This window comes from Podarcis bocagei (assembly GCF_964188305.1).
Source record: "Podarcis bocagei genome assembly, chromosome: 11".
NCBI classification, from domain to species: domain Eukaryota; kingdom Metazoa; phylum Chordata; class Lepidosauria; order Squamata; family Lacertidae; genus Podarcis; species Podarcis bocagei.
The window spans coordinates 38,263,473-38,407,651 of NC_138136.1; the positions used below are offsets into that span (position 1 = coordinate 38,263,473).

The 144,179-nt window shown below is 43.3% G+C and overlaps 2 long non-coding RNA genes across 3 annotated transcripts; one reads left to right on the forward strand and one right to left on the reverse strand.

Moving 5' to 3' along the window:
- Window positions 1-29,914: 29,914 nt before the first annotated feature.
- On the reverse strand, window positions 29,915-118,697 carry LOC308597411. 2 transcript variants are annotated; one of them, XR_014012955.1, is made up of 7 exons: window positions 72,253-72,406; window positions 71,138-71,327; window positions 69,552-69,818; window positions 60,831-61,030; window positions 33,219-33,425; window positions 32,920-33,102; window positions 29,915-30,152 (listed from the first exon to the last, which is right to left on the reverse strand). It is a non-coding gene; the product is annotated as an uncharacterized lncRNA (long non-coding RNA). The 2 variants fall into 2 exon arrangements; XR_014012954.1 differs by lacking the exons at window positions 71,138-71,327; window positions 72,253-72,406 and adding an exon at window positions 118,367-118,697.
- On the forward strand, window positions 97,446-101,250 carry LOC308597460. The gene is made up of 2 exons (XR_014013007.1): window positions 97,446-97,628; window positions 101,066-101,250. It is a non-coding gene; the product is annotated as an uncharacterized lncRNA (long non-coding RNA).
- Window positions 118,698-144,179: the final 25,482 nt, after the last annotated feature.

The window sequence follows — 144,179 nt, forward strand, 5'->3', positions numbered from 1 at the left end:
TTCCGCTCATCTTGAAATAAAAATTTAATTGAGGCAATTATGCATTGTGCAAAAAGTATTTCCTTTTGCTGCTTATGAACTTGCTGCTATTTACTTCTAAGGAAAAGAGACATGTCTCTGCTTATATTCCACTAACTGGAGAAGCCACAGCTTCCCACTGCAAGGACCTTATTTTCCTTAATCAGAATCACATGCTATATGTTGCAATTTTGTATTTGCTGTATAGCTTTCTTACTCAACACTTCATTTTGCTGCATAAGCATTCAGCTGCTTGCTGAAATGATAGCTAGTGAATGAAAAAGGATGGTTTAAGCAGGATTCTGTCAAAAGCAGAGCCATAACAGAAAGGAAAAATGGCAAGCGGAAGTCAGGATCGAAATTTCAGGAAAAAAACAAGATTCACCACAGTCAGGGAAGGGTAATGCATGCCGAAACCTTAGCATGTACACAGTTTGTGTCTACGGTATATGGAACTATTGTAGTTTGCTCTTAGCCTCTGACCACGGAGACCATATATGAAATTCAAGTCTATTTATTTCATATACGTCAGTGAGACTGCTTCATAACTGAATTGACAACACTGAAGTTAACATGGCTTACATTCATGTTAACATATATAGGGTTACAGTAGCATTCTGCAAATGCTTAAATTTAAACACTCATAAATGAGGTGTTATACCTACAAATATACCCTAAAGTGAACAGGAGTAAAGGTTGTTTTCAGAAGGAAAAGAAAGTTGCATGTGAAGAATTTGTGAATATGATGAATGCAATACTCAGTGAGGGAAACAGCAATTCAAATAATAGTATCCAGAAATGTGGGGGCTAGAAATTCATTATTTTCCATATATGTTTTTCTTTTCTAGTGACAGTTATGGTACTCAGTTATACTTTAGGGACTTAGGAAGCTGACTCAGAGTAATGATCCATCAAACGGAATATTGTCTACACAAACGGGAGGAGGCTTTTCAGCATTTCAGATCGGCGTCTTTCCTAATCGGTATAGAACATAGGACCTTTTTGCAAAGCATGGGCTCTAGCCCTGACCTATGGCCCTTCCACATGTAGTTTCTTATTATTTGTTACGCATCACCATTTTCTTAGCATGGACAAGTCAGTACCATGGGACATGCAGGAGCTAATGGTGGGCATGCTATTTAGGATCAGAGGAACATAGAACACTGCTTTATGAAGAGTCAGACCATGGGACCACTGACTGGCAGAAGCCATTCAGGATTTCAGATCGGAGTTTTGCCCAGATCTGTGGCACTGGGGGTTAAACCGCAGAGCCTAGGACTTGCTGATCAGAAGGTCGGCAGTTCGAATCCCCATAACGGGGTGAGCTCCCGTTGCTCGGTCCCTGCTCCTGCCAACCTAGCAGTTCGAAAGCACATCAAAGTGCAAGTAGATAAATAGGTACTACTCCAGTGGGAAGGTAAACGGTGTTTCTGTGCGCTGCTCTGGTTTGCCAGAAGCAGCTTAGTCATGCTGGCCACATGTCCTGGAAGCTGTACACCGGCTCCCTCAACCAAGAAAGCAAGAGGAGCGCCGCAACCCCAGAGTCGGCCATGACTGGACCTAATGGTCAGGGGTCCCTTTACCCTTTACCTTTACCTTTACCTGGAGATCTTCTGCATGCAAAGCAGATGTTCAAGCTGTAGTTGAGTGAGCATCTTGTAAAGGTCTTGGGCTAGTATGCAGAGTGCTAATAACTTCTCATGGAATGGCTCCTGGGGAACAGTATCAAGTCCTCCACTCATTTAAAATGAGATCAAGGTTTAGAAGTCCAAGCGAACGATGAGGACTGGCAGTTCAGCTCCTTGGAGCTACAATATAAAATTGTCTTGGCTTGGGGCACAGCTGTAGAACTTTGGGGAGACCTGGCCTGCTGCCACTCTGGTGAGGTTATTGCAATGTGAACGTGCATGAGATTTCTTATGAGCAGTGGCGTTGCCTAATTGGAGAAAGATGTCCACATAGTTTGTCTCAAATCAACCATATCGCTATAAAGTCACTTTAAAAATAGAATTCAGATTTTGTACAGCCTGAAGAAATGCTTTCTTGGCGCGCATAGCTGTAATTTTCATCTGGTGCCTCATTTCTTTGGAGCCTTTCCGTGGGGCGTTGCTATTGTTTCTTGGTTGGTTTCAGGGGAAATAAGTAAAGCTCCTTCTGATTGGTATGGCTTTGGATTTGTACTGGATCAGCGAGCTGTTTCAGTCCAGCTGGCGAGAATGATGACTGAACGATACCGGCTAGTTATAAAGTTACTTTCTACGTGAAAGGTCCCAGCTCACCCCAAGTATACAAGTATCCGAGAAATCAGGATTCCAGGAATAATGTCCCAATCCATCTCAGCTTGCTCCAGATACTCATCTACATATTTGAAAGGAGCCAAACGAGGTCCATGAATTTCACTTCTGAGGACTCTCTCGTCCAAAATTAATTTGCTTTGGCTCGTAAAACCAAGGCTGATGTAATATTTACTCAGATTTAAAACAACTTTAAACAATCTGCAGTGAGCTAGTTATAAGAAAGATAAGATGTGCAGAGTTTGTAAACATGAGCTATGCATTTTCACATCATGTTTGCACTCAAAAATCTCCTGTTCACTTATCAAGAGAAAAAATCAGAATTGTTTGGTCATGTATACTAAGCTATGAAAACAATAGCAGTGTTATAAGATAACATACTTGCTCCAAGTCTTTCATGGTATCTCTAAGTCTGCATGTTTTATATTAAACCAGATCAAGCAGAGCTTTCAGGAAATGTCTGTACCAGTTAGCCTACCAACTCTGTGCTTCAGACAATTTGCCCAGTAGTTAGGAATTTGCATTCCTAAAACACTAGGGGCAGAAACAACCTCGAAATTCCCCTGGGTTTATATCTGGGTGCACCGCTGGACAAACTTTAGTTCATCACAATGGCCAGGAATGCCTTTTAAATCGGCTCCATACAATCCATAAAATGCCTCATTAGATTAGAGAATTGGCCATATTGTCCCTTCATTCATATCTTCTCAGGTTGACTCCTATATCAGCTCTATGTGAGGCTTCTTTTAAAGATAGCCCAGAAGGCAGAAATGGCACAGAATGCCACTGCAGGTGATACAGGAGGCCTCAGGACAGTATGGGAAAGAGACTTAGGGATCATCATTGCAATTAATAAATGGCAATCAATTTGGCACAAACTGTCCCTACGAACAATCTGCTCGTTTGCATGAGGCTTCTCTTAAAATTATATTTTGCTGGCACTGGGCTCCATCATGTCTAGCTAAAATAAACACTACCATCTCTCTCCTATGCTGGAAAAGCTGCAGAGAGATAGGCACATATCTTCATGCATGGTGGAGTTGCATGTTGGTATACTCCTTTTGGGAAAAGGTCTTCCGCATTATTTCCAAAACTATGCAGCAATCCCTTCCCCTCAATTCAGCTCTTGCCTGGTTATCGTTAGACTCAAATTTAAACAATAACCTTAAATGCAGAGACTTAGTATTTTTTCTGTTATCAGCAGCCTGATTAACAATACTGGAAATAAGCTATAGAAATCCCCATTGAAATCTGGGTAAATAATATTTGGAATCTGGCTCTATTGGAACGCCTTACTCGCCATAGTAGGGCAATTAAAAGCACTTCAAAGATAGACACCTTTGGCAAGACTTGGCTTCCATTCTTTTCCTTTACATAGGAGACAGAAGATACCATATTTTTCGCTCTATAAGATGCACCAGACCACAAGACGCACCTAGTTTTTGGAGGAGGAAAACAAGAAAAAAAAAATCTGAATCTCAGAAGCCAGAACAGCAAGAGGGATCGCTGTGCAGCGAAAGCAGCAATCCCTCTTGCTGTTCTGGCTTCTGGGATAGCTGCGCAGCCTGCATTCGCTCCATAAGATGCACACACATTTCCCCTTACTTTTTAGGAGGGAAAAAGTGAGTCTTATAGAGCAAAAAATACTGTACTTTTATTCCATCCACAACACAAAAATCTCTGTGGAGAGGATACTTGAATGGCTAATGCATAAATAAACATATTGCTTGTGTACTGTGTACTGCATATGAAACTTAATAAGAATGTGCCACTGGACAAGTTACTGTAGTTATATGTTGTTTTTGTGTTAACATGAAAACCAATAAAAATTATTTGGATTAAAAAAAACAAAACACAACTGCTTGAACAAGCAGGTTGATGTGCCCCTGGGAGTAACGCTAGACAAGTGTGAATAATTTCCTGTTCTCCTCACAAAAATGTTCTGTCCTCCTTTGCTTTGGAAATTCTAGGCAATGGCAATTTGATGACCCCACGACTGGGATGTTCACAAGCATCACATGAGTACTGCTTCACTCCTGCTCCTGCCTGGCCTTGTATAGTCACACATCAGCATGCTACACTGCTAAGAAAATGGATTTGGGGCCCTTGGAGAGAACGGGCCACTGTCACACCAGCCTCAGTCTGCTCTCATCAGGCCCCCAGTTGCCTATCTCCTTACTTACGGCCACTCCAGGGATGACACTGCCTGTCATCTTCCTCCTCGTCAGTGACATTATCGCCCATGTAGAACTTAGCAGGGAGGAGGGTGTGGACAAAACTAGGATTAGTTGGCTTCATTTATCATTGGGCTCCCTGCTTTTCACCTCTCCAGTCCCAATGTGAACCAGCCAACACTACACATAGGTTTTCATGCATGCAGCCCACTGGCAGCTGCTTGGGTGCAGGCTGTTTCTTTGCAGACAGACACACTAATGTGTTGATGTCTAGATGCTGCGCCAAGGAAGCATGTCTGACCTCAGAGTCAGGGCCAGGAGCATGGTCCCATTCTCCAGGACTTGCCCCCTGACTTAACGTAAGCAATGCACAAAGGAGACTCTAGCCACAATTGCGCTCAGACGTCACATTTCACGGCTTGCTTGCTGTGCAAAATTTAACCCAAGTGCACATGCTCAGAGACTGAAATTCCTCTTCTTGGATCTACTGCCAGGAAAGAGGAAGCTGGGTTAAAATAAAAAAAATAAAATAAAATAAGCTAAGCTAAGCTAAATAGCTGTTCCTTTTACTGATTCATCATATATTAATTTGGTTACTTTATCGTCACGCCATTTTCAAAGGAATTTAAAGTCCCTTCCCTCATCTACATCAGCAGGAATACTTTTCTGATCTTCCATTAAAATATTTCACACAACATGAAAAAGCACTTTGAGAGGCCCCAGGAGCAGACAAGACTCCAGCCTTACACCATCAGCTGCAATGGAAGTACATGAAAGCAGTAGACTGACCTCAGAATAAAAATACGTGCTCATTAGACTCTCACTTTTTCAGCCACCTTTTGGAACTGCTGACCCTGTAACTAAGAAACTCTTACCCAGCGAAAGCCCTAGAAAATAAGAATGGACATAACAAAATCTTTAACATGACTTCTGAATATAATGAATGTTGTTACTGAGAGGCTCACAGCACAGATCTATAAATAATCAAAAGAGGCAATAAATGCTTTCGCTTGTCCTGAAGCTGAGGTGGTTTTTTTCTGCTTAAGAGAAGAGGGATTTTTGGCAGGTCATTTGCCTCTTGTGATTTCATAGGGGGGAAGTGGTGCTTTAAGAAGCCCTCGAATGTGCTGGCAGTGGCTGTATATAACTAGTTATAGGGTCCTAGCTAACTGTGGTAAACATGCATTTTGAACTCTACGTAAGAACAGGGCAGGGAAGCTGCATGGGGGTGATTTCGAATAGCGAAATGTCACGTAGAGACAGGGTTTTCCTGTGCTTCTTCTCATCTCAAAACTTCATATTCCCAGGGCTCTGTTACAAACTTGTGATTAGTGTGTAGTAGTTGCCCCATGATGTATGGAAGTGAGAGCTGGACCATAAAGAAGGCTGATCGCCAAAGAATTGATGCTTTTGAATTATGGTGCTGGAGGAGATTCTTGAGGAGACACCATGGACTGCAAGAAGATCAAACGTATTCATTCTTAAGGAAATCAGCCCTAAGTGCTCACTGGAAGGACAGATCCTGAAGCTGAGGCTCCAATACTTTGGCCACCTCATGAGAAGAGAAGACTCCCTGGAAAAGACCCTGATGTTGGGAAAGATGGAGGGCACAAGGAGAAGGGGACGACAGAGGACAAGATGGTTGGACAGTGTTCTCGAAGCTACCAGCATGAGTTTGACCAAACTGCGGGAGGCAGTGGAAGACAGGAGTGCCTGGCGTGCTCTGGTCCATGGGGTCATGAAGAGTCGGACACGACTCAACGACTAAACAACAAGTTGCCCCATAGTTTTATTGCCACAAACCCCATCTTATGATACGGAAGATTGAGTTAAAACAAAGTTTTGTAGAAATGTCTAACTGGATTCTGGTAATACCCTAAGACATTTGCCATTGTTAATTATAGAAGTTTAACATGTTCCAAGTCTCTCCTGCATTTCCTGTACACCGTGATCTTTCAGCCCTTTTCCACCTTTATTGCTTTTCTTTGTTCTGGGGCCATTAAAGTGAGAAGTCTATGAAGGCTAGGGTGTAAGCAGCCAAGACAAATAGAGCTTTTATACTGAAAAAAATAGCAGGAGAAACTGCAAGTGTAAATCAGGCTCCAGTACTTTAATGGACTTGTTGTAGCTTGTCCTCATATATTAATCAAAGAGATCTGTCAGGGCTTGAGGAACAAAAACAAAAAACAAAAAAACAAGTGTAGGAAACCCAAAACAAGTCCAAAAGTAACTTACCCATCTTCAATTTATAATTTTGCCTCTGGAAATTATCTGTTTGGGATCATGATTTGTCATACAAATAGAGAGTTGATTGAAGAATTATGGCTTGATGATTAGGAAATTATGTATTTATGTTAAAATGATCTCCCTTGCTCTTGCACTCTGAGTCCTGAGCCAATGTTTTGGTGATCAGGGGATAAATGGGTTATGAAACTATCAACTTACATCCATGTACTAGGATTTCAGGGTCCAAAACTTTGAAACCTCTAGAACCATCCTCTAGGAAGGCAAGGAAAGCCTTTGAGTCTATGGCAAAATTAAGAAGCTATTGCATGCCAGGTTTTGTTAATACAAAATGTACCTCACACTTGTGCAGTATCCCTTCCCCTATGCAATTCCTTCATGCTTGTGAGAGGACGATGGAAACTGTAATTTGTGATTTGTAACAAACCACTGTCTCCTGTGCTTCCAAATATAGAGAACTATGGTTTGTGCAAACCAGTCTGCTAACAAACCACAATTAGATATTTCCTTTTTGTTGGTTCTGAATATACTGCCGGCAGCATATTTGGCACATAGGAAAAGGAGAGGGGAATCCCTCTCACCATACTAATATGAATTTTATAAAACTTCCTCTTTTAGTCAAGTGTGTGTATTGTTTTTAAAACAAAGCTATAAAGCGAGAGATTGTGCTTATTTCATAGTCATTTATCACATGGTTGACACAACCACGGAAACTGAATGGTGGAAGATTCAGGACACACAAAAGAAAGCATTTCTCCACACAGCACATGGTTAGACTATGGGATTTGGACCCACAAGGGACAGTGATGTGCATCAACTTGGATGGCTTTAAAAGAGGATTAGACAAATTGCTGCAGGATATGACTATCGACGTGGGACGCGGGTGGCGCTGTGGGTTAAACCACAGAGCCTAGGACTTGCCGATCAGAAGGTCGGCGGTTCAAATCCCCCCGATGGGGTGAGCTCCCATTGCTCGGTCCCTGCTCCTGCCAACCTAGCAGTTCGAAAGCACGTCAAAGTGCAAGTAGATAAATAGGTACCACTCTGGTGGGAAGATAAACGGCGTTTCTGTGCGCTGCTCTGGTTCGCCAGAAGCGGCTTAGTCATGCTGGCCACATGACCGGGAAGCTGTACGCCGGCTCCCTCGGCCAATAAAGCAAGATGAGCGCCGCAACCCCAGAGTCGGTCACGACTGGACCTAATGGTCAAGGGTCCCTTTACCTTTACCTTTATGACTATCGACAGCTACTAGTCATGATGGCTATACCTTCCCTCCATAGTTGGACGCAGTATGCTTCTGAAGACCAGTTGCTGGAAAGCTCTTGTGCTCAGGTCCTGCTTGCAGGTTTCCAATGGGCATCTGGTTCACCACTGGAAGAACAAGGTGCTGGACTAGATGGCCCCGATCCAGCAGGGTTTCTCTTATGTTTGTTTTTGTACATTTTCGGCTGAAGAACCGCACTGCAAAATTCAGAGAAGTGTGAATTTTGAAGGGTGGCTGTGTTTCGGGTTGCTTATTATTTTGGAAAGTGCAGATCAGGTGAGTTCGCCTTTAAAATGTGAACGGACTCAAATTTCTCCCTGATCCCTAAAAACGACTTTCTAACAAGCGCTAAAGAATGTGCTTGCGCTTGCATTTTTTGCATTGCTATTTCATAATGAATAATAATAGTTGGAGGTGATAAAAACTGCACCTTTTGATCAAACGAAACAGACCAGTCATGTTTGTAGACATGATTCAAAATGAGAGGAGGCGTTAGTAAAGCAGAGAGGGAGGCAGAAAGGTTGTTCCAGATGGCAGCAGCAGCAGGAGAAGGCTGTCCCTCTGACAGTGAGAAGATTGTGTTGTTAAAGAGGATGGTACTGAAATGAACAGAAGGAATGCAGGAATGAGGGTGCAGAGAGAATGGGACCATGTGATACAGACTGGAAGAGAGCCAGAAAAGCAGAGAGAGAGAGAGAGAGAGAGAGAGAGAGAGAGAGAGAGAGAGAGAGAATGAATGCCCTGGCTGTTTTCATGGGATGCAGATAGTGTGTGTTTGTGTGTGTGTGTGTGTGTGTGTGTGTGTGTGTGTGTGTGTGTGTGGTAGGAGAGTCACAAAGATGCTAATTCAGAGTGAAAAGCAACCTTTAAAAGTGAATCCGGACAGTTCTCAAAGAAGCATTAACTCCCAGGTCTGACAGAGAGCCACTGTAGGAAATTGAGTCAACGTGAACTGGAGCAGGTTTTTTATAAACAGCAAAGGAGAAGTGTGTCAAATTACACATGGCATGTGTTTCAGATCAGTGGAGAAAGGGAACAGTTATGGGACAAGACATTGACATCAGCGGGGGGAAAGGGGGAGGTGTTCTACACGGAAGAACTTTTAGAGTCCCTTTGACACCTGTTTCCTTGACCAGCTGCCTGGAAAAACATATTTTAGGTCACACACAGAAACACACACACTCAGCCTCCACTAAGATGAGGAAGGAAGTCTATATACTTTCCCAAGGGAAATCACTAACTGGCAAAGTATCTGTCAATAGCATAGTTTAGCACTGTGTTAGAGTAGAAAAATGCCAGCATTGTGTACTCACAAGGAAAGCTTTTTTTTTTTTAAGGTATAAAAGATTATCCTCTCACCCAAATGGAATTACCAATGAACATTTTCCAGTGGCAATGAAGTGAGCTTCTGAGAAATGAAAGAGTATATTGAAAGTGTAATCTTTTATTTCCTCTTATATACATCTGCTGCTCGTTTGTTTGTTTATTCTTTAGCGGTCCAAGGGAAAGGCTTCTGTTTCATGTAATGTAAAAAGTAGCGGGAAGCAGTAAGAGTACTGGGGGTTTTGATGTATTGGTTTTGAATTCCTAAACAAAATTTCTGTTGGAGTAATTCCTGCCTAATTTAGTCATTAGCATATGCAGGTTCATGAATCAGGCAGTCGCCAAACAGCCTTGTTCTGGGACAAAGAATGGGAGATGTAAAATACAGCTAACACGGCCTTGGGTGCAGTACACATAATGAACTCTTTCATCACCAAAATGTACATATTCATGGCAGTGCTATAATTTCCTTTATATGTAGCTGGGGGCACTTCCACACAGTAATGCATTATAGGCTCACTTATGACCCTGCATAGCCCGACTACTGTTATTCATGTGCTGATAACCTTCAGGTTGGACTACTGCAGTGCAATGGGACTACCCTTGAGGCTGGTCTGGAAGCTGCAACTGGTGGAAAATGTGGCAGCTTGGCCGTCACAGGATGCAGCCTCCATTTTATGCCACTGCCGAAAGAATTGCATTGAATGCCAGTTAGCTACTCGACTAAGTTCATGGCTCTGGTCCTGGTATATAAAGTCCTATATATTTGGGACTGAAAAATTATCTATCCTCTTATAGACTACGTAGTCAATCACTGGAGGTGGGAGCCTTCTGCAGATATTATCTTTGCAGCAGATCCATTCTGTAAATTGGTACCGCTGTGGCAGGAAGGTAAACGGTGTTTCTGTGCGCTCTGGTTTCCATCATGGTGTTCAGTTGCGCCAGAAGTGGTTTAGTCATGCTGGCCACATGACCCGGAAAGCTGTCTGTGGACAAACACTGGCTCCCTCAGCAATCTTGGTTGCATTTTCAGCACCTACTGGAGACCTTCCTCTTCCAACAAGCCTTCTCAGTAGAGATCTTTCGCTTACCCAGTCTGCATTTGTGTTGGAATTGCTCTTGGGAGGTTTGAGATGGTTTTGATTGTTTTATCACTCGTGTGTTTGCTGCCCTGGGCTACTTTGGGAGGAAGGATGGGATAGAAATGTAACAATCAATCGATCGATCAATCAATCCAAGCTTTGTGCCATATACACATGATGTTGTCATCATCAAAACGTTGTCCCATGTTATTTCCCCTTTTGATCCAGATTTTCCATTTACATGAACAACTCTGTAAGTCAAAAACTCCACAATCCATGCAAGAGCTGGCACGCTGATTTCAAGTTCAGTCAAGTCTATGGAGAGGTCAGGGAGAAGGTTGAGAAGCCCCTTGCAACTTGTTCCACATATAAAACAAACAAACAAACAAACAAACAAACAAAACCACTCTCCTTCCAGTGTTCCCCCAGTACTCAATACAGCACTGCCACAGGCCAGTATTTATTGTCATTTTAACGCATGATGAACCCAATTAATGAACTGTGAGAAGGGCAGAAAGCCACATGACAGTGTATGATAGACATCTCTGGGCTTCAGACTTTACAAGATCAGACAGGCTTCATTTTTCTTACTTTTGAAAATTTTCTGCTAAATTGATTTTTCAAGTGTTGTTCTGAATGCACATGTCTCCCATTATATCTCTAGCTGGCTGTGGCAGGCACCGCCACTGCAATCCCAATTAACAATGATGGAAATGTTGTTAGTGTGACAACACAGATTAAAGCTTGCTCCCTCAGTCTAAGACCAACAAGTGTCAGATGTAATATGTGCTGAGGAACAAAGTTATTTTTATAATTACAAAGGCTGGAGTAGAAAGAAAGATAAATACTAAGCATAGTTTCTATTATATAAGGAAGAACATTCCACAAATGGGGAGCCACTGCAGAAAAGGCCTGTTCTAGAAGGGCCTCTATAATCTATGAATACAGAGTCTGGGTTGGTTTATTTGCAGAGAGGTGGTCCTTGAGGTACTGCAGTCCTGAGCCACTTAAGGCTTTTTGGGGGATAAAAACCAGCACTTTTAATTGGGCCCAGAAGCTAGAAATGAATACATAATCAACATTAACTATTATATGATTGCTGAAATAATCCAAGAGTTTCAGTAATCAGTATTCAGCTCCTCATAATTTATTTACATTGGAGCAACAAACAGCACTAGCCTTATTTAGGCATTCAGTAGGGAGGTGGGTGGTGTTGTGGTCTAAACCACTGAGGCTTTTGGGCTTGCCAATCAGAAGGTTGGCGGTTTGAATCCCCACAATGGGGTGAGCTCCCATTGTTCTGTCCCAGCTCCTGCCAACCTAATAATAATAATAAATTTTTATTTATACCCCGCCCTCCCCAGCCAAGACTGGGCTCAGTGCAGCTAACAACCAATAATAAAAACAGGTTGATTAAAATACAATTTAAAAGATTAAGATAAAATATTAAAACATTAGGATGCAGCCTCTTCACAGGATGAGAAAGGAAAAATAAAGAGGGGGAGGGAATCAAACTGCTTCTAAGCCAAAGGCCAGGTGGAACAACTCTGTCTTACCAGCCCTGCGGAAAGAAATCAGATCCCACAGGGCCCTGGTCTCATGAGACAGAGCGTTCCACCAGGCCGGAGCCAGTGTTGAGAAGGCCCTGGCTCTGGTTGAGGCTAATCTAACTTCCTTAGGGCCCGGGACCTCTAGGGTGTTACTATATATGGACCTTAAGGTCCTCCGTGGGGTATACCAGGAGAGGCGGTCCCGTAGGTACAAGGGTCCTAGGCCATGAAGGGCTTTAAAGGTCAAAACCAGCACCTTAAATCTGACCCTGTACTCCACCGGGAGCCAGTGCAGCTGGAAAATCACTGGGTGAATATGCTCCCATGGCAGAGACCCTGTGAGGAGCCTCACTGCAGCATTCTGCACCCGCTGGAGTTTCTGGGATATTTCGAATATTTCAAAGTTCGAAAGCATGCCAGTGCAAGTAGATAAATAGGTACCGCTGTGGCAGGAAGGTACGGGTAAATGGCGTTTCTGTGTGCTCTGGCTTCTGTCACAGTGTTCTGTTGCGCCAGAGGCGGTTTAGTCATGCTGGCCACATGACCTGGAAAGCTGTCTGTGGACAAACACTGGCTCCCTAAGCTGGAAAACGAGATGAGTGCTGCAATGCCATAGCCGCCTTTGACTTAACTGTCCAGGGGTCCTTTGCCTTTACCTTTTAAGGCATTCAATACCCATGGATATGGAATGTGTGAGGGACCCAGCAGGAACACATGGCCATGGCTTTTAATGGCGTGAACTGGCTGTGCCTCTAGACAGATGTGTGTTTGCCATCAGTCTGAATGCTTGTAGATTTTCCTACACAGAGATGGAAAACCTGATTGACCTGGGTTTCTGCTCCCATGATGGAAACCCTACACATGCAGGGATGCCTCTTTCAAACTAATGCTGATCATGCATTGACTGGGGTGCGTGGCTTCCACATGATGCCCTTGAGGGAGTGAGGCTATCACTCCATATTCCCAATGTGTCTGATATCCAGAGGCATTGAACGCCTATAATATAATAGAAAGTTGCTCTTCATTTACTTAGCCTAGCCAAAATCACCAGCATATGTCTCATGCAGATGGTCCTAGATGTAATCCCAGACATCCCTTCCCTGCCAGGGAAGAAGGGGCGAGGGAAGATCTACATCAAGAACAAGGAGGGAGGGAAGATCGACATGGGGTTCTGCTGTTCCAGTGAATCATGCCGCCTGAGGCAGTTGCTTCACCTTGCCTCATGGGTGGGCCAGCCCTGGATAGGTTTCTGTGTTCACCAGTGAAAAGTGCAAGAACATTAAGGTCCAATACTGCAGATGTTCATCACTTTCAAATACTGATTTAGGAAGCCAATTTGAGATTCACTTGAGACTTACTTATTATCACAGTACCCAATTTTTTGTGATATTTCAGTGCCTTTTTGCAAACCAATAGCACTCTTGCCACAATCTAACTCTTTCAAAGAAAACCACCTGGATTCTCATACTTTAATCCCTTAGTACCAATTAGTCTTAATTCTTGTGATAGTTAGCACTTTGTGCCAAACTCAAGCAAGTTAACAGCCTATGCATGTCTAGGCAGAAGCAAATACCCATGAGCTCTTTGAAACATGCTCACAGATAAATGTGTGTAATATTGTGTCCTCTTTATACAGCCTTAAGATAAGACTACAAGACTCGTGGTGCAATGTATCTGTGAGCAAAATGCAAATGTGCCAGAAACATGCTTTATTCAAAGTTGAAAAACTGAAGGTCCATGACCTGACATGCTACTGAAATTTAATTGATGGATGTTCTGCGAAAGTATTTTTTCTGATTTCCCACATAAGGAAAGAAAATCTCACAATCAAAATTATATTTAATTTAAATTCCTGCTTTTTGTCACACAGACTCTGCTACAGATACATAGTGCTTGCAAAGAAAGAATTACTTCCATTCTACTCACCCAAAGAAAGTAATTCTATTCCTGCTCAATTTACAGTTCAATTCATGATTCGTTCAGCTGCTCCTCTGCATTTTGTTTTTTAGCCTGCAGACTTTTACAAGCTGCTGTCCTAAAGCATAAAATATACACAAGAAGACTAAGAAAGCATAAAAAACACACAGTGTAATGTGAAGAATTGTTTTATTTCTTTCCCCAACAATTATGATCTTCAGGGTTAAACAGCAGCATCTCTTTTCAGATAGGTAAAAATGGCAAATGCGATGGCCATAATCAAAGACAGATTTAAATTTAATGAAATGTATATAAATTATTGAATTAAAATTAAAGTTGGTTTGAATTACAATTCTTCCAGAGTTCCGTCACAAAAGTAACTTAATTCCTGTTCAATTCACCTTGAAATTATATGAACTATTTCCAGGTGTAATTCAGAGATTTTTGAATTAATTCAGTTCACCTGAATTAGTTCATTTCAAGCACTATACACAGATATATATAGATAACAATATTTTGTTAAGGTCTGTCTGTTTTCTTTCTTTTTAAACTAAACCTCGACTCCCAAATTTCAATGCCTAAAAAATTACAAAGCCAATATTTTGTTTAATGAAAAATAAAATCAGGGACAGGAAAGCCATTGTGATCCAATGACTAGCTGTCTCAAAATTTTTATCATTCATATATTCTGTAATAACAACCTTTCAAATAACACTTGAAATAGTAATGTACCTGACGAACACAGCAGCTTGCAGGACCTTTCCAGCTGTGTTACGTACAATTGCTTTTCCATTAATAATATTGTACACCTGATGCCCTCATATGAGTGGAATCGTGTTTGTTATTTTCTCTGTTGTGTACAGTGAAAACATTCCTATTCTCTTTTTCCTCCCCTTTAAGGGACTGGCCTCTGTCCACCCTTTCTAATGTCTTCAAAGTATTTATGCATACCTTCCAACGTGATGTGGCCAAAAATTGGGATGCCATCTTCTGAGGTGGCGCTCCCACACATGTCATGTGACCTGTGCAAAATTATGGCCCTGAAAAAGTGCTTGGGGGGCACAGCACCCTAAAATGAGAATTTTGGAGTGCTTTGCGAAATTGCTGCCCAGAAAAAAGATTTTTTTCGGGGTGAAATCGTGGTCCCAAATTGCGTTGAGATCGTGGCACCCAAAATTGCCACCGTGCTCTCGCACAAGAAAATGAGATGTCCCGGGACAGTTGAGGGGTATGCATACGTCAGTAGTGGGTGAGGCTAGAGACAAAAGTGGGTCAAGCAACAAATGTAAATTTTATCTCTGTACAGTCGGCTAGTTTCCCCACACACCCCTCTCTCTATCCTCCATCTAAACAAGCAGGAGACACCATTGTCCAAGGGCACATTCTATCGTGGCAAAAGCCCATGGGGTGTGAAGCAGGCCCAGTCAGGGCAAGGATAGGGAGAAGGCCACATTCACTCCCCAGGCGTGATGGTCCAACACCATTGCTGTTGGCCTTCCCTGTCCCTCATTGGACTAATGCCCTGTAAGTAGGCAGCTTGGTGGCCTTCACTGTAAACATCTCCAGCATCTGTCTCCCTCAGGGTGTCTCCAAGTGGCAGTCAACCTAGCAGAAGAAGTGAAGATTATGGGTCATTCCACATGCTGTTCATGCAGGCCCCATAGAATTGTCCCTGCAGTGAAAAGCCAAAGACTCTTCACAGAAGAAGTGGAGGTTTGGAGCTCTTCCTAGGATGGCTCAGACCTTGCCTTTGTGGGCTGTTGTTCTGCTTTCCCATTCCCACTTAAAAAGGCACAAGAATGGGATAGATTTGATCACGTGAATGAAGAATGTTTGGTTTCTTCTGCACTTTGAAGAGCTCACGTTTTCTTCCTCTCTCTTCCCTCAGCCACAACACAAGGACTCTCCCCTACCCTCTACAATGCACTGGAATAAAATAAAAGATCATCTCATGTGAAACAAGGCCCCATGAAATGAAACTTCAAAAAGATAAGAAAATCATGCAGGATTCAATAAAAAAAGCCCAGCAAGATATCGGAGTTTGTTTTATTGCACATAAATCAGCAGCAATAATTTAAATTGTGATTAATGCTCTGTATCATTTCTTTCATGTACATCCCTAGATCTCTGCGCTATTATGCAGCTCCTGTCTCTTTAAATTCATGGAGTTTCAGAAAAGTGCCCTCAGTGTCATCCTGATGATAAACAAGATTTATAACTGGCTGTGAGTCAGAGGAAAAGGAGAGCTGATGAAGAAAAAAGAGGATTTCTTTCTTTCCGCATTGGAGCAATGCAATTAAAACGAATAGGAAGGGAGGCTGAGATTAGCAGCACAGTCATTCTGCATTGTGTCTTCTATTACTTACGTCTCTGCTGGGCTGGACTAAATCAACCAGGGTGAATAGTTCTCCCGACCAAACTTCCTTCTTACCCACCCAGCCAGGGTGGAATCTACACACATATAAAAGCTGTTCTGAAAATGCTTTTTTTTAAAAAGTATTTTTTAAAATACATTGAATTTTCCATAAGGCTCACCATCACCATCTAGTGTCACATTGTATATTGCACTTAAAACACACTTAAAACGTTTTATTTGCAGCTGTATAGCTGAGTCTCAGGGTAATCCTTTAAGCCAGAGTTTTCCATACTGTGTGTCACAACATGTTAGTGTGTCGGCTGCAGTGCGAACGCTCCCCACGAAAGGGGTCAGTTTAACCTCTGGTTTGCTAGTAAAACAGAATCACTGCGTCATGAAATGGTGCATGTCTAACAAGTGTGTCACCAACATGAAAAGTTTGGCAAGATATTTGTGTGTTGTTTTTTTTTAAAAAACCAAGCATAGTTTAGACCAACTTCAAATGGGGATCGTACACTCCAGCTACCTTCAGATGGTCGCTGTTTTGTGGAAGCAATTCATCGCATGGGGGAGCACAGGGGTGGTTGCCCAGGGTGCAAAAATGTTAGAGGTTCAAAATTTCAACACCCAGTGCACCCAGTGCTGCTTCCGTCACTGGGCTCCATTGAAAATGGTTTCTCCATACAAACCAGGAAGTGAGCTCTCCAAACAATGGAATGACTCTTTTCTTATTTCTGTAGCTGTGATCTCCTGGGTGATGTGGATGCTCTTAGGCAATGTGCATGTGCATGTATACTCTGTCCATTTCTCTCCCTCCCACCCACCTCACCCAACTTCATCTGACCCCAGGCACTGGCAACTTACACTATACTACTGGCTGTATAACCACCTCACAAATCAGGATGAATGCTCAATAAACTATACTTCGTGCACTGGTGTGAGAGCCAGTGTGATGTAGTGGTTAAAAGCGGTAGATTCGTAATCTGGGGAACTGAGTTCGCGTCTCCGCTCCTCCACATGCAGCTGCTGGGTGACCTTGGGCTAGTCACACTTCTTGAAGTCTCTCAGCCCCACTCACCTCACAGAGTGTTTGTTGTGGGGGAGGAAGGGAAAGGAGAATGTTAGCCGCTTTGAGACTCCTTCGGGCAGTGATAAAGCGGGATATCAAATCCAAACTTCTCTTCTCTTCTGGTAACCTCAAGGCTGGATTACTGTATGTGGGGCTGCCCTTGGGTCTGATTCGTAATCTCCAGCTGGTGTAGAATGAGGCAGCCAGACTGCTGATGGGGGCGTCTGGTGGAGGACACATGACACCATTATTAAAACAGCAGTATGGACTGCCCATCTCCTGCTGGGCCATGTTCAAGGTTCTTGTCTTAATTTACAAAGTCCTGAACGACTTAGGTCCAGCTTACCTCAGGGATCGCCTGAACCCTTTTGTCCCAGTTCGATCACTGAGATCATCTGCAGGAGCGTCGTTCCCTGAGTTGGTGAGGCTTATTTGACAACAACAAAAAACTGAGCCTTTCGTGTCATTGTCCCAGTCCTGTGGAATACTCTGACAATAGATTTTCAGCCGGCACCTTCTGTGCCAACTTTTAAATGCCTGCTGAAAGCTTTTCTATTCTGCCAGGCCAATGGAGGCAATTAAGAATGCATTTTCCCACAATGGTTAATTGATGTCTGTATTAAAAATTATAACATGGCTTGTTTTGTATTTTTTTTAATCATTGTAAACTGCTTTGATTTTTTTGATTTTTTTTTTACATGTGGTAAATAAGCATTTTTATAAATGCATAAACAGATAACCTGGAGGGATCTTCTTTTTCGGACACGATAGCAGGGCAAACAGAGCTGAAAGTTTTCTGAGTGCACCTCTTTGGAAAGGAAATGCCTTCAAAAAGAAGTGGAGAAATGCTACATACAGTAGCTAGCAGCAAGCGGCAGAAACAAGAACCACATGAAAGCAGGTTTCCAGCTCTGGAATTGGAAGATTGCAATGGCAGCTAGCAAAGATGTACATCCTTAACCCAGCGTATCGCCACCTTTATGGAAAATGCTTGTTTGCTCTTTGAATATCACCTTGCTTCCATAAACATGTCAGCACCGTCAACTTAAACAACAACAACACATTTCCAGTTAGGTGATATGTATTGCTGCAGCTAGCAGCTTTGCAACATTTTTAGAACCGAGGGAAACCGAGATGACCATGGTAAACACGGTTCAGAACATTTACGGTAATGTTGGACTTTGGTTCCCAAAGCTGGGAAGCTAGAGACTGACTTCAGTATTTATATCTTCCTGGTGCTGCAAGAGGAGACACAGACATGCACATTCCTAGCTATAAAAGATGAGCTGTGCTGTTATTGGCATAAACATGTTCCAACGAACAGAGAGAAAGGAACAAAAGCAGGGGCAATCGACTCTTAGGGCAACGGAGGGCCGGAAAAGAAGACGAAGCAATAAAGCAAAGCTCTTCTAGGTCACGCTTGGGTCTTGCAACTAGCAGCCTTTGGGATAAGTCCACCCCCTGGGGAGGGCCATCTGCCTCCCCCTCCTTCCTAGGCTTATGGTAACTTCCTGTAAGAGACAGGAGGCATATAAGGAACAGGAGCCAGAATTAGATTTAGGAGGGTTTTTATTTATTTCTGTATTGTGGCATTCTATACCCTGCCTTTCTATGACAAAATCAAACTTGAGGTGGTTTACAAATTAAAAAAATACGAGTGACATGCCATTGAAAGCTGTCCTAACAATGAAATTAAAAAAGCAGACACACACACACACACGCACACACACCAGCAACTGCTCCCTCCATTCCCTGCACTTACTCAAAAGCAAACTGCTGACCAAGTTGCTGATTTTCTTCCAGCTTAGTGAAGCAGTAGGCATGGAATCATATAATTGTAAATTCCTATAAAGTTAGATGCAGCTTGCTGGGTGGTGCAGAGGCATTGCATTGGCTTCCTTGCGCAGGAGTTGCTGTTGCTGAGTGGCAGGAGAGGGACAAGGTGGCAGGGAGGTTGACATGCCTGTCAGTGCATTTGCACCACACTGACCTCCCATCGGGCCAGATCATTATCTCTGCCACCCCTCAACCTCACAGACCCCGTTCGACAGGAGGGCAGGACTGCCACCTTACCAATCACCAGGTATCATGATATCAGGCGACCCTTTTTTGCCCACATGGTTTGAAACGAATCTGTGCAGGCAAAGGCACAGCCCACCAAACACTGGTGATCAGCTGGTCATTGGCACTTACAGAGCACTATACATAGAGCTTTGCAAGATCCAGCTATCAGCCATGCGCTGAGCTTCACAAGGCCTGGCAATCAGCAAAGTCCAGAGAGCAGCACTTTACTGCTTGTCATTGTCTTGTGAAGGCCAGGCCGCCTCAAGATCCAGCCACTGGCTGATCACGAGAGCTTGTGAAACCCTGTGCCATGTCTTCACCTGTCATCCTGCATGACACCCGGTGTAGAGCTGGTTGGAATAGCTTGACTAAAATGGCCTTGCTGGCCAAATGGGGAGTCCTGGTGAACTTAATTAGGCCTGCGGACTGGAGATTCCCCACTGATAATATACAGGTTGCACAGAGAATGATATATCCCTCTAAGGCAGGCCTGGGGAACCTGTGGCCCAACAAATCCTCATTGACCCCAACTCCCATCATCCCTGACCAATGACCAGGCTAGCTGGGGCTGATGGGAGTCAAGTCCTGTGGGTGGCCACAAGTTTCTCACCTGTTGCTCTAAAAATGAAAACCAAAAAAGAAGAAATTGGTGTTAAGAGTCACCCCCCCTCCATGTTTACATTAAGTGTACACGATGTTCTTATGTAGAGCATTGTTTTCAGACCTCTTTGATCTTTCTTCCTTTTCAATCCACCTTGGTTTTCTTTCATTTTATGACTGTTTTCCCTGCTTGGTTCACTCTTGTGCAGACTTGAGAAGCAGGGCTCTTCCAGCGATGGAATGGATGGTTGGCTGTTTCGGTTCCTCCCCTGCTCCCACAGATGAAGCTTATCTCTTGTTTCAGTGAGAGGAGGCTTCCAAGAACATGATGCCAGGCAGTAAAAGAAATCACATTTTTGGCAGAGCGAGAACAAAATAAACATCCGTATTCTGCACGATTAGCTCCTTTGCATGTTTTACTGCCTACACCCTTCCAATGGGGGTGGGGGAAGTCAGATAAGTGTTTCAGAGCAAAATCATTGCTAGGAAATTGCTGGTGTGGAATGACAGCACTTTGAAAAAATACTTGGGGGCAAATAAAGAGTAAAATACTTTCAGAGGGGAAAACTTTTTCTCATATATATATATATATATATATATATATATATATATATATGGTACTAGGAAGCTTGGGCTTTTTAGTTGGATGGGGTAAATACCTTTTTCTCCCAAAGGGGAACCTTGACCTGTCTACCCAATCTCTTCCTTCCTTTTCCCTTAACATTTCTGACATGCATGAGTTTAAGGGTCTACATACACATCTCTCATGCATTGACTTTGTAGATGCAAAAATAAAGAATGAAATGTGTTGATAGGGATGGATGAGCATGTCACTTTTGGTGTCCCCCAGTTGCTCATATTTCCAATCTTAAATTCAATTCACCACATTTCTGCAAAATTTTGCAGTTGTTGTTTTCTTTCTAAATCCTCATAAAAATTCTTCGGCATTTCAGTCTTGAATATACACATTTTCGCATGCATTTTTTCAGAATGTAATTAATTTCTGTTATTTTCAATACGATATATGCATTTTTACACATGCTACGCCCAAATGCATGCATTTTCGTTGTTGTTGGAGAACTGCATCACAAATTTCAGAGAAGTGCAAATTTTGAAGGATTGCTGTGTTTTGTTTCAGGAAGTACAGCTTAGCTCAGTTGGTTACAGCATGGTACTGATAGCGCCATGGTTGCAGGTTCGATCCCCATGTGGGGCTTCTGCATATTCCTGCATTGCAGGGGGTTAGACTAGATGATCACCAGGATCCCTTCCAACTCTTCAATTCTATGATCCTTATGAACATGTGTATAAACATGAATGCAAATGAAACTGAATTCTTATCCCCTCCCTTGGTGCAGATCATTCATATGGAGCCAGATGCATATAGGGTAGATGTCCTGGTGGGGTAGAAAAGCAGACATGATCCCAGCCTCTGCCCTCCCCATGTATAAACTGCCAATCTGCATAGGGCATGGAGTATAGTGAAGACACTATTGAGGGACATCTTAAAATTCACTATAGAATGAGAAGAGGAGCCGGTATCTCAATATATTGATGTTTTCAGAAAGCTATCTGAACCCTCCTTGTTTGTCCTGGAGGATCTGCTGAGAGATAGATTTGTTTGTCGACCGAACGATGAGAACAATCAAAGCCTGTTAATGGCAGAAGTAAACTTGGTCTGGGTCAAAACTCTGGAATTGGCAACAGCCATGGAAGCAGCACTGAGGAACTTAGAGGATCTACACCTGAAGCCTCGTTAGACCCAGAGAGATTTCATAAGCAAATTCCAAACAAAAGTCCAGGCCACAGAAAGGTGCTTCTGTTCATTCAACCTTAGCCTGCAGTCATAAAATGTCCCAGTACCACAGAGGCATCAAAACAAGAGACTCTACCAGAAAACATAGAAAAAGCACGTGATATAGAGAATGCACTATTATGTCATGAAAATAACAACAACAACAACATAAAAAACAGAAGACTTGCTGTCTTGATAAAGAGGAAGGAGAAGAGAAGGTGATTCATCTGGGACATAATGCCAAGTCAAACCAAGGCTTAGCATGAATGTGGGGTCCTAGGGAAGATATCACGGCTGTGATCTTTTTAGCTTGGTGTAGACCAGCAGCTAAGCCAAGGTTTGCTTTATTGTGTTGCCCAAACCTGGGCTTGTGATTAAGTTAACTGCTCCTTAACCACATACTCTAGCCAATGTTTGGTTAAGGAGGAGAGGGCATGACACAAGCCTAGGTGCAGATGATATGCTAAGACAAACCTTAGCATAGCTGCCATGCTGAGCTAAAAGGACTAGAGAGAACCAAGCAGCCATCCCAGTACGCCATGGTTTAATATACTATTCAGAATGGGCAACAACCATACTAGCAGTAGCCAAGACAGTTTATACCAGCCACATTTATGGCAGCTCCAGTGTCACAGTAGACTACAGTAAGTGTCCAAGTAAGACAATTACCTCATTTGCAGAGGAGAAGCTGAACAATTCAAGTTGGATATTTTGTATAGACTGCTTTGTAGGCTAAAGAGGCCCCAAAGCGACACATAAGAAAAGAAGATACAAATGGAAAAACAACTATAATATAACATTAATCAGCAAAACAAGAAATCAAACGCACACAATCAGTATCCAGATGTGCCCTAGTTTATTAGTGGATGAAATCAGAGGAGGACTTCGATAAATTTATTATCAAAAGCACCAAAAAGGGTTTATATACTAGTACATTACACCACTTTTAGCATCCAGGATCTTCTGGCAAGGCAGCTCCAGGGGGTCGTGAGACATAATTGGAAAGCCCCTATTAATTTCCCCAGCTTACAGTTACAGTATATTAAGGTTCTATAGCGTGGATTAAATTCTTGTTCCTCTAATATTGGCTTTTGTCACCCTGCTTCCCTGCTTTTCCTCACTCTTGCCTTCCTGACAGCCACAGGAAAATTGTGCAAGAGATTCTTAGAAAATGTTGACAGACCAGACCATTGCTTTGTTCACAAATGCACTTAAAACTTTCATAGGCAGAATCTGCAAGCCCCACACCACTTCCCCAGTCATGTTCACCACCTAGGAATTGTGGGTTAGCTCCTTCAAATAAATTGCAGGAGCAACACTGATGTAATTACATGTGTGAAAAGGAAGAGCAAGAATACTTTCCAAGCAATTAAAAACACCACTGAAAACCTTTGCTGACAACATCTTCATAATGTTAAAATTGCAAGTTCTTTCCTGATGAACTGATCTTTTGATTAAAATGGCAACATATAAGTTGCAAGAGAGGGAGGGAGGAGAGAGAGAGATAATACTGCTGATAACAAGGTGGATCAGACTCTGAGGTTTGTGCAATTTAATATCTCAGAGGTTATCATATTCTCAGGCCATCTGAACATTTCTAAATTTCCTTCTAAGAAAATAAAAAGGAACTTAGATCTGAGAGTGTTTCCTCCCGGGCTTCCAGTTCTGCTCTGCCTTAATGGAGAGCAGGTGATCGTTGGTGAAGGAAAAACAAGGACGATTGAGGGTCATTATCCTTGCAAATTCCCCACAGGGACAGGAAGGAATGGGCTTCACTTGCAGTTTGTCTGGGTACCTGATTCTCACTCCGGAATGGAATGTGGGGGGCAGGGAGGCACTGAGTGCGAAAGCACTTCACCTGCCGAAAACCCTCCAATGCTGCCATTACGAAGCAGAGGCTCTCCTGTTAATTAGAGCTTAATTTGACTAAAGTACAGGTGTGTGCTAGAAGAGATGAGATCACAATCTGCGGAACAAATTAAATGCAAGGACTTAAAGGTTAGAACTTGAGATAAGACTTCACTCAGTTCAAAAGACAGTGGAGGGAGGGGAGCCTGCAATTTCATTATTTAGAGTTTTCTTCTCTACATATATGATTCAGCAACCCTCTTCTGAATGTTAGTTCAAATTATATTTGTACAAGCGAGGATGGAAGAAATTTATTATAAATATGAAATATAATATCAAATGGAACTGTGTGTGTAAAAAAAAGGAAAAGGGGAGAGAAGCTCTATTTTGCAAAAGGTTTATGATGGAAACTTAGAGCTGACTCTTCCCCATCCTTTATTATTAATGAAGTGAACTGAATAATGCTAAGAGGACTTGGTATTTAATTTAATTGGATATATAATTGCTCATATATCTTCTATTGGAAGGAAGGATGAAAGGAGTCTGTGAACTGCCAAGGAACCTATAAGGTTCTTTACTGAGTCATCTGCAGTTCAACAGACTGCTCTTCTTCCCAGGCTGAGAGAAAAATGTTGACAACAGGTAACATTTCCTGGGACAGAGTGACTTTTGCAGCTGTTGTTAAAGTTGAAAAACAACAAAGCACAGGATGGAACGATGGAGAAATTTCTGGAACAACAATGGGATATCAGCTCTGCCCAAGGCATGATGGATAACAGCAACAACCGGGGGAAAGAAAGACATAACATCTTACAAGGACAGGAAGAAACACCACAGACAGAATAATTGCCACACACAGGAAGAACAAGGATATAGTTTGAGTTCCTCACTTGTACTTTTATAAATCATTTAATGTGTCAACACAAATATAAGTTATTAATATTGCTGTTGTTGTATGAGCGCTTATTATTATGATGGGAATGTAATTGAAATTAATAAGATTTTGGAATGCAAAAATAAAGAAAATCAACAAATCTAGCACACGGGGGGCACTTTAACTAAATTACATAATTTGGTATTTGAATGATTGGTATTAATAATTGTAGTATAAATTGGTATTGTTATAATGAGGCTATTATTGAACTGTAATTGAAAACTCATACAAATATTATTTTAAATATATATTATTTTACAAAGAGAGTGTTTCCTCTCTCAAATAATTCTTAGCTAATTATACATGTGTCAGTGACATGCTGGATTTTTATTTAGGTAAACTTCCTTCCAACTTTTAGAGCAATCTGTGCATTAGGAGGGGGGGGAATAGTCATTCTGGGTGTCTGGCAGTTTTGACTTTGAAGGAAGCTTACAGCTTGAGGCTGAGACCTCATGAATTATAATGGGAAAGCACAATGGGGTGGCTCACTCTTGATATCTCTAACACATTCCCTGCCAAGTTCAAAAATTATGAAGGTAATAATCAACTATGTTTCACTCATTGATATTCATGAACATAACAAAGTTTGGTCCATTAATTCAAAAGACAGTGGCCTAGTGGGCTACCAGCTACTGTGGGTGCTTCAGAGTCCTCTTCGGGCATAGAAAGGAATGGAGATATGCAAGAAATCACTCTGGCATTTCTTTTCAAAGCTGGTACAATGAATTCTATCAACAATAGCACTGAAGCAACTTTAGCTGCTGTGACTGGATGGTAGGTGGAGGCCTGCAGGCAAGTCTTCTACAATTCTCTGAACATAGCTAGATATGGGCAGAATGAGTCTCTTTAAAACTCACCTGCTTGTTCATGTGTCTAGTCTACGCAGCCAGATCTTACAAACATTTCACTCAGTAAGTCCATCTGTCTTCAGTTTTCAAGCCTGCAGCCCCAAGCTGGAGAGTTTTGCTGAAGCCTGTTTAATATGCTTAACTGCTATCTGTCTTTTTGCATCTTTGCTAATTTTACGGAGCTTTCTTTTCTTCATAAGGACTATGCTTGTTTTCTCTAATGATGCCCTCAATTGCCCCTGCATGGAGGGCAGGATGTACTGGCACAGTTTATGCAGATTTCCTCCAACAACCGTTTGGTTTTCTTTGCCTGTGCTTGCCTCCGGATCTTCACTTGCACTCTTAGTCTCTGCATGTTTTAATACCTTTTAACCTTCGCTTTTGGAGATCTATCAACTTTTTCCTGTACGATCTTGAGCTCTTTTTAAAAGTCTGTTCTATTTTCAGTCTAATAACCACTTGAAGCCTTGACTGGGATTTAGTGCAGCGGCTTCCAGTTTCCTTATCCTGGTTCGAAAAACACACACAAAGAATTATTGTTTCTTTGTTTCTGTTTTAAAAAAATAAAGGAAAAAATTGCAATCCTTTCCAAAAAGAGTGGGGAGTGGGCAAGGGCAGAATGTTCCTCTATGTGTTGTGTATATCTCATAATACCTTTTTCTTCTTCAGTTTTCTAAAACTAGTGTTGGGGTGCTGAAAGGATTCATTCTGCATTGCCAAAAACTGCAGAGTGGATTGAAGAGGTTCAAGCCACAGACTTGCCTCTTTGTGCAAGGCCAGGGGATTTTATTATTAAATTTGTATGCCACCCTTTTAGCATTCCCTATGCTATGCTATTTTACTTTCTTGGGCTCCATGATCACTGCAGATGGTGACAGCAGCCATGAAATTAAAAGACACCTGCTTCTTGGGAGAAAAGCAATGACAAACCTAGATAGCATCTTAAAAAGTAGAGACATCACCTTGCCGACAAAGGTCCATGTAGTTAAAGCTATGGTTTTCCCAGTAGTGATGTATGGAAGTGAGAGCTGGACCATAAAGAAGGCTGATCGACAAAGAATTGATGCTTTTGAATTATGGTGCTGGAGGAGACTCTTGAGAGTCCCATGGACTGCAAGAAGATCAAACGTATCCATTCTTAAGGAAATCAGCCCTGAGTGCTCACTGGAAGGACAGATCCTGAAGCTGAGGCTCCAATACTTTGGCCACCTCATGAGAAGAGAAGACTCCCTGGAAAAGACCCTGATGTTGGGAAAGATGGAGGGCACAAGAAGAAGGGGACGACAGAGGATGAGATGGTTGGACAGTGTTCTTGAAGCTACCAGCATGAGTTTGACCAAACTGCGGGAGGCAGTGGAAGACAGGAGTGCCTGGTGTGCTCTGGTCCATGGGGTCGCGAAGAGTCGGACACGACTAAACGACTAAACAACAACAACAATGCTATGCTAGGCCCCTGCCTCACCTATTTTAAGACCTCTGATGTGATGAGTTGGCAATGGCTTCTCCAGGCTGCACAAATGCCTCACTGGAGACACATTTCACTAGTGGCATTGCTACCGCAGAGTACTGTTTGCTCTCCCACCTGCCCTGGTTGCTGACTGTGTCCACGGCCTCACTTAACAGGTAGTGCTAAGGGAAAGAAGAGGCCTCTTTTTGTTTGGGAGGATAAAACAAAATGGACCTGTTTGTTTGTGACTTGGACAGTAAGGAGGGAAGAGAGCTTCATTTTTCTTCTTTATTCTTCCCCACCAATATAAAGAAAGAGGAAGGGACCCATTCTCTCTCCCTTTTTACCAGGCAGTGGTGCAAACTCCTTATCCAAGTTAAACTAATTCCATAAGGGAGACTGTTATAGAGAATCAGGTCTTCTTGAAGACTTTGTGGTTTTCTGAAGCATTTCCTAGATGTCTTCTTGGTCTCCCTGCAAGTTCAGCCATCCCAGTGGATCCATGTGCAGGAATGCATTTTGGTTCTCAGGGGAAGAATTGTAGAAGACTAAGGTGGAATCTGCACACATATAAAAAAAAAGTTCTGAAAATGCTTTTTCGAAAACCGTTTTTAAAAATACATTGAATTTTCCATAAGGCTCACCATCGCCATCTAATGTCACATTGCATATTGCACTTAAAATACACTTAAAACATTTTATTTGCAGCTGTATAGCTGAGTCCTAAGAGCAGCAGTGCCTGAGATTCTCTCTCCTAATATATTTATTTTCACAAAGCAATTTCCCCTACTTTAGATGCATTTCTGTATGTTGTTTTCACTTACAGTGGTACCTCGCAAGACGAATGCCTCGCAAGACAAAAAAGTCGCTAGACGAAAGGGTTTTTGGTTTTTTGAGTTGCTTCGCAAGACGATTTTCCCTATGGGCTTGCTTCGCAAGACGGAAACGTCTTGCAAGTTTGTTTCCTTTTTCTTAACACCGTTAATACAGTTGCGACTTGACTTCGAGGAGCAACTCATAGAACGCGGTGTGGTAGCCTTTTTTGAGGTTTTTAAAGACTTTGGTGATTTTTGAAGCTTTTCCAAAACTTTCCCGACACCGTGCAACGCAAGATGAAAGAAATCGCAAGACGACAAAACTCGCGGAACAAATTAATTTCGTCTTGCGAGGCACCACTGTATATGCATTATGCACACAATGCGCTAGTATATGCATTTTTGTACATATTACTTGGTTGGAGAACTTCATTGAGAAATTCAGAGAGGTGCACCTTTTGCATGGTGAGTTGCAGTTTGCTCATTGTTTAAGAAACTGCAAATTAGGCAAATTCACTTTGCAATGTGAACTGAATCAAATTCCTCCTCCATCTCTACCCATGACATATCAGGGGAGTTTGGGGGCAGGCTCAACCAGGAAAGGTGTGTGGAGAGAGAGAGAGAGAGAGAGAGAGAGAGAGAGAGAGAGAGAGAGAGAGAGAGAGATTTGCCTTCAGATGGAGTCGATCCTCTGCTTCCCAAGTAGCCTTTTCCACTCAGTCTCTGACTTTTCTGCTCTCTGAGGCTAGTATAGAGTTTCACTGGCACCTCTAGACTTATTGGGACCCAAAGACCTACCAATTCTCCCTCCCTTCCCATCATTCCCCATCGTTTCCATACCAATTTACATATACAGTGGTACCTCGGGTTACATATGCTTCAGGTTACAGACTCTGCTAACGGAGAAATAGTGCTTCAGGTTAAGAACTTTGCTTCAGCATGAGAACAGAAATCATGCTCCAGCGGCATGGCGGCAGCAGGAGGCCCCATTAGCTAAAGTGGTACCTCAGGTTAAGAACAGTTTCAGGTTAAGAACGGACCTCTGGAACGAATTAAGTACTTAACCCGAGGTCCCACTGTACACCTTTTTCATATGTAGCTGTGTGGTGGCTGTAGCATCACCAATAGCCTTGGTTTTGTGTCCCTCATGGAAGTTGCCATCTGATGCTGCGGTAACTGAATGCACAAATGAATAGACATGTGAGGTCAGCGTTTGGGCAACAGTATCACGAAGGTTGGTCATTTTTGCTACTATTCCTGAGTTAATTAAAGAAACAGAGCTTTAAAGGCAACTGTGAAATTTGTTGCACAATAAATGCACAGCCTTTCCCCTTTCTAAATCCAGTTTCACTTCTTTCCTTTCCCAACTGATCCAGGGCCCTACTCTCTCTGCCGCCGCCTCTCTCCATGTTGCATGCTTCATTTCCATGGGGGAGGGATGTCTTATGGAGGGCATTTCCCCCTCTGCTTATCTTTTTACTGAGCCATCTGGTAGGTTTAGTTCTGAACCAATAAGAGCAGAGGGTGCAATATCTTTATATGTATCTCGTTAGTCACCCAGCAGATCAGGGCTGAAACCTGATGTAAGAAAAAATGACTTACCTCCCCGACTCCCCAAATAGAAGACCTCTCAAATGAACATACTGTCAGTCTATGCCTAAGGGTGGGTTTTTTTACTCCCCCCCCCCAAAAAAAATCTCATTTAAAAGCTCACATGAGGAATGACAGGGTGGGATTGTGGTGAGATAATGTAACAAATTAAGACTCTGTTCTATCGAATATCCCCATAAAGACTTGAGTGGGGAAAATGTTACCCTGAAGGGCTGTTATGCCTAGGGCAGAGCTGGATTTAGGTTTGATGAGGCCCTAAGCTACTGAAGGTAATGGGGCCCTTTATATGTCCAGCTGTCCTTTGTCAAAAACAAATTGTCACTGTTTTTTTGTGTTGAATACCGTATTTTTCGCTCTATAAGACGCACCAGACCATAAGACGCACCTAGTTTTTGGAGGAGGAAAACAAGGGGAAAAAATTCTGAATCCCAGAAGCCAGAACAACAAGAGGGATCGCTGGGCAGCAAAAGCAGCGATCCCTCTTGCTGTTCTGGCTTCTGGGATAGCTGCGCAGCCTGCATTCGCTCCATAAGATGCACACACATTTCCCCTTACTTTTTAGGAGGGGAAAAGTGAGTCTTATAGAGCAAAAAATACGGGTATATGATATACGGTAATTTATGGACCTAACAGGTCCATACACAACACAAAACACTGTTGCTGTATGTAGGTTTTATTTTATTTGTTTTTATCTTATATTTTGGAAATGTAGATCCAGTTTTTTCCCCTAAAATTTTTTTTGGGGGCCCCCAAGACAGTGGGGCCCTAAGCTATAGCTTGTTTAGCTTATATGTAAATCCGGCACTGCCCTAGGGTCATTGTGAAGGCTTCTACTTCCTCCAAGGATTTTGGGGGATCCATCTCTCTGTTGGTTTGCATTGTGGAAGGCATCGATCTGCCTGAAACATAAACAGATTTTAATTAATTTCCCCAAATCACTGGGGAAATAATTCCCTGTGATTGAAAACTGGCACTGTCTGTCATCACGAAAGGTCTGCCTGCCTCTCTGCTCCTTCCACTCTTGAACTTTTGGTGTTTTTCCTGTCAGCTTGTTTTGTCTGTGAGAAGAGGAAAGGTTTTTTGACAGGCACAGACGCAAAGCAAGTTGGAAGGTTAGGGAGTCCCTGATCCACTTGAGATGCCTTGTTAATAACATGGTCAGACTTGGAAATAGGAGAGCCTTCCCCAAATCACCCTGATTCAACTCTTAATTTGGGGCGCACACAGAGTTGAGGCACTCCTCTGCCTTTGAGTATCAGTTATGACATCTGTGCTCATTCTGCTTGTCTTTCCTTATTCTCCCTTTTAGTGTTGTTCTTTTGTAGATCATTTATCCTGTCTTACTGTGAATTCTTCATAGCTGTGTACAGATTTTTTAAAGCTAAACCTGTCAAAGTCAAAATTTGTTTAAGCATTCCTCCAGACGCTTCTTCCTTTTCCAATTCTTTCTGTTACTTTGTCAGTTGGTGATGTTCCCGCTTATCTTTCTCCTCAAGCTAGTGAGGCTGGTGCCATGCCTTCCCTTCATTTTTTCTCAGAGGCCATAACTGGCTAAGTCTTGTTATTTTCAGCTGTCAAATATTGTTCAAATTGGGTACTTTCTTTAATTCCATTCTTACTTTGATTTGTTGTTTCATTTTTCTCTTGATTGACTAATTTATAATGAGATCTTAGTCATTCCTCTTTATTGCCTCCTATTTCCAATCTTCTCGTTCTGTTTTGCATTCCTCTCACTACCATATTTCTTTCAGCATGCACTTTTATATAAAGGTTTTTATTAAGTTTTTCAATTTTACATCTTAAAATAAACATTTTACGTACTGTCAGATCTCCAACGATTTTATCTTTCATTCCTGCATATTTTGCTATAACCATTTTAGTTCTCAACTTTTACATCACTCAAACATTAATTACACTGTTGATTTTATCTTAATGCTGCCAGCGTTTTCAGCTGTGTACAATCATATTCCGTATACTCAATAAATATTTTTCACTCTTCTTTGAATATATGTTCTTCTCACTCTCTTATTCTGTATGTTAAACCTGCAAGCTCTGCATATTCTAACATCTTAATTTGCCAGTCCTCTTTGTCTGGGACCTCCCTCACTTTCCATTTTTGGGCTAACAAAACCCAGTCCGCTGTTGTTGCATACATAAATAAATTTTGCTGACATTTAGACACCTCAGTCTGAATTATTCCCAACAAAAAGGACTATGGTCTTTTTGGGAAAGTTATTTTAAACCTTTTTTTCAACTCAGTATAGATCATTTCCCAATATTCTTTTACCTTTTTACATGTCCACCACATGTGAAAAAATGTTCCCTCCATTTTCTGCTTTATACATCTTGGCCAACCTCCTCAGAGTTAAATACCATCTGTGAATCATTTTCATATAATTCTCTTTCAGTGAATAACATGCAGCACATTTCAAATCGTTCTTCCAAAGTTTCTCTCAGAGGCTTAAATCTATGTTGTGCCCTATACCTATTGCCCAGTGTGTCATTAAAGCTTTGACTAGCTCATCTTTTGTTTCCCATTCTAACAAAAAGTTCTACATTTTGGACAATAGCTTGTCCTTATTTTGTAATAATTGTCTTTCAAATTGTGAGCTTTGGTCCAGGAATCCATTTTTTTAAATGCTGTAACTTAAACAGCATATCATGTAGCTGATGATACTGTAACCAGTCAGTAACTCGGCTCCTTACGTCTTCCATTGGTTTCAGTCTGGGTTCCCTCCCTGTAAGGTCCAACAGATTCCTATAGGTCACCCATTCTTTCTGCATGCACTTTTGATCTTTTCATCATTGCTTTCTTTTTCTGTTTCACATTTAGTTTAAGATTCTATTACTTACTGTCTAATGTGGGGATAGTTAACAAGGTGCCCTCCAGATATGCTGGGGCTCCACCTCCCTTCCCCCCCCCCTCTGAACCTGGCCATGCTGGCTGGGGCTGATGGGAGCTGTAGACATTTAGAAGGCACCCTGTTCAATTATCCATTCTCTGTCTTCTGCTTATCTTTCCACTTCCTCACCAGTCTCCACTTATGGAGAGGTCTCCTGTATCCTAAGGCTTCTGGGACAGCCAGGGACCATGGAGTTATCCATATGATTCATTTATTTTGGCTTGCCTATCTCTAATTGCTCTGATTTTTAGTTTCATTGTTAGTCCCATTCATGCCATGTGTTTTATTTAGGACCTAGTTTTTTATAATATTTTCAGCTTATAAATATATTATGTGCCATGTGTCTGCATCAATTCTAAAAATCTGTTGTGAGTCTATACTGTGCGCAAGGACAACTTTCAGAAAATGGGCAGAGAAGGAATGCCATCAAAGACCTCAGAAATTCAATAGATAGCATTTTTTAAAAAATTCTTTTGGCAGAGATAAAGCCTTGCTGGGACTGTACATAAAATTCTTCAATATAATAAAGTAATTAAAGTGTCATTTCAGATAAACTCTGTTTGTTACTTTTGTTTTAAATGTGGTGGTTGTGCAATAAATTGTCTGAAGCAAGTGTTTGAATCTGGGCTTTTACAACTGCGTGGCTTCCTTTTCACTGATTATCTACCAGCCTCTTCCAAGAAGTAAGTAGCCTGTATGGCACAAACTAAATGTAGCAAAGGATGAGTTGATGATTGCAAGCAGAAGTCACTGGCACTCATACCTGCAAGATGGATTCTTGATGTGGAATATTTTCTCTCTTTAGGTGCATGTTGGAATCTCATGCTTCAGTTGTACTAGATGAACTGTCTTGTTCCCTGCGGTCCCATTACCCATTAGTTTTCACATTAGGGCCAACTTGCTTGGTAAGGTGTTTCTATAACCATTGTACCTGAGGCAGTTAGATCTAGAGATACACAATGAGGTGTGGTATTAAGTGAATCTCTCCCTCTCTCTTGTTCTGAGAGAGAGAGAGAGAGAGAGAGAGAACAATGTGTTCCCATCAATGTATTATTCACCTACCAAATTTTCACCTGGTTGTTTTGAAGTCTCAGTTGCTCTCAGCTTTCAGCACTCAGGTCACATTTATTTTCAGGAAGACTCAAAAGGTTACAATTACAACTGCAGGTTATTCACGTGTCAGGGGTTGACCCACATATTCTCTCCCTTCTCTCACGTACTTGTTAATTTCCATTTAGCTTTCTAGACTGCTGTCCCCAGTGATTGTTTCTGGTTTATGAGAGAAATTTTAAACATAATAAAACATAAAGAGTTTTATTTAAAATATATTCATTCTCAAACCAGCCACGCTGAATAACTGAGAAGACAGGATGATCAGATCAGCCTGGTAGCATATTGATTGCTGTTCCCTGTATCCATGAAAGCCCACCCTGTTTCTCATCATTCCTTTCTCTCCCCAGGGAGAGGATACCCCACTCCTCACAGTCACAGTTGACAGACAGGAGGAGTTTGAAGTGCAACAGATCCTGAGCTCTCGCTGTCATCTCAGTAGGCTTCAATATCTGATCCACTGGAAGGGTTGGAGTCCAGAAGATTATCTGTGTAAGAACACAGACAGTATTCATGCTTCTCACTTAGCTGGGAACGTTATCCAGAGAAACCCAATCCCAATGACCAGGGTGTGTGGCAGCACTTGGGAGAGGGGATTATGTCAAGAGTCACATGGAGGTGTGACGGAGGACATGGTCAGATCCTGATAAGTGAGAGGAGCTTGGGAAGATAGATCTGGAGGACTCTGGGGAAGGTCCTTGGGGCATGAGGGTAGTTGACTTTGAACTCCAAAAGATGTCTGATTCCGATGAGATTCCCCAGAGGTTAGGGACTAGAGAGCCGCCCTCTGAAGGAAGATCTATCAAACTCTCAGAAGTTTGTGTCATTACCTCAGGCCTGGAGGTGCCTGCCTTGCGTGATGGAAGCCCAAGAGACAGTGTCCACCTTGCCTTCGCCACCCAGCCTGCAACTTCCACCACCAGCAGAGAAGCCTACACAACACAGATAAGAGAAGATGGGCAATGGTGGTGGTGTGGCAGTGGGATGTGTGTGTGGCATGTTCCTGTTTTGCCTCAACTGGAGTAATGTGATGTGCTGCCCCTTCATAACCTCCTTTCCAGACACACACCTCTCAGCTTCTCCAGCCAAGGAGCTGGCTCTGGAACCTTCCTCTGTGACACAGGAGCCTCTCCATTCAGGGAAGGCAGCTGAGAGTAGTAGCAGCAGCAGCAGCAGTAGTAGTATGCAATAGTAATAGCAATAATAATTTATTATTTATACCACACCCATCTGGCTGGGTTTCCCCAGCCACTCTGGGCGGCTTCCAACAATATATTAAAAACACAATAAAACTTCAAACATTAAAATCTTCCCTAAACAGGGCTGTCTTCAGATGTCTTCTAAAAATCAGATAGTTGTTTATTTCCTTGACATCTGATGGGAGGGCATTCTATAGGGCGGGCGCCACTACTGAGAAGGCCCTCTGCCTGGTTCCCCCTAACTTCGCTTCTCACAGTGAGGGAGCCACCAGAAGGCCCATCAGTAAACCTGATGCCAAGCCAACATCCGCTCTGCCTCCATCACCTAGGGCACAGAGACACCAATTCCAGCATCCATGACCCTCCCCTAGCCAGCCCACTAGAAGGAGTGCCCATTTACTTGCCCAGTCCCTGGCCGCTTGCCATGCTAAATTTTGGGCCTGCCCCATCCTCCCAAAGGAAAGTGCAGGGAGCATGTTGCTTATTGGTTCATTGGCTTAGCTTGTGCTAGCCATGCTTTTGACATCTTGTGCAACTTGCCTTATGTACTGTTCCGATCTGAAAATAAAAGTCTTTGGCAAAAACCAGAGTCATGAGTCCCTGTTCATCATCAAATGAGGAAAGCCAGGACAAATCCTTGCAACCCCAAGATTGGCACACTGTGTGGGGAAGAATTTTAATGTATTTATCTTATTACATGTATATCTTACCCTTCTAGCCTGATGGAACTCAGAGCGGCGTACATTAAGTTCCCAGGCTGTTTCCCTCCAGGCACTGATCAGACCCAGACCTGTTTAGCTTCAGCACGGCTCTGTATCATGTGTCCCCAGGTCATCTCCTTGGACATGAAATGCCTTCTATCTGGCACCAGCATCTAACCACTGCACTCTCAAGCATTTCTCACTACTGCTTTAACTTAGCAAGTCCTCCCTCCCTCCCATCGCACACCCATTATAGATCTGGCAGCTTATGGGCCACACATTCCACTGTATTTTATTACTAACAACTCAGGCTGCGAGGTGAAAGAGACTGGCATCCATCGCTAGGTTGTAGCATACTTTGTGAACTTGGCAAGGCGTGCGTAAGAGATGTCTTTCCAACAGAATTACTGGTGGTGCGTGTGTGTGTGTGTGTGTGTGAGAGAGAGAGAGAGAGAGAGAGAGAGAGAGAGAGAGAGAGAGAAGGGAGGAATGAAAAGGAAGTAAGTGTGGAGGTTGGTTTGCTTATCTGAGCAATCAGATTGCTCTGCCTCTAAATGTGCATTTGATTTATTATGTTTACCTATTAGATAGTGAGCTGAAACTATTTAAATTATCTGGCCAAGAATAACCCAAGCGTACTTGCCCCTCCCCCCCAGCAACCTCTGAGTGCGTGTGCAAACATGAACAAACACCAGCACTCTAAGCTCTACTTCTGATAATCTTTCTCCGTCTGCTTTTTATTATTTATTTTTTTAGGAGTCTGAAATGAACAAATGGCCTGCTTTAAATTATATCCTGTACCGGAGACCTGGGCATGCAACTTACTTCACTAGCTCCCATGCACCTTTAAATTATGTGGCCATCACTTGTGTAGCAGGATTGTGGTACAGGCCTCACAGGCAGACACTGGCAAGGCTACACAGATCACATTATTGCATGGGTAAACTGTCCTTGAACATGTTCTCTACTGATTTAGGAAAGCAAAGGGCCATTCCCCACATCCAAATCTGATTTACAGTATTGGTTCCCACCTTTGGCCTTAGTTTCTGAAGGGATAAATTCTGGAAGTGATTTCCCATGATTCACAGTGTTTTGGCAGTAGCTCGTGATGCTATTCCATTCTTTTAATGTCTGAGGAATTTAATAATGTATAGATTTTTTCTGAATGACCACCCTGCTGTTGGTGTCTATCCAGCTTATGTTCCTTACTGTTACTAGCAAAAAACTAAGACGCTGCCACTTGTTTCTGACAATCATTATGAGAAGGATGGGCAGCCTGCTTCTGAAGGGATCTCCCATCAACAGTGCTCAAATTAGCAGGGAAGGGAAAGAAAGGAAGAGGCCCTTAACTGAACCCACAAGCCCCACTCCAGGGACTTGGCAGAGGAGGAATGGTGGAGACTGCCTCCCCAGCCTGACTCTTCCAGAGAAGAAGTCAGTTCAGAATTACAACAGGGTTTGAGGGAGGTCACAGCTCAGAGGAAGATGAGGGGAAGAGTTGGGAAATAATGGGAGAGGAGGAGGAGGCAGAGCTGGAGCATCAGGCTGACATGCTATCACTAGAAAGCATTCCAGACCCTCCATCTCCCAGAACCTGGTGAGCCTTAAAAGTAGGAGAGCAAAGAGCTCAAAGACAAATGGCCCTGAGTGACAATTGTCTTCTTTGATGAATGAGGAAGTCGGAGAAAAGGAGGTGGGGTGGAGATTTACTCATGGGAGACTGTTTAGGATTTCCAGTGGGCTAGGATTGGAATTGTCTGTAATCCTGCCACTTAATTCACATTGAGTTTGCGCAGTTTGCGTAATTGATGCACAATACAGAACCAAGAGAACTGGTTTTTATTGACGTAGAGCACGTTCCCTCCTTCTGTCTTTTCATGCAATGTACTCCGACTGTAAGCCATGGTTTTTGCCAGTTTTTGATGCCAGAGCATCATGAATCCATCAGTTTTGGAGGTTCACCTTTTCCTGTTGCTTCAGATTGTGGTCTTGACATCCTAAGCCTGAATATTTTGGAACAATAGCAGTGGTAGTATGCATATCCCAGTCATGGTCAACGTCTCCTCTCCTCATCTTATGAAATGCCCATATGCTAGTGGTGGATTGCAAGCTATCTTGTCACTGTCATTGGGACAGCCTGTTGGTGAGTGCAATCCAGGGCTTTTGTGCCTCTTCCTTATGCAAGAATCTCTAGTGTTTGGCTTCTTTACAGAGGCCCAGATGGCACATTTGCATTAACTTGCATAGAACTACTACCTAAACAATTCCTCAGTTTAGTTAACACCTTGATATAAACAACTTAACAGTGCACCTCTGTTTCCCCATTTTTATCAGTCCATCTGGGACTTTGTTGACTAATCTATGCTTTGTGAAGGGATTTGGCCTAGGCTCAGGGTAGCTGTAGTTCGTTCCTACACTTGCATTCCTGATCCCACAAAAATCTTAAACGTTTTTAAATGCGCAAAAAAAGAAATAGAAAAGAAGAGGTGGTGGTGTCTGGTATGTGGATGGTTTTATACTATTGTACATTGTATTTAAATTCTAACATTTATTTCTAAATTTGCACCTATACCTTTGCATCAACACATGCAAGTATTATGCAAGCCTCTTAAGTCCTTCTTTTCAGCGATGCATCTCCTCATTTGGGGCAATGCGTTAAGTGGCCACTCTAGTCTCAGGCAGAGAGTGCTTCCCATCACTGGGTACCTTGAACTGACAATACCAGGGGTTGAATCTGACACCCGCTGTGTCAGGGAATGGTCGGAACAGGAAGACTGGGAAGTGTGCACTCAGTCTGATCAGCTTCTGTCCGAAGACGATGAGGAGGGGGAAGTTTTGCCCTCCCCTTGCCTACAACAGTTTCAGGAGGAGAGGGAGAGAGAGAGATGCCATACCATCCCAGGAGGAATTATCTAGTTACAAGATAGTGGAAGAAGAAGGGGAGGTGAGAGTGCAGCCTGCAGAGACCTCCCTGGAGAGTATGGGGGATCCTCCATCTCCACAGGCCCGTCGGTCCTTCTGCATCCTAGAACAGAGGAGGCAGAGGGGTGGGACTACTGGGAGTACCCGTTGGCACTCAGGATGTTGCTGGGGACGAAAGAGGCGGGGCCCAGAGCAGCCAACGTCTCTCTTTGTGTGGAGACATGGATTCCTGGCATGCATGCAACCGGATAATTGAATAAAAAGGAGTATGAAATATGAACTGTTTGTTATTCTTGCCTTTGATGCTTCTGGAGGAGGAGAGGACTCTCTATGCCTGGCACTCTGTAGGCCAAGCAGGGCCACTCACCTATGGCCCCACTCCCATACTGTGGACAAGCAAAGAGCTATGAAGAGTACAGGAACACCTCAGCAGAATGGGTATTATGTGGCTCCTGTAGTATGCCACAGCACTGTCTGTCTGTCTGTCTGTCTGTCTCTCATGCACGCACACTGCTGCACAGAAGGAATTCATTTCATTTCATAGTGCAAAAGATGTATCAGCAACAATACTCCGACTTTCCCCTCAGGACATCCAAACTTCTATGACTGCTACAAACTAATACGCTGAGCAGGATTATGAAAATCCTCTCATAACATGCCAAATCACTGTATGAATCTTTTAAAATATTATTCAGCAAGTTGAGCTGAACTCTGGGACAGCTAGGCCCACGTTGTCACTGTGTTATATAAAAGTGCCATCAATTACCTTAAAAAAAAACCCCCACCTACCCGCCACCAAACCCCAGTCTGCCGCCACCTCACTCTTTCAGGAGCTTGCTAGGCCATAAAAGAGCACAGCTAACAAGAAGCTAAGCAGCTGTTGTTCTTGGCAAGGGCAGTTAGATTTTCCCTCTGCGTGTGGCAAATTCAGCTGTAGGGAAACAAGAACATCCCATTATTCAAGTGGGAGAGGGTTGCGTTTATTGTGAGTGTTTCAACCATCTCCTTCCCTGACCTTAGACTTCTCCTTAGACTTCTGAAAGTCTAAGAATTTATCTTTAGAGCTGGGGGAGGAAAAGGTGGAAGCAGCCCTTGTGGAAGATTGTTCCCCAAAGGGATGGTTCTAAAATGCAAGTACCAGCCCCAGACTCCCCTGTGGGAAAATTATATAATTTGAGGCATTTCTACTGTGGATAAGACCTTTGGCAGCGATGCGTGCTCCTAAGGCTTTGCTGGGGAAAGATGCTCTGCTGGGACCCTGTCAGTGGCCATTGGCACCAGGGATGGGGGAGATATTCATTTTGTGTAGGGCAGGAAAGGATGGGCATTGCCCTTTTCAACTGCAAAATGGTGAGGCCCTTGTTATGTTTTTGTAATTCGCACTTCCAGAAACAATATGCAAGCCAAAACTCAGCTGTCCTTAAAAAGCGGCACTTTTCCAAATTTTGTGATACTGTTCTCCAGCATTCTCCCCTTCCCCACAAAAGTGTATAGCAGTGGAAAATATGCCCAGAAATAATAGCGAAAATAACAAACAAAAAGGAATTCTATTGGGGGGAACAGCTTGCAAAAACAGTTATAGTAAGAGAACTGTGCACTGAAATGCAGTCAAATCTTCATGAGGGCTTCAAAACAATATTCGCAAGCAGATGCAAAGATGCAGTGAACTGAATTTAAGATTGGGAAAATGAGAGACACCGAGAGAAACTGAAGTGGGCAGATCCACCCTGCTTCCTAAATTTGCTACTGCTTCTGCTCACCTTTGTTTGCCCACAGGTATGAGGCCTTTTAACATGGGTAGAAAAAGTGATACCAATGGCAGATCAAGGTAAGGAGGAGCCTCCTCATATCCTTCCTGTGGAGAGTTCAGCACTAAAGGAATTAAGAAGCATTTGAGGGAAGAGTCATAGCCCAGTGGCAAGCTGCTTTGCATGAAGAGGTTCCCCAACGTCTCCCAGTGTGGCTAGGAGAAACTTCCTGCCTGAAATCCTGGACAGCTCCTGTCCATCGGTGCAGACGATGGTGAGCTAGATGGACCAGAGGTCTGTCAGGATAGAAGACAACTGCCCATCTCCCTTGCTCCTCATGCCCTGGTCAAATGCTTGCAGCATTCCAAGTGTACTGCTAAGGTATAAAAGTATAAAACTGGATTGGGGGAGCAGGAGAAGGAAGCAACAGAAACAAAGCTGTACAGTGGTACCTCAGGTTACATATGCTTCAGGTTACATACGCTTCAGGTTACAGACTCTGTTAACCCAGAAATAGTGCTTCAGGTTAAGAACTTTGCTTCAGGATGAGAACAGAAATTGTGCTCCGGCGGCGCAGCAGCAGCGGGAGGCCCCATTAGCTAAAGTGGTGCTTCAGGTTAAGAACAGTGTCAGGTTAAGAACAGACCTCCAGAACGAATTAAGTACTTAACCCGAGGTACCACTGTATACTTTAAAGCCCTAAACGGCCTCGGCCCAGTAGACCTGAAGGAGTGTTTCCATCCTCATCATCCAGCCTGAGGTCCAGCTCTGAGGGCCTTCTGGAGGTTCCCTCACTGTGGGAAGTGAGGTTATATGGATCCTAGTGGGAAAGCACATTTCTGCCTTTGAATTATTCTGTTTTTGTGTGTGTGCAGAAGGAAGACTCCCCCGTTTCTGCCAGCCCAGCTCTTTCCCCTGCCCCACACATTCCACAATCTCACAGGCTTCAATTGCTGAATTGCAATTTATCAGGGTGTTTTTTTTACAAAACCACAACCATTTGTAGGGTAGAAAAGAGGGCAAAATTACACTGTCTAAAGTTTGGGGGCAATTCCACCCCCACCCCCCCACTAGACATCCCCAGACATTTGCTGTTTTGATTATAGCTTATCTCCAGCAGCAAGCTTCTCTTAAATAAGACAGTAATTGCTTGTTTCGAAGACATGTCATTATAATACAAACACGAGAGACGCACGTCATTTCGATGAAGAAAAGAGGAGCTGCGGAAAATGACTTCAAAGTCTTATTTGAGCTCTCTCCCTTCTCCGAGAAGCCCACTGAAAATAAATCACTCACCCAAATTAAGTATGATGTTCCAAACTCGTCTGATGTGATTGTCACGGAATCATAATGCAACATTTGCTATTCAAGCTGCAGCCACCAAAATGCTCCTGATATTGAATTGATTGCACCTCCTTTTACCAGCACAAATTTAGATTAAAAACACTTCCCTCCCCTTCCCTCTCAAGGTCCTTTCATTACCATCAGTCAAGACAGCCATTTGCATCATTTAACCTTTGTGCCAGAATCATGATACTTAGCATTTGTATCATGCTTTCAAGTGTTCAGGGTACTTTACATGTATTATTATCTCGTTACAAACCCATATTATTATCCTCCACATTGCGGCAAGTAGAGGGGCAGGAAGACCAAGTCGAGGAGAGTGATTTGCTCAAGGGCAACTGATGAGTTCATGGCACAGGTGAGCTTTGATCCAGGAACTTCCTGTTTTGCAGCTCAGTCTCTTAGCCACATGATCTCATGCAAGCCTCCTTTCAACGACAATGGATTAGGGCAGTGTGACACTTCTGATTCCTTTACCACCCTTCAAAGTGCAGGAGAGCATCACAGACTCATGGACCTTCTCCCCAATCTGCCTCCCCTCACTGAAGTAAATATCTTGTCCCCTCATTTCCCATTTTTAACCATGGTTTACTATTCCATAGGAACACACACCACCGTGTGTTGACATTAACTATAACCAAGGCTTGGAAGCAGGTCCCCAAGTCCATGCTGTCCATGTGAACATTTGATCCTGCAATAACGTTTATGTAATATGAACAGCATGCACCAATCAGAACCCAGAAGTCATCCAGGGATTTGGAGTGTGATGTCGCCACCACTCTACTGATGTCACTCAGCTCTATCTCTCCATTCAGTCTGAATCAGAAGATGCTGTAGGTGTGCTGGACTAGTGCCTGGAGGCAACGAGGACTGATAAACTATGACTGAATCCTGACAAGATGGAGGTGCTGTGGATAGGCAGCTCTCATGTCTGGGAATTGGGGAAATAGCCTATTATGGTCAAGGGAGCACATCCCTTCAAAGAGCAGCTACAAAGAACTTGGGAGCAGTCTTTTACTCAATGCTATCACAGTGGAGTAGGTATTTCCAGCAATGGCTAGTTTGGCCTCTATGACCACTCCTGGTCCAGAATAGTCTGACATAAGTAATTTATGCCTGGGTGACCTTGTGTTTGAATAATGAGGGACTGCCCTTAAAGATGGCCTGGAAGTAGTAGCGATTGCAGAATGCCACTGCCCAGTTAGCAGCTAGGGCAGACAAGATGGAAACATGTGATGCTGATCCTAAAAACACTGGGCTACTAGGCCTGGTTGAAGGCACTGGCATCTAAAATCCTCAACAGCTCAGAACCAAAATATCTGCAGAAGAGTGCCTCTTCCAATAGCAGCCAGTACTGAACCTTGTGATCAGTGGAGGGACTCAGCTTGCTGTTCCCCCCTTTCGATTCAGGGTACAAGGACATGCAACAGGGCCTTCTCCACGGTGGCACCTCATCTTCACCTCATGTGTAGGCAGTTTTATTTACTCAGGTCTTTGAACTGACCCAGCAGGCCTCTTCTTATGCTTTTATAGCTCAGCCCTGACTGTTTAGAAGTGTATCAGAGAGCATGTCAGTAGTTATGGGCACCTAATAATTGGACATGGAAGATATAGATCTCAATATATAAATCTTGAGCTCTGAAAGTGGCAAACATACTTCTAGGACCTCCTATGGTTCAGAGATGGGAGAAGTGTCTCTTCCAACATTTCCCCCCATCCACACATAATGGTACCTCACTGCATGCATTTAGAGATGTGGCTGTTCACTCATAAACCAGCATAAAGGGGGGGAAAAACATGTTCAGAGTTGCATAGGAATATGCCTTATACTGAATCAGGCCACTGGTCCATTTAGCTCAGTATTACGTACAGTGGCTGACAGTGACTTCCCAGTTCCAGCCAGCTCTGCATGCATCACTGAGCTAAGGCAGCCCTTCTGAGCTACCATGGAGCTGCAGCAAAGACCCTTCCACTGACCCCATGCATCAGAAGATGGAAAGTGAACCCCCCCCAAAATGTACAAAAAAACAGTGGAGCATTGCTATGGGGGATTAACTTCACTGTTCACCATCTCTGCTGCTTGCTCTTTGTGTCTGGTATATGCAGCTACCTTCTTTCACAGGGTACTCCTCTGATGTTCCTGGAAGATAATTTGTGTAATTAATTGTGCCAACCTTTCATGTGGGAGCTGGAGGGAAAGAACAGAGAAAGGGAAAGCGCCATGGCCTTTAGCATTCTCTTATGAGAACATATTTTCGGTAATCGTGGCATCAAGTTGCTTGGCTATGGTTTTCGCTCTACCCTGCAGAGCCGGAAATTTTTGCTGCGACATAATCTTCTCCGTTGAATTCCCTTAAAATGTACCTTTGAGCAGCAGTGAAACAAAATCTATGCTCTTTCTGCGTTTGTGGTTCTATCGCTTTTACTTTCACATTTTTTGGTACTGTTTTCAAGATGTGGTCACTGGGAGCATTATAAAATCTGGAGTGACTGTTTTTTATCAAAACCAAACCCTGAATATGAGTCAGTTGCCCACGTTTTCCTTTAGTACCGAAACAGAAAGGTACTAAACTTAATACATAGCAGCCTTCAAATTAATTAGAAGAAACACTCCTTCTTTACAACAGGACAGACTGAATAAATATGATGATTCCACAGTTGAGGACAAGAATCACTCTAGCCAGCACTCTCAGGATGGCAAGCAAGCAGGTGGTTGCTCAATGGCAGAGCAAATGGTTTACACAAAGAAGGTTCTTGGTTCAATCTCCAGCACCCCAAGGTAGTGCTGGGAGAGACCCCCACCTGAAACACTGCAGAACTGCAGCCAGTCAGCATGGACAGGACTGAGTTAGATGGACCAATCATCTGACACAGTTCTAGGTAGGTTCCTGGGTCCCTATATACATACCCTCCAACATTTCTCTGATGAAAATAGAGACGTCCTGTTCCATGATGATAATTTTACTATTTATACTCCACACATCTTATTGGGTTGCCCCAGCCACTCTGAGCAGCTTCCAGCATACAGTGGTACCTCGGGTTAAGTACTTAATTCGTTCCAGAGGTCCGTTCTTAACCTGAAGCACCACTTTAGCTAATGGGGCCTCCTGCTGCCACTGCACCACAGCTGCACGATTTCTGTTCTCACCCTGAAGCAAAGTTCTTAACCTGAGGTAATATTTCTGGGTTAGCGGAGTCTGTAACCTGAAGCATATGTAACCCGAGGTACCACTGTATATAAAAACATAATAAAACATTAAACATTTTTTTAAAAACCTTCCCTATAGAGGATTGTTTTCAGACGGCTCGAGGCTTGGATAACTCCATACCCTCCAATATTTCTCCAGTGAAAATAGGGACATCCTAAGGAAAAACAGGACATTCCAGGCTCAAATAAGAGACTGGGATGGCTTCTCTAAATCACGGATGTCCCTGGAAAAGAGGGGCACTTGGAGAGTCTGTATATATTCAAACCTCTGCCAATTACAACTAACAAAAGTGGGTTTCAGCCTTCCCGGCTACTTTTATGTCATCTCCAGGTCTTTATGCTGCTCCAGGTCTGAGAAGGCCCTTTTGCAAACTGCCTTTGGTGGGTGAAAATCACATAGCTGTTTAGCTGTTTGACATCTGCTAGGATGGCATTCCACAGGGTCTGTGTGTCTACCTAAAAGGCCCCAGGCTGGTTCCCTGTAACCTCACCTGTCGCAATGAGGGAACTGCCAGAAGGCCCTCAGAGCTGGATCTCAGTGTCCAGGCTGAACAACGGGGGTATAGATGCTCCTTCAGGTATACAGGGACGAGGCTGTTTAAAGGTCAACACCAACACTTGGAAGTGTGATCAGAAACGTACTGGGAGCCAATGTAGTTCTTTTAGGACCTGTGTTATGTGTTCCCAGTGGCCACTCCCAGTCACCAGTCTAGCTGTTGCATTCTGGATTAGTTGTAGTTTCCAAGTCACCTTCAAAGGTAGCCCCACATAGAGTGCATTTCAGTAGTCCAAGTGGGGGATAACCAGGGCATGTACCGCCCTGGCGAGACAATGTGCAGAATGGGCACACTGAGCTGTCCTAAGTGTTCACAGTCATAGCAGGGTCCCTGTGTGATAGCACTATAATGGTTACTCCAGCCCTGGAAAATCTGAGCAGATGTGGTTCCTAGAAATTAATTATTCCTTTGCTGTAGGAGAATAGCTGGCTGTATGCAAGATGCATGGAGAAAAGGGGGAATGAAATGATTTTGTCCAAGCTGTCTGTATACTCTCACGTATCCAGTTTAAAAATTCAGCTGTAATTGTGACCCATTTCAGTAATGAAACATTCATGCCAGACTGTGGAAATGTAAAATACACACCCTGCAGAAAAATGTGGTTAGTATCCAGGACCGATAAGGCAGATGGCTGTGAAAGTTGATGATGAATTATCTTCACAAAAAGGGGAAGGCAGCCAACTGTTCAGGTGGTTGATTTATTTAATGTTATCACAGCCTTTGCTAAGGAACTCAGTTTGCCATGTTTGACTTGTCTACACATCTCCCATTTTATTTTATTTTTAAATGTGTAAGATAATGCATGAGTCACAAAGGCTGAAGCTATAGCAATGGATATTATAGGGATTACCCTATCAGGTGGGAGGAAATCACTATGTGGTTGATGAAAGGGGTTAAGTCCCCTTCCCTTAACCACTGGTCAATTTCCATAATGAAGTTTTCATTGATATTGTAATAGAAGATCTGCCGTCCTCTTTCATCATCCCAAGCAGTGTTGGGTACCAAGGAGAAGAAGGTGCTGGCTAGTTAATAAAGTGAAAAAGCAGGTCAACAAGAATTTAGAAGAGAAAGTGACAAGACGCCAGCTCATCATTCACCTGCTCATCCTCCAATGCAATACATAAAACAAAGAAGTTAGTCTCTGCACAAAGGAATAAGCAGACACAAATCTGGCATGTGACTAAAGTTGGAGCATGCAGAGCCATGTCTGCATCCATCACTGGTTAAACGAAGAGAGAGAGGGAGGGAGAAGCAGGAAATACTACATGTTCCTTCCTCTCTGCCTATCAGCAATACAGCTGTGTGGTGTTAGCCCCTTCTCATGCTAACTAGCAAGAATATGCATTGGTTATGTTTGGCTGCTAATCTCCCACAACATTAACCACGGAATCATAGATGGAAACAGATCACATAGTCCAGCAGGGGTGGGGAACCTCCCGTTGTTGTTGTTGTTGTTAAATGTGACCTTCCAGAACTCTTCCCAAACCATACCTAAAGCTGGTTATACTCTAAATATAAGTACCGGTATTTTGCCTGCATAGTTTTTTCTGCTGCTATTGCTGTGAACCAGTGAATGATGCTAAGTAAATCTTATTTTTGATCTTATTTCTCAGATTGTTGCCTGATGCTTTGCTAAGCAGGATAAGAAGGGAGAAGCCAGCTTACTTGCTGTGGTCTAAACTACTGAGCCTATTGGTCTTGCCGACCGGAAGGTCGGTGGTTCAAATCTGCACAAAAGGGTGAACTTCCATTGCTCCCAGCTTCTGCCAACCTAGCAATTCGAAAGCACACTAGTGCACGTAGTGGCGGGAAGGTAAATGGCACTTCCATGCACTCTGGCCTCCGTCATGGTGTTCTATTGCACAACAGACAGCTTTCTGGGTCATGTGGCCAGAAAGCTGTCTGTTGACAAACACTGGCTCCCTCAGCCTGAAAGCGAGATGAGCTCCAGAACCCATAGTCACCTTTGACTGGACTTAACCATCCAGAGGTACTTTACCTTTACCTTTCTTCATAGCTGGACTTAGTCAACACAAGGTTTTGCAGCCTAATTCCTATGCTTTTAATTTTGTTGCCAGGGATGGGATTTTGAAACTCTGTTCCATCCACCCACATGGGCACCTATAGCAATAAATGGCAATTAATATATCCTTTCCTACCAATTAAAACCCATCCCACAAATGTCAAGGTGCTTAATATGCGAACAGGTGAGCTTGGTTAGATGACTGGGGAACCTGGACACTTTTGAAGGGGGGATAAGGGGTTCTATATGGTACCATCTGGGAATTAAGCAGATGATGCTATGCTCACCTGACTCTTCTTTCATGTTATCCACTCCTAGCACTGACCTGGCTTCCCTAAGGCCAGCTTTCTGCATTGTCCTCACCCCTTCTCAGATAAGAGCAGGTCTTCCTTCTCAATGAGAAGTGAGCAGTGCAACAGTGTACTTGTGACATTTAGAAGTTAGAGAACTTTAGCGCCAATCACAATCCATGGCCAACAAGAACTGAGAAACTCTCACCTAACTGTTGCATACAAGAACTCTGGAAAATGCCACTGAGTAATGAGAAAAGAAAATGCACCATGTCCTCTTCGTGCTTAATGATATGCTCTACTTGACATTATTAAAGCACTTAGAGGAACCCTTGTGCCTCATTCTCTGCCTGCATTTTATTTAAACAACTGCAGACAGCAATGGGCTTTAGTGCTCGCTCGCAGAGGATTTGTTTTTAGCAAATTGCGTCCTGAAGAGAGTACTAATCATGCTGACATGTTCTCCAGAGATGGAACCCATTTAGAAGCGTACGTAGGAATGCCTGGTGACTCTGCTGGTTTAATTTTGCATTAGTGGGCTGAGATCACCAGGCATTACACTGATTGGAGGAGATTCGCTGCCTGCGCTGCTCCCAGGTTTTGCTGAGTGGCTTGATGGGCAGGGAGATTTACAGCGAGGATTTAGAGGAGGCAGTAATATGCTGCCTTCCGGTCTTGAGCCTACAGAGGAGAAGGTAAAACTGAAAGGGAGGGGAAGGAGATGTGAGAGTCAATAGGATGATGGTCCCAGGGAAGGTATTTTTGGTAACAGAGTGTTCCATCTCAAGTACATGAATTATGGAAGGATTTTTAAAAGCATGAATGGAGACACTGGAGTATTAAAAATGAGCACAAACCTTCCAACTTTTCACAGATTAAAATGTGGTTGCAATCCTATATCCACTTACTTGTCTCTTTAAGCATAAACTCAATTTAATAGGCATATACAGAGATGATTGTACTGCAGTTCTTATACCATGCACTGCTGTATTTATAACATATCACTGAAGACCCTTTTCTAGTTGCTGTGTGTGTTTTCTCTGGAATTAACTTGCTCTTTGCTGAAGATGTGGAATTCCTTTTCCAGTATACCTGGTAAATCACACTGGTCCTCCTACAACACTTCCCGCAGTTAGCACTTCTAATAGACATTGGTCATGTTGCCGTGGGCAACATGTGGCCCTCTAGATGTTCTTGGAATCTACGGTAAGTCCCATGATGCCTGGTCAGGAACAGGGATCATGGGACTTGTAGTCCAGCAACATCTGGAAGACCACAGGTGCTCCATCCCTGGCGTACATGAATGTGCAGCGGAGGCAGCATGCGTCTACCCTTCAACCCCACCTCTAGGTGAGATGTGTAATTTCTACATATCTGGCAGTGGGGCTGAAACCTAAGAAGGCGAGTTCGAGTAAACTAACTCTTAACAATCCCAAAAGGAATTCCAGCTGTGCAAAATGAAAAACAAGTAATGTGATTTTCCAGGGACATGTCCTGAGAAATTGGGACTGGTAAATAGAGGCATTTAGAGCTTATGGATCCAATCACCGTCTGAATGATGTTAATGGCAAAGCTCAGCATACCTTCAGTTTTTCTCTAGTTACTGGAGAGGAGTGAGTGTGAGAAAGAAGTGAGTTTTAATTTGGAGGAATTCAAAATACATTTTACAGAAAAAACCTCATTACATTTTTGGCTAGACCTTGACCCTTTTGAATTTGGGTCTGGCCTCAAATGAATTTTGACCCCATCCATGCTGATAGTCTCCCTGCCAGTTCCCTTTGTCTCATTCCAATATAAACAAACTTGCCTTTGAGAAGCTGTGGATGAACCAGGAAGTGCTCACTTGAGAAACAAAGTGTCTTTTCCAACTTCTCTTTAACCTTTTCAAGACAATCTAGGGGTGAATTCTCTCCCACTAAAAGCAATGGAACAACAACAACTTCTTCTCCTTCTCCTTCTCCTTCTCCTTCTCCTTCTCCTTCTCCTTCTCCTTCTCCTTCTTACCTTACCTTAGTGTAATCATAACCAATACTGGTTGCTAAAACACTTAGAACAGCTTTGCTCAACCAAATGTCCTCAGTATGTTTCATACTACAAATCCCATCAGCCCCCCAACTAGCAGGGTCAGTGTCCGGGGTTAATGGGAGCTGAAGGCCAAGGTATTTGGAGCAGAGGCAGCAATGGACACACTTGGGTTTTTATTATTTCTTTAGTTATTTCTCTCCCAGCTCCCATGGAACAGTTACCCCCACAGAGCAACAGAAAGATAGAAAGCGGTGCATAATTTGCTTGCCGAATGCAGTAGAATTAATCTGAGACTTAAAGAGCACATCAACCTGAAAGAGGAACTGGGAGAACACTGAAAGAGAAAATGGCAAACACCCTCCCCAGCTCATGAATGAGGGTAAAGCACGGAGGAGGCCTCAGAGGCTTCTTGGGCACTGGCAAGGGCATGATTGTGCCCACCAGCGCCACTTTGGCGATCCCTGATCTGGAGTGATACAAAAGCTAATTTAGAACTATCTTGTAAAAATGCCTCTTTGGAAGGAAAAAAAGTTCCATCACCATGGTTGGAAACAATATTTGTGATGGCACTAAGCATCTAAACAAAGCGCTTGGTAATTCAAACCAACTGCTGATTTTAAGGTTCTTTCCCCCCTCTTTCCATTCATTTTTGGCACTACATCCCACTGCAGTCTTGACTAGTTTCTTTTAGCTCTGGAAAGAAAAAGAAAAAAGTTTGGAAAAAAAATTGAAAGGGGAAGACAGGAATGAGGGAATTCTTACATTGCATGAGTGTGGTTTAATAGTGTGTGCTATTTGTACACATCACTAACTGGGGAAGTTAAATCATTTTTGGATACAAATTGCTGTAGATGCTTCCAGAATGCTGTTGAACTCAAGTCTTTAAAGTGAAAAATCTTCACTGCCTGTTATTACAAGGACTCTCGCCAGCTAAAACCAGTTTCTCTCAGGATTTTTATTTTTATTGCTATTTGTGCCATGCTGTCTAAGAACCTCATGTTTATGAAGCTTCCATTTTCTTTATTTAAAGCATAGAATGTCTTCCATGGATGATTTTACTAAAGGCAGGTTTGCAAGAGCAGCTCTTTCAGTGTAACCCTTCCTTCATAAGCTTCGGCTCCTGTTTTGTTCTTATAGGATGCTTTCTTCCATGCGTCAACATCACAACCACTCCTACATTATTATCACCATCAACCTTTATTACGATCCAGAGACCCAACAAATCGTTACAAAGTGATACACAATTCATACAGCCTACCTCCAGGTTAAACAAGCATTATTATTATTTCATTTATTTAATTTATGGAATGCTTCTCATGAGGCATCCTCATGAAAACAGAACGTGTGTGTGTGTGTGTGTGTGTGTGTGTGTGTGTAACAACAATATTTACAATCAATTCAGATCCAGTACATATACCAACTGGGAACTGTTTTTTAAAGAGCAAATATTCAGACAACACAGTATCTGAACAACAACAAAAAAACATACTTATTAGGAATGTATAAAAATCACCTCTGATGATTTGCTAACCTCGTATGAACTTCTTTTAAAAATAGTTCTCAGTATTCCTCCAAAAATATGCCCAAGCAGGACCTTCGAACTTCTGCATGAAGTTTCCCCAAACTAACTCCAAATACTTCACTACATGCAGAATCTAGTGGCAATTCCATGTGGCAGTTATACTGTGCTTGTAGCTGGTGAAAATCCTCATAAAACTTAGATTCCAAACCCCTAAATGAACTTTTTTCTCTTGATATTTGGCTGATTTTGGCTCTGGGGAGGTTTCATGAAAGCCACCCCTTTTCTTTTAACAAACAAACAACCTTTCCACTGCCTGCTGGTAATCCTGGCATCATTGATCATGATCCTCACTGCATTGTCCTCTTGATTCGTCTTCAGAAATCATTGCATCATGAAATTTCATGGCTATGGGACGTTATCACAAAGCCAACTCAGAGTGAGGGCAATGCTTCCTGGTGTCATATAGTGGGGAGTGGAATCACTCTTGCCAATAAGTGCAACAGAGCCTTCTGAAAACTTGCCCAGTTAGTAGGAGACATTGTCTGCAGCCTATAAAGAGGGTGGCGAAATTCGGCCATTCCATCTAAGCTCTATGACTGAGGGATCTGTCATTAGCTGAATCTGCAACTGCCTAAGTTGGGACCACTTGATTTCCTGCATTGCAAGAAGTTGGATTAGATGAGCCTTGGGGTCCCTTCCAACTCTACACTTCTATGATTCTATGATTTTTCTTTACAGTGGAGTAGGTACCCCTGCTTCCATACTGTTGACTCATATGAATATAGGGTCCCCATTAGTTAAATCAGTAATGATATACTGGGCAAGAGACTTTGGCTATAATATGCAGTTTGCATCATGGGGGATGTTATGGAAAGAGGATTTGAAGTTACAGCCTGCTGTTTGTTAAAAGAAAATAATATGAAAATGATGTACCGTTGGTATCTGACACCCAGCAAAATTGCAAAAATGTATAGAACCAGTTCGAATGTGTGCTGGAAATGTAAAGAGAAAAAGGGTACTTTTTATCATATGTGGTGGTCATGCTTTCTGGGAAATGATATATAACGAGTTGAAGAAAATGTTTAAGATAACTTTTGTTAAAAAACCAGAGATGAGTTTTTTTTTGCTAGGCATCATGGGTGAGGAACTACCAAAATAAAATAAAAGACTGTTTATGTATGCAGCGATGGCAACGAGGATGCTTTTGGCCCAGAGATGGAAAGAAGGAGAAGAACCGACCAGAGAAGAGTGGCAGACCAAGTTAATGGAATATGCGGAAATGGCAAGACTGACGGGAAAGATCAGAAGCCAGGAAGACCAAGTATTTTTAAAAGACTGGAATAATTTTTAAAATATATTTGAAAGACCACTGTAAACAGTTGAAATCACTGGCAGGAATACAATGACACTTGCCAAGTAACATGAACTTAGGTTACCATGATTATATAATAGATGGAGTACAGTAAAAGATGCAGGAATAAAATTTGGAAATGAAACCTATAGAGGGAGGGAGGGAGGTCTAAAGGTTCGAAAGAACCTCTTTTTATTTTTGGAATGGTTATATTTGTTGTGTACGACTTTATGTAAAACTAATAAAAACTTTTTTTAAAAAAAGAAGACTATAGGGTCTCCATCAGCCCTTATGTGGATGCCACATTTAACAGCTGTGCATATTCCTGCCTGCATACTGGCTCTTGGAAGCCTTCCCAGTTTCCTGGCACATATAATTTTCCAGTGCTTGCCTCCAACAGCGTACGTTTTAACAAAGAGCTCATTTTTGTGTGTAATGCAGCAAACCTTCCTACAATGGATCCATATGTGTTGAACTCTTCACAGATTGGCTCACTCCACCCACAACCAAGTTTGGCTACTGAGTGGGTAAGGAAGTGCTGTGTTGGTGAACTCCTACAGCCCAAATCACAGGGCTGCCACTTAAGCCTTTAGCATCACTTATGAACTTAGGAGACATGTATTTACAGATGATAGGAGGACAGATAGGTTAACCCCAGCATGATGCTCAGAAACTGTATGGAAGAGATTTGAATAGAGTATCCAATCTTGGTGTGTTTGACCCTTTTGGATATACTTTAAGCCCTTGTTGTTGGGTATCTAAGCAGCCACTTACCTGGGTTACCTGTCAGCTGAAACATTTATCAAAGGATCTGCATCCAGTGTCCTAATATTTGGAAGTTAGGCAGGTAGTAATAGAGAGAGGACCTACAGTAAGTGTAGAAAAAGTGCTGTTGTTGGACTACAATCCCATGATCCCAGGTACTGCTGGCTGGGGCTGTTTAGAGTTGTTGTCCAACAACAAATGGAAGACACCATACTGTCTACCCTAGAAACCTGGTGTTTGCCAGATGTCATTGAACTACAACTCCCATCTGCCCCAGCCAGCATGGCCAGTGGTCAGAGATGATGGGAGCTGTAGTCTAACAACATCTGGAAGGCACCATATTGGGGAAGGCACCAACTATGGAATCCTCCTAAGACATGTTCACCAAGTCCCATCATTACTATCAGGCTAGGTATGTCCTGTTTACCTGAGCTTTCAAAGGTGTGTAAGATGTCTGAGTGGGATTAACTAAGTTGTGGTGTGAGTGGAATGAGGTCCACTCACATAACTGGGACTTCCTGTCTCTCTTGCCCACATATGCCCCTAAATTTGCTCTGGTGGGTTTGGGGAAGCCACCACAACAGGTTTAGTGGGTACATGTGGTGGGAGAAGAGGAGGGGAAGTCCTGTTGCACAAGGGGACCTTGTTCCCCACACAAATACTCCACTTAGCGCTATGCTGAATTCTGCCCTCTGCTGTAACTGCATTCATTACATTTCTTTCAATATTTTATACTGCTTTTTATTGGTGCCTTGAGGGCCTTTAAAATGGAAAGGTGGCAGAGCAGAAATGTCTTAAATAAAGAAGCATGTAGCTATGGGCTTGTGTTTTTGGGGTGGGGGGTGTTCGCTTTGGTAGTAGAGTCATCTGGAAGCGGGAACCTTTCTAGCTTTTCACCACTAGACAAATTTGAGGCAGCTTTCTCAAATCAATGATAGCTCCAGCTGGTGGATCAGACCAAGAAATATTCGAGATTTATCAGGAGATCCTATTATCCCTCCCACGTGGCAGTGCCATCATCAGTAAGCCTCTTGCCTCGAGTGAAATATCCAGGCAAATAATGTTCTCCCTATCACCAAACAAGGAGAGAGCACAACCCCTACTTCCTTTGCATCCCATTGCCCAGCTGTAACTTCCCGGTGGATGCATGTGATTAACCTACTAAGCATTATTGGAAACCAAATACATTGTTAACAAACCTAGCCTTTTTATCTCCACTTAGCACACAGTTTTGTGAGTGGTAATGAGCTATTCTGCTAAAAGGGCCTGAGGCAAAGATTGGGAGATTGTGCATGTTATGTAAACACATTTATTTTGGGAACTGGAGGGCTATTTCGTGCTGCACTTAGACCACATTTGTTCTGGCTCCATAATGACCATTTGATTCCATCTGATAATGAGGGAGCGACAATGCAGCCTCCACTGTCAGTGAGTTTGTTTCTGTAGGAATGAGATGGAACAATGTAAGCTTTTAACAGCGAATATTCAGGCTCTGTTAGGAGTAAATAAAAATTGATTCTCTCCCCTCCCCCTCCCCCAAAAGTTGCATGTTCTCAATTAGACTCAATGCACAAACATCTTGATTTACTTTTTAATCAAAAGGTCAAAACTGTTTGGCACCAGAGTCCTAAAGTTGTTGCAAAAAGAAAAAGAAAAAATGGATGCCATAGAACTGGAAAGGGAAATCAATGTGATCAAAGGGTTGGAGCACCTCCCTTACAAGGCAAGGCTAAAGTGTTTGAGGCTTTTTAGTTGAAAAGAAGGATGACTAAGTGGGAACATGATCAAGGTTTACAGAATTATGACTCTTGTTTTTATCCCTCTGTACTAAAACTCAGATCATCCAGTGAAGATGACGGGGAGAGGGTTGAGAATGCATTTCTTTCCACAGTGTGGAACTGACTTGAAGAATTCAGGACCCCAAGACGTGCTGATAGTTAGGGGGAAAACTGGGGTTATTCAAAAAATGGAGCCACCCATCTAGCTGACATTGGATCTGGAAGTCAGCACTTTCAGCTACTGACACCACTTGGACCTCCAGTGACAGAACTGGACCCAAGAGTACTTCCAGATTGTGTGCTTCCACCCAACCCTTTGTCCCACATAGCACCTTGTCCTGTAAGCCCTCAGCTCACTGGGGGCATCTCAAGTACATGCCTGTAGTTTTGTCATAAAATTGAAGCCATTCCCCAGGTTGTGGGCAAGAAGCATGGCTGTTTCTCTTAAAATCCTTGGTGAAGGATATGGCTTCCTTATGCCACTCCTTGGCTTTCCCACCTCCAGATCCTTCTGACACCAGTCCATTAGCAACATGATGTCCTGTGCAAAAAACAAGCATTCTGAAGCGCTTGAGAAATAAAGCACCACAAGGGTCAATAAGCCATCAGAGATTCTGGAATGGCTCCACTTCAGTAAGACGTTGGATCGTGTGGATCATCAACTTTGTATTTTTTTGGGGGGGCGCCATTGTCTATGAAACAAAACCCATGTACAAGTGAGGGATAAAGACTTGAGAGAGCCCTGACATTTGTGTAAGTACAAAAAAATGAGAGAGAGAGGGAACCCTAAGGCAATGAGGGGTGGGGGAAACCCAAAACAGACCAACAAAGGCTTCAGTGGCCACTGAAAAAACGGGAAAGTGGGACTGAGTGGGGAGGACAAGAAAATGGAATAGAGAGACCGGATATTCCAATATTATGGTGCAGGTCCCACTGAGAGTAACCCATAACCCCACTTTCCTCAAGCCCAGCCTCAAATGTAAGCAGATAACAGATCAGATCAGGGCCAAGAAAGACTGATTTTAAATGAGTGGTTCTTTAAATAACATGGCAGCTGCCTTCTCCAAGGTTAACAAGATAAATGATCCAATTTACTTCTGCCCGTGGATTTAAATTATAATATAAGTTCATTTTTTCAAATGTCTTGGGGCACATCAAAAAAATATTTGGATAAATGAAAGGTCAGATACAGGGAAGTGCTGTTACATATAATCACGCTGACAGCTAGCTCCTAGGAGAAGGATTTCAATAGCCAGCAAAATATGTGTGAATATTTTCTTTCCTTGCTGTGAACATGTGCATTGGGATATGTTAGAGCATGATTGGCCAGCTCAAGGCTGCATTCCATGTAGTTTGTTCCAGTTTCCTGACGTTTCCAAAACTCTTAATTTCTGCGCATTATCACTAAGCTTTTGCATGAAGTAAAAGCCACTTCCAGAAATATAGCAGAATATAGCACTCATTTCTGTGTTATATGCAAATGGATTTTTCCCCGGAAGCAAATAACATGGCAATGAGTGCTAAACTTGCACTGTATTCTCCTATATTTCTGGAAGTGGCTTTTACTGCTTGTGAAAGCTCAATGATAAGGCAGAAATTAACACAGGGAAATGGTGGAATTAGCTTCAGTAGGACAGGCAGAGACTCTAAGAAGTATTTAAGGAGATCCAATCCCCAACATTTACTATTAAAGAAGGGCACCATGGCTTTATACTGCTGCTCCCAATTCCTGTGTTGTTGTTCTGTAATGCTATCAATTGATTTTGAGAGTAACAGAAATAAAATACAGATACCTTCTCCAATGAAATGGATAAGAGGGCAATATGGTCTAGAGTTTGACTTACAGATTTAATACAAACCACATTTGGTGTGGTTGTATGTATATAAGTATGTGGGGGGGGAGCAGGTTTTGTGGTTGTGTGAGTATAATTTCTGAGATTTCAAATTCATATTTCCACATAGATTTTTTCCACAGCAAACTTAGATTTTTATTATTACTTTTGACAAATGCCCTCCGGCATGCTCCTAGAAACTATGTTTAAAATGTCTTATTACCACCTTTAGTTTATCAGCGGGGAAAATAAAGTTCTTCAAACTCCTCACCGCTCAATATTTTTGCCCCCAGGATTGGAGGTTGCTTGAGCAAAATCTATTTTGCTAGTTAATAACCATTAAAAGACCATAATTACTATACTTGAGACACATTTATTGCAATTTCAGTGTTGACCTTGTGACTTCCTTCCTTTTCTAGCTCAGGTTCAGTTTAACATAAATATTTAACTTTAAGGAAACTCTGGATTCCTCAAAGTCTGGAGGCAGCCCAGTAAACAGATGAAACAGCAACGGACGTGCAGAACTGAGTGAGTGCACGGAAATGAACAAGTGACCTGAGGGAGTAGATTTGTGTGTGCGCACGTGAATATGATTTCTTACCTGACCTTCACCACTGAGTCCCATTTCAACAATGTACAATTCTAAAACAAGTTAAGCTGTTCCAAATGGAACAGCACAGTAAAAACTCAGAGCAAGAGGTGCTTTCCACAAAACAAAATACCTTATCTGGCAAAGGCCAGGGTCAAGAGGTATACATCCTCAGCATATGACAAAAGCTATACAATGAAGGTGCAGAAGGTACTATCTCTGTGGGGAGGGAGTTCCACAATTTAGAGCTGCCATGGACGAAGCCCTCTCCTGGGCTGCTCACTGAGGATGGTGGAATAACCAAGAGAGCCCCCTCTGCACAACTCCTGATAAGGGCAGCAGGCACAGAGATATTTGGGGCCAAGACCACTTAGGGCTTAAATCATTAAAGTGAACAACTTTGGCTGGGCCCAGAGATGAACTGGCCACCAGTGCAGTTGCACCTGCTACTATGCACCGTGGCGTTGGTGCGTGCATGCGTATTTTCTGCTCCACCACAGGAAGCAAAACGTCATGGGCCAGCCTGGCCTCAGAGTTGTGCTGCCAGCCAGAGTAGGTGATACTGAACCAGCTAGGCCAATGATCTGACTTGGTAAGAGGATGCATTAGCAGAAAACATTCTCAGGGTTTTTGCTTTTTTAAAAATAAAACCACCACTAGTATGCTATGGGAAGTTCTGGGTGGGATTAAACTAATGAGTCCTGTCAGCAGGTACCCTGGACAAGGGCATTCACTTGAGAAATGGTGATTTCACCTCTCCTCTCTCCTCTCCTCTCCTGCCCCACATGCTCCCAAAATTGGTCCTGGAAGGGGGTGTCTGGAGAAACCACCCTGTCCCTGTACACTGCATGGGAGGGAATCGTTCTATCAGACAAGCCCAAATGCTGATGGAACAATCGCCATAGCACAATGTTGAATTCCTCCCACTGTACTCATCAAATATAAGAGAAGCAGTCTGTTCATGTATTAAAGAACATTGGGGGGTATTCCGCGAAACATTAGATAAATGAAGATGTACGTAGAGATGCCCACACATAGCTCTGTGTATGTGGGAAGGAAAGGAGAAGAGTTGGCAGGGTGCCCCATGCGTGGCAGCTCACAGGAGAAGGAAGAATGCAGCGGAAGACTAGATTGTTCCCCCCTTTGGTTTTCAAAGACACTGACATTTGGCTAACAGGCCTCAAGCTGTGTTAATAAACGGCTGTCAATCTGAATATTACTTCCAGAAACACGCCTTGCTTCCCACCACTGATGCAGAGTTAAATAAAACATCTTTGAAAATTGTCAAAACGGACCTATGCAGAAGTTATACGGGACTGCAGAAACATTTCTGGAGGAACCTTATTCTGTAGCAGCTAGCAGACACAGCCTGAACTGAACTCTTTCTGCAATACTGACCAAGCATTCCCCATCTCTTCTGACACAAACCTCCAGTTTGAATAGCTGTTTTAACACCTTCTATTGCTGTGCTTTTAATGGCCTTGTTTAGTTGTGCGCTTCAATTGCAGGTGGCGATTTTAATGTTTGATGAAATTGTTTTAATGTGTATTTTAATTATGTGGGTTTGTGTCCTTGGTAATTGGTTATACACTTGCAAACTGCTTAGAAGCCACTTCGGCAAATAAGCGGTATATAAATTAATTAAATGGTAGTAGTAGAAAAAGAAAAAAGGACGCGGGTGGTGCTGTGGGTTAAACCACAGAGCCTAGGACTTGCCGATCAGAAGGTCGGCGGTTCGAATCCCCGCGATGGGGTGAGCTCCTGTTGCTCAGTCCCAGCTCCTGCCCACCTAGCAGTTCGAAAGCACGTCAAAGTGCAAGTAGATAAATAGGTACCGCTCTGGCGGGAAGGTAAACGGCATTTCCATGCGCTGCTCTGGTTTGCCAGAAGTGGCTTAGTCATGCTGGCCACATGACCCAGAAGCTATATGCCGGCTCCTTCGGCCAATAAAACGAGATGAGTGTCGCAACCCCAGAGTCGGCCACGACTGGACCTAATGGTCAGGGCTCCCTTTACCTTACCTTTAGTAGAAAAAGAAGAAATGTAAAGTAAAATGTTTACATTGGCCAGTGGAAATTAAATGTGATGTACTTGTGCGTTTGGGTGGTTGTTCCTGTTCCTTTTCCTGTTTATTTGAAAATTAGATATCTATGAAAACTAGCCTATGCCATTCAGTTTAGAGAATGGGGAAACTGTCTGTTGATTTATTACAGGGATGTGCTACATTAATCAAGAGCTGGTTACTGTGGGGGAAAAGGTCTAAGATGTGCTAGCAGATTCTGGATGGACAGCAAATAAAATGTTTCAGTTTCCAGCTGCAACTGCAGCTTAAACAAGTGTATGTTGATGCTATGTATGGCTTTACTGTTGATCACACTTACATTTTGCAGTATCTTGCTTCCACTGCTTCATGGACTGGCCTCAGCACATGAGGATTGCCAAAGACCTGCGAAATAGGCCAAGGGAAGCAAGACTGATCTGTCATTTAGGCATTATTGTGGACAGGCTGTGTGCTATGGGAACAGGCAGCCTCTTGCCCTGCAGTGAAAATCTGCAATCAAGTCCAGTCACAAATGCAGGATGTCTGAGCCCTTGAGAGCATTTGCTGGTGTGCTGAATTACATTTAGAGCTGCTCAAATCTGTCTGTGGATTTGTACGCTTCACCTCTGACCTGGATTTGGAATGGGATTTGGATTCCTGTCTTGCATTAACACCTGTGCCGTATGTGTTTCATGCTAGAAAGCTATGAGCAAGAGAATAAGCAGACAAGAGAGAACGGGTGAAACTGAAACATTGTCAAAATAGTCACATAATTTATATGCTCCTCACCCCTGCAGAATAAGTCTATAATATCTGAGGAATTGCTAGGAGAAATGGACTGTCTTGACCTTAGGCAATTTAATATTGTTCCCCATTGGATCTTGGAAGGCTGGGTCTGCCAATCCGAATCATGATTCATCCTACGAATGCAGAATCCTGATGGGGTCTCCCTTTGTTCGTTCTGTCCCATGGCTGCAGGTGCCCCAGCAACACAGAGAGATTTATGCTCCATACCCTCCAACATTTCTCCGCTGAAAATAGGGACGTCCCATTCCATAATGATAATTTTACTATTTATACCCCACACGTCTTACTGGGTTGCCCCAGCCACTCTGGACAACTTCCAACATATATAAAAACATAATAAAACATTAAACATTTTTAAAAAACTTCCCTATACAGGATTGTTTTCAGACGCATCAGATAACTCCATACCCTGTAACATTTCTCCAGGGAAATAGGGACATCCTACCATACCCTCCAACATTTCTCCAATGAAAATAGGGACATCCTAAGGAAAAGTGGGACATTCAGGGATAAAATCAGAAACCAGGACAGCTTCTCTAAATCAGGGATGTCCCTGGAAAATAGGGACATTTGGAGGGCCTAATGTTCCTGTCCAGTGCTGATCAAACTCATTGGATGCCTTGCCCTTTTCCTTAAACTGTATAGCCTGTCACAAACAACAACAAAATCTTGCAGCATATTAAAACTAACATATTGTAGACTCTGGTCTAGGACTGTGCTAAAATTTTCTTTAGCTCCCCCCCCCCGCCCCCCGTTTCCCATTAGTTAAGGAGATAAGAAATTGCATTTGAAAATTCTCAAGAGGGAGAAGAAATTCAGTGATATTCTCATTGGTCAGGTGAATGGTTTTTGTTCCACTTACCTTACTTTTGAGCTGTCCTTTCTTTCATTCACCAAATCATCTCTCTGGTCACCTGCATTCTGCAGCCTTCTTGGATGCTCCCACTTCCGGAGAACCTCATGATGGCCTCATCTGGCCTATGCTGCAGACATGGGAAGGTGGGAAGGCTGCTTACAGTGCATCTGATAAATGTTTAGTGCAGTCTTTACTTTTGAAAAAATCTGTGGGAAAAGAGGTAAAAGGAAGAACAAAATAAGGGTGTGTACTGGTCTCAGGCTCTTGGTAGCCAGCTTCCCTTTCCTAATCTTCAATTAAAGCCCAGGAGTAATTCAGGCTATGGCAATTTTTCAAATCAGAAAATATGGGCACCTGGGGAGGCTGCAGACCATTGGGATAATGTTTAATGAACACACACACACACACAGAGAGACACACACACCACTCTCAGCCACTTCATGATCACAAGGTCATCACCCTGTACCCACCAAAATTATAACACGATCTCTAAAGCTCCTGGAGAACGAGGTAGGAAAACAGAAGATGTTTTCCCTGGGAAAGAATACTTAAAAGAAATTGGAGAAGTGGGGCTGGAGGAACATCATTTCAAGAGTGCATGAAAGCTTGTGCTGTAATAGTTAAGTCTTTGAAGATGCTACAAACTTTGTACTGTTATAAACATTAGCTGCTCACCCAACCAGAAACTTAAGTATGAAATAAAATAAGCATGATTGGAAGCAAAGTGTTTCCTTGCACGGAAGAGTCTTGGGGCTTCGTCAGATATTCCTTGTCGGCTAAAATTGCTATATATGAATCTGCCCTAATTTCTAGCCAACCTCACCTCTTTCACTATTGGGACTCTAAGCAAAGCTTCTTGGCTAGCTCCCCAAGCATCTCAGTTATATCTTAGCAAAACTGTGAGATCTGGTACTCGAACAGAAGAAAAACAACGCCATCCCTCTACAAATAAGGTAAAAATCCACAACAAATTCACCCAGAGAGCATTAAATAAGTATAGTTGGATACTATATAGCTTTGCCCTGCACAGCCATTGCTTGATGCTCATCATTATTTCTTTATATACCACTCAGATGCCAAAATGGCTTCTAAACAGTTCAAAACTATAAAATCAATTATAAAATCCATACATAAATTGCACAGTAACAATTCAATGTGGGGCATTAAAACATCAGTAGACAGCTGGGGTCACTTCCAGAACTTTCGTTTTGCATTGGGCTCCTCTCTCCCAAGTCATTATTTGGCACTATCACCTGGTTCTGGCTGGAAGACCTCAGGGTTCTAGGAGCTATTGATGTGTTTGATTGAATCTATGTCACCCTTTGATTCAAAATTTCCAGGCTGGTTTACAATAACAAATGAAAACATAATAAAATAGCACAAAGACAGTGCCAAAAGCAATCACAAGAAGAAATACATATGCAGGTGCCTAAGTTATGTTAGAGTACTTCTCTGGAGTTAGCGAGACCCCATGGCTGAAAAGACCCTCTGATCTGTGCCCCAGGCCTCCAATCTCACTTCAGATGGCAGAGGAACCCAGAAGAAAGCTTCTAAGAAAGTTGTTAGTGTGCAAGCTGGTTGATGTGGAGAAGACAGTCACTCAATCCCAATTCATACTGGGCTTTGAAACTAAGCACTAGCACTTTGAATTGTGTTCAGACAAGAAGCCAGTTGAGCTCTTTAAGCACTGTTGAGATATGCTCTGGCCTAGTTAGTAGCCTAGCAGCTGTGTTTTGGATTGACTTCAGTTTCTGGACAATCTTCCAAGATATGAACATAAGAGCCCTACTGGATCAAGGCCCATTCTGTTCTCAGAGTGGCCCATGGGAAGTCCACAAGCAGGACATGAGCACAACAGCACTCTCCACTCTAGTATTCCTTAGCAACTGGTATTCACCTTCAGTGCTGGAGGTAGCACACAGTCAAGACTAGTAGCCATTCATAGCTTTGTTCTCCATTTCTAATGCCCTTTTATAGCTGTCCAAATTGGTGGCCCTCAAGGGTACAACCTCCTACAGTAAACTAGCCTGAGCATGGAACAAAGTAGATCGCTAAGTCTGCAGTCTGCCTGTGTCTTCCTCAAAGACAGTCTTTCCGTGTTTTCATCTCATATCTGCCTTCCTTCCTTCCTTTTTTTCCATATTCAATGTGCATTTAAGTTCCTTAGAAGGAAAAAGAAGAAAAGAATTTGCTCTTTTGGTTTGCAGATCATCTGGGCTTTTACAGCACATCCACACGCGCACACACTTTGGATGCTTTCTGCCCTTCACAGTGAGTCTGCCTGCCAAGCTGATTCTACCTCCCACCGAGCAGAAATGCCTGAAGGGTACATTTGCTGAGAGAGGAGAACCAGAAGGCTTCTTTTCCTTAATTCATATAGAGAGAAAAGCAGCTTTCACTGCATGCTACCGCTTGGGGTGACATGCATTGCTCTCATCCCTTCTATGTGCATTAATTAATTAATACCATTACATAACGGGTCCCATCTGCCAGCTGACACCAAGGTCAAGCCCTACCTGACTCACAAAGAGGCATAAAGAAGTCTGAACGGATGCTTCCAGAATAAGGCTGTCATACAAAGAGTTTGGTGCCACATTAAAGATGATCAAATTTGTCATGGCATAAGCCAAGGATGGCGAGCCTGTTGCACTTCCAGATGGTGTAGGACTCCAGCTCCCATCCACCCCAGCCAGCATGGCTAGTGGTCAGAGATAATGGGAGCTGTAATCTAACACCAGCTGGAGAGCCGCAGGTTCTTCATCCCTGGAATAAGGTTTTGTGATCCAGAGTCCATTTCATCAGGTGCATGTGAGTCAGATTATCTCCATTATCTTGAACCAAGGGAGTCACAACATGGTGCCACAGGCATCACTGTAGTTGCAATGGCTTTCCTTAGTGCCCACAGGTAGGAGCTCCAGACCCTAAGTGAGGGAAGGGTTTTGTGGTGCCAAATGAAAGGTGAATCATGGCAAGAACGTTTCCCTTACCTTCCTTGGGAAGTGGCAAGGCTCTGAGTTTTTATGACTCATCTCCCTTGCCCCAGGCACATGTGAAACCCAGCTCTGACTGCCTTAACATCTAGGATCTGCCCCACCATGAGGCAGAGCAAGGCAGCAGCCTCAGGCGACAAATTCTGAGGGGTGGAAAGTAGCAGAAAGAAACATAACCACCCACTGTGGCCATACCAAGGAGGAAGTCTCCTTCTTCTTGAATGCTTGAGGTCTTCTGCTGTGCAGAAATTAATCCTGAAGCCTGTGAATCTGCTCCAGGGAAGTCAGGGTTGTGAGCATCTGCTTCAAGGTAGACAGGCTGATGAACCTAGTTACCTTGTGGTTCCGTGTGGTTTGCCTGCCCTAAGCTAGTGGGACACGGGTGGCTCTGTGGAGAGGGACCCGGGTGGTGCTGTGGTCTAAACCACAGAGCCTAGGGCTTGCCAATCAGAAGGTTGGCAGTTTGAATCCCCTTGATGGGGTGAGCTCCCGTTGCTCAGTCCCTGCTCTTGCCAACCTAGCAGTTCAAAAGCACGTCAAAGTCCAAGTAGATAAATAGGTACGACTCCGGCGGGAAGGTGAACGGCGTTTCTGTGTGCTGCTCTGGTTCGCCAGAAGTGGCTTAGTCATGTGGGCCACATGACCTGGAAGCTGTACGCTGGCTCCTTCGGCCAATAAAGTGAGATGAGCGCTGCAACCCCAGAGTCGTTCGCAACTGGACCTAATGGTCAGGGGTCCCTTTACCTTTACCTTTAAGCTAGCTTAGTGCCCTAGCATGGCCAGTGCACCAAAATGATGACATGAGGCAATCCAACTAGGCAAGCATGCTCTTCCCACCTGGAATCTGGGGCAGGGTGGGAAGTATCAGTGGCACGTCTTGCCTTAGGTGTCAAAAGGTCTTGGGCTGGCCCTGTTAACACCTTTCAGATAAACAGCTCCTTGATCTCATATATAACTGGGAGAAATTCACCTCTAGTCAGGGAAGTGCTTTGCCAACAGGACTAGATAAGAATCCTTCAAGGCCTGAATTTCAAGGCACTCCTTTTGAATGTGCCAATTTACTATTCCTTTGCTGTTCCACTGTAGTTAAAGCAGGATGTCTGTGTTTCGTACCATGCAGCATTCAATGAAGACAAGGGGGTCAAAGAAAATGGGTCAGGGGAGGCAATGGGGAATATGTCCCAGAGCACACCAGGCTTATTTTTAGGCCCCAGTCCACTGAGATAAGCCAAATTTCTGCTGCTGTGACCCTTCCTCACACATCAAATAGTGTAATGTCTACTCAGGAGTAAGTCCTTTGGTGTCTAATGGGACTTAATTCCAGATAAGTGGATACAGGATAGCAACCTAAGTTTGTTTTAGGGTTGGCATTGAAGAAAAACGAGTTTCCTGTGACTTTAACAGCTGTATGGCAGGCTGTTCAACAGGTTAGGCCAGGCTTCCTCAATCTTGGCCCTCCAGATGTTTTGAAACTACAGTTCCCATCATCCCTGACCACTGGTCCTGCTAGCTAGGGATCATGGGAGTTGTAGGTCAAAAACATCTGGAGGGCCGAGTTTGAGGAAGCCTGGGTTAGGCCTTTTCTGGTCTGGAACTGCAATTATGGAAAAATTTCCAGCATGACAGTACTCTTTTTATTTCTGTGTTATGCCAGGCAGCCATGTTGTGTTTCATTATGCCATGCCCACGAGTCAAAATGTGCCCATTGGTCCAAAAAGGCCGGCAACCTCTTTTCTAGTAATTTCCAGCAGCAAATCAGAAATGACAGAAGAAAAGCACCTCTTATTATTCAACAAAGTTGTCCCAACATCTTTGGTTTAAACCATGTATTGTAGAAGAAATTTCAGGAATGTCTGAAAGTCCCCACTAAAAATTGGTGACTATGCATCATAAGACAAAGACAAATAAAATTAGAGAAACAGAGAGGCAAAATAGACATTCACTGGAGAGCCATAAATGCTTCATAAATCAATTCAATTTTTTATGACTTGCCTGGAATTTGGATTTTGAGTTTATTGCAATTGCAGAACTACCCTGAATGACTGCCCAATTCAATTCCAACACAGGTACTCCCTTAACCCGTAAAAAACATTTGTTTCATGCCTATTCTCCAAGTTTTTTATTGCTAGCTTTATAGAAAAAAACGTTTTATAACTGCAATCAATCAAGGCTCCTCTTGCTTGCTTGTTAAATCAGAAACCATGCATACCAGAAAGTAAGATATTTGCAGGATTTGAGGTCATGTTTATTTTTATAAAAAAAATTTAAAGCAAAGACTGTTGTCCTTGCTTCTTGCAATGTCATCTGGATTAAGCTTGGCTGTCCTGTAACTGCTTCCCAATCCCCAGCAGTGCAGAGATCTTTATTATGAATTGTCAGACCTGCTCAATAAACTTTCCATCCCTTTGATTTCCTGAGCCCTTCTGATTGTGGAGTTCAGCACCCCCTTGGGAATTCCTACTACATAAAGCAATCTGCAAATGTTCTTCTTGCTTGTAAATGTTTTTGAATTTATAAGTAAGAAAGCTATTTCATGGATGATTAGAAGGGTTTTTATTTATTAAAATGTCATGCCATCCAGACTACTGGCTTGACTCTCAGGCAATGTCTTAGGCATAATAATGAAAAGTTCCTGGTTTAAATACGGTGCAGATCCTGGGCCCGGCTTCCAGATTACCTTTAATCTCCTTATTTTCTAGATGGGAAACTATTTCCTCTGTCATTTCACTCTCCTCCTGCTGCAAGCGGTTTGTGTGGCTGCTGCTGGTGGCTTTTTTAGGCAGCAGGGCAGAAGTGTGCTACTGAATCATAGCATGAGTAAGAATAAAAAAGATGGAAAATCATGTGTATCATTCTCATTGTTTTGAAGCTGCTCAAGAAGTATTTTGAAGGCTACACGATGCTGAACTTCTCTTTGTGACTGGCAAGAAAGGGAGGAGGAATTCAAGGCTGTGCCCTTCTGACCATACCATCAGTGGAAGCATTTCCGCTTCCCAGATGAACCCCCTCTCTTCCCCCCACCCACACTATGGGATAAGAGGTCTACTTCATTCTTTACGCCACTCGCTCAAAGAGATAACCTGTCTGTCCATGCCAGTTTTTGCTTCCTGTGCAATCAGCTCAAGTCCAAGCTTTTTTTGTTTAGTCGTTTAGTTGTGTCCGACTCTTCGCGACCCCATGGACCAGAGCACGCCAGGCACTTCTGTCTTCCACTGCCTCCCGCAGTTTGGTCAAACTCATGCTGGTAGCTTTGAGAACACTGTCTACTCATCTTGTCCTCTGTCGTCCCCTTCTCCTTGTGCCCTCCATCTTTCCCAGCATCAGGGTCTTTTCCAGGGAGTCTTCTCTTCTCATGAGGTGGCCAAAGTATTGGAGCCTCAGCTTCACGATCTGTCCTTCCAGTGAGCACTCAGGGCTGATTTCCTTCAGAATGGAGAGGTTTGATCTTCTTGCAGTCCATGAGTCTCCTCCAGCACCATAATTCAAAAGCATCAATTCTTCGGTGATCAGCCTTCTTTATGGTCCAGCTCTCACTTCCATACATCACTTCTGGGGAAACCATAGCTTTAACTATAGTGGAAATCATTGGTTTGTTGTGCTAGTAGACAAAGTAGGGCTATCATCTCCAGCACTTGCCCTAAATCTGATGGGAGGTCTCCTCACAACTCTCATGCCTCTGTTTGCAGGGATCATGGTCTTCACCTTCCACATGCCTACATGCCACCGCCCTTTTGCTTTCTACTTGCTCCTCTCAGGCAGAAACAAGAGGGAACCTTTCCATCAATTCAAATAGAGCACATTTCCCTCCTTACTATAGAGCGAGAAGCCTCAGATTTCTCACTCTTAAAAGGATCAGACAAAGAAGAATGAATAAACCCATTGAAGGGCTTTCCTTAAGACAACAGTGGAGGGTGTCTGATCCAATAATCTAGTGTCAAAAGCCAGAAGTTGCCAACTTGACAAAAAGAATTAACACAAGGAGGCATTCTCACTGACAGTCAATGGTCAGGGATGGTGGGCATTGCAGTCCAACAACATTGGGAGGGTACCACACATTGGCCAGTTCTGCCCAATTGAATCTCCAGTTGAGTGTCATCCAGTAGAGCTAATCTAAGCAGTTCCAATGCCAGAACGAAAACGGCCAAGGAAAAATGTATCACTTAGGCGGTGTTTTTTTCTAAATAAAAAATAGGTGCCAGTACTCACCATGGGACGCGGGTGGCGCTGTTGGTAAAACCTCAGTGCCTAGGACTTGCCGATCGCATGGTCGGCGGTTCAAATCCCCGCGGCGGGGTGAGCTCCCGTCGTTTGGTCCCAGCTCCTGCCCACCTAGCAGTTTGAAAGCACCCTTAAATGCAAGTAGATAAATAGGTACCGCTTTATAGCGGGAAGGTAAACGGCGTTTCCGTGTGCTACTCTGGTGCCGGTTTGCCAGAGCAGCTTCGTCACGCTGGCCACGTGACCTGGAAGTGTCTGCGGACAGCGCTGGCTCCCGGCCTCTAGAGTGAGATGAGCGCACAACCCTAGAGTCTGTCAAGACTGGCCCATACGGGCAGGGGTACCTTTACCTTTACCTTTACTCACCATGAAGTTGTTGTAGTAAGTACCATACTTTTTAACAACAACGAAAAGGTGCTGTTACTGCTTACGCCTGAGTACCCCCTGAAAAAAATCAGTGCATCTAGGGCTTCCTGACATTTGCTCAGTCAATATTATTTCTGAACCTTGGCCAAAAAAGGAAGATTGAACACTGTTAAGAGATGGTGGAAGAACCCTGGAAAACCAGATTTTTGAACCAAACAGGAATCCTAAACAAACAGTGCAGATTCCCCGATGTAGACAGTTGCCCTCCAACTCATGAGGGACAAATGGAAACACGACAGAGAAGGTCAGGACAAGAGCGTTCATCTCCACTTTTGCCTCTACATGAATAGCATCATGTGGAGGAATAAATGCCTGATTATGACTTTTGTCAGCAAACCATCCATCAAAAATATGACATGACAGTGCATTTTTTAAAAACCCAAATGAAGTGTTTACTCAACTATGCAATATAGCAAACATCAAGCTAAAGCAATTAGGCTATTGAAAACATTGCCACTCCATGTATTAAACCACGAATATTCGCAAGTTCCCTTCTAATCCTGTTTCTGAAAGGACAATGTTGCATTTGTGAACAGATGGATGCCACAGAATCAGGACAGAGGAAAGACCTGGAGGCAATTTTCATGGAGATGTAAGAAGGGGTTAAAAAACACACAACACCTCGGGATTTTATGTCAACTGGAATATGGTGGATTAGCCAAATCAGTCTGCCTAACTAATGAAGCTATTACTCATTTCCACAGCAGTAAGCAAGCAACCATGTTGAGGCCAGGGCCATGAAAACAAACGTGGGCCAGGGTTCCCACCACTGATATATGAATATGCAAACAGATGTACCCCTTCCTAAAGGGCAGTAGTAAATTGCATAAAACCCAGTTTTTAAGGATCAGCTAACAGTCATAGAATAGATGTTTACAGAATAGATGGAACTTGTAAAACACATTGAGCTTTAAGAACAAATCTCCAGTGAGCTTTCATACAATCTTTTGCTTTAAATTAGAATAGCAGACAATCCTGCAAAGAAGTATTGCTAGTGTGAAGTTGGAACCTCATCAAAGAAAAGGAAAGAAGTATCCATTCTTTGTGCTAATGAACAATAGGGAACAACAGGAAAACATGGAAGTTTTCTTACCATCTCATGCACTTGCCAGATCGAAGAGGCACCACCAATTACCCTGGTGCTCTAGGTGGTGATGATGTCATCATTCCTGCACCAAAATAAATAAATCCCAGAAAAGTGTTTCTCCGTACTTCCTCTCCACCTATGACAGTGCCTAGGAATGATTCAGTTGAAGCACATATTGTTTTGATTCTCTGGCTTTTGTAAACCTCATGTGGTAATTTTGTTGTATCTCCATGTGGAGTCTACCACAGCACTGTGGTCTGCTGTCACATTTTCCTAAAATAGATAAAAGAGAGGGAGAAGAGAAAGTGAAATGTTTGAGCAGCTGACTCTCCAAAATTCTGAGTCAAGCACAAAAGACCATCAGGAGTAGATCGATATTACACTCCCTCAAATAATACACATGGGACTCTTCATTGTGTTGCTGTTAATGAGGTTTTAAAATAAATTTTCTAAGGAGTTAAATGCCAGACTTTGTTAAAAAAAAAAGTAAATCCCACCTGTTCTCAAAAGTCAGTCCTCACAGTCCTGTAAATGGGATGGTGTGGAGTGATATCAGCCCCAACTTTAAATTATACATGTTGATATCAACTACGTGTGAACCTGCTCCCACTTGCATGCATTCAGGGCTCTAACATTTTTATGCGCTTCCCATAGTAGTCCCCACCATGGTACTATGTACCTGGAAACATTTGGCTTTCAAAGTCATAAAGCCGGGAATGCTAAGGTGTTGCAATACAGGGCACCCTCCTTGAGAGGCTGGATGAATCCTATATTTCAAACATTGTTATGAGGCACATAAAATCTGGCATGAGATTTGGGTTTTGGGTGTAGACTGAGGGGGTAATGAGTGCAGTACAATTCCCAGAATGGATCTCATTTGTCAAACAAGATTTATTTACCCATGCAGCAACTGCCAAGTCCACCCTTAAGGCGGTCTGGCAGGTTTGGAAATAGCAAAAGGATCACCTTCTGCCCAGGTTTTCCTCACTTATTCCATTTCACTGTCACTCAGAATTTGCATGTGATGATAGTCTGCTTCCTGTGCAGCCACTGGCTGAGGCAGGGCTTTATAGATCAGGGACTGTAGTCTATAAAGCCCTTTTGCACCATCCCAACTGCTCCCAAGGGGCATGTGGAAAACTCAACTTAAGTAATCCAGTATTTCATGGTTGGTATGGTACCTAGCTGGGAATTTAATCGACAACCAAATATTAAAGAGCAGGCTCTGAGGAATCTTGCTCTCTTTGAGCAAATATTAGGCTCTGCAATGCATGCAGAATGCAGAATGTGAGTTGGTCTCCAGACTGTAAACAATAACAAAAACAACAGGAAGAATAGTAATAATACAGCCTTTTGGCTAGCATTTTAAAATGTGACAGGGGTTATTTTGTTATGTAAGGTAAAGGACCCCTGGATGGTTAAGTCCAGTCACAGGTGACTATGGGGTTGTGGTGCCCATCTTGCTTTCAGGCCAAGGGAGCTGGAGTTTGTCCACAGACAGCTTTCCAGGTCATGTGGCCAGCATGACTAAACTGCTTCTGGTGCAACAGAACACCATGACGGAAACCAGAGTGCACGGAAACGCCATTTACCTTCCTCCCACAGCGGTACCTATTTATCTACTTGCACCGGCGTGCTTTCAAACTGCTATGTTGGCAGGAGCTGGAACACAGCAACGGGAGCTCACTCCATCACGGGGATTCAAAACGCCGACCTTCCGACCGGCAAGCCCAAGAGGCTCAGTGGTTTAGACCATGACGTCTACCCAATGTGGGTTCTGCACTGGAAGAAAAGTGTGGTATTAAATAAAGAAATAAACTTGAAGAGTAGTTTACAAGACTGAAGAAATGAGGATACTGAGGAAGAGGAGGAGGAGGAGGAGGAGGAAGAGGAGGAGGAGGAAGAGGAGGAGGAGGAGGGGGATGGAATGCTCCTCTTGGTTTTTTGATAAAACAGCTCAACGAGATGCTTTTAGCAAAAAACTAGAACATTCTTATTATAGTGAAACCCAACCAGGCTATGTGCTTTCTTTCTGGCTGAAGCAGAAGATAGCTGCTAACTGTGAAGCACAGTTCTATTAATGAATATTCATTATTGCAAAGCTATCCACAAACCTCTGCTCTTGCAGAGTTGTTAAATAAAAATCTGTGGTATCTTCTTCCCTCAGAACCTGGATGGTTTTGTGTGTGTGTGTGTTTTAAATGCCAGCACCAAATCTTAGAACATATTATATCATAAAGGGGCAAATGCAAACACAATTTCCCTCACCACTTGGTAGCAACAGTTTGCCTCCACATATCTCTGATGAGGAGTATGGCTTTCCATGGTGAACAGTGTGGCTTCTAGGCAGCACCAGTGCCGGGACTACTCTTATTAATAAATCCATTAACACACAGTGTGTATCTTCACACTGGCCTTGTACCCAACCAAACCGGATTCCAAGCTTCCCTGCTGCAGCTGGTACCAACTCTGCTGTGTCAGCAATATTCACACGCCCACTCTTGCATCGGCCTGCTGGGAATGGGATTAACAACAGTCTGCGCCAGTTTATGTATTTGTTCAGCATATAAAGCTTTTAACGAGGGAGGATCAGACATACCCACACACTTGAGGTTTACATGAAAGGGATCGTGGCGCTGCACCAGCTAGCCGTGACCCCCTCCACCACACCTAAGAGCCGCTCCCACTGCTGTCCATGCATGCATACATACATACCCTCCAGGTGTCCTGATTTTCCAGGGACAGTCTGTCTGACAGATTTCATCCACAGCACCTCTAGATAGGACAGGGAAAGATTTTTGTCTGAAAGCTTGGAGAGCCATCGCAAACCACTGTAAACTATACAGAACTGCATGGACCAAGGCAGCTTCCTATGTGCAAAGTATACACAGTGATGTTCAAAACTGTAATATCCTATCTCCACACCCACACAGCTTGGTACTCCAGGAAAAGCATTGTTTTATTCTTCAGTGCTGATAGTACTAATGAACAGTGGTGGCAATCGTTCACCATTAAGAGTGAGAGACGGACTATGACAAATGGGCTGAAAATGTTGTCTTCTGCTTCACTTTGATTCACATTGCTTTGAAAGAGCAAATAAAACACACATAGGCCCCAAATGGTAAAGCAAAAAGCATTCTTTATTTACCATTTATTCATATTTACAAGGATGGCTTAGGATTCTAAGCCACCATGCATGGCTGCCTTGTGCAGGAGAGTGTGAGCTTGGCAAACTACAAAGTATATTTCGTTAGTCTCAACCCTGCTCAATCCATGCAGAGTTGCTTATACCCAAAGTTACTGGCTTAAAATGTAGTGTGAGGTGATTTCTCCCAGCTGAATATCAAAGCATATTTGCCCGTGGTTGTGCACATCAGCATGGTTGGATATGTTTCCATGTTGTCTGTTTTCTGCCCACACTAGGGAAGTGAAGAAGTGGTGTGGATGTATTCGTGTGGTTTGCATTTTCAAACTGGATCAGAGCTGGGTGTGTGGCAGGAGGAAATACAGCAAAAGGCAGTATTTTTCAAGAAACTACAGGAGAGCTGTGAGTTCACAGCTTCACACGCCACTGGATGCAGAGTACATGGGAGTGTGTACACAGCCAGAGATTCAGACTCTCTGCAGGGAGGCATGGAAAAATACTCCGAGCCTGATTGTTTTGTTCCTCATGCAAGAGTGAAATCCTCATGTTCCCTCAGTGGTAGGAGTGTCCTGAAAGACCAGTTCCTTGACGACAGAAAGCCCAGAGATAATTATATTGCTGCATAAGATACCAGGGTGTATGTGTGGAATTCGTTTTGCCTTCGGAAGATGCAGTGGCTGATACCAGATATTTACATATTTGTTGTGAAAGCTGTCATTAAGTGTCTTTTGAGGACTTAGAGAGGAGTTGAGAATGAGTCCAGAAGAACTAACAAAACTCTGAAATACAATAATTATTATTTCAGATATTTCTATGCTGCCTTCCAGGGCAAATCTCTGCAAACAGGGGTATCTGCGTGTGTCACAAGCATGAATAAAGGCATTAAAAAAAGAACAAAATCTCACTACCATAATAAACTAAAACAGCCGTCTCAAAGCAGCTTCTAAATGGTTTTAAACTAATCGTGAGAAGGGAATGCTGACGGGAGCTGAGGAGTGTTCTGTTTGGAACAAATTGTCCCTGAGGGATGAGCGTAAAAAGGTTATGGTTGTTGAAATTGGGGATGACTAGAACTAGACATTTTGAGTACAGGGGCGCTCCTGGCAGCAACTCAGAGAGGTCAAAGCCTCAAGGCGTAAAACACACATGTGAAAGACATTTGGAGAAAGACACGGTGTACAGGTGTTTATATACTCATGCTAGAAACCTCTGAGGCAAGATGGGTGAGTTGGAGAGCTTCATCTTTGTTGTTGTTGTTTAGTTGTTTAGTTGAGACATCTACTTCTGCTTCATTGACTATGCAAAAGTCTTTGACTGTGTCGACCACAGCAAACTATGGCAAGTTCTTAAAGAAATGGGAGTGCCTGATCACCTCATCTGTCTCCTGAGAAATCTCTATGTGGGACAAGAAGCTACAGTTAGAACTGGATATGGAACAACTGATTGGTTCAAAATTGGGAAAGGTGTACGACAAGGCTGTATATTGTCTCCCTGCTTATTTAACTTTTTTGCAGAATTCATCATACGAAAGGCTGGGCTGGATGAATCCCAAACCGGAATTAAGATTGCCGGAAGAAATATCAACAACTTCAGATACGCAGATGACACAACCTTGATGGCAGAAAGTGAGGAGGAATTAAAGAACCTTTTAATGAGGGTGAAAGAGGAGAGCACAAAATATGGTCTGAAGCTCAACATCAAAAAAATGAAGATCATGGCCACTGGGCCAATCACCTCCTGGCAAATAGAAGGGGAAGAAATTGAGGCAGTGAGAGATTTTACTTTCTTGGGCTCCATGATCACTGCAGATGGTGACAGCAGTCACGAAATTAAAAGATGCCTGCTTCTTGGGAGAAAAGCGATGGCAAACCTAGACAGCTTCATCTTAGAGGGGAGTATGTATGTATACAAAGTGGGCATGATGGAAACATGATGGAATGGAGAGAGCCAGTGGGACATAGTTGTTATCTCTGGATATAAATTCTGTGGGAAGGACAGGGAAGGGGGTACTGGAGGTGGTGTCACTTAAGAATGACATAGAGTACTAGCAGCTAGAAATCCCCAAAAGTGTGGGGGCTCTTCCACAGAATCGCTGTGGATGGTAATACCGGCCGCAAATTTGGTCCTGGAGACATGCTCTTGGGTCCCTATGATGTCTAGGGTGATCTTGAAAGGGATACTGACACCAAGGAGGTCTCTCAAGGAAGCAGAGCTGAAGTAATGGGTGCCTTCCATTCTAAATACCTTAAATACTTTGTGCTCAAGAGTAGAGGGTGCACAATTCTCAATTTAAAAGTTGACTGATGCCTTCTGGAACCTGGTGCGAGATGTAAGCGTTGTTGAACCAATAACACTGACCATAATACTATCAAATTCAACATATATGTAACTGGGGGACTTACATATATGTAACAGCCACTCTTGACTTCAAAACAGGAAACTTATCAAAAGTGAGAGAATAGGTTGAAGTTGGTTGAAGCAAGGAGGCTGCATCCTCATGGCCTCAACCTCACCACTGTTCTGCGTCACCCCAATCCTGTCCAAGTGTGCAGGAGTGCTGCAGGTATCATGAGGAAACCCACTTCCCAAAAGCATATGTGTTCCTACTGAACACCACAGCAAATGGGACAGAGTCCTGGCCTTAAAAGTTTGCAAGGTAACTACTGTGTCGTTCTTTTCTTTTTTGCTAACACAAAATACTGCTTTCAGTATGTTAAGAATTTAGTTTTAAAAAATAAATATTATAGGTAGAATGCAAGAAAGAACCCTTTATTAACAGGGCTCTCTTGGCCTATAATATCTATTAATACAAGGCTTGGCAGCTGCTAAAAGGAGTGCCAGGAATCTCATGGTTTCCTTAAATGTGTAAGGGTGGATAAAAGGACTGCTCATTAAAGTAACCTGATTGGTTTCATGTACCTTTGACTGTTTTTGTACCAGAAAATGCAGTAATAATAACCAAGGGAGGGGTTGTTGTTTTTCTACTCCGAGAAGACCTGAGCACCTGCAATTACCACTGAAATCAATCGGATTTCCAAACCAATTCCTGGATGTGGAAATCATATATTTTGTTCCTTTCTGAAAAAACACAACGGTGCCTGTTGTGCTTTCACAGCTGATTAGTGGCAGAAGAAGAAGCCAAAGGATTTCTCTTTGTCTCCTTGGCACTCAGCTTTCAGGAATAAAAGAGACGGGGATAAATAAATGTTCCCGACTAGAGTACAGAAAGTAGATTAACTAATGGGCCTGCCATGCTCAAACGGGGGCATCTGCTCACATGTTCTTCTTTGACACAAGTGACCCTTTGTAGTTACATATACAAACACACACACTGTGGCTCTTTGTTATCTGTGATCAGCGTGTCTGTTCCATTCAGCCAGAGTGACCACATTCTTCTCTCCCGGTCCCCGCCCCCGCCCCCATCTCTCTCAATTGCAGCCACAGTCCATGCTACCACAGCAAATGAAAGAGGCAACCCAAAAGGAGTTTGAAATTACCTGCGCTCTTAAGAAAGGGAAGTGACTTTCCAGGGAAATCCAGGACTGGAAAGCTGGGATGGATTTCAGGCATACTGAGAGAAACCAGTTCCTTCAGTCATACTCGGACAGACCTACAAACCCGTTCAAAGGGAGATCCTGACGGAAGATAATATTATTGTGCCAGGACTAAAATTGTAAATCTATATAGCCTCACTCTTGCTGCCCTAGAAGTAGTTAAACCTAACACCTAATGTGCAGGGGTTGTTTTTTATTTAATGCATGGTCAGTGGTAAGGAAAAAATACTTTGTACATGATCGTCAACCTTTTTTTATGATTAAAAAAAGGCACACAAGTTCTCAGTGAGCCCTAAATCACTCCTAGAGGGTTCCAATCATCTTGCTTGAATGCAGCACAGTTAAGAGGAATGGGGGTGGGAATAGTTGCCAGCCTAAAATAAAATGAGGGAGTGTCATTTTCCTTCCAAAATTCCTTGGAGCAGCACTGCGTCAGGGCATTCTGGTAGGGGCTTATGGCAGCTATTAGCGGTCACCAATGTCTATTCAACCACTGCTGGATCCAGGTATACCCAGCACCCTTGAATGCATGGAGTGAATGGGAGCCTTGAATGGCTCGTTTCATTCATTTCAAGACAAATGCTGATTGGTCCAAATGAGCCCCATTCAGTACTGCTTTCCATTTGTCCTGAAATGAATGCACACCTTTTAGAGCCAAGAACTCTCAAACAGAAGAGTATGAACTCTGATACTGGTGCCACCTCCCCATCTGCTGTGCTCTAGCTTTGGACTGGCTCACTTCCAGGTGGGCATATTTGTCTTATGGCCAAAGCTGATACCAATCCTTCCTGAAGCCTTCATAAAGTTTGTTGAACTAAGTAGGGCCCAATATCGGTGCAGCCCAGTCTGGAGGCTCTTCCTCCTTATCTAACCCAAAAGGAGATTAGGGAAAGCAGATCATTGGTTTGTCAGCTCTGGCCATCTGACAAAATATTGGAGCATGTTGACCCAGACAAACTTTGAAGTGATATGTAAGAATGATCGTGTTATATTCTTCAAAATGAAATGGCTCTGCAACCCATGACCACAAGCAACATTTACTGACCTCATAAACATCACATGGCACATGGAAACAGTAAGATGTTTCATTGTATTCTCAATTCCTCCTTTTAATATATATTTGAGCTGCCTGTCTGAATGATGACTGATGGGAATGGAAATGCTTCCCATTTTTCCACTCTTAAGTTCAGTTGCCCACATTTCCACGTCAGTTTGCATTAAAAAAAAAAAAAAGTCTTCATGGAAATGAAACATCACTATGAGAAGAAGACATTAATGAAATGTAAAGTATATATCTTCAAAATCAATGTAAAATATTGGTGCATCTTTAAACTCAATAGAAACTACATTAGACTATTGCAATAATTTAATGTTTTCAACACCAATTGCTTTAAACTTTTTCAAAGAAAAAAACCTGCCTAGGCCAGCTGTCTACTAGCTCCATCTGGTATGCAGGGTGAGACCCTACCTGCCCATGGACTGTCTCACCAGACTGGTGCATGCTCTAGTTATCTCCTGCTTGGACTACTGCAATGCGCTCTACGTGGGGCTACCTTTGAAGATGACCCAGAAACTACAATTAATCCAGAATGTGGCAGCTAGACTGGTGACTGGGAGTGGCTGCCAAGACCGCATAACACCAGTCTTGAAAGATCTACATTGGCTTCCAGTATGTTTCTGAGCACAATTCTGTGTGTTGGTGCTGACCTTTAAAGCCCTAAACAGCCTCAGCCCAGTGTATCTGAAGGAGCGTGTCCACTCCCATCGTTCTGCCCAGAAGCAGAGGTCCAGCTCCAAGGGCCTTCTGGCAGTTCCTTCACTGCGAGAATTGAGGTTACAGGGAATCACCAGGCAGAGGGCCTTCTCGGTAGTGGCGCCTGCCCTGTGGAACGCCCTCCCATCAGATGACAAGAAAAAAAACAACTATATGACTTTGAAAAAACATCTGAAGGCAGCCCTGTTTAGGGAAGTTTTTAATGTTTAATGTTTGATGTTTTATTATGTTTTTAATATCCTGTTGGAAGCCACCCAGAGGTTGGGGAAACCCAGCCAGATGGTTGGGGTATAAGTAATAAATTATTGTTATTATTATAAAAGTAAGAAGATTTCTGGGGGTTGAACCCACCCCCTTTATGCAGAAATATGATGCTTGGGGTAGCTTGGGGTAGCATGATCACAGCCATTCCTGGAGATCCATGCACTTTTACCCATGACTGCCCCTATGCTTCAAATTATACCCCTCACCCAATGTTTAAAGTTTGCCCTTGTGAGAATGCCCCTGCAGCTGTAGTTCTGCAGTTTGGCAAGCTTTATCCAGTTCTGGCAGAAAATGAAAAAAGTTATAAACTTTTCCCTTGTTGTTGTTGTTGTTGTTGTTGTTGTTGTTGTTGTTGTTGTTGTTGTTGTTTTAAAAAACCATGCATGAAAACCCCAGATGCAACTGCCTACAATTTGGCAGACAATCCACTTTTGAAGGTCTGCTATGCCCACACATTTTATCCACTTCTGTGAAAGGGGGGGGGGGGTTCAGTTATAGCAATTTTTGTATTCCCTACTAAACGGAACAGGTTTTGGGTGTGGGCAGATCTTTTTTGCAGATCTAATTTGGTCCCAAATAACGAGTCGAATTGGAGAGACACAGAATGGTTCCAAAACTGATCAGGCTGCTTCCCAAAGCTACAGATACAAGTCAAATCTTGCAGACAATGTATTAAATGAGCTTATGGATCAGGTTTACACGCAAAAGGCCTTTTTTTGCTTTAGAAAAATGTGATTATCTTGTGTAGATAATTTTGCTAGATCTTTTTTTTTAAAAGTAACCACAAAAAAACGTTCTTTAAGTTTTTCATCGGTTTTATCGTTATCATCTCAAATAGCCAGCCCTTGAAATTTGCTGCGAACCTTGCCCCCTGCCTGCTGAAATCTTTGTCCTTGCTCCCATCTCCACCACCATAAAAAAATCTGAAATGGCTCCCATCCTGGACAAAATTATTTTATTTTTATTATTACATTTTTATCCTACTTTTCCTCTGAATAGTTGAAGGTGGCATGCTTTCTTTCCTCCATTTTGTCCTCACAATGACCCTGTGAGGTAGGTTAGGCTGAGAGACAGTGCCTGCTCCAAGTCACCCAGCAAGCTTCATGGCTAAGTGGGGATTTGAACCTTGAACTCTCCCAGGTCCTAGTCTGACATTCTAACCGCTACACTACCTCTCTTACTTAGAAGCAAGCATGAAATGTGGAAATTGCTTCTGAGTAAATACAGGTAGTATTTACAGGCTGCAAAATGGCATCGTTATTCATATGCTGCATTTGCGGGTGTTTAAAAACAATCACCATATGCCAACAAAATATGAAGAATGAATATGTAGTTAAAATGAACCCAGGGACCTTGCAATGCGGTTATTACTGGAATTTGACCTGCATGTATATAGTGCTTTGCTGTAGCCCAGAATGCTTTTTATAGTGTTAATCCTTCCTAAATGGTAATGTGGGAGGCACAGCACACTTAAGCACAGAGGAAAGAATCTGTTTGTGAATAAACACCATGCTTGCAGTTGTACACGAGCAGTAAGTAAATCCCATCCCGAGATGACTTAATAACTCGCTTATTTATTTTTGACAAAAATATTGGAATGTTATTTGTGTACCCTTGCAGATCCGTGCTCCTCCTGCCTGAGCTTGCAGCCACTTTTGCCGTTCGCTGCCAGGAACCAAAGGAAAGGAAATATTTCTTAAACCGCTGCACTTGTATCCATTCCAATAACGAAAAATAAATGTTTCCTAAGTGCTGGCAGTACATCCCACAAAGCCAGCAAATGATCCCTTTAACCCAGTGAATTATAGAATTCTTTCTCTTAAAATGGATTGGGGAACCAGGGTGGGTGAGGGTCGAAGATGGGTGCAGTCTCAAACTTATGTTGGAGAGCCAACATTGAAAGCAATAAACTCATTTTGAGGAAGCTGGATTAAACGTGATTTCTATTCTTCGGCATGGTTCAAGGGGTGTGGTGGCGTGGAGTCAATGATTTTACGGCACATAGTTTCTGGACAGTTTCGTCACCTTCACCCCAATCCCACAATTCGTACTTTTAATTCTCTTGACCTTTGTGTTCATCCTTTGCTGGTGACAGAAGACACATGTATGTTGTTAGTGGTTTCTACGCTATTACTCAGCGGTTTCAGTTGCTGGTCACATTCCTAAACTGCAGCTTTTGGATATGCTTTGGTGCACGTTTTGAAAAATCCATTACATTGAAATAACAGCAGATTTTAGAGAAGCTTGGAAAAAGAATATGTTGGTGGGAATGGTCAGAACTTGGCTTGCAAACTGAAAGTGACCAGTTGCTCTCTTTTCATTTGCAACCTGCTGAATTTTCTTTCCTTTTTAACTGCGGCTGAAGATGAGACATTTCCAAAGGAGAACACTCTGTGCTCTGTATAAAACAGCATGAATGACCGCGTGTGCTTTTTCAATTTCAGCTGACCTTTGATACTTTCGCCAGATGGGAATTCTTGACGAGAATCTAATTGGATATGTACTTTCCACATCCTCGGCCCATTTGGCCAATTGGCAGAGAGCTTGGGCGATTTTTATTAATAAAAAATGCAGCATTAACTGTCTCTCCAATCTGGCTGTAGAGCAACATAAGTAAAAGGTGGAGGAGCAGGGAGAGAGAGAACGAGAGAGGGGGAGAGAGGGAGATTTGTTCAGGAAAAGAGGAGGTGGTGAAAGAGAAATGAAGTGAAAACAATTGGAAATAAGTAGAAGTGAGCACTAGCGATTTTAGTTATAACCAAACAGAATGTTGTACAGTAAATATGTTATACATTAAATAGGTATGTGTATTTTTAAATCCATTTGTGTTAGATGGAAGGGGCACAATTTAAAGCTTGAACAGATTGGATGCTGAAGGAAAATGAGGAAGTAGTGCACTTTCAATACAGGAGTTGCTCTTCTGCTAATACAACCCAAAAGCCCTGCCTCTGCTACACCCAGTGATGGATTTATGTATAGGCTAAGTAGGTGAAGCCTAGGGCCTCTAAATCTAGGGGGCCTCACCAGCCCACCCACTCCCCAGTGGCCAGTCTCCCCTCTCCCAAAATCGCAAAACCAAGACTTCATGTGAGGGCAGGACAACTTGGGCCTCTAAATCTAGAGGGCCTTGCTAGCCTGCCCTTTCCCCAGTGCCACAGTCTTCCCTCTCCCAAAATTGTAAACCCAAGACTTCATGCAATGGCAGGGCAACTCAGACCCAGCAACTACAAATAAAATCCATCTAGACTGCCTTGGTGCAGGGGCTCCCTTAGGAGTGGCCTGCAGGGCCCAATTTGGCCCAATTGCTCCAACTGCCTTAAGGTCAGCCCTGATGAGACTGTGCAGGGGTTGGACTGACAAGCCCTGCACCTTCTAGGTCCCTGGTGTCACTATTCAGAGTACAGACTCAAGGACTTGTTATGGAAATAACGGGGGGGGGCACTTATTGGAAACCAGTTTTGTCACCTCTTCCCCCCAAACCCTAAGACAATGAGCCCAGTCACCTTTTTATTCACAGTTACATAAGCACTACACTACAGCATGGCCATAAACCTGTACGTTCAACTGCTGAAATATACATCCAATATGTAACAATGGAGATTTGTGTTACTGCTTTATGAATGAACACTGTGTTTTATGAATGGACTCTTTATTTTGTGAATTACCTAAGAACCACCAATAGGGAGCTCTAGAATCTGAAAGCTAACCAATTGGGTACTACCAAATAGTGACCCCTATTGCTGAAAGCAGGTAACCAGCAGGGAATGCTTCAGCTCAGCCTTTGCACTGTTTACTGAACACCCCCTGATGTGCAGATAATGGAGAAAGCTTGTAAATTGTATCCCTTCCGGCATCCTGGCCAACTCTATTACGCTGGTGTAAACCCTGGTGCACCAGAAGCCCAGAATAGCAGCAGATAAAATCTGCTCATATGTCAGCAACTGATAAGACTTGTGAATCAGTTCTTCCAAAGTCTTCCTAAATTATAAAGCTCCAAAATACAGGCCAAAAGAGAGCAGGTCTGGGAAGAGCGTGTCATACAATCAGCACCAACAGTGAAAAGGCCCTGCTCCGTGTAGCTCCTGCCCTGTCATTTGGTAGGGTGCCCACTTGCCCTCCTTCTTGACATGGAATGCTCTCTATAGGAGTCTCCAGGTCCAGTATAAAGACCATAAGAAGGGAGAGCAGGGACCTTGAAGTTCCCAACAGCTGTTAATCAAGTAAGCAAGCACACAGGTCACCTTTGTCACAGTCAGGATGCCTATGTCCTGGTCAGGTCTGTGCCCAATCTTGTTTTTGTACAATCTTGTTTGTCCTCAGTAACCAAAATTATATTATCAGCATATACAAGCAGAAAAGTTGTTTTCCTTCATTTGCAAGGAATCGTAGAAAACAAAGTGGCACTAATAAAGTAAAGTTCCAGGGTGGCAACAGAAAGCAAACTAAAAATGCTTTTGCAGTTCATCAAAACTATCCAGCAATATCAAGTTATAGGAAAACTGGTGCTATTAACAGTAATCCTTCTAGTTGGTTAATTGGTTCGGCAACTTCCATGCACATGACACTTGATGCTAATCCCCCCCCCCCCAAGAGTTAAATGATAACTAATCAGAGGCAGCTACAGTTGCAAATGGCAACAAAATCTGTGAAAGGAAGAGGAGCAGGTTTGCTCAAGTGTGTTGCAGGTAGAAATAGTATGTGTAATGAAGTGAGAGCAGTGGTCTACTTGCTTGAATTAACAAATAAGAAAGTTTTGAGAATTTAAATTCTAGATTAAAATTGATTACTTAATTGAGAAGGGGATTGTAAGAAAAACACTGGGGCCTAATTTGAATAGTATAGTGCCTGGTATCTGGTGGGCAATCTCATCCTTTATTTCCACACTGTGGCTGCAGACCAAAGCACTTGTCAGGAGAGCTATGAGATTCAGGTGAGGGTCAGATGCCTTGTCAATCCCAGCAGGTATATAACAGGAAGACCTGGACTGCCCAGGCCTGCCCACCCCTGGCAAGGAGGAGGGAGGAGCCAGCCCTCATGTGACAAAATGACTTCAGCCAGCCCTGGTTCAGGCTTCATTTCAAATGTCTGTAGTGATACCAGTCAGCCTCTGAGCATGTGCCCAGTGACTTCCCCACACTGGTGATAAAATCATGGAGCACATTTGACAGAATTACAAGCCTGGTAGATGAAGGGAACGCAGTGGATGTAGCCTACCTTGATTTCAGCAAGGCATTTGACAAGTTGCCCCATGATATTCTTGTAAAGAAGCTGGTAAAATGCAGTCTTGACTATGCTACCACTCAGTGGATTTGTAACTGGCTGACTGATCGAATCCAAAGGGTGCTCATCAATGGTTCCTCTTCATCCTGGAGAAGAGTGACTAGTGGGGTGCCACAGGGTTCTGTCTTGGGCCCAGTCTTATTCAACATCTTTATCAACGACTTGGATGATGGACTCAAGGGCATCCTGATCAAATTTGCAGATGACACCAAACTGGGAGGGGTGGCTAACACTCCAGAGGACAGGATCACACTTCAAAACGACCTTGACAGATTAGAGAACTGGGCCAAAACAAACAAGATGAATTTTAACAGGGAGAAATGTAAAGTATTGCACTTGGGCAAAAAAAATGAGAGACACAAATACAAGATGGGGGACACCTGGCTTGAGAGCAGTACATGTGAAAAGGATCTAGGAGTCTTGGTTGACCACAAACTTGACATGAGCCAACAGTGTGACGCGGCAGCTAAAAAAGCCAATGCAATTCTGGGCTGCATCAATAGGAGTATGGCATCTAGATCAAGGGAAGTAATAGTGCCACTGTATTCTGCTCTGGTCAGACCTCACCTGGAGTACTATGTCCAGTTCTGGGCACCACAGTTCAAGAAGGACACTGACAAACTGGAACATGTCCAGAGGAAGGCAACCAAAATGGTCAAAGGCCTGGAAACGATGCCTTATGAGGAACGGCTAAGGGAGCTGGGCATGTTTAGCCTGGAGAAGAGGAGGTTAAGGGGTGATATGATAGCCATGTTCAAATATATAAAAGGATGTCACATAGAGGAGGGAGAAAGGTTGTTTTCTGCTGCTCCAGAGAAGCGGACACGGAGCAATGGATTCAAACTACAAGAAAGAGGATTCCACCTAAACATTCGGAAGAACTTCCTGACAGTAAGAGCTGTTCGACAGTGGAATTTGCTGCCAAGGAGTGTGGTGGGGTCTCCTACTTTGGAGGTCTTTAAGCAGAGGCTTGACAACCATATGTCAGGAGTGCTCTGATGGTGTTTCCTGCTTGGCAGGGGGTTGGACTCGATGGCCCTTGTGGTCTCTTCCAACTCTATGATTCTATGATTCTATGATTTGCAAGCGAGGCTTGTATCAAGTGCTGAGATTCTTATACCAGCAATGGAAATTGTTAAAAAAAACCCAAAACCCGCACAACTCCATAGTCTGGAATGTTTGTTCTGTTTATCAGTGGCATACCAGCTCCTGCTATCAGGGATCACACTTCTGCATACAAGTGTCATTCACAGTCCAGCTGTGTAGAATACAATTTTGCAATGTAAGCAACTCTCTGAAAATGTCCTTCATTTACACAATTTCTAGAAATAGCAAAACCCAAACTTTCTTAGTGCAGGATACAAATATTTGATTCTCATTTTCTCTCTCTCTCTCTCTCTCTCTCTCTCTCACACACACACACACACACACACACACACACACACACCCATACAGGCCAAATGAGACAAGAGTGTATGATCATGATTCAAAAACATGCTTAGTAGCTGCATGTCTTTGTTTCCAAAAAGCAGCTGCAGATTAGGGTTGTGATGGTAGTGAGGAGTTAACCCATTCCATCCCTTCACTGACCTGCTGAGAATTTGTCCCCCAAATCTTCTACAAGTGCATGCCCCATTTTGAAGAACCTTAAATCGGATCAAATAATAGTTGGGGTGGGTTCATCAGAGAAATGTTGCAAAGAGAAAGAGTTCAAACCATTTCCCCCCATGTCACTGCCCCAGTCTACCGTGCCAGCCCACCCCTCAGCTGCTTTCTCTAAACAACGATACAAACACAGTTTTTGAACTATGCGCTTGAAATCACATCTAGCTTGACTAGTTGCAAATACTGAACCTCGCGTTTTAAAAATGATCTTCTGCTACCCTAAATAAATAAATAATCAACAAATCAATCTGAATGGGTTTCACAGACCCTCCACGTGTCCCTATTTCCCAGGGACAGTCCCAGATTTACAGAAGCTGCCCCGGTTTCTGATTCGATCTCAGAATGTCCCACTTTTTCTTAGGACATCCCTATTTTTGTTGGAGAAATGTTGGACGGTATGGAGTTATGCGACCCCTGAGCCAAGGAGATAAGTAACCTTTAGAAGATATCTGAAGGCAACCCTGTATAAAGGAGGTTTTTAAAAATGTTTAATGTGTTATTATGTTGTTATATATGTTGGAAGCCTCCCAGAGTGGCTGGGACAACCCAGTCAGATGGCCAGGGTATAAATAATAAAATTTTTATTATTACTGAATAGGATGTCCCTATTTTCACTGGAGAAATGTTGGAGGGTATGGTTTCATATGCTCACTCCTATTAGACTGGGGTTCAGACAGGGGTGTGAAGATGCCTAGGAGGAAATGAAAGAAAGAAAGCACACAAGCTCTGTCTTCAAAGAAGCACATGTTTCTAGGGCAAATCCGTGTACAGTACGTCCAGTATCCAAGTACAGTAAACTGCCAACTGCAAGCAGAACTTGGAAACGGAATCTTCTCAGGGTGATTTCTGTGCACGAAGGGAAAGGCTGCGTTTCCCTTCCAAGGCAAACAGCAACACATTTTGAGCCTCTAGAATCAAAGTGTTTCGAACAACCGCAACTTACAGAGGCCCATCAGTGCCGAGGGAGCAGCGCTTGCCAAACCCGCCTTTTATCCATATTATCATGTTATAGTCACCACACTGGCTTCTTTTTCAGCGTAATTCAATCCTACATACACTGCGGTAATTGAAACCATGTGACCGATGTACTTAATAGTTTGATATTCTCGACCTCGGGCTGAATTGTGATATATGATATGTGTCTGGGCACTATCCAAACCAAGCAAGTCCAGGAGGCTGTTTCTTTTTCTTATTTTATATCATATATTGTTATCACGAAATGATTTATTTCTTGTTAAGAGGGGCCCATTTTATGAACCTCACCTATGTGCCTCATGGACTTACTTTACTCCGTCGTCCCACTCTACCTGGGTGCTGCTTTAAAATGTTTGTATCACAACAGGAAAAGTAGGTTATTTGCCTTGATTGGTCTTCAAAATAAAACATGAAAGTGCACTTCACATTCAGGTGAAGGATCACTGTTAACTACAGACAAATGTGCAAAAATCTCTCCTCCTTTTGGCCTCCTCTTATGTTTCTGAATTCTTTCCTTATTCCATACCAAACCAGTCTCCCTCACCTAAATTGGCCTCTGGGACTAGACCCACTTATGGCTAAACTGTATGATGCTAATCATATGAATGCAATTAAAATGTAGGGGTTTTTTTGCTATATAGACAGCAGACAGCAGCCTTGGGTGGCAGAGGGTGGGGAAGTTGAGGAACCTCAGACCCACAGTAGGTCTCTTTCTCTCTGTCACAGGCTGGGCAAAAATCTCCTATTGAAAGCTGCTCTTTAAATTTCAATTTGCATTGGCACCAATGAAATGCAAAGAGGAGGAAAGAAGGTTTTTGGAAAGAGGAGAAAGAGTTAAACTTTCCCTCCTCATCTGCTACCATAGAGCTAAAGTGGTACCCTCAGATTAAGAATTTAATTCATTCCGGAGGTCCATTCTTAACCTGAAACTGTTCTTAACCTGAGGTACCACTTTAGCTAATGTGGCCTCCCGCTGCCGCCGCTGCGTAATTTCTGTTCTCATCCTGAAGCAAAGTTCTTAACCTGAGGTACTATTTCTGGGTTAGAGGAGTCTGTAACCTGAAGCATCTGTAACTTGAAGCGTTGGTTACCCGAGGTACCACAGAAACTCCTTTAGACTGCCCAATAAAATATTTGAGGAGGCTGCCCCCTCCAGGTTGATTGGCATTGCTATTCAAATGGTGTGCATGTGCTGCGTCTTGCCTTCCCATCTCTAGGCTTACCCCCCCCCCCATATTTTATTCAAGTTAGCACTGCCATGGCCCAAGGATGCTCAGACTCCCCCACAGATGTTATTTGTGTGTGCGCGCACCCACACATGGTCTCTTCAAATGTAGACAAGGAGAGTGTGCTCCTCCTCCGTGGCATACCCTCCAACATTTCTCTGATGAAAACAGGGACGTCTCATTCCATAATCATAATTTTACTATTCATACCCCACACATCTTACTCAGCCATTCTGGGTGGCTTCCACCATATATTAAAACATAATAAAACATTTAAAAAACAAAAACAAAAAGCTTCCCTATACAGGATTGCCTTCAGATGGCTTGGGGGTTAGATAACTCCATACCCTCCAACATTTCTCTAATCAAAATAGGGATGTCCTGAGGAAAAGCGGGACATTCCGGGATCAAATCAGAAACCAATATGGCTTTTCTAAATCAGGGCATCCCTGGGAAATAGGGATACTTGGAGGGTCTGCCATGGCCATTTATTAGTTTAAATGGTACTTTGTACAAGTCCCCCTCCATGTAAAGATAAAGGTAAAGGTACCCCTGACCGTTAGGTCCAGTCACGGACGACTCTGGGGTTGCACGCTCATCTCGTTCTATAGGCCAAGGGAGCTGGCGTTTGTCCGTAGACAGCTTCCGGGTCATGTGGCCAGCATGACTAAGCTGCTTCTGGTGAACCAGAGCAGTGCACAGAAACTCCGTTTACCTTCCCGCTGGAGCGGTACCTATTTATCTACTTGCACTTTGACATGCTTTTGAACTGCTAGGTTGGCAGGAGCTGGGACCGAGCAATGGGAGCTCACCCTGTCACGGGGATTCAAACTGCCAACCTTCCAATTGGCAAGCCCTAGGCTCTGTGGTTTAGACCACAGCACCACCCGCGTCCCTTCCCCCTCCATGTGCTATCCACTTATTCAAGTTAGTGCAATAGGCATATGTAAGTCAACCAGTCATAAGCCCTTGTTCCTTAAAATTATAAGCTAGTCAGAGTCCTCCAGTGGATTAATTTTTGTAAAACAAAAAATCAATAGGGTTACTTCCCCACCCCCACCCCCGGCGCACCAGCCACTGTGTAGCGCCTGCATTTAAAATTATTGCTCTCTCAAAGGGCTGGTCCACACAGCCATCCATTCATTGATTCATAGGGCTCTGTGCAAAGTAGAATATGCAGGGATCAACTCTGAGGCCTCCCCTGTGTAATGTTCCTTTTGTGGTGAATGGTTCACACATATAGGTGTACAAATTACTTAGCGTATATATGTCATTTGAAGTGTGACACATATACACAGAACTCACTCTCACTTCCATGTTCCACCATATAAACCTGCATCAAGTCCTTCTCTTATACAGAGCTATAGGGTGATAGTTGACAGGGGAAAAAATGCATGTAGTGGATGTTATTTTTTCCAGCAGCCCCATTTCCTATGCCTCGGAATCACATGAGTCACAATACTTCCTGAAGTCTGGGGAACAATGGATTCATGCCCATGCAACGTCTGCTAGCAGAGGAGTGACAGGCATGTCTTTCAGGTGCATACAGAGCTTGTAAATTAATTATTGCAGCGGTTGGAAAAAATCCACATGAATTAATTTACAATTAGTGCTTCCTGCAGGGACCAGCGCTCCTGTCAGTTTGGTACGCGGTCTCCCCTGCAGGCAGCCAACTGGCCCTGCGGATGAGAGGGGGAGTGTATCCTTTCAACAGGCAAAATGAATGCAGGCACTCCCAAGCAGGTCTGGCCAAGGAGCACACACACATCTGCCAGAACATTATCTATCTACGCAGTCATTCCCACTCATCGCAAAAGCCAATATGCATGAAAATAATTAGACGCCCAAATGTTGCAACTGATTGGGTAGAGCAGAACCAGAGCCAATGGACGTGCCCTTGGAGGGCTGTGGAAGGTGACAGCAAGTACCACTGCAGTTCGGTGTGAAAAGTTGCCAGAGTCCACCTAGTCACTTCTGATAGCTTGAGGAAGAACCTCCTATTAGAATTAGCAAAGCCACTGCGCAGTATGGCACCTGGCCCTTTCCTGAGAGACTCTCTTCTCTTTGTTCCTTCACAGCTTTTCCAAAATTTATTATTACTTTTACAATTGCATACATAAATCAGTCTCCACCTGCTGTGTAACTTTACGGCATAATCAGTAGATCCACAGTAGCCATTGCACTGGTCTCGTGTCACCCATTTTTGATGAACATAAAATAAAAGCATCCCAGTTTTGTTGAAAAAATCTGGATCATTGGGGTTCTTCCTTCCCATAAATGTTGATACCTTTTGCATATTTTAAAGTAAAGTTATACATTTTCTTGTTTTGTCTTTTTATAAAACAGTTTTTGTTTTTTACAATCAAGTGGTGTGTATATTTTATGAAATAAACAGACTAGTAGTTTTACTCATCAGCGTAATATTCCAAAACTTCCTCAGCCACTGATCAAATAACAAACCCACCACATACAGACAAAAGTGCCTTTTGTTTTATAGCACCTCCAGTTTCATAGGCAGCTTGGAGACATCCCTAATAATCTTCCTGGCATGTAATACAATCTATGTGTCATTTTAGTGGAGTTTTCTTTCAGGGTCATACACCTGGTCCATCTCTTTTCTGGTACATTTAAATTATACTCTGTGAGGGGACTGGGCAGATGCTGAATAGTTTAAACAGGCAGGCCGATGAGGTGCTGGAGTTGCTCATATCCAATTCTCTTCAGGCCTCTGGGCTCACCCCCACCTACCCACACCACACCGTGTGAGTCACTGCTAATGCTCACAAATGTTTACCATTCAGGCTTGTATTCTGCTGGTTCCCCAACATCATGTTTCACATTCCTTCTAGTCAACCATGTTGTGGAAGGACTTCCCCCACCACTTAAGCCAGGGGTCAGCAAACTTTTTCAGCAGGGGGCCAGTCCACTGTCCCTCAGACCTTGTGGGGGACCAGAATATATTTGGGGGGGGGGATTGAACGACTTCCTATGACCCACAAATAACCCAGAGATGCATTTTAAATAAAAGCACACATTCTACCGGTACTCATGTAAAAACACCAGGCAGCCCCCACAAATAACCCAGAGATGCATTTTAAATAAAAGGACACATTCTACTCATGTAAAAACATGCTTATTCCCGGACCGTCCGCAGGTCGCATTTAGAAGGTGATTGGGCCGGATCCAGCCCCTGGGCCTTAGTTTGCCTACCCATGACTTAAGCCCACAAGTGCATCATTCAGATGTTTTCACTGGATTATCTATCCGGTCTCTTCCTCACTGGATTCAGTTACCAACTCAAGTTTTACCCCTCAGATTTGCATTACCTCAGTGTGCTCAAAATGTGACACGTGCTCGTTTCAGTAAACTGAAGCCGTTATGTGACAATGGTTTGCCCTTCAAGGTAGATATTGGGTCTCTTGTGGACTGAGGGGCAGTTGTTGTTGTTTTAACTTCTTTTAAATGCACAATGAAAATGTACAGTTTCATGGAAGCCCTGGACTAAATCAATGGAACCCCAGTAGCTCCCTAGTACCATGGCAATACTCATTATTAGATAATATCAAAAATATAACTAGCATTACACACACACCGTTAAGACCATGTTCATGGAAGACAATCTTACTCGGCCACAAGTGATCGCCAAAGAAGAAGTGTGTGTGTGTTTAGTGCACCTCAGAAGCAACTGTAAATCCATGCTTTGTCAACAAATAATGAACTATCGGCCGTTTGTGGCCGTTTTGGGCTGGGTGTGCTCAAGGCAGTTGTACAGAAATTCATTAAACAATAAGAGGTCCAATGATACTTCTCCTTGTTTTGCCTTTACTGTTCACATAAGATATGTAACCTTCCAGCCAAGAAGCTAACCAGAGAAAAGGATAGGCCAACCAAGACAGAACCAGAAGAAGGGCAGGACAAAAATGGAAAAAATAAGATGGAGAAAGAAAAGGAAAATGGAGGCAGCAGGAAGGGGGTGGGGTCTTAGCCTGACCATTTCAAAAGTTACATCCAGCACTGTGTAATTTAAAATGCATTTCCAAACTCATTTTTCATTCTTTATATTAAAAAAACCCTGCCAGTTACAAAGTACCACAAGGGTCTCAGTAATGAGCTTGAAAGGAAATACCATTTATCACAGGATATGTGGGAGGCCAGAAATCAAATCATCCTATGTGCTACGACCACCTTGACTGCCTCCGCTGCTGCTCCAGTTTTGAAAGAGGATTTTAATTTTCAGCTTATATGGGTCAGAGTCTGCGTTGTACCCAATGCCCAGTTTTCTATTAACCATAACATCCATGGGGGAAATGGACATCTCTCCCAGATTTAACAGACTTTTGCATTTGGACGCGTGTTAAGAAGTGGTTGCACTTAGCATGAAATCATGTGAAATGGTTCACTCGGTAGGTGCACAAACTCCCATGCACTCTGCATCCAGTTGGTGGGGTGCAGAACCATGGAACCATAGAGTTGGAAGGAACCACAAGGGCCATCTAGTCCAACCCCCTGTGATGCAGGAATCTTTTGCCCAGCGTGGGGCTCATACCCACAACCCTGAAATTCAGAGTCCCATGTTCTACTGACTGAGCCAATGACATTAACCACCATCTACATCTATCTTGTCATTTTTTAATGGATTTCTACATTTCAATGCATTCCCTCCCCCCAGCAAACCAGTTTTGATCCAAATCTAATTCCTCTCTAAAAACAATGGATAGAATGGGCATCTCCAGCATAACCCAAGTGGCTTGATGTCTTGACCGCTTGCTACTCCAGGAGGTGGAATAGCCTGTAAGGTTTCCAGTGCTCCAGTTCGCTCCCACTGACCACTTTGGAAAACATATCAGTTACTTTTTACACATACTCTGGCCATGGTTAACCATGCTTTAGTAACCCCTCATTTGGACTACTGAAATTTGCTTGATGTGGGCCTGCCCTTTATGTGGGCCTTCAGAGACTGCAGCACAGGGCGCTGATGGGTCATACTAGTCCTTAAGGATCCAAAATTGCCAAGCCCAATTCAGGAGCTATAGTTTTGATATAAATAATTTTGAGACCATCTTGGCTGTGAAGACCTACTCCCTGCCTTGCAGACCTTTTCCCACCTGTCCTGGGAGGGCAAAGCCCTGACTCCAGCTACAAAAGCTGAGGTTGTTGACTAGACTCAGACTCGGGTGGTTTTTTGGGGGGCAGGTGTTGTTGCTGTTGGGTTGTTATATCTTTATTTTAGATCTTCTTGTGATTTTTGAGGAAATTGTTGGGTTGTGTATTTTTAAATGTTTTGTTTATAGTTTATAACTGCTTCTGTTATGTTGTAGTTATGTATATATATTTTAAGGTCGTAAGCTTCCTTGAGCATGATTTTTGAACTGTGGAAAGGCGGCATACAAAGAAAATTATGTATGTGTGTATGTATGTATGTATGTATGTATGTATGTATGTATAAAAACCCTAAATATCTCATGACCTGATTACCTGAAGGAGCACCTCCTCCCATACTGTCGTGCCTGAACCGTGAGATCAGCTGGAGAAGCCCTTCTGGCAATACCATCTTTGAATGAGATCAGAGGGGCCTTCTCAGCAATGGCTTTCTGGCTTAGGAACACCCTCCTCCCTGAGGTTAGGCTGGCATCAACTTTATCCATCTTTCGGTGCCAGCTGAATGCCTTTCTTTTCTGCCAGGCACGTGAAGCCTGAGACAGGTGTGAGAGATGCTGACGGTTTCTTCTGACTATGCTTTGCTTGTCTTGCTGTGTTGTTGCTACCCAACCCTGAGTAATGTTTTAGAAATAAAGTAAATATAGAAATGCAAGGGCAAAGATGCTCTTGGGGAAGAGCTAAAGCTCCAGGAAAGAGCATCTACCTTGCAAGCAGAAGGTCCCAGGTTCAATCCTGGGCAGAACTGTTAGGTTGTGGGTGAACATATCAGATGACACAGTGATTCTTCAAACAGCTCTTGCTTATTCACAGGCCAGAACAGAACAGAACTGAAGGGTTCAGCCAGCCTGCTTATATAGAGCTCCATTACAACGCAACTGTAACACTTTCTGTAACTATCCAATCACTGAACATCACTTTCAATTCCTTATTTGCATATGTGGACCTGAGTGAAAACTATCTACAGTATCCCCCTGCTGGCCCAGGGTGAGAACTTCAGTACATAACAAGAACCACTGCCAATCAGTGCAGAAAGTACCAGGCTAGATAGACCAACGGTCTGACTCCATATAATGAGACTTGCTCTTTAAGTCAAAAACCACACAAAAACAATAAGGGTTTGCTTTTGCAGCTTCCAACTCAGACAGCAATATTACTACACAGAAAGTATTATTACTTTCTGGTGACTTCAGAGGGCTTTATCTGTGTTACTCATCCATACTCTCTGGGCTTTTATGTGGGGCTGCCCTGGTTGACTATTTGGAGACAGCAACACAGAATATCAATGGGCCTTCCTGCACAGGACCATGGGACACCAGCTCTTAAGGAGTGTGTGTGTTTATGTCTGTGTGTTACATCAAAGTGTTCCCCTCCCGAGGCATGCCAGTGTGCTGAGATAATGGCTTGAGATATCAGGAAGTGAATTTGTTCTTAGACCAAAATACAAATAAGAAGTCAAAATACATTCTCCTGCAGAAGGGGAATGGCAACTGATCAGGTCTGGGGATTATGGCTGGCTAGCATCTGGGGAGTGAATGGATCTCAACTAGGGCTCCAATTGCATCGTCAAATAGTTGGAGGAAAATTGTTATGAAAGCCAGAGGAACATGCTAGATTGCTAGAGCTGTCCTAGTTAAACTGGAGGGAAGTATCCAATATCTTTTTGGGGTAAGCCATGAACCAACTGCAAGGATATACTGCATATTTCAGTCCTTGGATCAACAAAGGAAGCCTGCCAAGCATCAGATTATATATTCCACAGCTGAAGTGTTTGTATAACTTTTCAGTGGCTACCATTTAAAGAAAGAAAACGATGGGTCTTTTTTAAAAAAGAAGGAAAAAAAGAACACATATTCCCCGAACTTGACATGTTCATAATGTACCGCCAGCAATCATTTTGTACTTGGAAGGCAAAGTTACTGCTATCTTCTCTGAGCCCCAAGTGCATGCAAACAAGTACAGACTAGCGCTTTTGTGTTGTATAATCCAGGCATTTCATCACATTCATTTTGGCTGGTCTGCAATCAAGTTTCTTTTTTCATTTAACTCTCCAAGTACAGAGGAATAGTTTCAGAATGTGAAGCACAGGCTCTGTCGTTCTCTCTGCGAAATATGAAACATCTAAATAAACAGGAGCATCATTGAGAGGTTGGGACTGGCTGCTGTACAATTCAATATACAACTGATTCCCTTCGCCAAAGGGGAGAACAGATATAAGTTCATCATACGGGTTATAGTGTTCACTTTTAAAAAATCTAGCAGGTAATGAACAAATAAAATCCTACTCAACACCAGAAAAGGAAACTATCACAGCCCACACTGTAAAGTTTGGGGCACTGAACTGGAGGAGGGGGAGAAGTTGGGCAGAGCTTGCTTACATATCCAGACATGAGCCCATCTCTCAAGGATTTAGAAGCTCCATATGCATTATAAACCCCTCCCCTCAAGAGAAACTACTTGAGGCAAATTCACCATGTCTCAAGAGCATGACTGGCAGACTAAGGTATATCTGTGGCAGCGATCCTATATGCGATAATGGCATACCTTCAAACACATTGAGGCAAAAAAACCCCTGGGATGCCATATTTGGGGGCTAGACTTCCACATGAGTCATGAGAGATTGTGGCCCCCCAAAAGTGCTTTTTTTCAGGGTGGGATTGCAGCGCCCCAAATGGCCACCATGCTCTCACGTGAAAAAAATGGGATGTCCCAGTTTTCTCAGGACATATGAGGGGTATGCAATAGAAACATAGAGATAAGGAAGTAATTGAAAAGTAAATGGGCAGACTGCCACATCAGCTGCACAATGGTGAGACAGTAAACAAAGGGCTTCCAGGTACTCCAGCTCCCATCAGCGCTTACCAGCAAGGCCCATGGTCAAGGATGATGGAAGCTGGAGTCCAGCAACATTTGGAAGGATTGAAATATCTCACCCCTGCTGTAGAAACTTATGCAGGAACAGTAACATTCTGGCTGCGGACACCATTTTGCTCTGGATATCAAAGAGGTGAATAGGCTATGTGATTTGTTTTTACCATTGAAAATGGCATCTTGAATTTCAGTGTTACACAGGGGTGCTGTACACTATTCAAGAGGGCTTCTACCATGTCAGGAAACGAAACAGAAAAAAACTGTGCTAAAAATGTGATGCTTTTATCTAGCCAGTAACAGTAATTATAGAAAGCATATGGAAGCAATTTCCCATTCCCAATTGTACTATTAATTAGTCTAACCTTTCTCGTTATTGGCCTTTACACTGCCTTATTGTGTGTTAATGTGAAATATCCCCTTCCCTGAGCTGTAAAGTTCACTGAAAATATGTTATATATGGTACTAACTATGCCTCCCTGAAGCTTTCATATTCACAGACTATAAACTGAATGCCCCCTTTGCTACCCTCCTCTTGCTTTATGCATTATTGAAAAAACTTAAATCAATGGACGCTCCAACACCTTTTTCCAATGTTGTTTGCAAACTGGAGAATTGCCTCGCGGTGTTCAGCAGAAAGCACAAGGTAGCAGAAAGTACAAAGCCTTTTATAGACAAAACTTTGAAATTCAGCCAGTTTTTTCGATTTCTGATACAGAAATCAAGCAGCCCTCCCATTAGCAGTGTGGGAAACAATGGGAAGAGAGTGAGAAGGACCTCAGCAAGTGAATGCATAATGGATTCTAAATTGCCCATGAGAGGGGCACAAACCTTAACTTTTGAATACTCACTTCTGAAACTTAGGTTCTGTTACCATCATTAATGGGAACGTCCCATTTTAAAAGCAGAACTGTGATTAACACATATCAATAGCAGAAGGCTGCATGGATCTATATGGAAGAATCAAACACACTACAATTTAGATGTGCAATAATCATTCTAAGTATGTGCATCAAATTAGGACTTAACACAGAGAACAGTGGTAGTCCTTCGAAGCTAAGAGAAAGCACCTGTGTATCTATGTCTGTATGGCTCTTCCCACCTACGAAATTTTCACAGGAAAACAATGCAGAGAAGGGTGTTCTACTTTTCAAAGGCAATCCTCTATTTCAAGGGCTGCCCGAAGAAAAGTCTTCTGCTTGATAGGGGTGTCCAGTGACCACAAGTTTTGGTTCAGACTTCAGGACACTGCTTCAGGAAACAGCTCACCTCAGCTGAAGGTAAAGATACGGGAGAAAGTTGATTCTGCTCACGTTGAAAGAACCCACCTAATTCATAGTTTTTGAAACAAGATACAAACAGAAATATGGCCATCCTTGAAAATTCACAATCTCCAAATCTTGCAATGCAGTTCGTCAGCCAAGTAATGCATATAAAAATGCAGATATTGGTGTAAAGTGTGCATATAAATACATATATCAGTGAAAACAAAATGTAGAAATGCATTACATTAGAGAATATTGCTTGCCAAAATAGATAATAGACAGTGTCAAGGAGGGGGTGGCTTTCCCAAGGCATCCTTCCAAGCTACTAATCGATCACACACAGGTGCATGCAAAAAAAGGGGGAGCGATTTATTAGAATAATTTCACACTAAAGTGATGAATTTTCAGGAAGATCTTTAAAGAGAGAGAGAGAGAGAAAGAGCGATTTTCAAATTGCTGCAGAATTGTGGACTGCCGAAATTAAGATTGGGAAAATGAGAAGCCTAAGAAGCCAAAATCAACATATTAGTCATATTTGTTAGCTGCCCAATTTTGCCTCAGAGTCCATCCATTCTCCTGTTCTTGAGTGTCATCCAATTAAACACACAAATCTCTTCCTAGACAAACACCACTCTCCCTCTGCCTCCGCCTCCGCCAGGAAAAAATGGTTTATTAGTGCCTTAGAATACTGTAAATAACTAGTTCCGGGTTTTAGCTGCTATCTGCTTGAAGCTTAAGGATTACCATTTTCCCCTCAAGCTCCACCAGCTCTCCTCCCTCTGTTTTCTTTTCCACCCATTATCCTTCAGCTAGACCACATTCTCCACAAATCACTTCAGGTTAAGAGTTTATGCTGCCCCACAACCTCTGCTCCTCAACACCCCACCCCCCAAAGAAGTTTTGTTATATGGTGAGTATAATTTTCAACTGTTATTCCGGCTTTTTATGTATATTCAACAAACCCGGTTTTAAAGCATAAATAAAATTTAGATCCTAAGAACAAGTCCTCTTGGACAGGGCTTGCAGGCTGTCGGTTAATTAGCTTCAAGGGAGATATTTCCTTCCTCTGAATGTTCTTCTGGAATGAAGTTATTATCTAAACAAACTCTAAGGTTTCAGGCCTCTGAGAAAGGAATATTGCTCCTATCCATCTATTCTGTCATTTCTTAACTCATAAAAGAAATTCCGGTATTGACCGCTCCCTGCTTAAAACGGGGGGCACCCTTTGCGTGGACGTGCGCAGCCCTAGATCTGGAGCGGCCCCATCAGCATAGGCTTGGCTTTGCCTTCCCTCAGGTGGGATACCTGGAGGTCTCCGCCTACCTCAGTCAGTTGTCCAATCCCACCTGGGGGAAGCGTTGCCAAGGAGACCAGGCCAGGTAGGGGAGGGATTACCTGCCCACACAATAGAGGGAGGATCTTACCTGGGAATCCTCACTTGGCTCCAGAGCTTCTCCCACCCTACCCACCCTCAGTTAATGTCTTCTTTTGCAGGCTAACTTTTCTTCATAGGTTTTGAAGGTTAACTTATCTTCACAGGTATGCGGGCGCTGCTACGTTAAGGTCGCTGTTAAAGGGCCGGAAAGGAATTTCCCTGTATTGGCAGGTTTCGCCTTTCCCGTAGCAAAACGTCACAACTTTGGCGGTATCAGGCCTTGGGCGGAATCCTTTAGTCCATCTTCCTCTTTGTGGCGGCGATACCAGGGTTCCCCGTTAAAGGGGTTTCTGAAGGGAGGCTTTGACCGTACGCCAAAAGGTCGTCATTGCTCTCCCCTGCGGCGGCAGCGTAACGGGGGCGGCTATTTCTGCTTGAACATATGTTCTCCAGAGCCGGCCCATCCCCCCCCCCACACACAGTGGATAACCCTGAAGCTCCCTAGGTCCCCGGCTGGGGACTGGGGAGGGAGAATGCCCAATGCCTGAGCCAAGGTCTACCCACATTTGAAATTTAATAAAGTTGTGGCCAATTTAATCCCATAGCACGTTGTCTTGAGTCGTTATTCCACATGACGGGGGGGACCCCTCGGGATCTGGGGACTCCGCCTGTCCACGCAATTACTGTTTTCAAAGCCCCAAAACTCAAGTGCATGTCCTGTTTTCCTTGTGACTTTCCTCAACCTGGTGCCCTCCAGATAAAGGTTAGACTGCAGCCTCAGATTGGGGAAAGGGGCTTTAGGTTGTACAGAAACACCTGCAGGCAAATTCAGACAGAAGAAAAACTGGAATTTCCGCAGGCTAGTTCTTTTAAGCAGCAAGTTGTTGCAGGGGCAAGCCGTTCCCTGTTGTGTCCTGTTTGTTGGAGGCTAGCTCATGCTAGGAGCAAAACTTTGGACTAGATCCACATTTGATGCTCCTTAGAAAATGGATTCCATACAGAGGGGCTATCCTGCTTTGTTTTCATAATAGTCCTGTGAGGAAGGTTGAGAGGTGAAGAGAACTGCAAGCAGCAGCCTACGCCCTGGTTCTTTTTACTTCAGTGGACTAGGGGTACTAAGCTAGTCTCCTAAATGTTTCCCTGGCGTCTCCTTCCCAAAGCACATGAGATATGATGATCCAACGGGTCCAGGAGCCCTCCAGCCACCTTTCCAAAGCTTTCCTGGCTTTGGGAATAAGGCAGGAGGTCTCCAGCACCCTGTCAGAGACCTTCCCAAAGCCCAGGAAGCTTCTACCCAGCTTAGGAAGGGAGGCTCAATGTTCACACATGCAACATTGCCACCGCCTCACCAATTGCCCTCGCTAGCTCTGGTTCCCTACAAAAAATTTCACCACACACCGGTGTTCACCTGCACCCACAACAGCACTGATTTGGCTGGAGGTCCTTAGAGGTTGCTTGCAGTATCTTTGTAAGGTTAGTGAGCTGGCTTGGGTGCACTTTTTATGTTGCAGCTGGAAGGTTCTGCCCAAAGGCACCTTCAGCCCTGCAAACCATGGACAACATCCACCTATAGCAACATGGTTTGAGGCCTGGCTTCCTGAAGAAACACCAACTTCCACAGCAACTTGCCTGTAGACTTGGCTCTTCAGAGGTCCTTCTCCAAATGATTCTCAGGTGAAGATGGCCTCTGTGGCACCCCAGCAGGTTAACGCCTAGTTAATGTATTTTCTCCATTTTTTTCCCACCTGAAAGAGTTTTTCATGGATGTGGGTGCCTTTACTATCCTACTGTTCCATTGATTTAGCTGGGTGGTTTGTTTGTTTTGTATTTTTATTCCATTGCTTTGGTAAACTGCCCTGATAATTGCCTGTGGCATAAAAGGGTGGCATAAAAATCTGGTGGAGGCATTGACTGATAGACAAATAAACCTCTGTCCATCTGAGTTCAAGTAAAGAAGCAGCTCATCAACTCTCACTTCACAAAGAACCACAGGTATCCCTGTCTCTTTCTTTTAATCTCAGGGGAAGGCCCAGGTGGGAGAAAATCAGGATGCCTCATGAAATTAGTTGTTTCCATTTACAAACCAGCAATAACAACTCTCATCTCAGTCCAAAACAGGGGTGTGTGTTATCAGATGGATGCCCGCCCCTTGCCTTCATCCACAGGGTCCCATTCATTTCAAAGGCATAATTGTACAGATTGGCAGCCTCCTCTGAATTGCATGTGGAGTTTATTTCATGGCAGGAAGTGAGGAATGGGGGAGAAATGAAGTTCAGCTAACACTAAAAGCCCAGTTTACCTAATCTGCACTGAAAAATGCTTGGGGGGGGGGAATGTAAACATTAGGAGCACTTTGCACTAAAATGCTGAGATGTTTTTTTCTGAGAACTTTTAAGAAGAAAATTGCAAACTGATGTGAAAATGTGGAGAACCAAACTTAAGGCTGGAAAAATGAGAAACTGAGAGAAACCAGAATCGACAGATTCACCCAACCCTACAGGGAGCGCCAGGTGTACACCAGAGTTCCTGCATCCTGATTAGTTTTCTGCATTGGGCGGGATTTTTTCATTGCTTAATTGCAATTTAGCCGAGATTTAAATAATGTCTCTTGTAGATATTAAAGACCTCTGCTAATGATACACGGAGGTGTTAATCCTTGCCATCACGGCTGTTAATACGCAATTACTTTCAAAGTCACTGTGTGGGTTTCTTGGCACCGTGTAGCTGCAAGGCCTTGAAGCCAAGAAAGAAAGAAAGAAAGAAAGAAAGAAAGAAAGAAAGAAAGAAAGAAAGAAAGAAAGAGGGGGAAGTTGCTTGCAGCTCTTTGCAGCTCTGAGGATCGCAGTGTCTCTTGCTAGAAACATGTGCTTTGCTCTCTCTCATTGCCTTGTGAAGTTAGCCCCAAATATTTGTGTGGGAGAAGGTCAAAAGTGTCGGGTGACACGCTTTCCACTCTGTCTTTCCTTTTGCAGAAGCTGTGATGCTGAACCCAACAAAAAGAACGCACAGTGCCAGGCAGACATGGGCAACGCTGACCTGCCCCTTTCGTGGCTGATTAATGTGGCTTGCTCTGCTCTCTGACACGGGCAGATTCCTGGGCAACAGGTGACTTGTATTACATTCTGCTGAATTTTTAACACGATGTGCTCCAACTGCAGCTTAATGGTGGGCGAGTAATCTTTTCTTTAGATACTCAAAATGCATTTTGTTCACAGAGCCCTGATAGGATTAGAGGAGGCATTAGAGTAATTAAGGTCAGGGGGACTGCCATTTACTAAATCCCTAAGCCCAACTCTTTACTCCAATATTATTCGGGAATATTGCAGGTCAAAGGGTCAACTGCTATAGTCTCTTGCCTTCTGTCTGGCCGTAACATATGGGTACATTTTCATGCAGACAATGCCAAACTTACAATAAGCCAGGCTTTTGTGGGTGCCTGCCTCGCAAATGAAATGCAAACTAATAACTGTCGGCAGAGCCTCTCAGCAATTGCACCTGCACATTATGACCCATCTGGCAAAACATCTGAAGAATATTGCTTTCACGATATCAAGGTGTGGATCTATGCACAACTTAATTTCAAATGAGCTCATCCGAGATACAATCAAAACTTGATTTCAGCAATGAAAAAAAAAGTCAGATTTCCCAAAACGTTTGGCTCACCAATCAGTTCATGAATTACAGAATTGCGATGACTTGCTTATTTTATTTAAAATTATAGACCACTGCTTGTTGTAAAAATAACACAATTCACAAAATAAAATCAACAAAATAACAAACAAACAAATATCAGTGCCAAGGAATGCCTGCATGATCAGCTAGGTTTTCACCGGCCAGAAGAATGCCAGTGCTATAGGTATCCCTTAAGCCTGGGTGATGCATTGATACATTGTCCAGCACCGGTTTGAGGGCCAGAACACAATGGTACCATCACCCAGCGGCATATCACAGGTGGGGTTTGCCTGCCTTACCTTCCTTTTCCACTGCCTCCTTCCTCCCTGCACCAGGTGCTGGCAGTGGCAGGAGCGGGGTCAGTTTCAGCCCAGCGCCCAATGGTGCCCCTTCCTTTTCAACTTTGTGACGTATCACTATATTGCTTCCTTTGTTGTAGTGTGATAAAAGTAAAACATCTGAAGAGAAAAGAAGAGGGTTGATGGACCCTCATCTCATGCTCTAATAAATGTGTATAGATCAGGGGCAGAGCTTCTACCACAAACCTCCTCCCCACAATCCAAACAGTGGGAGGGCCTGTCTGCAACAGATTTCTGCTTTCTGCAATAGACTTTATGAAAGTGCACTACCTGGCCATTTACAAAGGTGGCCTTCTGGTGGGATCCATAGGAGATGATTGCATTGCTTGTCATGAGTCTTCCCTGTCTGCGTTAGGTCATGGTTTCCTACAGAATCAGACTTCATCTATTTATTTAGATCCCTAGGCTACTCTATCCTTCAGGCTCAATCAGGGTGCAATTTAAAAATATAAGACATGGTAAAAATATATAGCACGTATCATTAAATATATATATGAAAACATACAATTAAAATAACCTCACACTAAAATAACCCCTGTCTTTATTTCTGACTACTAAATAAATGCCTGTATTCAGGGCTAAGGTCAGTTAAAAAAAAAAGGGGGAGTGGTATTTACTGTAGGCTATTAGAATGTGTGTAATAGACTGGGGAAATGTTTCATCTTATCTGGAAGCCTATGTCTACTGCCCCCTTCATTCCCTCAAGCCTCCATTTCAAAATATAGGCTCCCTTTTGCCTTCAGGCATCCTTAGACAGCTCCTGGAAAAAAGCTTTACATTATGAGATGAATATGTGAAAAATTAGCAGTTTGTTTTCTTTGCTCTCCCATCATTCTGCACCAGTGTTTTAGACTTTGGCACCACTACAGTATAAGGCCCTCTTCCATGGGACCACCCGTTTCCTGAAAAGATGGTCGATGACAATTCCACATTTTTTTCAGCCTGGGTGGGCAAATTCACTGCTCTGCCACCAGCCTCCTAGAACCAGTTGTTTCTAATTTGGGATGGAATACCCAGTAGAAATGATGCTAAATCATGATGCCGTGCCATTACAGGGGTGTGTGTGGAGAGATGGCTGACCCCTGTAGTTTATCACCCACATCTTGTAATGGGTGATACCCTGCCTTTGAGATTTCATGTAGCGGTAGGGAACTGGATCTGACCAGTGGGCCTGATCTTTCTCTCCCCCAGCCTTGTTGGCTAAGTTTGGCATGTGGGTGGAGCCAGTCACCTGACATCGCTGCCACATGCAGCACCATGAGCTATTTGTCAGGGCTTACATAGATAGCATTGTGCGATCAGCTGATCGGAGACTTGCCGTCTTAGAAATCAAACTCAGCTGATTTGGCACAGTGTCTCTTGCACTTGGCAACGAAGGCGGAGCCAGCCTGGCTTTCTGCTGCCGGCAAAACTCAAGCCTTCCTACAGCTAGAACTGACCCTGTCATGCAGAAAAGTGACACAGAGCTACTTCAGGTGGTGGAATCAAACAGAAGGCAGGGATTTATGTTTGAATGGCAAAGCAAACCTTCAGCACGTGGGGTGCCATTTAGTGCTCTACTTCAGGCAACAAAAAATGTCTTGGACCAACACTGGCTGCAAGTCAGTCTATAGCCTCACCTCCTATCCCCTCTCTTCACACACATGACCCCTACTCTCAGCATAGTGAAAATAATCAGAAAGAGGATAGCAGCTGTTGGTGGGAAGCCTTAATGCTGAATGCCCCACAAGCATTAATAGTGTTCCCAAACTTGGGTCTCCAGCTGTTTTTTGGACTACAACTCCCATCATCCCTAGCTAGCAAGGCCAGTGGTTGGGGATGATGGGAAACACTGCATTAGAAGATCCAACAATGGCCTTACACCATTGTCGTGATCGGGGTAGCCAGCATGACACACCTTCAAGATGTGGTTGAACTCTAGCTCTCGTCATCCCTGAGCACAATGGCCAGGGCTGATGGGAGTTGGAGTCCAACAACGAAACAAAATGACAAATAGTTTGACCTGGTTTACAACAGATTCCTATGTACTGCTGATGGGGGAAAGGAGAAAAAAGTCGGGGGGGAGGGTTGCTACAGAATTTGGCATGCTGCTAGCATTTAGCTAAGTGAAAAGAGAGAGATGGGTCTACTTAATTTCTCTTATTACTGGCTGCTTTACAACTAGACTAAAGATTAGTTGGACTTGCATTTTAAGCAATAAGCATCTGTCACCTCTACAGCTTGGCAGAAAGAGCTGTGTAGCTGGGAAAAGATTATTGTAGCTCGACTCCTACACTAATAACCAAATCTTTCCTCACACTTGTCAGTAGCTTACAATTGTCAGCAATAATTTCTGGGATTCCTGGAAATCATTCCTCAAAAGAAAGAAGCATTTTGCCTGTTGGTATTTAATATGTAGTTTCAAGACTTTAATTTAAACATTAGGCCTTTAATGAAGTGTATTCAACAAACATTTTTGCTTCTACTTGGAAAGTGGCTTGCTTGTTTGCGATGCTTCTGTGCACGTCTTAAGATATTGTAACAAAATTTTGCGTGTTGGTTGCCTGCTATCAAGAAATGGGTTTTCATCTGAGTTTGGTTACAACTGGACACCATTTTGAATCAAGATGGTGGGCTGAATCTTTCAAAACTGCATTGATTTTAACCACTGATTTCAAAACGGCACTTTTTTTTGTTCTTGGAATTCCTGAACAACACTGGATCCAAAGCCACTAGTATTCTATAAGCAGAGAAGCTTAACTTGTGAGTTATCATTTATTTAGTATCCTTCCTATTTTCCACCATGGGACTTAAGGCAGCATATATGGGAATTCCCAGGGTGTCTCTCATCCAGACAGTGCCCACCTTGAAACAGTTTCAGCAAGATAACTCCATCATGTGCTCTGTGCTCTGGGATCCCTGCAGACTTTGCTACCCTGCATATTTGTCTAAAGCAAGCATGGCCAAACTAGGCCCTCCAGCTGTTTTGGGACTACAATTCCCACCATCCCTGACCACCGGTCCTGTTAGGTAGGGATGATGGGAGCTGTAGTTCCAAAAGAGCTGGAGGGCCAAGTTTGGCCATGCCTGGTCTAAAGGCTCCCAATATTTTTTTCCTCTTCATTTGATTTTGTAATGAACAAGTTTGAACATTACAGCATGTGCATTTGTGACCTAGTCCTATAATTGTTTTTATGCTTGACATTTTTTTATTTGCCCTGAGTAAAAATAAGTTTTGCAGCTATAGACCAGTTATATGTGAGCACATCTATTTGATGAACGACTTCCCTTGTTTCATAACTCCCACCATACTCGTTCCATTTTGCTAATTTTTACTGAAGAACAAGAACATCTATGCAATGCTTTTTAACATTCCCAGCTTGTATAAAGCTAGTCTCACTCCCTCTTCCCCCGAGCTGGCATTGATTTCACCGTTTAGTGCACTTTTACATTTTTATTTTGCGGAGGGAGGGGGGAAGTCCCTTAACTAGCAAATTGGCCAACCCTGTTTCTCCTACAGCAGCTTGGTTGCCAGATGCAAAACAAAACAGGGATCCTGCGCTTCAGAGTATCTGCTACACTTGAGGACACTTCAGAAAGCTCAGCCGGTGCAGTGAGCAGCAATGTATCTCCTGAAAGACATCATTCTGTGCTATCGCTTGACTCTGCACTAGTCTATGTTTCTCCTTCAGGCATTAACTCAAGGTACCGATCTTGATCTTTAAAGCACAAAATGGCTGGGACACAACATATCTAGGAGACTCTCTGTTCTCTTGTGTCTGACTGCAGTATCTTTTAGACCAAGGGAAACTTTTTCAGCCCAGGGACCACATTTCTTTCTGGGCAACTTTCTAGGATCCCCATGTCAAAGGCAAACATGGGCAGAACAATGATTTTAAAAATAAATAAATAGTAGTAGCAGTTTATAATATAAAAACACAAAAATACATACCATAATAACAAACAATAACACTAACTCCCCAACCCACGGACAGTTTTAAAGGCTATATATATGTGTATAAATATATATGTGTGTAAATTAAACCATACATCCTAAGGACACCACAGTCTCTGCTGTCCCTCATTCCAAGGAAATCAAACTCTGGGTAAGCTCTTAGAACCCCTGGAATCCTGCACTGCTCAGAGATTGGGGTGGTATGTAACAGTACAGTGGTACCCCGCAAGACGAATGCCTCGCAAGACGGAAAACCCGCAAGACGAAAGGGTTTTCTGTTTTGGAGGCGCTTCGCAAGACGAATTTCCCTATGGGCTTGCATCGCAAGATGAAAGCCCATAGGGAAATGCTGGCGGTCGGGAGCAAAGACTTTCGCCCACAGCCGGCCTTCAGAAGAGGACCTCTTCTGAAGGCCGGCGGAGGGCAAAAGTCTTTGCTCCCCCCCGCCTGCCTTCCCCCCGCCTGCCCCGGGCGATCTTAAAATGCTGGCGGGCGGGAGCGAAGCGTTCGCTGCCGACCCCCAGCATTTTAAAATCTCCCCCTGTCCCGGGGAGATTTTAAAATGCTGGGGGTCGGCAGCGAACGCTTCGCTCCCGACCCACAGCATTTTAAAATCTCCCCGGGACAGGGGGGGATTTAAAAATGCTGGGGGTCGGCAGCGAACGCTTCGCTCCCGACCCCCAGCATTTTAAAATCTCCCCGGGAAGCGCTCCCGCTGCCCCCGGACCTCTTTTGAAGCAAGCGGCTGCGGGGAGATCGCTTCTCTCCGCAGCCGCTTGCTTCAAAAGAGGTCCGGGGGCAGCGGGAGCGCTTCCCGCTGCCCCGGACCTCTTTTGAAGCAAGGGGCGGTGGGGAGAAGCGATCTCCCCGTGCTCCGAAGCCGGGCGAGGGGGTGGGAACACCTGCCCCAGCCACCCCGCTTCGGAACGCTGCTCCGAAGCGCGGTGGGGGGGGCGGGAGCACCTGCCCCAGCCGCCGGGCTTCGTAGCGCTGCTGCGAAGCCGGGCGGGGGGTGGGAACACCTGCCCCAGCCACCCCGCTTCGGAACGCTGCTCCGAAGCGGGGTGGGGGGGGCGGGAGCACCTGCCCCAGCCGCCGGGCTTCGTAGTGCTGCTGCGAAGCCGGGCGGGGGGTGGGAACACCTGCCCCAGCCACCCCGCTTTGGAACGCTGCTCCGAAGCGGGGTGGGGGGGCGGGAGCACCTGCCCCAGCCGCCGGGCTTCGTAGCGCTGCTGCGAAGCCGGGCGGGGGGTGGGAACACCTGCCCCAGCCACCCCGCTTCGGAACGCTGCTCCAAAGCGGGGTGGGGGGGCGGGAGCACCTGCCCCAGCCGCCGGGCTTCGTAGCGCTGCTGCGAAGCCGGGCGGGGGGTGGGAACACCTGCCGCAGCCACCCCGCTTCGGAACGCTGCTCCGAAGCGGGGTGGGGGGGCGGGAGCACCTGCCCCAGCCGCCGGGCTTCGTAGCGCTGCTGCGAAGCCGGGCGGGGGGTGGGAACACCTGCCCCAGCCACCCCGCTTCGGAACGCTGCTCCGAAGCGGGGTGGGGGGGCGGGAGCACCTGCCCCAGCCGCCGGGCTTCGTAGTGCTGCTGCGAAGCCGGGCGGGGGGTGGGAACACCTGCCCCAGCCACCCCGCTTTGGAACGCTGCTCCGAAGCGGGGTGGGGGGGCGGGAGCACCTGCCCCAGCCGCCGGGCTTCATAGCGCTGCTGCGAAGCCGGGCGGGGGGTGGGAACACCTGCCCCAGCCACCCCGCTTCGGAACGCTGCTCCAAAGCGGGGTGGGGGGGCGGGAGCACCTGCCCCAGCCGCCGGGCTTCGTAGCGCTGCTGCGAAGCCGGGCGGGGGGTGGGAACACCTGCCGCAGCCACCCCGCTTCGGAACGCTGCTCCGAAGCGGGGTGGGGGGGCGGGAGCACCTGCCCCAGCCGCCGGGCTTCGTAGCGCTGCTGCGAAGCCGGGCGGGGGGTGGGAACACCTGCCCCAGCCACCCCGCTTCGGAACGCTGCTCCGAAGCGGGGGGGGGGCGGGAGCACCTGCCCCAGCCGCCGGGCTTTGTAGCGCTGCTGCGAAGCCGGGCGGGGGGTGGGAACACCTGCCCCAGCCACACCGCTTCGGAACGCTGCTCCGAAGCGGGGTGGGGGGGCGGGAGCACCTGCCCCAGCCGCCGGGCTTCGTAGCGCTGCTGCGAAGCCGGGCGCGGGGGTGGGAACACCTTCTGAAGGCGGGCGGGGGGCAAAAGTCTTTGTCCCCCCCTGCCTGCCTTCCCAGGGGCTTTTAAATCGCCCCGGACAGCGGAGAAGTCCTCCGCTGTCCCAGGGTTTTTTAAAATGCTGGGGGTGAGAAGAAAAGCCCTTGTCCCCCCCCCCCAGCCTTCAGAAGAGGTCCGGGGACAGACTATCCCCGGACCTGGTCTGAAGGCGGTTTCCCTAGGAACACATTAATTGATTTTCAATGCATTCCTATGGGAAACCGTGCATCGCAAGACGAAAAAACCGCAGGACGAAGAGACTTGCGGAACGAATTAATTTCGTCTTGCGAGGCACCACTGTATTATCAACCTTCAGGGTCACAGAAAGGAGGAAGAACTGGTGCAACGAAGGATTTCCTCTTTTAATCAAATCACAGCTTCAAGGGAGGGGTATTTGTCATGCGCACAAGAAGGATGGAAACAATCACATTCTCCCTGTCTATGGCTGCAGTAATTCTGATCATTATAAGCACACATGCCTCAATCTACTGTTTGAATTCAGAACAGAAAAATAAAGGTTAAATGCAACAACACATAAATGTGATTTAAATTTATGCTGGGGGTGTGACCAAGGGTTATACCATTCCCTAAAAGCACACAGCTTTCCCCCAAAGAATTCTAGGAACTGTAGTTTATTAAGGGTGCTGAGAATTGTAGCTCAGTGAGGGGTAAATAACAGTTCTCAGAAGTCTTTGGCTGAAGCTCTGTGTTTTAAATGTATGCTGTGGATATGTCATAACTAGTTTGGCCCTAAGAGATGGTATCTTTTATTAATATCTTCTATCCACTAAGTGATAATATGAAGTATATTTCATATTTGCATCTGATCACTATCCCCAAATCCTCACAATTCCAGATCTAACCTGAGACTTAGCTCAACTGGATGGCATTGTCAATACCAACTTCAATTTCTGATGCTTGTGGTTCATGACCATTTTCATGTCATACTTACAAGATGACTATTTCTAGGAGAGCCCCTACTGGTGTTTGCCTCCCACCAGTTCTGAGAATAGGCCATCTGTTTTCTGTCTTTTACCAGTTTACCAGTTGCTGATCTACAAATGAATATTCCCAAAGGAAAGGTTAGTTCAGAATCTTCCAAGATCTATGAAGACAGCTCCACATTAATAGCAATCCTCTCAGCCAGGAGAGATAAGAAACATCTGCTACAAGTGGCCTATGCAAAGACTTGGCCCGGATAGATTAAAATTATTTACCATGTTGGCTCCAGGATCTGCAGAACAGAACTAGATGAGGTTAGTCAAACAAAAACTCTATGGCTGGAAGCCAAAATGCTACTTTACGCTAGTTTTGCACTGGTGGGATTTTTAAGTTTTATTTTCTTTGAACAGCCCCCCAAATGCCACATCACAAACTTCTTCTGCAATAGCCCTTTAAAATGTCTTTGTCATATAGCTTGGTGAGGGAGCTTGGTGGGGAGAAAAGGCTGTTCAAGAAACACAACTTCAAACCACTTTGGGGCACACAACTTTTATTTGTCTAGAGGTTGTTTAGATCCTAACCTAGTGGTTTAGAGTAGCATTGACTCCTCAGGCATGATTCCTTAAGGAAATATCTTCAGTAGTGTGTGTGTGTGTGTGTGTGTGTGTGTGTGTACGCACGTTCATGTGCATGCCATAATATTCCTATTTCCAAAAGTTGCTGAATTTTCTTTATCCCAGTTAGCATCCGTATTGGATTTGAATAATACCAGTCATGACCTACCTGTAGGTCTTTCAGAAGCATCCCATTGGCCACGATGATATGAGCATGTTAGACTAGGAGGGTCTCTTACCTGATCCAGCAGGGCTCTTCTTACATTCCTAAATTGACAGGGGTCTGTTAACCAAAGACAGGGAATAGTAGTTTGCACTGACATTTGTGTTTCTTACTTGTGCTTCACATTTCATTTGCCTATCTTTAATTAGGTCCAAGATGGGTTGTTTAATTATTCTGACAAGTTGTCAAGGATGTTTTGAATCCAAAAATAGAACACAAGACAGTTCATTTCTGCTTTCCTATAACTTTCTCTCTTTTTTTTTTAATAAAATATTTATTGGCAATTTCAGAAGTTTTTATAACATAAAAGTCACAAAAGTCAAAAACAAAAAACAAAAAAGAGGGGGGAAAATAGACAAAAATACATACAAAAAACAGAAAACCACATGTATAACTTCATTCCCTTATATTCATAAAACTTACTTTCCCGACCTCCTCATACCTCTCCTTACTGCATTTCAATCTCTAATTAATTCTCTTCAACAAATCCTTCCCTCAATTTCTATTAAAGGTTTTTTTTTATCCTTTCTTTCCATATTTACATAATGATTACAGCTAACAACCGCTTAATTTCAGAATCAACATCGTCTTAACATTCCTATAACTTTCTCAGGGACGCAGGTGGCACAGTGGTCTAAACCACTGAGCCTTGTGGGCTTGCCGATCAGAAGGTCGGCAGTTCGAATCCCCGTGGTGGGGTGAGCTCCCGTTGCTCGGTCCCAGCTCCTGCCAACCTAGCAATTTGAAAGCACACCAAAAAGTGCAAGTAGATAAATAGGTACCACTCTGGCGGGAAGGTAAACGGCGTTTCCGTGGGCTGCTCTGGTTTCAGTGTTCCATTACACCAGAAGTAGCTTAGTCATGTTGGCCACATGACCCAGAAAAACTGTGGACAAACACTGGCTCCCTCAGCTTGTAAAGCGAGGTCCTTTACCTTTACCTTTTTTTTATAACATTCTCAATAAATGTTCTCAGAATGGTTTTACAACCAGTCTTTTTTCCCAGGGAACCCTGGGAATTGTAACTTTGTGGAGTCTCTTAAGAATTCCCAGTAGCCTATAAAAAAACTACATTTCCCAGGGTTCTTTGGGGGAAGATATGACTGTTTAAAGTGGTGTGACACAGTGCAAATGGGGCCCATGAATTTTTAAAGCCAAAGCATCCATTTTCCTTGGCATTTCTAAGTGGCAGAAACTATGGAAAGAGAGAGAAGTTACTATAAATGAAATTCTGATGAGGCTGAAGTGAAATTGTCTTTAAGTGATTAAATAATGTGCATTTATGGAAAGAAGATGTCTGGGCCCTTGGGCAAAGGGCGGGGTGTGGGTTGTGTGGGGAGGGTCTCTCAATTTGTTTATAAATGAATATCTGCTTCTACTGAAGCCACTTCCTGTTGGTTCCTGCTAAAGTGCTTCAGAGATCCACTGCCCTCAAATGTTTTGAAGACTGGAGTTCTGTTTGTCGTTTAGCCAAACCTAAACAGTTTAACCTCAGCAATATTCACTTTAGGGCTGCACAAGACGAACGTAAACAGTGGATCATAGTAACAAGCTGCCCAGTGCCATTCAAGCAGAGGTGTATTTTAAACCACATTCAGAGGTTAAGACAACGAAGACCTTCTGCGAATTCTACAGAACTGGAAGGAGAAACGCCGAGGCAAAACAGAAATAGAATATTAGCAAACTCTTTTAGCTGAAAGGACGAAAGAAGCCCCAGGCAGGGTCGTTCCTTCCATATGATACCTAAAGAAAGTTTGTGTGGTCTGGGAATACCAATCCCAGTTTTTACATCCAGTCAGTTGAGAAGGTACCATATAATGATGGAGGAGTAGCATGAGCCCCTTCTCATCTCCACGTAGATAGAAGGTGTCCAGTTCAAATTGGACCTTCTACATGAATTGAGCCAAATCATGTGGCGGTCCAGTTTGTGGAATGCTTCAGGAAAAGGTCACATGAACTAGGCCTCTGTGCAAGTGATCTTGCAGGCAGAAAGCCCAGTTCACACCAGATGTTCCACACTTGGTAGAGGGGAAGCAAGGGTGGCCCAAAGGATTTCAAAAATCTACAACTCCTCAAATTTTGTGATGCAGTTCGCCAACCAAAAAATGTTCTAAAGGGAATAGATGGAGGAAAAGATGTAGAACATGTATGTACTGAAACTCTGAAAAACGATATATTAAAAAAATGTGTACAAAAATGATTATATGCGGGGGAAGAATGCACAACATACTAGTGAAATATAATGTACATAAGGTGCCAGGGCAGATTACAACGCTACATTATACAAGCACACAGATAATACTGTTATCATTATTAAACAAGTAAAACCAAATGGAACAGAACAGGATAGCTCAGTCAGTAGAGCATGAAACTCTTAATCTCAGGGTTGTGGGTTTGAGCTCCACATTGGGCCAAAAGATTCCTGCATTGCAGGGGATTGGACTAGATGACCCTTGTAAGTCTACAGATCTATGATGCTATGATTCTAGAGTACATTAGGGAAACATGCTTGGGGGGGAATGTGTACATTAGGCAAAATTGCATGCAGAAATGTGCATATTCAGAGGAATGAGCAGGAAATGTATATAAACTTTTGTAAGGAAATGGACCAAACTGAACATAAGGTTAGAACAATGGGAGAGGACCTGAAGAGGACAGATTTGTCCATCCCTAACCCAGAGATCACCTAACCACACATCTCCCCAGGATGGTAAGATGTGGTTGGTTTTTATTTAAATTGCAATTATTCTTCCTAAATTTGCATCTCTACAGATAAATTAGCATTGACTTTCATCCCTTTTTTGTTTATTTATCATCCTGTATAGTGGTCCTCAAAGCACTACACATTGCCACTCAGCCATTAAAGCTAATAAAAAATAAGTTTAAAAAATCAGCATGGGGTGGGGGAGGAAGAATGTTTGAAACCGTGTGTTTCTGTATTGACCATCTTGTGAAGGTCAAGGTCCCAGACCAAGGTCCCATAAAGTATTGCTGAAGGGGCTGGTTAGGTAAATTCCAGCCAAGTATTGCTGATGGGGCTAGTTAGGTAAATCCTAACCAAAGAGTTCTACTCTGAGTATAGAGCCATTGAAATGAATAGAATTCATTTAGGCATGTACATTAATTTAAACATATCTACTCAGAGCAGAACTAGAAATGGATCTTCCTCAATGAATCATCTGAATTACTTCATAAACATTAATTCACACATTTATGTAATATATATATGATCTGAAGCAGAACAATTATTTATAGCTAATTTGCTATTATTAATGATTTAGGCGTTTCTACAAGTCACAGAAGATAATGAAAAAACAAAGTTTTCCAGACCACTGAGGGACTGCAAACAATTAATTCAACACCAGTGTTTACACTCATTTCTCTCATTTCCCCCTCTTTGCTTTCTTCAGCAAATCCAGCTTAAAGGATGACATTCTTCTTCCATCTTCATGCAGTTAATTAAGTTTCCTCATACTGGGAGCAAATAAATTCTGAACCCCCCCCCCCCGTGCACTTTCAACTATTGCAAAAAAAAAAAAAAAGATGGTTTCTCATCTGGTTTTTGCCCTCTGAGTCAACTGTGTTTCTCCAAAATACACATTTACAAGAAGCTGATTGTTGAGACATTTACACTCTATAAAGAAATCATAGTGTGGACTTTAAATGCGCGCACACTGTTTCCATTGGGTCGAGGCCTGTGACTCACTGGTAATGCAAGTTCAATCTCTAGCATCTTCAACTATGGCTGGGAAATACTTCTGAAGACCTGGAGAGCTCTGCCAGTCAATGTAGAGATAATAGTGAGCCAGCTGAACCAATTATATGACTCACAGATATGAGCTAGTTGAACCAGTGTTACAAGGCAGCTTCTGATGTGCCATTTTTCAGGTGGGATTTGCCAAATGAGCATATTTCTTAGTACTTGTTTAGCTTACAACAAACTGACCCATTATAGGATGCTTTTGCCGAATGCTAAGCCAGCCAGTTACAACCAGTGTTGTACACTTAACTCCGTCAGTTTTGAAAGGGGATTCCTCTGTAGAAGTCTGTCCATGTATCTGAATTCCCAAGGTATAATTCTGCAGGAACAGAAAGTTTTGAGAAGAAGAAAAAGAGGTAGGATGTGCTGAAATCAGAGTACTTCTGCCATAACTGTCCATAAAATTCACAGCAAGTAGATTAAGCAATTATCCTAATTAGGTCTCATATCTTTAGAGTAAAGGAACCTCAGTGAACAGGTTTCACCCTTGTGGGCTTATATTTCATGGTTTGCCTCGTCCTGGCCATTACTGTGTTATAGTCCAGTATTATTTAACCATTTTCGCTTTAAAAGAATTGCATTTTCACATTATGACCTACCCATACATCCCCACCCAGGCACCTTGGATCCTTTGTTTGGCTTTTTCTGTATGTTCATACTAGGGCTGCCCCTCTGCTCACTCCTGTCTCCTACCTTCCTGCTGTTACCCCCACATTAACCCCCTGGAGCTTAGGCGTGTTGGAATCCAACATCTGGAGGGCCACCTACTCCAGATCCCTACAATACAGGCTGGAGGATAGCCAAAGACAAAATAAAATGGAATATAAATCAAGATCCTCAGAGGGGCAGTACCACAGGCGTACAATGTGTCATCTTTCCAAAAGGAAGGCGAGGAAAGCCCAATGATACTATATGCTTATCCTGAGATCATCTCTGAGAAACATCTGGATGGAACCTGGAAAGCTCTTAATGGGAATATAACTTTGATTAGGCGCAACTGTGAATTATATCACAATCTTCTCTGGGGATATGGAGCTCATGAGGCGTACAGCTGTCCTTGGAGATCACAGGCAGAAAACGGAGAAGGCACGAATCCTCTCATTTGGGAACTGCAGCAAGGAGTCCAGAAGGCCCCCAAGGCTACAGTCCAATCTAGAGGAGGCCCTTCAATAGTGCCTAATATAATGGAGATGGTCTCTCCTTTGAAGCTTTGCTTTCCCCCTGCCAACATTGCCACCAGCTTCTTTTCGTTCATTTCCAACCAGCTGTTCTTCATCCAGGTGCTAATCTAATCCAGGCTGGAGAGTGAGATGGGCTGGGAGAGTGCCAGACATCAAGAAGCCAGGCCTAGGCAAAAGATGGAAAGCAGAGCTGAGCCAGACTGATGTGACTCTCAACTTCCATGTCAACATTTTCATGTGTGGTAAAGAAGCGCCTTCCCTTGAACAACTAAGCAAATCACACGTTTGTCTGTTCTTCATTCAGGTTCTGGACATCCTAGCTCAGAAGCATGCAAAAGCCCACAAAGATTTTTAAGGCTGCAGAGCAGTCTTTGTCTCTAAGTATACACAGAAATTACCACATGCAAATTTTATGCAAACTAGTGTTGCCTTTCGATGATACGAATTCTCCTTTTTGGGCATTTCATATCTGGCTGCTCTCAGGGGGCTGCTGTCATGGCTGGCCTGACCATTAAGCAGAGGGAGATATTGGAAGACAGAACTATCTGCACTAGGTAGCCTCCCCTGGGTCCTGGTCTCAAATGTGCTGTGCTGCTGCCAGTACTGAAGGAAGATTCAACTTTCAACCCAATTGGCTTCTGTTGGTGGAATGAGGCATGGAGGTACAATCTTGTCCTTTGCCCCAGGCCAACCCAAGCAGCAATTCTAGATCTAGGTTAGACATTTGATCAAAATTTGAAGGAAAGGTGGATTCCACCAAGAAGGACATAACTGAGCAGGAACATCTCTCATATAAAGTTTAAACTGCATTCAAATAAATGAATGGGAGCTGAGAAAACGAGCCAGTTATTGTAATTGGTTTGGGGGGGGGTTGTGTGTGTGTGTGTTTTAGCCAGTTAGTGACTGACCTACATGTATGTTTGCAACCAGGCCTAAAGGTCAGCCTTAAATTGTTTGGCAGTCTATGCCAATCCTTTCGTTATTTTTTTAAAAGCAGGACTGCCAGACTCTGCTATGTTTATTCCAGTGTTTTCATTTTATATCCTAGCAGTTGCTGTTTACAGAGAAAGCAAAGATTTTCCCCTTGCAGAATGTTATCCTGTCTTTGCCCAGATTTTATTCGTGTTTTCCTCTCTCTGTGTGTGTGTCCTTATAACCCTTTGGCGAAGCAATTTGAGAAAGGGGCAAAGAAGAGTGTAATTTTCCTGGCAGGCGAGAGTGTAATTTTGGTAGCTGGAGTATATAGCATGCTCCTAGAACTTCTCCTCCAAAATACTTTGCATCCTGTTACAGTCTATCACTTGACTCGGCTGGTAGTTACTTCCCATAGGGGTCATGCACAATTAGCAAAAGCTTTCAGTCACTGAACACAGGAGCCAAAGTGTCTCTGGAGCACACTCATTCTCACTTGTATGCCCTGGCAACATTAAACTGCACTCCATGCATCTACAGCTCATTAAGCTAACTAGTGGCTACATTCTAAATAATAATTAGACTGCCTAGAAAGCACATTTTCTCTTCAACTCCCCAGAGACTCAAGATGTGCAGCAGGGGCCCTCAGACATACCTGAAGGAGGCATGACCATCCACTGTGCTGGTTGCCACATGCTGACCATTGCTTCATGTGGCGACCTACATCATGGCAGTGAGCACCTTCTCAACTGACTTGGCTGAGACTGACTTCCTGGACAACAAGGAGTACGTGAGGGCTTACTTCCTCAGTGGAGCTTTGCTTCAGCAACAAGGCCTACACAACCCATCATGTCTCTGATCTTGCTCTTCAGCCCAGACTTAAAAACATAAGAAGAGCCATACTGGATCTGACCAAAGTCCCATGCTCGTTCTGCATTCTAGCCAACAAGATGCCTCAGAACGACAAAAACAAACAAACAACAAAGGCAGGTTATGAGAGCAATCGTGTTCTCCCACGCCCCTATCATAGGCAGTGGTTTCTTCCTTTAAAAAAAATGTTTCGGGGTACTCTCCTTTTGACTCAAGAAAATCACCATTTGAAGAAGAAGAAGAAGACGAAGAAGAAGAGGAGGAGGAGGAGTAGTTTGGATTTGATATCCCGCCTTTCACTCTCTTTAAGGAGTCTCAAAGCAGCTAACATTCTCCTTTCCCTTCCTCCCCCACAACAAACACTCTGTGAGGTGAGTGGGGCTGAGAGACTTCAGAGAAGTGTGACTAGCCCAAGGTCACCCAGCAGCTGCATGTGGAGGAGCAGAGACGCGAACTCGGTTCCCCAGATTACGAGACTACCTCTCTTAACCACTACACCACACTGATTTTATAGTTCAAATCAGGAAAAATAAATACAGTAAACACAACAAAACTGACCAATCACAGAGCTAGATTCCAACTCCTACTTCACACATTAAACGCTCACTTCCGTCTGAGACTCAGAAAACACCATGACATGAAATGAAGCCGCCATCGGGAGTAGCAACAGAACTGATGATTCACCATGCTAGAGAAGAAATGTTTAGTTTCTTCTCCCATTAGATTCACAAAATGTTTAGGGGTATGCGTACCCCTGCGTCCCCCCAGAAAAAAAGCACTGATCATAGGCACCAGCACCTAGGAGGCTGAAGCACTTTTGAGGGGGGCGGTGTTTTTTAGGGGACCAGACCCCTCAATGTTCAGTGGGTGTTCATCACACGCATGGTGTCAGAAGGTCGCTTCAGGCCCCTGCAATCTTCTTTAAAAGTTGGCGCCTCTGCTCCTGTCTGTATTCAGACAAAGGCAAACTTCTGAATCCCACTAATACTGAAAGTAATATATAGCCATCATGGCTTGTAGCCATTATAGCCTTAGCTTATCTTTTTTAAGACAACCATGTTGGTGGCCATAAATTCTAAAGCCCAACTATGAGATGTGTGAAGTAGCACTTCCATTGATCTATCCCAAATCTTCCAGTGTGACGCTTCCATGGGGGACCCCCAGGCTCTAGTGTTAGACGAAAGGGAAAAAACCTTCACTCTCTTCATTTTTTTCTGCAAGGTTTTATGCACCTCTATCATGTCCTCCTGCCCATTACTTACCTCCCCCACCCCCCTGGAAAGTAAAAAGCCTCAAACATTGTTACTTCTCTTCATAGAGCAATTGCTCCATCCCCTTTGATCATTTTGGTTGCCCTTGTCTGAACCTTTTCCAGCTCTACAATCCATGTAGATTGTGCTTTCCATGAGGTGTGCTGACAAGAACTGTGCACAGTGTTTTCCAAGTGTGGTTTCCCCACAGATTTGTAGAAGGGCATTGCAATGTTGGTAGTTTTGCCAGCTGCCTCCTGGCATGCCCTCAAATCCCAATGACTCATTGGTTTGGACTCCCCAACTCGCCCCAGTATAATTCCTGGCTCCTGCTTCACTCCTGACTGCTATCTGTGGCCCAGAATTGAGAGCGATGGAGGAGAAGCCGCAACCGTTGCTCTCACCCTATGGGCAGGACAGAAGGAAGAGTTCATGCAGAAGGTGTCGCAAACCAAGGGTGTAGTTTGAAGGCAGGGAATGCAGCCTCCCTGCTGAAGCTGAAGCTGATGGAAACCACCTGGGAGCTCTGTGTACACCCTCTTAATTTTTGTAATGGAAGCTGATCAATATACAACATGAAATAGTGTGCAATATGGGAAAGCAATCCATGTATATCTATTCTGAATTCTGGATAGGGTTAAGGGCCCTCATGTTCTGTGCCCCTCTAGCCTCCCTGTTCCACAGGTAAACAATTCATTCTGAAAAATAGCTCTGTTCAGACAAGTTTCAGCCTCTGCATGTACAATGAACATTTCATGGGATGGGCCATAGCTCAGAGCTAGAGCACATGCTTTGTATGCAAAGTGTCCTAGGTTCAATTCATGACAACTCCAGGTAGGGCTGGGAAAGATCCTTGCCTGGAATCCTGCCCGTCAGTGTAGACAGTATTGAACTGGGTGCACTGACTTGTTATCAAGCAACTTCCTATGTTCCTGACACTGTACAGTGGGGAAACAGAAGGACTTTTACACACACACACACACACACACACACACACACACACACACTGTATGTGCATTTGGGGATGTGTCTGCATGTGGGCAGACATGCATGTATCATAGAATCGTAGGCTGCATCTTGCGTCTTTGGATGGAGAGAGGTGTGCGAGTGTGTGTCGAAAGTAGCCTAATTTACAAAGATAACATTTGCCGTCATAGTTCCACTCACTTTTGCCTCTGAATAATAGAATTGTAAAATTGTAGAGTTGGAAGGGGCCATAAGGAACATCTAGTCCAATCCCCTGTGATGCAGGAATCTTTTGCCCAATGTGGGGCTCAAACTCATGACGCTAAGATTAAGAGCCTCATGCTCTACTGACTGAGCTATGCCAGCAGCCACAGACATGTACCCTCAGGGAGGTTGCGCAGAAGGGAATGCAACTGTTGGGCTGAAAATGTCCCACCATTCCTGGACTAATCTTACATCTTTTTAGCAGATTTCATGGTTGAATTCCAGCTCAACTCTTAACCCTGGTGGTACGCGGTGATCTCTGTGAACACACACTTAATGTGGGAGTTTCTTTGCACATGTAAACACATATAGGTCTGGGAACACTTACATAACCAATCAGCATAGCTTGTTATATAAGAATCTTGAGTTTGCTAGCATTTAGACTGAAGTGGAAAACAGGCACGTGGGTTAAAAGCCACAGTTTGTGACTGACTGAATATGTGATTCAACTGATAATATTTCATAGTGTTGAGTCGGGTGAAGGACGTGCAAAAACATTTGTAAACCCCAAGACCCATCTGGATCCAGCCGCACTGCAGCAAGGAGAAACATGTCGGAAATGTTAACTGATTAGCAGGTTCCCATGCTAATTAATTAGGCTGCTGGATTAACCCAGCTGTAGGATTGCATTAGCACTGGTACTTTATCAGAAAATCAATAGATTCCATTGAACGACTCCCATCGAAAAACCAACCCAGATCCAGCTGGCAATACCTTTTGCCTCAAGGCACATCATGTCTCTGTGAGTCTGATAGCAACTAAAGGAGAAGAGTGCTAGGCAGAGAGAATGAATGAAAGAAAAAACTCTTCCCTAACCAAACATGCTGATTTTATCATTGATTTAACTTAATCTGATTTTTTTCCCCTGTTCCCCCGACCTTCTTCACCAGTCCTGCTTTGAAATACTTGGGTATTTATAGAATTGCCACCAACATATTTATATACCATAATTATCGTGCAGTTCTTTGATCAAAGACAATTTTCCACTCCAGTTGCTTCTCTGGAATCAGAGTAGAGGAAATGACTTCAGACCCCTGACTCTGAGCATCTTTGGCTTCTCTCGGGATGCTGCAAGTTATGCAGGATTGCTTAAGAATAACAAAGGACCTTGAGTGAAGCCAGATGATTCTGCACACAAGGTCCTTCCTTACACGCTGCAGAAGCGTGTACCTAAAAGAAGAACAGTCACTGCAATTTTAGCATACCCTAGCCCAGCATGCCATAGAATGGCCCTGTAAGGCAGGCAAATAATATAATTATTGCATGTAAACAGAAGGGCCTGCCAGATCCATCTAGTCCAGCATTGTGTTCTCACAATAGCCAAGCAGACTGAAATATTATTCTTTCTAGTGGCGCTGTGGGTTAAACCACAGAGCCTAGGACTTGCCAATCAGAAGGTCGGTGGTTCGAATCCCTGCGGCAGGGTGAGCTCCCGTTGCTTGGTCCCTGCTTCTGCCAACCTAGCAGTTCGAAAGCACGTCAAAGTGCAAGTAGATAAATAGGTACCGCTCAGGTGGGAAGGTACACAGCGTTTCCATGCGCTGCTCTGGTTCGCCAGAAGCAGCTTAGTCATGCTGGCCACATGACCCGGAAGCTGTACGCCAGCTCCCTCGGCCAGTAAAGCAAGATGAGCGCCGCAACCCCAGAGTCAGTCATGACTGGACCTAATGGTCAGGGGTCCTTTACCTTAATATTCCTTCATCTTTGGAACAATTTCCCCAGGGAGGCACCTAATGCCAACTTTACTATCATTTTGGAGCCAGATAAGAACAATTTTATTCTCCCAAACAGATGGGCAGCTTTAGTGATATTGATGTTAGAGTTGTTCAATCTGAACTTTAATATGTGTTTTTTATCATTGTTACTGTAGTGATAGTCTTCATTGTTTCATTATGTTTCAACTGTGTTTTTACTATTTTATATAGAGGGATAAAGATAGATATTGATATATAATTACTTTTGGTTCTATAAAGCGATATACAAGTCTAACCAATCATATCAACAGGCTTAGAAAAGATTTACTTATTTGCAGCTAGTGAATTCACTGTTTATATGAGATTTGACTTGAGGGCTTCGCTGTTTATATGAGATTTGACTTGAGGGCTTCCCTGCTGGCTATTTTTGACACTACCATACACCAGCAAACGGCATCAGACAAGGTTTCACCATCCGTCTTCTTAGTCTGAAGGAACTGATTCCTTAAGTTTTCTTCTTTTTCAGCCAGAGAAAACCTCATGTTTACAATAGCCTCCGCATTGTGCCCTACCATTGTACTGGTTTGTCCTTCAGTGTTCCAGATTAAACTGAAAAGATGATAATGACATGATAATCTCTTCCCCAAGCTGAATTTTTTTATCATCAGTTCATGAAGGCATCTCCCGACATATTTCTGTTAACCTAAAAGCAGCCGATTTCAACTGGGCCTGCAGTGCAGTGGGGTGGATGAAGGCAAGGATCAACCTTTTCCTCTCTTGTTGATTCACCCCAAAATTCTATCAGTCACACAGGTGAAAACATACCGCCACTTATATTATGAATATTTTCCTATTAACAGCTAATAGCAGCCGAGTGTTAATAATTTTAATAACCTTTTGGCTATCTAGAGAATCTGATTGAAGAACCTTAAGAATTTTTTGTCTGCTGTACAGAGGTTTTCTTTTTGTAGCAATTTTGGATGGTTCTTCACATGCTGTACATTTATTATTTTGATATATGCTCATTTGGGGGGGTATCTATTTCAGCTACTGTATTACAGAGGTTTATATTTGGCATTTCATTTTCTGGATCCATTTTTCTGGATTTTTGTTTTCTGGTCTCTCCCTGTCTCCCCCACCCCCAATAAGGTTCTACTCCATTTTTATGTAATAATTCTTTTCTGCCAGATGATTAAGCCAGAGATCCCATCTAGAGCCTCTTAGAAACTCCAGCAGACTAAATGCACTACTTCACTCACATAACGTTTGACCAGGCAGGGACCTCTTTACGGCCTGCTCTACTCTTTCCTTTTCAAACGGCAGACAAGACGAGTACTCTAAGAGAACCAAAGAAAACAAAATAAATGGAACTGGAAAACTCTCTGGGGTTCGGCTTGGATATTGAGTAAAAACACTGGAATAAACAGGGCTGACATTGGCTCTCCTGCCAGAGAGTGTGCTGGCATACTCTGCCAGTCTCCGCTGGCTGAACTTTGTCCCTGGTTATACTGGCATATAGCTATGGAAATCGAAATCACTATTTTGCATTCCTGCAACAAGAGGTCATGGGACAAAAGAGTTTCCCACTTCCACCCTCCTGTCAAATTTCCTTGATTTGTAGGGTAGCAATGACTATTTGTAGGGTTGCAGTGACTAACACAGAATGAATGGAGCATACAACCGCCTTGTGGTGTTTTTTTTATTTCTATAATTATTAAAAGTGTGGTCTTTAAATATTTCAACCCCCAAATTATCAGCTCCTGGGACCAGAGGTACAGTTAGATACAAATCCTGGGAGCTTTGGAACACCTCATTCAGATAGATAATTCCAAACCCTGGACTTAATCCCTACCACCACCTACACAACCCCAGACATTACTTGGTAATGGGCCTTCACTACTTCTAAATGTGGCAATAATAATGATGATGATGATAACAACAACAACAACAACAACAACAAACAACAACAACAACAATAATAATATATTTATACCCCGCCCATCTGACTGGGCTTCCCCAGCCACTCTGGGTGGCTTCCAACCAAATATTAAAACACAGTAATCCATCAAACATTAAAAGCTTCCCTAAACAGGGCTGCCTTCAGATGTCTTCTAAAAGTCTGGTACTTGTTGTTCTCTTTGACATCTGGTGGGAGGGCGTTCCACAGGGCGGGTGCCACTACCAAGAAGGCCCTCTGCCTGGTTCCCTGTAACTTGGCTTCTCACAGTGCGGGAACCGCCAGAAGGACCTCAGCACTGGACCTCAATGTCCGGGATGAACGATGGGGATGGAGACGCTCCTTCGGGTATACTAGACCAAGGTCGTTTACGGCTTTAAAGGTCAGCACCAACTTTGAATTGTGCTCGGAAACGTACTGGGAGCCAATGTAGGTCTTTCAAGACTGGTGTTATGTGGTCTTGGTGGCCGTTCCCAGTCACCAGCATTCTGGATTAGTTGTAGTTTCCAGGTCACCTTCAAAGGTAGCCCCACATAGAGCGCATTGCAGTAATCCAAGCGAGAGATAACCAGAGCATACACCACTCTGGTGAGACAGTCCACTGGCAGGTAGGGTCTCAGCCTGCGTACCAGATGGAGCTAGTAAACAGCTGTCCTGGACACAGAATTGACCTGTGCCTCCATGGACAGCTGTGAGTCCACAATGACTTCCAGGCTGCGCACCTGGTCCTTCTGGGGCATAGTTACCCCATTCAGGACCAGGAAGTCTTCCACACCCACCCACCTCCTATCCTCCTCCTGCTGAACTTGGGGGCCCTCTCATTCATTCTGCCAAGTAAGGCCCTGACCTGATGTCATCACTGCTTGGGACTCTCACTTTTAAAGCTGTGACATACACGTATGGATATAGATATGTTTCAAGGTTGCCTCCTTGTTTATTGTCACCAAGCAGGGTATGGCATGCCCCAGAAATCATAGGTTTGTACAGTTCTATAATAAAGGAAGTTGAAGATATGCAATGTCTGTTGCAACCAGTTCTGCTCAAGGATCTGTCGCTTGATTCCTCCTGGCTCCCTAGAGATCCTTCAACCAAGTCTGCTGTTCTTCATGCTTGGGCGGATTCTCATGCGTGCACAAAAGTGCGAACTTCGACTGGCTATGGTTACAAGCTGCTAAAGACCAAAATGGCTAAAATATATTCAAGTTGATATAGGAACCAATGAGGGATTTTTAGAAGATAAACTTTTGATAATGCGTGATTTTATGGGGTGTGCACTCATGCTTTGGTTTTGTTTTGTTGTTTTTTAAAAATAGGCATTTGTATAAATAAGCAGTGTGGTAAGGGGTAGGGAATCTGGGACCTCCACATATTGCAGGACTACAACTCCCATTATCCTTGACCATTGGCCATACTGGCTGGAGCTGATGGGAATTGAAATCCAACAACATCTGGAGGGAGACAAGTTCCCCAACTTTGGCTTTTTGCTTGCCCTGGCTCTTAGCTTGGGGGCATTTTGCAAATTATGATAGGGTTTTTGTTTTGGACAACTGTTCAATTACTTCAACACTGGATCGTGCTTCTGAGGATTGATTTTGGATTTTCTAAGCTTGGGCTGAAGACATAGCTCAGCAGTACTGCCCATGATTTTGGTGCAGATGGTTTGGAGTTCCCTGACAGCCCCAGTTAAAAGGCAGCGGGGTTAGAAAAGTCCTCGTCTTGAATTCTCAGGAGAACACTGTCCTGGGTCAGACAGACTTGGCTCAATAAGAACTGACTTCATGCACTCAAGTTACAGCCCAAGGTGCAGCAAAAAAAACTCTTTGACCCAAATCTATTGTGAAAGGCAAGAGAACAATGCACATACTGTGGGCAAAAACATTCTTCCTCCAAGTCTTTGATAAAACAGTCACACTGGTGCAGCCTGAGGGCCAAAGCAGATGTGACACACAATTAGCAATCGCTAATCTTCAGTAAGCAGCAGGCATGACACATCTGATCTACCTGAGGGTAGGGGGACTTTAGCCATTTTCCCCCATTGTCACTGCATCTGGATTCTTTGCTATGTGCATTGGAAGGAAAGTTCCTATTACAATGAAAGTCTTTCTTCCAATTCAAATAGCAGGTGTGGGGACACACACCCATGTAGACCACAACCAGAGGAGGGGAGCAGGCAGGCAAAATGTTGAAACTTCCAGGACCCTGACCCAGATTACCACACACACACACACTTGTTAATTATACATTAACAGCATCATGTGAAACTTGACTTTGAGAAAAGATCCATACAGTGGTACCTCGGGTTAAGTACTTAATTCGTTCCGGAGGTCTGTTCTTAACATGAAACTGTTCTTAACCTGAAGCACCACTTTAGCTAATGGGGCCTCCTGCTGCCGCCACGCCGCCGGAGCACAATTTCTGTTCTCATCCTGAAGCCAAGTTCTTAACCTGAAGCACTATTTCTGGGTTAGCGGAGTCTGTAACCTGAAGCATATGTAACCTGAAGCGTATGTAACCTGAAGCGTATGTAACCTGAGGTAGCACTGTAATTTATTAATACCACTTGTATCATCTGAAGCCTACAGATATAAAAGTTCTAGGAATTCATTTTGTGTTAATAGTCTTCTGTATCACACATTTTTTAAAAAAATGTTTGGTGTGATTAAGGTCCCTCCCTTCCTCTTTACACACACACACAAACACACACACATACTTGCAAGTGTGCCCCTGCACTGAAGACAAGGATTAAGCCATTTTGAGGCCTTCATAATAATAATAATAATAATAATAATAATAATAATAATAATAATAATAATAATAATAAATTTTATTTATATCCCGCCCTCCCCAGCTGAAGCCAGGCTCAGGGCGGCTAACAACAATAAAACAGTACAAAAGTACAGCATAAACAACACTCTAAAATCATTCATTATAAAATTAATTAATTCAAGCCATTAATTCATAGAGAAAATAAAAACAAGTTGAACTTTAAAAGAATGACCCAGAAAAGACATGACTGTTCACTGACAAACGAAATCTACCAGGGGATTGGGAGCACGCAACAAATCTGTGCCAGCCTGTAGCATTTGCAGTGCAAATCTCCCAAGCTGTTTTAAGATTCATCTGTTCCCATCCCAGAACAGTTATGTAAATCTGCATTCTCATCAGCAACATCAGAGGGAGCAGATGGAAAGGCCCCGAGGGAAGCTGGCATGCAGCAAATCTCATGTGTGCCTGATCATCTCCAAAGATGTGTCTATGTGCAATTCCCATGGCCTTATCCTCCCAGGGCAATTGCCTCAAAAGAAAAGGGAATGGAATGGAATTCTCATCAATGGATGTGTAAGACTTTCACTCCTCTTTAATACCTGTTAAATTCCTTCCATGCCTCACCCAAACAGGACCTTTCAGGTTTGCCTCAAAATTTAAGTTTGGGTGACACTAGAGAGCCAGGGAGGCTTAGTAGCTAGAGTGCCCAACTAGGAACTGGGAGACCAGACTTCGAATCCCCCACCCAGACATTAAGCTTACTGGGTGAGCTTGGGCCAGCCACTCTCAATCTCAGACTAACTTACTTCACAGGGTTGTTGTGAGGGTAAAATGTGAGGGAGGAAAACTATGTACACCCTGGAAGAAAGGTGGAATACAAATGTAATAAAATAACAAAAGGAAACTCAGCATAAGAATTCACTTCTTTTAATTTCACAGGAATGTTCAGGAACTTTGGCAGTGCTGTGTAATGGTTAGTGTTGGATTAGGACTAAAGAGACTGAGATTCAAATCCTCACTCTGCCATGTTGGTGTAACCTTGGTCCACCTGTAATCTCTCAGCCTACTTCATAATGTTTTTCTGAAAAGAACATGGGGGGTGTATGCCATTTTGCATTTCTTGGAAGAAAAGCAGCATATAAATGTAGTAAATGAATGCATACAATGTGACCCTTCACCATGTTTTAAAAACAGCATGCATACTAACTTATTCTTCCATTTCAAAGATGACAAACATTCTAATGGTACTTTTAGCCTCATCTGCATTGTACATTTAAAGCACTATAAGACCACTTTAAATACTCACAGGTTCTCCCAAAGGATCATGGGAACAATAGAGTGGTTTAGCTGTCAATCTCTCTTCCCAGAGAACTCTACAAACTTTTTTTAACAGGAGGGGAACAGGAGTTTCCAAAAAATTCCCAGCACCCTTAGCAAATCACAGTTCCTGCGATTCTTAATATGAGTGCTTTAAATGTATGGTGCAGATATGGCCTTTCTTCTTTCCCTTTTATGGTTATAATTCCAAGGTACTCTGAAATTCACTTATCTCATTAGATACAGATGGTACAAATTAGGAACATGGGCATACCAGAAGGAAGGAAGTGAGACTGAAAGTGTTGAGGAAATATCTTCCATTGGTATAAATTTATATTTAATGGAAGGAATTGTGGATATTTATTGTTAAGTACAGTAATAGAATAGTTTATTTTAAAAAACAATTTTAACGTATCACGGTTTGTGTAGATTATTTTGTTCATCTGCATTTCCTATGTCCTTTAGAAAGAATATGGGCCCACAATTTTGTATCAATATTTCATACAGAAAACAATCCATAATCTTGATTGCTTGATGCATACACTCAATGTGAAATAAACCCTCACACTGCATTCTGTATTTAAAGTTCCATGTACTTTTTACCATATGGAGATTATCTTTATATATGAAAGGAAATTGTAATTGATGTCCAGTGAAACTTTCATGGGGCCAGAGGGTGGGATTTTATTACTTCATGTCAGGAGAAATATCCCATATCCATCAGCAGCCCTGAGAGAGTCTTGTCAAGCCCCAAAGACGTGCTCAGTAAGGGGAGGATTAAATATGCTTTCAAAAGTGGGTGGTTTTTTTCTTTTAAAAGCAGTGAAACATAGGCTGCAATCCTATGCACATTAACTTGTGAATAAGTCCCATTGGAACTCAATAAGGCCTACATCTGAGGAGGCATGCCTAGGTTTGTGTCATGGACTGGCTGGATGATGAAGAAGAGTGGTGGGAGGCACCAGCTAGGGAACCCCCAAGGGAAGAAGGCCCAGAGCCAGGGGTTGGTGAGGGGACGAAGAAGGAGCAGACTGGGAGAAGGAAGTGTCAGAAGCTGAAGAGGTAACAGGGTTCAGTGAGCAGGAAGAGTCTGTAGCAGAGAGCAGTCCAGAACCAGAGGCAGAAGTGGAGGCTGAAGAGGAGGGGGGCCAAGAAGCAGAAATGAGACACATTACTGAAGAAGCCAGGGGGTCCCTCATCCTGCTATGACTAGCTCCCCTCCCCCCTGGTTTCCCAGAACCCACAGAGGTATGAAGAGGGTGGGGCAAATACAGACAAGGCGTCACTGTCTCTCATTCCTTGGGGAAGACCTGGGTGAGGGGAGGAGATGTAGAGAGCTGTAGGAAAGTGGGGGAGCAGTGAAGAAGCAAATAAGTTAACTTCACTGACAGTGTGAATTGTTACTGACCTTCTCCTGGCTCCTGCTCTTGATAGATTGTGTTACTAAAACCACTTTTTGTGCCTTAGACAAAAAAGTGACACTCCGGGATTTGCTGCAGTTGAAGTGACAAGGCACAATGCCCACATTCTCTCCCTTGAATGCATTTTTCTGCATTTGTAGGCTGACCTTCTGTCAAGGCACTCAGGTGGTCTACAAGTTATAATACTGGTGCGCCATTTAATAGACGCAATACAAAAGGAAAAAGAGGTGAGGAAATGTGCAAATCCAGGTACCACTTTTTATGTAACGTTACATAATGGGTATTATGGCCAGGTGCAAAGGCTACTGAGAGAGACATTTCCAGCAGGGGAAGAGTTAAATTGCTATTGATGTCAGCCAGACCAATGGTGTAGTCCCTGCTGTCTCACATCTCCCTCAGCTGCAGCCAGGTTGAAATAATATTGAACTTCAGTGCACTGAATTGCACGGCTGCTTAGTCACCCACCTTTGTGCTCAAGCCAACCCAGATCCTATGATACCTGCTATTTCCAGGGGTCCCTTCCTGCCAAAGAAACAGATCCTTCACCTACTGCCTGTGGATTACCCAAGTGCTCAAGAAGAGGGAGTGTGAAACCTTACCATCTTTGCAATACCAGATTAAGCACGCATCAGTGCAGCAACGGAGCGCCTTGGTCCTGAAGTTATTTTTAGGCAGCAATTTCTTACAGGAACAGACTTTGATGTAATACAGCTGTGCTCTTGCTACAGAAATAAAAGGAACAGACTCATCTCTCACATAACCTGGTGTATGTCAAGCATGATGGCAGGTGTCTGGCCACTGAAATGAAAGATTTCACTGGGGGAAGAAATGCTTTTACAATGGTATAGAGGCCAAGAGTCTTCAAAGAATTCAGTTCATCAGTGTCTGCTCACAGAAGAAGAAGAAGAAGAAGAAGAAGAAGAAGAAGAAGAAGAAGAAGAAGAAGAAGAAGAAGAAGAAGAGGAAGAATTATAAATACTATTTTTAAGCAAAGATGAAATTATTTTCCCATTTGGGGGGATACTCAACCTAGCAGGGTGACAGGCCGGGTAAATATAGTTGGTCATAGCTGCTATCTGGATAAAGGTGTACTCCAGTTGGTAACTATGTATGGACATCCCTGGGCCAAGATTGCTTTTCTATCGTGATCTTAGTGCAAAACACTCTATATAGGGCTTCCCTTGGGCTTAACCTGAAAACCACATCTGGTGTGGAATGCAGCAACTAGATTGTTGACTCACGTAACCCAACAACACCATGTAACACCTCTGCATGAAGGTAATTTTTATTAAGACAACAATATGTGGGGAGTGGAGGTTTTAACCTTCTCCTCCTCAGCTACAGCCCAAATGACCCCCTACCCCAATGTGCTTAGCATTGAAGTGGGGGGGGGGGAGACTCCTATAGCTGTCACATGTAGTTTAGATTTCAAACCTTTAAAGTTTCCTGTATCCCTAAAATGGTAAAGTTGACCAACCTATCTTTGCAAGATGCTTAAATCATCTTCATAATTCTATAGAAAAATGAGAAAATAGAATGAATCCACAGACTGATCCCTCTAAGACTTGGTTGTCCGATAGTGGAAGTCAGAAACACATGTACTTGACATTTCTTTGGCCCAATTAACAGCAGCTATTTCAAACAATTGAGGATATGAGCCAACGCTGCCATATGATTGCTTCATCCTGAGTCCTCATCCTGAGTTTCCAATCCACCCTAACATTGTACTGTGCAAATGATAACTGGCATGACTCTGGTTTCATTACTGCTAAGTGTATGCAATCTCAGTTTATATTCATTTATGTCTGTTTCTTCATTGTGCTTGCAACCCCTTAGTTGTCAAAGTGTGATATCATCATACCACAAGGACTTCTGACTACTGCCTGGAATTTGCATGGAGACAGGCCATATCTTAGGAGTTGAATGTGTGGTCCGCATAAATAAAGTCCCAAGTTAAATTCCAGGCATCTTTCTACTTTAAAACAGAGTTGGGGAACTTGTGACCCTCCAGAGGTTGTTGGACTAAGATTCTAATCTTCCCTGACCATTCACCATATTCACTTCTCTTACTTGGCAATGCAAGTAGAATGCATATGAATCAGCTCTTACTTTTAGGAAAGCACCTCTTCATGTGATGACGGGACGCATCCTGGTAAGTGCTACCAACAAATGGTCATGTGAAAGGGCAGTAAAAGTGTTTCATACTAAAGTAATAGCGTCTTTTGTTGTGTTGAGGTGCACAGAGGAGCTGGCTCTCAGTTTCAGTCCCTAAGGTTCCCCCCTCCCCTCTCTGTGCTCCATTTCACATAAGGTACTTTGGCATGAAAGATTTATATAAGTGCACATTTAAATATGCCTTCTAATCAGCGCACACTAACAAAACATATTCTTGAGTAACCGCGAAGTTTCAGCCAAGTTGATTGCTTTGCAGTTTTGCGCAAATGATGAGCTGCTTCCAAGCTGAGATTTGCTCTGCCAAGTTCAAGCCTAGAGCAAGCCAAGTTATAACTTACTGAAAAAATGAAAAGTCATTATGAAACACGAGCATAAATTATCCAGAGGTTGGTGCATGGTACAGATACATGACATGCTTCTTCTAGAATGAAAACGGTGCTGAACTACACCTGGGTGCTTTTGTTTTTTAATAATAATAATAATAATAATAATAATAATAATAATAATAATAATAAATTAACTTACTTTGATCCTGCTTTTTCCCATTTTATTTTCTACTTTACACCAAGCGCCGTTTATATTCATTCCAAATTATATCCTCCCTCCCTGTCTATTCAACCCATGCGGCCCTTGAGGTAGGTTACAATAAAATAATGCACAGCGTGTCAGATAATGTATAATCATACTAAATGCTCCTCGTATGTAACAGGAAAATGCCTGAGGAGGAACGATAGCCTTCTGCAGCACATGAGCAAGAAAATCAGGCAAAAGCATTCCAGGGTAAGACATTCCACAAGCGGTCATCATGTCCTATTAAGTGAGCACTTTGCGCAACTAATAACTTCCTCATTCTAGTACTGATGCATAGATATCTGAACATGGTTCAAGCCATTAACCAAATCAACTTAGTTATCTAAAAGTGAACTGCGAGGTCAGACCATCATGGAAGTCACTAGGCTGCCCCAGCCACCCTCTATAGGGAAGTTGTTAAATGTTTTATTATGTTATGTTGGGAGCAGCTCAGAGTGGCTGGGACAACCCAGTCAGGTGGTGGGGTATTAATAAAAAGTATTATTATTATTATTATTATTATTATTATTATTATTATTATTACTACTACTACTACTATCTAGGATGTCCCTATTTTCATTGGAGAAATGTTGGAGGGTTTGAAATAGCCTAGTGAGATGAATTCGGAAGAGCAGCATGGCATTCACTCAACCTTTCAATTGGAATGGTCAGCAGAGTTCTGGTTTCCCACCATTGCAATTTCCTCTTGCATACAAAATAGAGGGGAGCCTCATTTGAGAAGCCTAATTTATGCAATGGTGCTGCTATGCTAATTTTAACTTATATGCATACATTTTTGGAACGCTACTTGATCAGATCTTAAACCTTTCTGTCTGTCTGTCTGTCTATCTATCTACCTACCTATCTATCTATCTCTCGGTCTTTCTTTCTTTCTTTCTTTCTTTCTTTCTTTCTTTCTTTCTTTCTTTCCATCTAAAAAATAATATTCAACTACAATTATACTCTGTTTGTAAAACCTCTGCCATTCTGCGGGGAGTGGTAAAGAATACTAAAAACAATTTCTGTATTCAAGGACTTGTGGGACCAACTGAGGAGATGCATAATTAAATTACTTGCTTCTCCAACTAATTAGGTCTGCTTTGCATCATATATGACTTTTTCCCTCTGCAGAGATTATCTCCTTCTGAGAGGAAAACACCAAGAATGTAGCATAAGAAAGCGGTTCCTATATATCAAGATTATGGTATATGAGCAACAGTCCTTAAACCACCGTTAGGTTGGAACATAGGAAGCTGCCTTTATACCATGTCAGAGCCCAGAATTGTCTACTCTGACTGGCAGGTGATCTCCAAGGACTTGGGCAGTAGTCTGCCTCATCATTTCCTGCTTTTATAATTGAAAATGGCAGGGAATGAATCTGGGACCTTCTCCATGCAGAGATTTCCCGCTCTTCAATTGGCTTCTTGTGTGTCAGATTTTCTGTGCACTGGCATGCCTTAGGTATTGGTCACAGTGATGTGTCTAAAACAATCATTTGCAATGTGGAAGAAATATTTATATGAGTACTCTACAGCCTAGTAATAATATTTTCCAGAGGCAATCTGCAAGCAGGTCAAAGTGACCCTGGATATCAGCACCAAAGCCCTCAAAATCTACTCAAGTTCCTCAGTGTTGCCAACGTTTACAGCTGATCTAAGTTAACTGTGTGTGTCTCAGAGTATGATGGTCTGTCCATGCTGTGATCTGGCTCACGTGGAGCAGGCTCTGCCAGCCACTGTCTTTCCAGATAGTGCTTGGGGGTGATTGGGCAACTTTCCCACTAGATTGCATGGTGGAATGAATGAATGAATGAATGAATGAATGAATGAATGAATGAATGAATTTGCTTGCTTGCAAATAGGCACCTTCCCTTTGCACTACTGTTGGGTGCTGAATTGAGGCAGGTGTCCTATAACGGGGGCAGGGGGGGTGGAGGAAAGAAGGAAAGAAACACAGTCTATACTTAAACATTGTATTCAACTAGTGCATAGAGATCTTTTCAATTGGAGGACAGTGTTAACCAGAGATTAGAAGCAATTTGAATACAATATTCCCCATTTATCACATTCAAATCATTCGCATAGCTTTAAAAGACAGAAAGCAACATCTCATAATCAAAGCACTTAAAATGCTTGGGAAATGAATCGTAGCTCTGGGTTCTGTAAACTACCCTTTTCTAAGAGAAAAGGGAGAACTTCCACTTGCCTCTCTGTCTTTTCTTTCTTTCTTTCTTTCTTTCTTTCTTTCTTTCTTTCTTTCTTTCTTTCCTTCCTTCCTTCATTTTATTTTGTTACTTGGATTGTGAACTGTAAAAATGAAAAACTGTAAAAATGACAATTTTAATTTTCTTAAGAATGGTTCTGATGATACCGGACTCAAAACAAAAATTCCACAAGGTTAAAAATTTATTTCTTACTTTGATCATTTGGCAGTTTGTTATTTAAACAGAACACTCAGAAACAATCTCAGTGATGCAGTCTTTAAAAATCTATGCTAGCCCTATTTACAGGAATGCATTACTTGCATTTCTATGTATCTTCTTTGTAAACTGCATAATTGGAGATCCAGACCATGCAGAAGAGCTGCATTTGGGACGTTTGCCCAATTTTAGAGGTGATATTGAAGCAGCTCTTGTGACCTCATCCCCCTACTCACATTATTGGAAAGCATGGAGCAAGCAACTGAAGAGTGTCCCTGTGATTTACAGGTATCTGCTCATAAGCCTAATGCTATATTCAGATAGTGATTATTATTACAATTTAAATGTATGCGTGAACTTCATACTAAAACAATATACATTAACAGATGTTGTTGGAGTACAACTCCCATCATTCCTCACTATTTGCAAAAGATAAGCCAGGTAAGGATGATAAGTGTTGCAGCCCAACACTGCTAGACAATACGCCAAAAATGCTGTCCATAATCAATCACCTGGCAAAACAATGTAAGTAAATTCACAGTGTAGAAGGTCAAATGAAACCGTCCCCAAGGTTCTCTCACTTAGAGGCTACAAACCTGAAAAGAGAAAGAGGCTACAAACCTGAAAAGAGAAATATATACACACACGCGCAAGCTTACCCCAGTAAGTTCTAGCATGGTTTGCACAAACACATACACACACTTTAAAAAACAAAAAAAACCACATTGATTTGATGAAGGAGAATCAATATGTGTGTCACGATACAGCATAGCTGAAACAATTTTTCAACTTCACCCTGAATAAATACAAAGAAACACATCGATAAAAAGAACCACTCCTGTTTTAAAATTACTATCAACTTGGTTGATTCAAAGAATGTTGCAACACGGAAGGGAAACAAAAAAAAATTTACATGTTCACATTGACTCTCTGAATCAATATGCAGTAAATATGTCGGGAGTTGAACGCAAGAGGATCTGTATTTCATCAACACGGCATCACTGAAGAGTCTCAAGGCAATTCTTGACCTGAAGAAAACTGCTTACTATCACAGCTGGGAGAAGGGGGAAAACGTTATCTGCTCCCCTAAAATGAATGACGTCTCAAATTTCTGTCCCCAGAAGCTCATGAAATATCCCAAGACGTTTTAGATGGGGAAGGTAATTGTGAAGCTGAAAGGGGGGGAGGTGCTCACTTCGGCAGCACATATACTAAAATTGGAACGCTACAGAGAAGATTAGCATGGCCCCTGTGCAACTAATGCACTCTAAGCTAGATGGTGTAGTGGTTAGAGTGTCAGACTAGGACTTAAGAAACTAGGGTTCAAATCCCCACTCAGCCATGAAGCCCATTGGGTGACCTTAGGCTAGTTGCTATCTCTAAGCCTAACCTACCTGTGAAGATACAATAAAGAGTGGGAGAAGCATGTATTCTTTCTTGAGCCCCTTGGACAAGAGATCAAATACAGTTACAACCATTTCGCATTGGAGTTCTGTTCCTGGCCCCCACATGTGTTGGCGGAGCATGTAAAAGCATGCCCCCCCCCGTTTCACCCCATTCCGCGCTTTTAATGACATGTTTTGTGACATTCTTGGTGACTTCTAGATTCAGCAATGTGCAGGTGTGCATGATCGTATGTCTTTCGCGTTAATCAGTGTTATTGCCTGTAATGAATGAATGAATGAATGTTTGTGTCCCTCTATTGTTCTGATTGTACCATGTTTGGCTTTCTCCACTCTGTCCACCACCATTGCAACATCATTTTCGTGCCGCTTACCATTCTCTGGAGGCTACACTGCCCCTTCCCCATGCGCTCCTGTGATGGACAGCCTAGCAGAAGTTAAATACTCAACAAACGATTCCTGGTTTCTCTAAGTATGTGCTTCTTCTCTCTGTGTGCTTTTGATAGGCACTTGAAAGAAGTGCGGCCCTGCAGGTGGTGGGCTTCCAGCTAGCACAGCAGAAGGTTCAGGGTGGTGTGCAGCAGGCCATGTCAAGCTAAGTCAAGCTTAACAGACGTCAAGCTTGATGAAAGATGGCTCATGAGCTGAATGGCTGAGCAGGCAGGGAAACTCCGAGGCAGAACTTTTAGAGTCTCTGGTAAATTTACTCAGGCAAGCTAGCTTATGAAGAGAAAGTTCTTTTCTGTAGAGCGCAGACACAATTTCCCATGACATTTGGACCAGGAAACAGTGATTTTGGGATTCCTCAACTAGCCCAGTACTGCGCTGTCTCAAATAAAGGCCAAGATGGCGCCTCCTCCTATTCCATGAACAGAAGCTGACAAGACTGGCCAGTGCATGTTACTTCAACACTAGGGATTGGGAAGTGTCTTCGCTGCATTTTGAGGGCAGCAGACTCGTTTAGGGCAGCCCGTACCACCCTGTCCTCCCAACATCTCAATCATAGGTCATTTGCATGGCATGCAGAAGGTCTGTGGTTCAACCCCCAGAATATACAGGTAGAGCCAGTCAGGGTAGTCATTAATGAGCTAGATGGATCAATGGACACAGTATAAGGGAGTTTCCTGTCTTGCTCTGCTCCTCAGTATCTGCTGGCCATCTCACTCTGCTTAATGGTAGGGCTGGCCCTCGAAGGTTCCCTCCACAAAAGGATATGAAACCAGGATCCGGAGATGGAGGGAGTTCACAGGCATATGGCATGGCTCATTCCCAAGAGCATTTGTATCTGAACCAGACCACTTTTTTAATTTCATAAAATAATTGGGGGGGGCACAGGGAGGAGATTCAAGTTAAACTATTACTAGCGGACGGCAGTTTCATGTTCTGATTTAGGTCAGATTGATTGATTGGTTGTTGTTGAAAGTAATTAATTTGAGGGGTTGGAGGCACGGAAGAAAACAAAGCCTTTTTGTAGAGTTTTGTACCAATTCCAGTTGATCGGTGTGCTGCGGAATTGTGATCCAGAGATGAACTACACCTGCACTATCAAGGACAGAAATTGGCCTGCAGGAAACAATGAATTATAATCTAATGGCTTTAACCATGTTTGCAGAAAATACAGAAAAGTGTGCCTTCTACTCTGTATACATAAAGGTTTGATTCAGCTATATCAGGAGTGTGTGTAGGCTGCTATATTCTACTTTTAGCTGTGCATTTTCTCTCATTCTGGTCTATTTTCTGAGGCTCTCTCTGCTTTCTCTCTCTGCTTTGATCCATGCTCTGGATTCCAAGATGCTTTATCTAAAATTAAGCTCTGTGTTCCTCATGGGAATCTAAAAGCAGCTATAACCTTTTCCCCTTTAAGCCAAAGTGCATGGAATTTATAGGCACAGGAGCCCCTTAAGAGTGGATTAAGCCTGCCAAAATGCAGACAAATAGGTCCAGGGACCTATTGTGGGAAATATAAAGGGATTCGATTTCATCCATAATCTTTGGGAGAGGGGAGAAGGGCTTTGTTTACTTCATTCCTTAAAATTAATTCAGATGCGTCCAAGCAATACATATTCTTGCTTGTACATTTTTAAAAACTTTGCAGCTTCACAATTGCCTTTATGGGGGAGGGGGTTCTCTTTGCTCTCAAAGGCTTCTGTTAGGCCATACAGTGTGAGCGTCTACTTATGAAGAGCTCTATGGGGTTTGTTGAAGCATGGCAAGGTAGGATTTTGTGTTTTTTTTTTTAAAAAATAAGCTTGTAACCAATCCTGCCAAATTTTAAAAATATCTATGCAGTGGTTTCCTCACAAGGGGAACATTCTGTTTGAAGGTGAATAAAAAAAGGGATCACTTCACTTCTCCTAAAGTTTTGTGGGCTATTGATTTCAAAATGGCTGGCTTGTGTGACAACTCATGAAGGAACTTGCAGACAACTTGGGAGTTTTGTGCTAGGCACGTTTTAAGACAATTGGGAGTGTCAAATCACTCCTTCTGATTACAGGTTTGAACTGTAAGTCACAAAGAAGCTCTCCATCTACGCTTTCCCCACTTTGGTGTTTGCCCTCCTTTCCCCATCAGCCCCCCTGGTGCTATTCCTTATATGGCAAGCTCTGAGATGTTGCTTTTGCTTTTAGAAAATGTGTGTCTGCAGCATCTGCTAGAGCACTTCAGGGAACCCCCACATGCCACCTTGCACAGATTCTGCTTCATCTCTGAAAAGTCCCTCCAAGGCACCCAGCTTTGGCACAGGAATTGGATTTCATCCAAATCCAATAAGCACCCAAGTTAATGGTTTATTACTTGGTTTCTACTCCTTGATGAATTACTTTGTGGCTTGCCGGCTGCTCAAGAAATCTTCCTAAGAAATTAGGCCGGACAATATTCTAATCCCAACATGTTGAAGATGCCTAGAAAAACACCTGCGGCAACAGCAGAAGCAGCTGCTATGGTTATAACGTAGCAAGATGGTGAATGGAAAAATAATTGGGTTTTCTTGATAATCAAGTTCCCACTACGAGGAGGTATTTATCACTTTTTAATGACATTTTAATCAGCTTCTAGGGAATAAACTGTACGTAGTAATGGAGAAAACTAAAAAAGAGAGGAAAGACTAGAGCAGGAGGAGACTGCACCTTGTGGCATTTCAGCTTTCCAAGGGAACTGGAAGCATTTGAAAGGACTTGGTGTTTTCAAGACAATGCAAATTCAAACTCCTACTGCACCTCCCTTTGCAAGCATAGCATATCCTGGTGATTTCGCAGCTAAGGATGTGGATCCGCACATTTAAAAACAAAACAATAGATCAGCATTATAAATCTGTGATACGGCCTTTGCTAATTGAGTTCACTCAAAATTCATTGATCATGTCTGAGCAAGGCCTTCCAAATTCACCTTGAATTCCACTTCAGTTGGCAACCTAGGTTTGAGTGTTCCTTCTGCCCCTTCCCCTCAGCCAAAAGTTACTAGCCTTATTGAAACCAAGCGAACAGGAAAAGAGACGAAGATTGGGCCTTTGTTGCATAACTATCTGCCCTTTTCTAATGGAGTGTCCGAACTACCTGAGACTCTTTGATGGGGAGGTGTCCAGGCTCTTTTTACCTGCAGTTTCCCCTCTGCTACTTCAAACACAAAAATTCTCTTTGTGCAATCATCAGTGCTATCGAGCAGCAGAAGGCGAAACGCCTTCCTTTCTTTCCCCATGCTCTCATGAGCATACAAATACATGTTTGTTATTTAATTTGTTTCTTGGGGCCCCTTCATGACTTGCAAACCACAATTTTTAAAGCCACCTCAGCCTAACTCCCATTTAGTTAGCACCAACAGTTTGTGGTTAAGGGGCACCTCCCATTTTTTTTAATGCATAAATCATTCAGCAAAGTTAACATGTCTTTGGGGCAGTTGGGTGGTTCCTCATTTCCTCTATCTAACTCTCCAGAAAGCTCAACAGTCATTCCCAGGCCCAGCAAAGCCTTTGTGTTCCTCAGAGATGATGGAATTGTGACCTGATTAGTAGCTGCAGTACAGTGGTACATTGGTTCTCAAATGCCTTGGTTCTCAAACAACTTGGAACCCAAACACTGCAAACCTGGAAATAAGTGTTCTGGTTTGCCAACTTTTTTCGGAAGCTGAACGTGCTCCGTTTTGAGCGTTACCCTTCCAATTTGAGCGCCACACTTCTGTTACACTGAGGTCTGTCTGTGTTACACTGAGGTCTGTCTGTTTTTGCTATTTATTTTGCATTTTTGTTTTTGTGGCTCTTTTTCTTTTTGTGACTGTGTGGAACCCAGTTCAGCTACTGATTGATTGTTTGACTAAAGTACATTGTTTATTGCTTTCATCTTATGGATCAGTGGTCTCGTTAGATAGTAAAATTCATGTTATATTGCTGTTTTAGAGGTTGTTTTTAAATGTCTGGAATGGATTAACCCATTTTGCATTACTTTCTATGGGGAAGCACGCCTTGGTTTTGGAATGCTTTGGTTTTGGAATGGACTTCCGGAACGGATAAAGTTTGAGAGCCAAGGTACCACTGTATCCTGCATTTGCACCAATGAAACCAAAGAATGTTCCCCAAATGTCAGCTACATGCTATAGACTCACAGAATTGTACAGTTTGAAGGAATCACGAGGGTGATCTAGCCCAACCCCTTGAAATGCAGGAATCTTTTGCCCAGTGTGGGGCTTGAACCTGCAACTCTGGGATTAAAGGTCTCTTGCTCTACAGGCTCCCATTTACATACATTTTGTTTCTGTACACAAAAGGTACCTGGGACAAAGCATGTTGCATCTGTAGCACATTTCTCCCAGTTTATCTAACAAACTGGGGTTAGAAATAAATAAATCTTTGAACATTTTGTTGTAAAAAAAATCCAATAAAATTGACCCCCCCCAAAAAAAAAACCCATACTTAAATTCCCATGCAAACCTTTCTTTCTGAAAAAGCAAAAATAGCCTTGAACAACAACAAAAGTCCCAAGAGGTCTACTGATTTGTGCCATTGGGGTGCTTTTCTGTCCTTGCCAGGGGAAAGTATGGGGGGGAGAGAGAGCTGTCTTATGTGGTTTTCAAAACTAATCTGAATTAAACTTGGAATAGATAAATCCCCCTAAATCATGATTCATTTATTATTTCTAATTGCAGAATAGAAGGAAAATGTTGATAGGACTACAGGTTTAATGGGCGAGCTGCATTGACGGGGGGGGGGGGTCTTACTTGACAATGTTGAAATTACAGGGGATGTCACAAGATTCATGCACCACATTGCTATAAGAAAGATCTTCCCTCTCCTGACATATGCTTGGATGATAAGGGGAGAAACCCAACTGGTTCTTTTCGGGTGTGTTTTTTGTCAATGGGAAAGTGAAGAGGGTAGCTGTGCCAATTCAGATGGTTTCCCAGTTCAATTCCACCTGAATTCTTGATGAATTTATCGGCGCTGACAGAAAAGGTCACGCTCAGTTTTGCAACAACTAATGGTGTGTCAGAATCTCTCCTTCTGTTTCTCAGAGGTTTTCTTTCCCTGAGAAAGAGGCTTCTGGTGAGTGTATGATTTTTGAGCTTATTTTCTTATTGCAAGGTGGCTTAAGTTTCCATCTGCTTCATGTTCTGATGTGCCAACAGTTCTTCTGAATCCACACCTTACTAGCAGTTACCAAGTGCTACATTTTCAAAACATTTGTTTTACTTTGGGTCCTTAGAAGAGTAGCAATGTTTTGGTTGAATAATTAAGCCATCGAGACCTGAAGCTTTTCGTACTATTCTTATTTTTCTTGGGCTATGAACAAAGCCTGAAACAAAGTTATGATCACTATAAAATGGAAAAAATGAATCTTTTTTTAAAAAAAAAAGTTGCAGAGCACAGAGTGTTCCAAAAATGAAGCCAAGATCCCTATTATAACCTGAATGGAACACATAATTTGCACATAGGGGAAGGAATTCATGCCCCAAGATCATACATTGCCAATGGGTGTCAAATGGCATATTTTCTTCGAAGACTATCAGCAAAAAACAAACAAAACGGTAGTCAATCAATGAACACCCATGAAGCCAAAGGCTGTGAAATGTTTTAAATTTAATTCCCATTATGAGTCAAAGGTAGGCAGTTTTTCATGTGGAAAAACATAAATAATGGTAAATCTGGTGTACTGTTACAGTATAGAATAAGAAGCAGAGGTTATCAGTGTTATTCTTCTGTTGGCCAAAAACATTTGAAATTAGGATTTGCAGAAGCACTCATAATAGGGTTGCCATATGTCCAGAATTTCCTGGACATATACGGAATAATGCAGCCACAAGGAGTGTGTTCACCCTTGGCTGACCTATGCTGGTGCCCTGGGTCAGCGCTGCCTGCAGGGGTGCAGGGAGCTAGTCGAACCAGAGCCTATGCAACCACTCACCTTCTGTAATCAATAAGGTTGAGGCCTAAATTCTGCCAAAAACCAAACTAAAATTTGAGTCAAGTGTGACTTTGTTTAGGGGGGAGGTCTCTAGGTCTGAACACGCAAAGTAAATTCAGCAGTTACTGGAGACTAAAGACTGAGAAGGGTTGTGCTTAGGAATCTGATCTTTACAAATTCTGAGTCCTGGTTCTGAGGGGAAGCACTCTCATATCAGTTTAACAGCCATGCCTTTCTCCAAAGAATCATGGGAACCGTAGTTCATTAAGGGTACAGAGAGTTGTTACAAGATGATGCTTGAGGAGTATTCTTCGGCCTCGTGGAGCCTTCAATGTGGGGTTCTTCAGGGTTCAATTTTAACCCCCATGCTGTTTAACATGTACATGAAACTGCTGAGTGCGGTTCTATGGAGTTTTAGAGTATATTGTCAACAATCTGCTGATGACACACAACTCTACTTCTCCTTTACATCTGCACGTGAGGTATGTGATGTGCTGGACCATTGTCTTGCCTCGGTAATGGACTGGAGGAGAGCCAACAAACTGAAACTCAATCTAGATAAGTCTGAGGCACTGTTAGTGGGCACCAGGTGGATGGGAGGTTGCCTGCTCTTGATGGGGTTACATTCTCTCTGGAGGAACAGTTATGCAGCTTGGGAGTACTATGGGAACCATCTTTCAGATTTGGCAACTTATAACTGCACTATTCTCTATATATTTTTGGCACAACATTTACTGTGACAAAAGCAGTCAACTTTAGAGTTATTTCTCTGAACTCAAAATGGAACGTTGCTGTTGCTCCTCCAGTCTCTTCCTCTCACCCACCCTCCTTTTAAGAAGGTTACAGCTTTTCATTTGTTAATTTGTTGCCATTAGAAATCTGAAATGGACTGTAAATTCCCCACAGATGGTGCATGTCGACTCTCATTAAAATGCTACATGAGTAAATCTTCTTCATAACTTTTCCTTCGGGCAACTTGTAAACATGGTAAGAACTGTAATGTAGGAAGACCAAATCCCAAGCTCCTTTTAAAAAACAACAACCAACAATTTAAAAAACGTTTTTGCTTAGTGGACAAATATTCCTGTCCTTAAGAGCTACCCAGTATGTCATCTGAGACAGAGTCTCACCTTACTAGTATTTTAACTGAAGTAGGACACAGCGTCCTTTGTGCTTCACCTGAGTGAAGAGATGCTAGGAATCAGTCACTAGTCGTGGCAAAGGCTTTCCGCAGTAGTAAATCAATTTAATCTGGCAGAAATATAATTATAAGGGCAGAAGCTCTTAACATTTTTATTATGGTGCCTGCCAGGTCAAGAAGAAGCCTCGAACAAATTTCTCTCTCTCCTCCTCTTTTACAATAAGGCAACCTTGACAATGTCTCTGCTTCTTTAAATGCCACAGACTGTTTTTCTTTCTCTACACCAAATAGTGGGAGGTCTAGAACAGCCTTGGAAGGGTTTGTTTCCTTTGGCAGAGAGAGAATGAGAGGCTCCGTGAGGCATCTGACTGGACGGTGAACAAATTTCCACTAAAAGTCAAGCATTCTGAAGTCTTTTTGATATCAGTGGATGACTAAGCATAGTCTAAACTCACAACAACTAAAATTAATGGGTTACCTTTGAAAGGATCGTGCTAGAGAAGCATGAGTCCAATTCACTTTCACCTATAATTCCAGTCCATTTCTACATTGGTTTTTTAAAAACACTAATGCCACACCATCGGAGCTCCATTCTCTGGTTGCAAAATTCTGCACTTTTCACAGGTAGGCTAGTGATTTTCTTCCCGTTTAGGAAGTTGGATTTATGCATGTGATGGCAGGCAGCAGAGTCTTCTCCCCAATACCATACCTGCTTTTATATTTTAAAAAATACTTTTTGTGGGAAAGTAGGAGGAGCACTCCTAGTGATGTCCAGGCAAAGTCGTGAAGAGGGTCTTTACTGTCATTTTGAGGATGTTAAAAATTCTCTGGTGTTCCCTAGCCCCATATCAATCTAAAATTTCTAAGCTGGTGCAGGCTGATTTCTTCCTTCCTATCATGGGACATTGGTCAAAGGGTGTGGGGGGGATAAATCAGTGGACCACACACAGCAGTGGCTGACACAACAATATGTCTCTTGCAGTTCCTTGGAGAAAACTCTGTGGTTAAACTAGTTTAGCGCCTATAATGCAAACATGCCCTGTCAACACAGAATGAGTGTGGGCTCCAAGAACATATTTGCCAACCCTCTTATTTTCTATTTGTTATAAAAACAAGATTGTTCTACTGCAGCAACTACTTGGAGGAAGTAACAGTTTCATAGACTATCAAGGTACTGCTTTGTTTTCGAAGGAACCTGAGTCAGGGAATGGTGGCCATTTTAGGGGACAGCAAGGCAAACTGGTTTGCTTCCTATCTCCCACACTTGCAAAATGACCACCACAATTTGGTACCATCAAAAGGAGGTATGGTGAATTGGAAACAGCCATTTTGATTCTGGTGAGGAGACGCACCTCCATTGGCAATCATCTCAGGTTTCACTAGAAGAACAGAGGGAACAGGAAACTGCATCATTTACAGCAAGTTTTTTTAAGGAAAGAAAGTAAGAAGGAAGGATGGCAGGACAGACTCAGAAACGTTCACTGCTTCAGGAAGCATTTCCTCCACTACAAATTGACCTTAGTTTGTCGGTAGTGATATCACCCAATTGTTGCATACAGTGTTTTCTCTTGCTGCATAGTGTTTTGAGGTACGAGAAATATTGTGACATTGGTTTTAAGGGGAGTTTATTGATTTATGTT